This window comes from Ranitomeya imitator, chromosome 2 (genome assembly GCF_032444005.1).
Source record: "Ranitomeya imitator isolate aRanImi1 chromosome 2, aRanImi1.pri, whole genome shotgun sequence".
Taxonomy (NCBI): Eukaryota; Metazoa; Chordata; class Amphibia; order Anura; family Dendrobatidae; genus Ranitomeya; species Ranitomeya imitator.
This window is the reverse complement of record NC_091283.1, coordinates 209,664,390-209,808,568: the sequence shown is the minus strand read 5'-3', so window position 1 is coordinate 209,808,568 and position 144,179 is coordinate 209,664,390.

The following is a 144,179-nucleotide window of genomic DNA, read 5'->3' as shown; positions in this document are numbered from 1 at the left end:
CCTGATGGAAATGCCAACAACGTAGGCTCCGGAGGCACCACAAATCTCCAGAGCGCCGACCTGGGGAATGAGTTGTATACATGCATAACTGGGGGTAACTCCAACTGAAAAGTGCCAAGGCTGAGAATGTCCGACACCCGATATGGCCCAATAAACACTTGAACTCCAGGTCCCAGTTGCATACTTCCACCTGATGTTTTTGGTGGACACCCATACGTACTCATTCACACACAGGTCCGGACCTAAATGTTTATTTCCATGCATACGCTTGCCACAAGACGGTGAATTCTTTGAGGAACTGACAACAGAGGCGTCCCCCTGTGTCACCACACGAACACCCTCATAATGCTCAGAGGGAACCACCACCCTCCTCTGACCCCTCCTCCTAAGAGGACTCCGACACTCAAGGTTAGCTTGTGGTGAGGGTTGAGTCCTGCCCCTATTTCCTGGCAGCACCTTAGCTGCCCTCCACTCGAGAAGAAGGTGTAGGTTGTAGAAGGACGGCAGAGACAGTAGCCCCTGGGAATCAGCACTCACACGACTGATCCCAGCTGACTACTTCTCTGGACCACCAATCTATGACCAGGTTGTGTTTTTTCAACCAAAGGAGTCCTAAAATGATGGGTGTTGGCACTACAGGGACTCCTCATGACGAGTCCCTATACGCAGGTGTATATCATCCATTACTTGGGTCACCCTCCCCTAGCTGAATGGGACAGAGTCAATGGCATGGACGCTTACGGGGTTTGCTAGCGCCCTACACCTCAGGCCATGGGTCTGGACAAAGTGAGCATCCACCAAATTGACTCCCGCTCCACTATCTACCAACACCAGAATATTCTCAGCTACTCCACCAACAACCACCTCAGCAGATAGGGTACACTGAGGGGAAGAAATGGAGGAAATATACACTCCCTGGTCACCTTCCTCCACACGACCAAGGGGACGCGGCTTCTTAGCTGGTACAGGCATCTTGGCACAAACTGGGCAAACACCGATTAAATGACTAGTTTGCCCACAGTAAAAACATGCCCCCACATCACGGCGAAAAACAGGCAACCCCGTTTGAGAACCAACTCCTCCCACCAGCATGGGTTTGTCCATCAGCTCAGGTGTGTCCTCCTTCCTAGCAAGGACTACGGGGGCACATTTGGTGAATGTCTCTCCCTCAAGCATCTATCCACCCGGATGGCAAGGGACAGGGCGGCCTCCAATGACCTGGGGGCGGCATACTGCACAAGAATATCCTGCAACCTTGGACACAGACCCTGCCTAAAATGGCTCCTAAGGGCAGGGTAATTTCACTGTGTATCAGTGGCCCACCTCCTGAACTCCATGCAGTATTCCTCAGCCGGCAGACCCCCTTGCTTGATTTTATGAAGTCGGGATTCAGCCAGGGAGATACCATCAGGATCCCCATACACAAGTGCCAATGCCGCCAAAAACTCGTCTATTGACCGTAAAGATGGAGAACTGGGGATGGAGAGTACAAAGGAGGGCAACAAAATTAATAAAGGGGATGGGAGAACTACAATACCCAGATAGATTAGCGAAATTAGGATTATTTAGTCTAGAAAAAAGACGACTGAGGGGCGATCTAATAACCATGTATAAGTATATAAGGGGACAATACAAATATCTCGCTGGGGATCTGTTTATACCAAGGAAGGTGACGGGCACAAGGGGGCATTCTTTGCGTCTGGAGGAGAGAAGGTTTTTCCACCAACATAGAAGAGGATTCTTTACTGTTAGGGCAGTGAGAATCTGGAATTGCTTGCCTGAGGAGGTGGTGATGGCGAACTCAGTCGAGGGGTTCAAGAGAGGCCTGGATGTCTTCCTGGAGCAGAACAATATTGTATCATACAATTATTAGGTTCTGTAGAAGGACGTAGATCTGGGTATTTATTATGATGGAATATAGGCTGAACTGGATGGACAAATGTCTTTTTTCGGCCTTACTAACTATGTTACTATGTAACTGGCAGGGAGAAAGCCCAGGATTGGTGATAACCCTTAAGAAGGGAGATTATAATCCACACACGCCATTCCTCACTCCCTGATGAAAGAGGGTGGAGCTTGAAGTACAACTTGCAGGCTTCCTGAAAAAGCAAAAATGTATCTCTCCTTCCAGAGAACCTGTCAGGAAGAGATATCTTGGGTTCTGGTTTAACCTGCACCTGGGCCGAAGCCCAAAACCCAACCAACTGCTGCAGCTGCTGCACCGCCTCACCACGCAGCACCTTAAACTCCTCGCTGAGGGTCTGAAGCAAATGGGCAAAGGCCTGCATTTGAGACATGACTCATCAGAAAAAAATAGGAGGGTTGGTTATAATGTCACAAAGTGTCACCAAACGGCAAAACACACAAGGGTACACCGGGGACACAATAACAATGGTGGTCTCTGACAATAGGGAACAGGGAAATGGACACCTCCTGCACTCACCTGCGACTGTACCCTAATCACCCTGACATCCCTATATGGGTTCTTTCACCCCGACACCGAACAGGATACCTAAACCCTCACTTGCCCTGCTCTTATCCTTAAGTATAGAGGTCACAGAGAATGTTCCACAGAGACCGAAGAGACGTCTCTGGAGTTCGATATAGCCAGCCAGGGATAAGGCAAAATGGCTGCTCTGGAACGTAAACTGCATTTCACAGAGCGGAAGTTACATACCCGGCAGTCTTCACTAAATAATGTGCGCTCCCTTCTGGAACGCACTACAGTCAGGAGACAGAAGAAACAGAATTGGTGAACAGGGAATGAAAAGGAAGTGGAAAAAAAGAGAGAGGAGGGGAAAAAGGGAAAACAGCAGAGGGCAGGATATCGCTCCCGATGCTTCATACTAGGGTATACAGATCATAATGCACCAGATGTATAGATGCAAAAAAAAAACAGATAATACAGAAAATAAATTAAATTAATATAACCACATAAAGAATTGTTTACATAAACATTATTTACAGAAGAGAGTGAACAGCAAGTGTGTCAATCAGACTACACTGCTGAATAATTTCAGTACTAATACAAGTGAGTAAATGCCTTAACGTTTATAGAATCCTGTAAACTGAAGGTCATTATTAATACCCTTAGGGGCGTCACAGTCTAGTTGATAAATCCAACGGGATATGTTGCTTAGCAATGCAGGGACAACATCCCCCCCTGCTGTTGTTAGTGATAGTATCCAGACCCACAACCCTAGTGCCCCCAATTCTACAATTATGTTGCTGCATATAGTCTAAAGCAACTGTAGACAGCATCTTACCCTGTGTCACGGATGTGGTTTGTGAAAGCACTGTGCCATGGACCGCAGAGAGCCTGGAGGGGCATGACTAAGCGAGCACCGGACTGTTCACTAGTGCTACTGATGATGAGGTTAGACTTGGCTCCCGATGCATGCCAGGTGCCACTCCAGGACAGACCAATGATCACGAAGCAGCTGGACCCAGAAGGAAGGACTGGACAGAGCAGCAGGTAGAGCTTGTTACAGAGTGCAGCTGACCAAGTTTATATCCGAGTGCAGCAAGCAGGATTGGCATCTGAGTGTAGCAAGTGGGATTTATACTTAGAGCACAGCAAACAGAACTTGCACTGGTATTCAAACTTTCACAGCATAGACTGAACAGAAAGGTTGCTCAGGCACCTCTCCAGTGGAGGGGAAGCAATATACACATAATACCTCATAACCATTGACTGGGGAGGAATTAGTCTTTTATGTGGGCGGGAGCGTGTATGCGCATGCCCTTAGAACATGGCTTGAGACCTTGCTGGAAGTGCTGCTGGGAGCATGCGGAGCATGAGGAAGAGAGGAACCATCTGCAGTGCGGGTGAGTGAACTGTAAGAGCAGGGAGCCAGCATGGTGCTAAAACCCTGCTTGTGGTGTTTTTCAGCAACAATGAAGTTGGAGAAATGTTTTTGTAATTTCTCACCTTGGAACAGCTGGAAAAAATGTTATTACTGGCAAATCTAATAGATACGCCTTTTCTGGGGCGGCTGTAGTCTGGTATGTTTTGGCTGGGGAGAGCCAATAGCCAATATCCATGCCCCTTACCAGCCTGAAAATACCAGCAATCAGCTGTTTGGACCCCACACCATTTTTTAAATAATTTATTTAAATAATTAAAAAAAAAACAGCATGGGGACCCCTCTATTCTTGATAACCAGCCATGATGAAGCTGACAGCTGAGGGTTGCAGTCCACAGCTGTCAGTTTTGCCATGCTGGAAATCAAAAAATCAGAGGAACTCAAGACATTATTTTTTTTATTTATTTATAGTGCAGGTGCCAGCTGATGAATGCTCCCATCATCCATGCCTGTTCTCACTGTCATTAGTGACAGCAGGCGTAGGCTGATGGGAGTAGTACTCTCTCGTCAGCCAACGCCTCTCTGACAGGAGAGAGAGAGAGGACCCCGCTGACCATAAGAGCTTACAGTCTACAGGAAAGAGAGAGAGGACCCCACTGACCATAAGAGCTTACACTCTACAGGAGAGAGAAAGGACCCCACTGACCATAAGAGCTTATACTCTACAGGAGAGAGAGGACCCCAGTGACCATAAGAGCTTACACTCTACAAGAGAGAGAGAGAGCACCCCGCTGACCATAATAGCCTACACTCTACCGGAGAGAGAGGACCCCACTGACCATAAGAGCTTACACTACACAGGAGAGAGAGAACCCCACTGACCATAAGAGCTTACACTCTACAGGAGAGAGAGGACCTCACTGACCATAAGATCTTACACTCTGCAGGAGAGAGAGGACCCCACTGACCATAAGAGCTTACACTCTACAGGAGAGAAAGGACACCACTGACCAAAAGAGCTTATACTCTATAGGAAAAAGAGGTCCCCATGACCCTAAGAGCTTACACTCTACAGGAGAGAGAGAACCTCACTGACCATAAGAGCTTATACTCTACAGAAGAGAGAGGACCCCACTGACCATAAGAGCTTACACTCTACAGGAGAGAGAGGACCTCACTGACCATAAGATCTTTCACTCTGCAAGAGAGAGATGACCCTGCTGACCATAAGAGCTTACAATCTACAGGAGAGACAGAGGTCCCCACTGACCCTAAGAGCTTACACTCTACGGGAGAGAGAGGACTCTGTGACTATAAGAGCTTACACTCTACAGGAGAAAGAGGTCCCCAATTACCCTAAGAGCTTACACTCTACAGGAGAGAGAGGACCCTGATGACCATAAGAGCTTACACTCTACAGGAAAGAGAGGACCCCACTGACCATAAGAGATTACACTCTATAGGAGAGAGAGGTCCCCATTGACCCTAAGAGCTTACACTCTACAGGAGAGAGAGGTCTCTGCTGACCATAAGAGCTTATACTCTACTGGATAGAGAGAGAAAGGACCCTACTGATTGTAAAAGTTTATGCAAAACAAATTTTGAGATATTCAAATTCATGTAAAACTGCAAATATCAGGAAATTCTCCACAAACGCATTCCTTCGCGGTTCGAACCACTCATCTGTACTTCTAATTGATAGACTAATGTTGTTCTACAATTCTCATTTTGCTCAATTGCGTCACTGGAAATTTTTAAATTTGTTTGTTAATTCTAGTTGTGGTTATTTGTATGCATTTTCCTATAGCAGAGAACTTCTGTTTCATATATGTCAGGAGCAGAACTTTGACATTGCGCTAGTCCGGCTCCCAAGACACATTTGTAAGACACTGAAATAATAATGTATTTCAACAAAATTACCAAGAGTTTCATCTCAGCTAGACTTTCTGAGCCAAAGTTAACATTAAAATAGCTGGCAATGCATAACTATGTCAACATAATAAAGTGATGCTAAAACACACAAAACCGTCTTTATTCTTTCAGCTAACATGATCTCAGAAAATAGCTTAGGACAATCATTGAGCTTCTTACAGAAGCCACATGCAGTAAATTAGCCATGAACTAGGAAAACAGTAGGCGTCACATAAACAGTTATCATCCAGCGGCTGTTTTTCTAACATCTAGGATGACCGGACTGTAGCCAGTTTGATAGACATATAGAACCCTGGGATATAATAAATATTTCCAGATGCAATTAGCGAGGTTGAAATGTTTAAGTAGTCATCTATATGGATGAGGATTAATTGGTGATTTTGTTGTTATGGGAAGAGTTTAACTCCATAAAAATCTTATTAATAAATAATTATCTATTTAGCATAATATTTCTTAAGCACAGTTCAACAATTCTGCCCCCAAATGTACAGTGGAGGTTCTATCCGTGATTAGATTCCTTGTCCTTTATTGATAATGAAATGACTCTGCTAATTCTGACTCATTCTATATAGCAAGGCAAATAGGTAGGTGTAGAGTACTGAACTCACAGCTATCTATCTCTGGCTCTCAAAGTCTTGCACATGAACTGCCATGGATAGCTTGTGCATGAAGTTGATTCATATCAAAATTAAAAGTTAACCCCTTCACCCCGAAGCCTGACCAGGCCAATTTTTACAATTCAGACCACTGTCAATTTATGAGGTCATAACTCTGGAACGCTTCAAGCAGATTCCGGTGATTCTGAGAATGTTTTCTCATGACATATTTTACTTTATGACAGTGGTAAAATTTCTTTGATATGACTTGTGTTTACTTGTGTAAAAAAATGAAATTTGGCGAACTTTTTGAAAATTTTGCAATTTTCAATTTTTTTATTTGTATGCCCTTAAATCAGAGGGTCAGGTCACGCAAAATAGTTAATAAATAACATTTCCCACATGTCTACTTTACATCAGCACAATTTTGTAAAAACATTTTTTTTATTAGGAAGTTATAAGGGTTAAAAGTTGACCAGCAATTTCTCATTTTTACTACAAAATTTGCGAAACCATTTTTTTAGGGACTACCTCAGATTTGAAGTTACTTTGAGGGGCCAATATGACAGAAAATACTCCAAAATGACACCATTCTAAAAACTGCACCCCTCAAGGTACTCAAAGATTATTAACCCTGATGGTGCTTCACAGGAATTTTTGGAATGTGGAAGAAAAGAATAAACATTTGCTTTTCTTTCACAAAAATGTTCCTTAAGGCTGGGTTCCCATTGCGTTATGGGACCGCGTTAAACGGACAGCGTTGCACGGCGAAATTAACGCCGTGCAACGCGTCCGTTAGCGCGCCCATTCACGCTAATGGGAACGCGCTTCACTAGCGCGTGCCATATTCGGCACGCGCTAGCGACGCGCCGGTGATTCCTGGCGCGCCGCGGACGCTGCTTGCAGCGTCCGAGGAGCGCCCGCGGTCCGTTCCCCGCTCTCGCAGATCGGGGATCTGCGAGAGCGGGGACGTTACCGCGACCCCGACCGCAGCCTCCTAGAAAACATTGCGTTAGCGCAAACCGCTAGCGCTAGCGCTAAACGGATTGCACTAACGCAATGTGAACCTAGCCTTAGACCTATTTCTTTTTTTTACTTTCGCAAGGGTAACAGGAGAAAATGAATCACACATTTTGTTGTGCAATTTCTCCTGAGCATCCCAGTACTCCATATGTGGTGGAAATCTGTTTGGGCGTATGGCAGAGCTCGGAAGGGAAGGAACGCCATTTCACTTAGGCTATGTTCAGACTAGCGTTTCCCGACGCTGCGTCATGCGCCCCTATGTTTAACATGGGGGACGCATGCGTTTTTGTGTGTTGCGTTTTGCGACGCGTGCATCTTTTTTGCCGCAAGCGTCGGACCAAGAAAACGCAACAAGTTGCATTTTTCTTGCGTCCAATTTTCGGCAAAAAAACGACGCACGCGTCGCAAAACGCAGCGTTTTTGCATGCGTTTTGCCACGCGTTGTGCGTTGCGTCGCCGACGCAGCGGCGCACAACGCTAGTCTGAACGTAGTCTTAATAAATGTAAAATTTGCTGGCATAATTAGTGGACACCATGTCATGTTTGGAGAGCCCCTGATGTGCTTAAACAGTGAAAACCTGCAACAAGTGACACCATTTTGGAAACTAGATCCCTTATGGAACTTATCGAGATGTGTATTGATCACTTTGATCCCATAGGTGCTTCACAGAAGTTTATAACATTAAGCCTTAAACATAAAAAAAATCACATTTTTCCCACAAAAATCTTTTTATTAGCTACAAATTTTGTATTTTCGCAAGGGCAACTGGAGAAAATGGACCACAAAGTTTGTTGTGCAATTTCTCATGAGTTCACCGATACCCCATTTGTGGTCGAAAACTACTTTTGAGGCAGAGTGCAAAGCTCAGAAGGGAAGGAGCGCCATATTGCAGTGCAGATTTTGCTGCACTTGTTTGAGGGTGCATGTTACATTGGCAGAGCCCCTGAGGTGCCAGAACAGCCGAACACCTATAAGTGACCACATTTTACCAATTAAACCACTCAATGAATTCACCTAGGGGTGCAGTGATTATACAGGTCCTTCTCAAAAAATTAGCATATAGTGTTAAATTTCATTATTTACCATAATGTAATGATTACAATTAAACTTTCATATATTATAGATTCATTATCCACCAACTGAAATTTGTCAGGTCTTTTATTGTTTTAATACTGATGATTTTGGCATACAACTCCTGATAACCCAAAAAACCTGTCTCAATAAATTAGCATATTTCACCCATCCAATCAAATAAAAGTGTTTTTTAATAACAAACAAAAAAACCATCAAATAATAATGTTCAGTTATGCACTCAATACTTGGTCGGGAATCCTTTGGCAGAAATGACTGCTTCAATGCGGCGTGGCATGGAGGCAATCAGCCTGTGACACTGCTGAGATGTTATGGAGGCCCAGGATGCTTCAATAGCGGCCTTAAGCTCATCCAGAGTGTTGGGTCTTGCGTCTCTCAACTTTCTCTTCACAATATCCCACAGATTCTCTATGGGGTTCAGGTCAGGAGAGTTGGCAGGCCAATTGAGCACAGTAATACCATGGTCAGTAAACCATTTACCAGTGGTTTTGGCACTGTGAGCAGGTGCCAGGTCGTGCTGAAAAATGAAATCTTCATCTCCATAAAGCATTTCAGCCGATGGAAGCATGAAGTGCTCCAAAATCTCCTGATAGCTAGCTGCATTGACCCTGCCCTTGATGAAACACAGTGGACCAACACCAGCAGCTGACATGGCACCCCACACCATCACTGACTGTGGGTACTTGACACTGGACTTCAGGCATTTTGGCATTTCCTTCTCCCCAGTCTTCCTCCAGACTCTGGCACCTTGATTTCCGAATGACATGCAAAATTTGCTTTCATCAGAAAAAAGTACTTGGGACCACTTAGCAACAGTCCAGTGCTGCTTCTCTGTAGCCCAGGTCAGGCGCCTCTGCCGCTGTTTATGGTTCAAAAGTGGCTTTACCTGGGGAATGCGGCACCTGTAGCCCATTTCCTGCACACGCATGTGCACGGTGGCTCTGGATGTTTCCACACCAGACTCAGTCCACTGCTTCCTCAGGTTCCCCAAGGTCTGGAATCGGTCCTTCTCCACAATCTTCCTCAGGGTCCGTTCTCCTCTTCTCGTTGTACAGCGTTTTCTGCCACATTGTTTCCTTCCAACAGACTTACCATTGAGGTGCCTTGATACAGCACTCTGGGAACAGCCTATTTGTTGAGAAATTTCTTTCTGGGTCTTACCCTCTTGCTTGAGGGTGTCAATGATGGCCTTCTTGACATCTGTCAGGTCGCTAGTCTTACCCATGATGGGGGTTTTGAGTAATGAACCAGGCAGGGAGTTTATAAAAGCCTCAGGTATCTTTTGCATGTGTTTAGAGTTAATTAGTTGTTCAGAAGATTAGGGTAATAGGTCGTTTAGAGAACCTTTTCTTGATATGCTAATTTATTGAGACAGGTTTTTTGGGTTATCAGGAGTTGTATGCCAAAATCATCAGTATTAAAACAATAAAAGACCTGACAAATTTCAGTTGGTGGATAATGAATCTATAATATATGAAAGTTTAATTGTAATCATTACATTATGGTAAATAATGAAATTTAACACTATATGCTAATTTTTTGAGAAGGATCTGTATAGACACCACAGGTGTGTCACAGATTTTTAAACCATTGTGCCGTGAAGAAATAATAATTTACATTTTTACCACCATGTTTTGTGTGTTAGCCTCAGTATGCCCAGCTCATGGTTCTGGAGACATGCAACCATAAATTAGTTGGGCTCATATCACTACAGAAATGCAAAACATCTGGTTGCAAAATGTTGTTTAGGCACACTGGGGCTCCAAAGGGAAAGGGCATTTGAATTTGGGAGCGGAAAATTTGCTGGATTTCTTTTGGCGGGTGAGGAGACATTTTGCTTTTCCAGAGCCTTTGTGCTACCAGTAACATTGAAGCCTCCTATATTTCCGTTAGCGATGACAGATCTGAGTGGGGACATCAACGTTTGGGATCACATTTATCTGGAGCTCTACTCTGAGCATTTACTTTGGAGTTTCCATCTACAACTCCGAGTCAAGTGACAGATGAAACTCCCGAGGGACTTATTCACTATACTGAGGCAGCAAAATTACTCTGGACTCTGTCTGGCCTCTGTCCAGCAGTATCACTTTCTGAAATGCACAAAACAGTGGCCAACTGCACTTTTATGCAATCCTAAAAAGACAGACACCACCGGATCACAGGTCCTATGGAATCCATACTGCCTCCATCTGCCTCATTATAGGGAATTTTCCACCGGGGGTTCTGTCTGAATCACATATTTCAGAGATTCACACGGAATCCCTGATGTAAGTGCTCAGCACAGAGAGCAGGATAAATGCGCGCCAAGCCTTACTGCGATCTTTGGGAGGCAGAATGAAAAAATCAACAGCAGGTGAAGAATTGGTTTTATTTATTTTTTTACACTGTTCCTCATACAGTATAAGTGATTAGACGACTTTATTCTTCGGGTTCATGTGATACGAGATTTATATTGGGTTTTTATGTTTGGCTGCTGTCACACACTAAAAGATGCTTTTTATTGCAAAAACTAGGTTTTTGCATCACCATATTTTAGGAGCTATAATTTTTTCATATTTCGGCTGACAGAGTCTTGTGAGGGCTTGTTTTTTGCAGGACGAGCTGATATTTTTAGTGGTATCATTTTCGGGCACATGACTTTTTTTGATCGCTTTCTATTCTGATTTTTGTGAGACAGAATGAATAAAAAACAGCAATTCACTATACTTATGTTCCCATCTCCTTGTTAAAGAGATGACATTGTCAATGTCTATGGGTCTCAAAAAAATTAGCCAAGCACTATCTCGATCAGCACTAATGGCATGAATGGAACAGCATAAATGCTACACAACATTTCACTCCATTCATCCACGGCTTGCCCAATTCCCTTGAAAAGCTATCGGACTGCAATAATTCACTTATTTTCTCATCTCCTGGAGGTTGGACCTCTGAGGTCTTGTGAATCGGTTATGTCTTTTGTGGGCAAACCCCTTTCAGATTAGGCTGGAACATATGCGTTGTTGTTATATCTGTTTCCATTCTATTGTTCTTTTATGAAACTGAAATGACTAGGGCTAAATTATTAGTTAGAAATCTTTTTAATAATTTCCACATAAAAAAGCAAACTTTCCATGAAAAACAGCCTAAATTATAGTGTTAAATGTGCTTTTCACAGAAACACAAGAGCTAATAAACGAATGTTTATTAAATGTGTTGTCTTCCGTGCGTTTTAGCTTTTTGATGAAGACTGTCTTGTTCTTCTTTACAGCACATGGGTTTAATACACAGAACAATTAAAGACATCAGCACAGTATAGGAACTCTTGTAAAGGGTTTATGACATGAAAGTGATAAATTCCTCAAATTTCAAAGGATATGTGTCCCAAATTGTGTGATAGAAAAAATGTTCTGGGAAATTACATGGACAATTTATGCAAAACAGATTTCTACAGTGTGCAGAAAGATAAAGTAAATCCATGGAATAAAGTAAACACTCTTTTAATACATAATAAAATAAGCATGTAAAAAACTTTAAAAATGGATGTAACACTATATGTAATACCTAAAAGAGCAAAGTTTGCAGGCGTATGGCAACTACAGCACATACTCACGATTTGTCTCTGTGTAGCTGAGCTATGTATTTTATGCTCAAAAAAATAACGTGAACACTTAAACAACAGAATATAACTCCAAGAAAATCAAACTTCTGTGAAATCAAACTGTCCACTTAGGAAGCAACACTGATTGACAATCAATTTCACATGCTGTTGTGCAAATGGAATAGACAACAGATGGAAATTACTGGCAATTATCAAGACACCATCAATAAAGGAGAGGTTCTGCAGTGGGGACCTGTTATGATAGGCAATGCAGTATCACAATGGACATAGCGATCAGAGCACATACAGTGATCTGACAATAACCCAAAATAATAGAACGAGCTCTGAGACGTGGGAACTCTGCAGACCGCAATCCCTAATCCTCTCCAAACAACACTAGAGGCAGCCGTGGATTGCGCCTAACTCTGCCTATGCAACTCGACACAGCCTGAGAAACTAACTAGCCTGAAGATAGAAAAATAAGCCTACCTTGCCTCAGAGAAATACCCCAAAGGAAAAGGCAGCCCCCCACATATAATGACTGTGAGTTAAGATGAAAAGACAAACGTAGAGATGAAATAGATTCAGCAAAGTGAGGCCCGACTTTCTTAACAGAGCGAGGATAGGAAATATAACTTTGTGGTCCACACAAAACCCTAAAGAAAACCACGCAAAGGGGGCAAAAAGACCCTCCGTACCGAACTAACGGCACGGAGGTACACCCTTTGCGTCCCAGAGCTTCCAGCAAACAAATAGGCAAGCTGGGCAGAAAATATAGCAAACAAATAGCAAAGAGGAACTTAGCTATGCAGAGCAGCAGGCCACAGGAATGATCCAGGGAGAAACAAGTCCAACACTGGAACATTGATAGGAAGCATGGATCAAAGCATTAGGTGGAGCTAAGTAGAGAAGCACCTAACGACCTCAACAGATCACCTGAGGGAGGAAACTCAGAAGCTGCAGTACCACTTTTGACCACAGGAGTGAACTCTGCCACAGAATTCACAACAGTACCCCCCCCTTGAGGAGGGGTCACCGAACCCTCACCAGAGCCCCCAGGCCGACCAGGATGAGCCGCATGAAAGGCACGAACAAGATCGGGAGCATGGACATCAGAGGCAAAAACCCAGGAATTATCTTCCTGAGCATAACCCTTCCATTTAACCAGATACTGGAGTTTCCGTCTTGAAACACGAGAATCCAAAATCTTCTCCACAATATTCTCCAATTCCCCCTCCACCAAAACCGGGGCAGGAGGTTCAACAGATGGAACCATAGGTGCCACGTATCTCCGCAACAATGACCTATGGAATACGTTATGTATGTAAAAAGAATCTGGGAGGGTCAGACGAAAAGACACAGGAATAAGAACCTCAGAAATCCTATACGGACCAATAAAACGAGGTTTAAACTTAGGAGAGGAAACCTTCATAGGAATATGACGAGAAGATAACCAAACCAGATCCCCAACACGAAGTCGGGGACCCACACGGCGTCTGCGATTAGCGAAACGTTGAGCCTTCTCCTGGGACAAGGTCAAATTGTCCACTACCTGAGTCCAAATCTGCTGCAACCTGTCCACCACAGTATCCACACCAGGACAGTCCGAAGACTCAACCTGTCCTGAAGAGAAACGAGGATGGAACCCAGAATTGCAGAAAAATGGCGAAACCAAGGTAGCCGAGCTGGCCTGCTTATTAAGGGCGAACTCAGCCAAATGCAAAAAGGACACCCAATCATCCTGATCGGCAGAAACAAAGCATCTCAGATAAGTTTCCAAGGTCTGATTGGTTCATTCGGTCTGGCCATTAGTCTGAGGATGGAAAGCCGAGGAAAAAGACAAGTCAATGCCCATCCTACCACAAAAGGCTCGCCAAAACCTCGAAACAAACTGGGAACCTATGTCAGAAACGATATTCTCTGGAATGCCATGCAAACGAACCACATGCTGGAAGAACAATGGCACCAAATCAGAGGAGGAAGGCAATTTAGACAAGGGTACCAGATGGACCATCTTAGAAAAGCGATCACAGACCACCCAAATGACTGACATCTTTTGAGAAACAGGAAGATCTGAAATAAAATCCATAGAGGTATGTGTCCAAGGCCTCTTCGGGACCGGCAAGGGCAAAAGCAACCCACTGGCACGAGAACAGCAGGGCTTAGCCCGAGCACAAATCCCACAGGACTGCACAAAAGTACGCACATCCCGCGACAGAGATGGCCACCAAAAGGATCTAGCCACTAACTTTCTGGTACCAAAGATTCCAGGATGACCAGCCAACACCGAACAATGAACCTCAGAGATAACTTTATTTGTCCACCTATCAGGGACAAACAGTTTCTCCGCTGGGCAACGATCAGGTTTATTAGCCTGAAATTTTTGCAGCACCCGCCGCAAAACAGGGGAGATGGCAGACACAATTACTCCTTCCTTGAGGATACCCGCTGGCTCAGATACACCCGGAGAGTCGGGCACAAAACTCCTAGACAGAGCATCCGCCTTCACACTTTTAGAGCCCGGAAGGTACGAAATCACAAAGTCAAAACGGGAAAAAAACAATGACCAACGAGCTTGTCTAGGATTCAAGCGCTTGGCAGACTCGAGATAAGTCAAGTTCTTATGATCAGTCAATACCACAACGCGATGCTTAGCTCCTTCAAGCCAATGACGCCACTCCTCGAATGCCCACTTCATCGCCAGCAACTTTCGATTGCCCACATCATAATTTCGCTCAGCAGGCGAAAACTTCCTGGAAAAGAAAGCGCATGGTTTCATCACTGAGCAACCAGAACCTCTCTGCGACAAAACAGCCCCTGCTCCAATCTCAGAAGCATCAACCTCGACCTGGAACGGAAGAGAAACATCTGTTTGACACAACACAGGGGCAGAAGAAAAACAACGCTTCAACTCTTGAAAAGCTTCCACAGCAGCAGAAGACCAATTGACCAAATCAGCACCCTTCTTGGTCAAATCGGTCAATGGTTTGGCAACACTAGAAAAATTGCAGATGAAGCGACGATAAAAATTAGCAAAGCCCAGGAACTTTTGCAGACTTTTCAGAGATGTCGGCTGAGTCCAATCATGGATGGCTTGGACCTTAACCGGATCCATCTCGATAGTAGAAGGGGAAAAGATGAACCCCAAAAATGAAACCTTCTGCACACCAAAGAGACACTTTGATCCCTTCACAAACAAAGAATTAGTACGCAGGACCTGAAAAACCGTTCTGACCTGCTTCACATGAGACTCACAATCATCCGAGAAGATCAAAATGTCATCCAAGTACACAATCAGGAATTTATCCAGGTACTCTCGGAAGATGTCATGCATAAAGGACTGAAACACTGATGGAGCATTGGCAAGTCCGAACGGCATCACTAGATACTCAAAATGACCCTCGGGCGTATTAAATGCAGTTTTCCATTCATCGCCTTGCCTGATTCTCACCAGATTATACGCACCACGAAGATCTATCTTAGTGAACCAACTAGCCCCCTTAATCTGAGCAAACAAATCAGATAACAATGGCAAGGGGTACTGAAATTTAACAGTGATCTTATTAAGAAGGCGGTAATCTATACACGGTCTCAGCGAACCATCCTTCTTGGCTACAAAAAAGAACCTTGCTCCTAATGGCGACGATGACGGGCGAATATGCCCCTTCTCCAGGGATTCCTTCACTTAACTGCGCATAGCGGTGTGCTCAGGCACAGATAAATTAAACAGTCGACCTTTTGGGAATTTACTACCAGGAATCAAATTGATAGCACAATCACAATCCCTATGCGGAGGTAGGGCATCAGACTTGGGCTCATCAAATACATCCCGGTAATCAGACAAGAACTCTGGAATCTCAGAAGGGGTGGATGACGAAATTGACAGAAATGGAACATCACCATGTACCCCCTGACAACCCCAGCTGGACACAGACATTGATTTCCAATCTAAAACAGGATTATGGACTTGTAGCCATGGCAACCCCAACACGACCACATCATGCAGATTATGCAACACCAGAAAGCGAATAACCTCCTGATGTGCAGGAGCCATGCACATGGTCAGCTGGGTCCAGTATTGAGGCTTATTCTTGGCCAAAGGCGTAGCATCAATTCCTCTCAATGGAATAGGACACTGCAAGGGCTCCAAGAAAAACCCACACTGCTTAGCATAATCCAAGTCCATCAAATTCAGGGCAGCGCCTGAATCCACAAACGCCATGACAGAATACGATGACAAAGAGCATATCAAGGTAATGGACAGAAGAAATTTTGACTGTACAGTACCAATGGTGGCAGACCTAGCGAACCGCTTAGTGCGCTTAGGACAATCAGAGATAGCATGAGTGGAATCACCACAGTAGAAAAACAGCCCATTCAGACGTCTGTGTTCTTGCCGTTCAACTCTGGTCATAGTCCTATCGCACTGCATAGGCTCAGGTTTAATCTCAGGTAATACCGCCAAATGGTGCACAGATTTACGCTCACGCAAGCGTCGACCGATCTGAATGGCCAAAGACATAGACTCATTCAAACCAGCGGGCATAGGAAATCCCACCATGACATCCTTAAGGGCTTCAGAGAGACCCTTTCTGAATATAGCTGCAAGCGCAGATTCATTCCATTGAGTGAGCACGGACCATTTTCTAAATTTCTGGCAATATACAGTTAGGGCCAGAAATATTTGGACAGTGACACAATTTTCGCGAGTTGGGCTCTGCATGCCACCACATTGGATTTGAAATGAAACCTCTACAACAGAATTCAAGTGCAGATTGTAACGTTTAATTTGAAGGGTTGAACAAAAATATCTGATAGAAAATGTAGGAATTGTACACATTTCTTTACAAACACTCCACATTTTAGGAGGTCAAAAGTAATTGGACAAATAAACATAACCCAAACAAAATATTTTTATTTTCAATATTTTGTTGCAAATCCTTTGGAGGCAATCACCGCCTTAAGTCTGGAACCCATGGACATCACCAAACGCTGGGTTTCCTCCTTCTTAATGCTTTGCCAGGCCTTTACAGCCGCAGCCTTCAGGTCTTGCTTGTTTGTGGGTCTTTCCGTCTTAAGTCTGAATTTGAGCAAGTGAAATGCATGCTCAATTGGGTTTAGATCTGGAGATTGACTTGGCCATTGCAGAATGTTCCACTTTTTGGCACTCATGAACTCCTGGGTAGCTTTGACTGTATGCTTGGGGTCATTGTCCATCTGTACTATGAAGCGCCGTCCATTCAACTTTGCAGCATTTGGCTGAATCTGGGCTGAAAGTATATCCCGGTACACTTCAGAATTCATCCGGCTACTCTTGTCTGCTCTTATGTCATCAATAAACACAAGTGACCCAGTGCCATTGAAAGCCATGCATGCCCATGCCATCACGTTGCCTCCACCATGTTTTACAGAGGATGTGGTGTGCCTTGGATCATGTGCCGTTCCCTTTCTTCTCCAAACTTTTTTCTTCCCATCATTCTGGTACAGGTTGATCTTTGTCTCATCTGTCCATAGAATACTTTTCCAGAACTGAGCTGGCTTCTTGAGGTGTTTTTCTGCAAATTTAACTCTGGCCTGTCTATTTTTGGTATTGATGAATGGTTTGCATCTAGATGTGAACCCTTTGTATTTACTGTCATGGAGTCTTCTCTTTACTGTTGACTTAGAGACAGATACACCTACTTCACTGAGAGTGTTCTGGACTTCAGTTGATGTTGTGAACGGGTTCTTCTTCACCAAATTAAGTATGCGGCGATCATCCACCACTGTTGTCATCCGTGGACGCCCAGGCCTTTTTGAGTTCCCAAGCTCACCAGTCAATTCCTTTTTTCTCAGAATGTACCCAACTGTTGATTTTGCTACTCCAAGCATGTCTGCTATCTCTGATGGATTTTTTCTTTTTTTTCAGCCTCAGGATGTTCTGCTTTACCTCAATTGAGAGTTCCTTTGACCGCATGTTGTCTGCTCACAGCAACAGCTTCCAAATGCAAAACCACACACCTGGAATCCACCCCTGACCTTTTAACTACTTCATTGATTACAGGTTAACGAGGGAGACGCCTTCAGAGTTAATTACAGCCCTTAGAGTCCATTGTCCAATTACTTTTGGTCCCTTGAAAAAGAGGACGCTATGCATTACAGAGCTATGATTCCTAAACCCTTTCTCCGATTTGGATGTGGAAACTATCATATTGCAGCTGGGAGTGTGCACTTTCAGCCCATATTATATATATAATTGTATTTCTGAACATGTTTTTGTAAACAGCTAAAATAACAAAACTTGTGTCACTGTCCAAATATTTCTGGCCCTAAGTGTACCTCTATCTCATCCTGAGCCTGACAAAGAGCCAGCACATTTTTTTCTGCCTGATCTACTGAATTAGGCTCATCGTACAGCAATCCAAGCGCCAGGAAAAACGCATCGATATTACTTAATGCAGGATCTCCTGACGCAAGAGAAAATGCCCAGTCCTGAGGGTCGCCACGCAAAAAAGAAATGACGATTCTAACCTGTTGCGCTGGGTCACCAGAGGAGCGAGGTTTCAAAGCCAGAAACAGTTTACAATTATTCTTGAAACTCAGAAATTTAGTTCTATCTCCAAAAAACAAATCTGGAATAGGAATTCTCGGTAGAGTTGAGCGACCTTGACCTTTTTAGAGTCGAGCCGGGTTTCGCGAAACCCGACTATCTCAAAAGTCGGGTCGAGTGAAATCGGCCGATTATGACGTAAAGTCGGGATCGACCGAAACACGAAACCCAATGCAAGTCAATGGGGCAGCATAGTCGGCAGTGAGTGGGGGCCAGGAAAACACCTAGAGTGCCCATTTTAATGTCAAAACCATCCATTCTTCTTAATGAAGCTTGTCAAGCGTAATTTACCTTATAATAATTGGAAGGCATTTGAAATTGGGGGTCATTTGGCTAAAGTTGTGTGGGGTAGGGCTGGTTCAAGTAATTAGTGGGCCCAGGAAATCTGGACCACGTCACGGCAGTGGAGCAGGGAGAGGTAAGTATTTCACCTTTGCAAGTGCTGTGATCCTGAGCAAGCAGGGGGGGCCCACTTGTTGGCATTGGCACTGGCACAGGGCCCCTCAAAGTACAGCGGTGTGTTTGCACGGCGGGGGCGCCTCCCACCGGCAGCAACACTTTTGCGTACTATGAGAGGCCCTGTGCCAGTGACGTCGCCAACTAGTATTCCTCCCCCCACCTGATGAAGGAACCTGCACTTTCATCTGCACCTTCCTCTTTGTCCCCGTGTAAGGTGGTATGGTATGCGGGAAGAGCAACCTGACTTTCAGCAGGGTCACAATGTTGTTGTGTAGCATGCACAGGGAATGTTGCGTTATGGGTCAATGTACCAGCAGACTCATCTATCACTGGCTGGGCAATGGGCACGATGAAGTGGAAACACAGATATAGGCCCAAAGAATAAAGTGGGCTAAATGCAGTTCAAAATTGGTAACACAGGAATAACCAGGGGGCATTGCAGTGGAGGACAACTGGAATGAGAGGCTGACACAGAGAGTAGGGCCAAATCAGTAAGTAGTCGAAATGCAGTTCAAAATTGGCAACCGTAGTAAACAGGCGGCACAGCTTTGTTCAGTGGAGGAGAACAGCAAGGAGTGGCAGACACCGATAGTAGGCCCCAACCCAACTAGTAGGCCAAATGCAGTCTAACATTAACAACTACTTAACGAGAGCCTGAAAATGGAATTTCAGGACAGGAAACCAGGAGAACAGCAAGGAGTGGCAGACACCGATAGTAGGCCCCAAACCAACTAGTACGCCAAATGCAGTTGTTCCATTTAACCACAATTTAATGAGAGCCTGAAGATAGAAGCTCAGGAAAGGCAACCTGGGGAACACCTTGGAGTGTAACACACCCTCTCTCTACACCCCATACCCATTTTGTAGGCCTAATGCAGTGTACTTTTCTACAACTACTAAACGAGAGTCGGAAGACCGAAGCAATGGCAAGGAAACCTGGGGAACACCTTGGAGTGTAACACACCATCTCTCTCCACCCCATACCCAATTTGTAGGCCTAATGCAGTGTAGTTTCCAAGAACTACTAAACGAGAGCCGGAAGATCGAAGCTCAGGAAAGGCAACCTGGGGAACACCTTGGAGTGTAACACACCCTCTCTCTACACCCCATACCCAATTTGAAGGCCTAATGCAGTGTAGTTTCCAAGAACTACTAAACGAGAGCCGGAAGATCGAAGCTCAGGAAAGGCAACCTGGGGAACACCTTGGAGTGTAACACACCCTCTCGCTACACCCCATACCCAATTTGAAGGCCTAATGCAGCGTAGTTTCCAACAACTACTAAACGAGAGCCGGAAGATCGAAGCTCAGGAAAGGCAACCTGGGGAACACCTTGGAGTGTAACAAACCCTCTCTCTACACCCCATACCCAATTTGTAGGCCTAATGCAGCGTAGTTTCCGACAACTACTAAACGAGAGCATGAAGATCGAAGCTCAGGAAAGGCAACCTGGGGAACACATTGGAGTGTAACACACCCTCTCTCTACACCCCATACCCAATTTGAAGGCCTAATGCAGTGTAGTTTCCAAGAACTACTAAACGAGAGCCGGAAGATCGAAGCTCAGGAAAGGCAACCTGGGGAACACCTTGGAGTGGAACACACCATCTCTCTACACCCCATACCCAATTTGAAGGCCTAATGCAGCGTAGTTTCCAACAACTACTAAACGAGAGCCGGAAGATCGAAGCTCAGGAAAGGCAACCTGGGGAACACCTTGGAGTGTAACACAACGTCTCTCTACACCACGGAAGGGCTGATTCTTAGGAAGGAAGGCTGTTGGAAATAAGCATTGCGCGTCCGAGGGTGATTATATTCTTATTAGGTATATACTCACCCTCGGACGCGCCCTGCTTCTTTATTTGGAATGAATGTTTATTTGCAATGTGGTGTTGACTTTCTCTATTATTTTGGTAATTAATGATTTTATTATTTTCATTGTTTTGCATCTTCTCGGCAATAATATAAAGAAGACGCGACAGGACAACACTCGGTGGATGCCATATCTGTGTTTTCAATTTAAAAAACCTTTCAGTTAACTACTTGCAGGAGAAAGTAATTGTAGCTGGTGGCCATTTTTAGTACTGTACCAGATTTTAGTTGTGTGTTTGTTTTTAATGTTAAAATGTCTGCATTTGATATCTCTCCAGTATTTTCTTTTTTGTAAGCAAAATACTTATTTTTATATTTTCTGATGTTGGTTCCAGGGGTACACGGGCAGCAGTGCCCTGGTCAGTGTCGTAGTAGTTGAAAGAATGGACCGCAGACAGGCATCGAAGGCCTAAAATAAAAAAATTGGGCTGGCTGTAGGCAATTTTAAATTGGTTCCAGGGGTACACGGGCAGCAGTGGTGTGGTCAGTGGAGGCCTAGTGGAAGGAGTGACCGCAGACAGGCATCGAAGGCCTAAAATAATAACACATGGCTGTAGGCAATTTTAAATTGGTTCCAGGGGTACACGGGCAGCAGTGGTGTGGTCAGTGGAGGCCTAGTGGAAGGAGTGACCGCAGACAGGCATCGAAGGCCTAAAATAATAACACATGGCTGTAGGCAATTTTAAATTGGTTCCAGGGGTACACGGACAGCAGTGGTGTGGTCAGTGGAGGCCTAGTGGAAGGAGTGACCGCAGACAGGCATCGAAGGCCTAAAATAATAACACATGGCTGTAGGCAATTTTAAATTGGTTCCAGGGGTACACGGGCAGCAGTGGTGTGGTCAGTGGAGGCCTAGTGGAAGGAGTGACCGCAGACAGGCATCGAAGGCCTAAAATAATAACACATGGCTGTAGGCAATTTTAAATTGGTTCCAGGGGTACACGGGCAGCAGTGCCCTGGTCAGTGTAGTAGTAGTTGAAAGAATGGACCGCAGACAGGCATCGAAGGCCTAAAATAATAACACATGGCTGTAGGCAATTTTAAATTGGTTCCAGGGGTACACGGACAGCAGTGGTGTGGTCAGTGGAGGCCTAGTGGAAGGAGTGACCGCAGACAGGCATCGAAGGCCTAAAATAATAACACATGGCTGTAGGCAATTTTAAATTGGTTCCAGGGGTACACGGGCAGCAGTGGTGTGGTCAGTGGAGGCCTAGTGGAAGGAGTGACCGCAGACAGGCATCGAAGGCCTAAAATAATAACACATGGCTGTAGGCAATTTTAAATTGGTTCCAGGGGTACACGGGCAGCAGTGACCTGGTCAGTGTAGTAGTAGTTGAAAGAATGGACCGCAGACAGGCATCGAAGGCCTAAAATAATAACACATGGCTGTAGGCAATTTTAAATTGGTTCCAGGGGTACACGGACAGCAGTGGTGTGGTCAGTGGAGGCCTAGTGGAAGGAGTGACCGCAGACAGGCATCGAAGGCCTAAAATAATAACACATGGCTGTAGGCAATTTTAAATTGGTTCCAGGGGTACATGGGCAGCAGTGGTGTGGTCAGTGGAGGCCTAGTGGAAGGAGTGACCGCAGACAGGCATCGAAGGCCTAAAATAATAACACATGGCTGTATGCAATTTTAAATTGGTTCCAGGGGTACACGGGCAGCAGTGGTGTGGTCAGTGGAGGCCTAGTGGAAGGAGTGACCGCAGACAGGCATCGAAGGCCTAAAATAATAACACATGGCTGTAGGCAATTTTAAATTGGTTCCAGGGGTACACGGGCAGCAGTGGTGTGGTCAGTGGAGGCCTAGTGGAAGGAGTGACCGCAGACAGGCATCGAAGGCCTAAAATAATAACACATGGCTGTAGGCAATTTTAAATTGGTTCCAGGGGTACACGGGCAGCAGTGACCTGGTCAGTGTAGTAGTAGTTGAAAGAATGGACCGCAGACAGGCATCGAAGGCCTAAAATAAAAAAATTGGGCTGGCTGTAGGCAATTTTAAATTGGTTCCAGGGGTACACGGGCAGCAGTGGTGTGGTCAGTGGAGGCCTAGTGGAAGGAGTGACCGCAGACAGGCATCGAAGGCCTAAAATAATAACACATGGCTGTAGGCAATTTTAAATTGGTTCCAGGGGTACACGGGCAGCAGTGACCTGGTCAGTGTAGTAGTAGTTGAAAGAATGGACCGCAGACAGGCATCGAAGGCCTAAAATAAAAAAATTGGGCTGGCTGTAGGCAATTTTAAATTGGTTCCAGGGGTACACTGGCAGCAGTGGTGTGGTCAGTAGAGGCCTAGTGGAAGGAGTGACCGCAGACAGGCATCGAAGGCCTAAAATAATAACACATGGCTGTAGGCAATTTTAAATTGGTTCCAGGGGTACACGGGCAGCAGTGGTGTGGTCAGTGGAGGCCTAGTGGAAGGAGTGACCACAGACAGGCATCGAAGGCCTAACATAACAAAAATGTCAATACAATGGTATTGTCAGTGGCAGGCATTGAAGGATGTCAGCGCATAGACTAAACATTGGTGGAGCTGTGAGATAATTTTGCAAGTGGTAGAGCACTGTTTGAGCTGGGGTGGGGGGAAACTGTCTTGTGGCCGGCGGTACAGGCCCAGGGCCCCTCATATTACAACGGTGTGTCTGACGTTGGGTGCGCACCACCACCGCCAGAGACACTTTATTGTACTAGGAGGGGCCCAGTGGCAGTGCCGTCGACCAAAAGCGGGCTCACCCACCTCTTCAGACACACTGCACTCTCACGGGTGCTGTCGCCAAGTGTCGATACCACGGCCCCGTGTGGGGAGTTTGGCCATTTAGTGAGGTGTAAACATGTCGTATGCTGGACAATCAGGTGCTGAAAATTACGAGATTGGAAAAGGCATTCAGAATAGTCCACAGGCAAGACCTTTTCATAGGAAAGCTAGGTGTCAGCCGGGCAAGGTGGGGCAAAAGATTTCGAAATCCAGTTGTGGTTCATTTTAATGAAGGTTAGATCATCTACATTTTGGGTAGCCAGACGAGTCCTTTTTTCTGTTAGTATTGAACCTGCAGCACTGAATACTCTTTCTGATAGGACACTAGCTGCCAGGCAAGCAAGCTCCTGCAATGCATATTCTGCCAATTCTGGCCAGGTGTCTAATTTTGATGCCCAGTAATCAAATGGGAATGACGGTTGAGGGAGAACATCGATAAGGGATGAAAAATAGTTTGTAACCATACTGGACAAATGTTGTCTCCTGTCACTTTGAATTGATGCTGCAGTACCTGTCCTGTCTGCGGTCATAGCAAAATCACTCCACAACCTGGTCAGAAAACCCCTCTGGCCAACGCCACTTCTGATTTCTGCCCCTCTAACTCCTCTGGTCTGCTGGCCCCTGCAGCTCGTGTGAGAACGATCACGGGCGCTGTGTGCAGGGAATGCCAGAAGCAAACGGTCAACAAGAGTTGATTGTTTGGTTGCTAATGTTAGTTCCAAGTTCTCATGTGGCATTATATTTTGCAATTTGCCTTTATAGCGAGGATCAAGGAGGCAGGCCAACCAGTAATCGTCATCATTCATCATTTTAGTTATGCGTGTGTCCCTTTTGAGGATACGTAAGGCATAATCCGCCATGTGGGCCAAAGTTCCAGTTCTCAAATCTGCGGTTGTGCTTGGTTGAGGGGCAGTTTCAGGCAAATCCACGTCACTTGTGTCCCTCAAAAAACCAGAACCCGGCCTTGCCGCGCCACCAATTTCCAGTGGCCCCGGAAAAGCTTCCTCATTAAAAATATAATCATCCCCATCATCCTCCTCGTTCTCCTCCTCCTCTTCGCCCGCTACCTCGTCCTGTACACTGCCCTGGCCAGACAATGGCTGACTGTCATCAAGGCTTTCCTCTTCCTCAGCTGCAGACGCCTGATCCTTTATGTGCGTCAAACTTTGCATCAGCAGACGCATTAGGGGGATGCTCATGCTTATTATGGCGTTGTCTGCACTAACCAGCCGTGTGCATTCCTCAAAACACTGAAGGACTTGACACATGTCTTGAATCTTCGACCACTGCACACCTGACAACTCCATGTCTGCCATCCTACTGCCTGCCCGTGTATGTGTATCCTCCCACAAAAACATAACAGCCCGCCTCTGTTTACACAGTCTCTGAAGCATGTGCAGTGTTGAGTTCCACCTTGTTGCAACGTCTATGATTAGGCGATGCTGGGGAAGGTTCAAAGAACGCTGATAGGTCTGCATACGGCTGGAGTGTACGGGCGAACCTCGGATATGTGAGCAAAGTCCACGCACTTTGAGGAGCAGGTCGGATAACCCCGGATAACTTTTCAGGAAGCACTGCACCACCAGGTTTAAGGTGTGAGCCAGGCAAGGAATGTGTTTCAGTTGGGAAAGGGAGATGGCAGCCATGAAATTCCTTCCGTTATCACTCACTACCTTGCCTGCCTCAAGATCTACAGTGCCCAGCCACGACTGCGTTTCTTTCTGCAAGAACTCGGACAGAACTTCCGCGGTGTGTCTGTTGTCGCCCAAACACTTCATAGCCAATACAGCCTGCTGACGTTTGCCAGTAGCTGCCCCATAATGGGAGACCTGGTGTGCAACAGTGGCAGCTGCGGATGGAGTGGTTGTGCGACTGCGGTCTGTGGACGAGCTCTCGCTTCTGCAGGAGGACGAAGAGGAGGAGGAGGGGGTGCGAACGGCTACAGCCAATTGTTTCCTAGACCGTGGGCTAGGCAGAAATGTCCCAAACTTGCTGTCCCCTGTGGACCCTGCATCCACCACATTTACCCAGTGTGCCGTGATGGACACGTAACGTCCCTGGCCATGCCTACTGGTCCATGCATCTGTTGTCAGGTGCACCTTTGTGCTCACAGATTGCCTGAGTGCATGGACGATGCACTCTTTAACATGCTGGTGGAGGGCTGGGATGGCTTTTCTGGAAAAAAAGTGTCGACTGGGTAGCTCGTAGCGTGGTACAGCGTAGTCCATCAGGGCTTTGAAAGCTTCGCTTTGAACTAACCGGTAGGGCATGATCTCTAACGAGATTAGTCTAGCTATGTGTGCGTTCAAACCCTGTGTACGCGGATGCGAGGCTAAGTACTTCCTTTTTCTAACCATAGTCTCATGTAGGGTGAGCTGGACTGGAGAGCTGGAGATCGTGGAACTAGCGGGGGTGCCGGTGGACATGGCAGACTGAGAGACGGTGGGAGATGGTATTGTTGCCACCGGTGCCCTAGATGCAGTGTTTCCTACTACGAAACTGGTGATTCCCTGACCCTGACGGCTTTGGCCTGGCAAAGAAACCTGCACAGATACTGCAGGTGGTGCGGAAAATGGTGGCCCTACACTGCCGGAAGGGATGTTGCGTTGCTGACTAGCTTCATTGGCCGAGGGTGCTACAACCTTAAGGGACGTTTGGTAGTTAGTCCAGGCTTGCAAATGCATGGTGGTTAAATGTCTATGCATGCAACTTGTATTGAGACTTTTCATATTCTGTCCTCTGCTTAAGGTAGTTGAACATTTTTGACAGATGACTTTGCGCTGATCAATTGGATGTTGTTTAAAAAAATGCCAGACTGCACTCTTTCTAGCATCGGATACCTTTTCAGGCATTGCAGACTGAGCTTTAACCGGATGGCCACGCTGTCCTCCAACAGGTTTTAGCTTTGCCACGCGTTTTGGGCAAGATACGGGCCCGGCAGATGGAACCTGTTGCGATGTTGATGCCTGCTGCGGCCCCTCCTCCTCCGCTTCAGAACTGCTGCCGCCTGCACCCTGTTCCCCCAATGGCTGCCAATCGGGGTCAAGAACTGGGTCATCTATTACCTCTTCTTGTAGCTCGTGTGCAACTTCGTCTGTGTCACCGTGTCGGTCGGTGGTATAGCGTTCGTGATGGGGCAACATAGTCTCATCAGGGTCTGATTCTTGATCAGCACCCTGCGATGGCAATGTTGTGGTCTGAGTCAAAGGACCAGGATAGTAGTCTGGCTGTGGCTGTGCATCAGTGCACTCCATGTCAGATTCAACTTGTAATGGGCATGGACTGTTAACTGCTTCACTTTCTAAGCCAGGGACGGTATGTGTAAAGAGCTCCATGGAGTAACCCGTTGTGTCGCCTGCTGCATTCTTCTCTGTTGTTGTTTTTGCTGAAGAGGACAAGGAAGCGACTTGTCCCTGACCGTGAACATCCACTAACGACGCGCTGCTTTGACATTTACCAGTTTCACGAGAGGAGGCAAAAGAGCTAGAGGCTGAGTCAGCAAGATAAGCCAAAACTTGCTCTTGCTGCTCCGGCTTTAAAAGCGGTTTTCCTACTCCCAGAAAAGGGAGCGTTCGAGGCCTTGTGTAGCCAGACGACGAACCTGGCTCCACAGCTCCAGACTTAGGTGCAATATTTTTTTTCCCACGACCAGCTGATGCTCCACCACTCCCACTACCCTCATTACCAGCTGACAATGAACGCCCCCGGCCACGACCTCTTCCACCAGACTTCCTCATTGTTTTAAAAACGTTACCAAACGAACGGTATTTGTTGCTGTCACACAACTTACACGGTGAGCTATAACTTCAGTATGATTTAGCTACCCCTTTACAGGTGGGTGAGACCACAACGAAAATCAGCCACAATGTTACATACTCTGTTGTTGTTGGCAACAAATGAGATGGCACACACGCAGGACTGTCACTGAAGCGCAAATGTAAATATTTATCTCCCACTGATTTGTGTTTGTTTTTTTTAAAAGGGAGACTTCAGAAAAAAAAAAAAATAAAAAAAAATTATTTTTTACAGAAGAATTTATAAAACAAATAAAATGAAATGATTGTTTCAGGGAGAATTTAGGAAAAAAAAAAAAAAAAAGGCTTTGTAGGGCCCACTGAGTGAGAGAGGACGCACACAGGAGTCAGGAGTGGCACACAAGCCCAGAGGCCAATATTAATCTCCCACCGATTGATTTAGTTATTTTTTTTGGTAGATTTTGGAACCCAAATCAAGCAAAAAAATTAATAGGCTTTCTATGGCCCACAATTGGGGAGAGAGAGAGAGATGGCACACCCAGGAGTCAAGACTGGCACACAAGCAGAAGGGGCAATATGAATCTCCCACAGATTTTTTTTTTTTTTTTTTTTCAGGGAGACTTGAGAGAAAAAAAAATACAAAAAAAATGATTTTTTTCAGGAATAATTTAGAAACCAAAGAAAATAAAATGATTGTTTCAGGGAGAATTTAGAAAACAAATAAAACAAAAAATAGGCTTTCTAGGGCCCACTGAGTGACAGATGACGCACACAGGAGTCAGGAGTGGCACACAAGCCCAGAGGCCAATATTAATCTCCCACTGATTGATTTAGTGATTTTTTTTGGTAGATTTTGGAACCCAAATCAAGCAAAAAAATTAATAGGCTTTCTATGGCCCACAATTGGGGAGAGAGAGAGAGATGGCACACCCAGGAGTCAAGACTGGCACACAAGCAGAAGGGGCAATATGAATCTCCCACAGATTTTTTTTTTTTTTTTTTTTCAGGGAGACTTGAGAGAAAAAAAAATACAAAAAAAATGATTTTTTTCAGGAATAATTTAGAAACCAAAGAAAATAAAATGATTGTTTCAGGGAGAATTTAGAAAACAAATAAAACAAAAAATATGCTTTCTAGGGCCCACTGAGTGACAGATGACGCACACAGGAGTCAGGAGTGGCACACAAGCCCAGAGGCCAATATTAATCTCCCACTGATTGATTTAGTGATTTTTTTCAGGTAGATTTTGGAACCCAAATCAAGCAAAAAAATTAATAGGCTTTCTATGGCCTACTATTTGTGAGAGAGATGGCACGCTCAGGACTGGCACACAAGCCCAGAGGCCAATATTAATCTCCCATTTTTTTTTTTCCAGGGAAAATTTATAAACCCAATAAAAAAAATAATAATAAATAGGCTTTCTATGGCCCACTATCTGAGAGAGAGAGATGGCACGCTTAGGACTGGCACACAAGCCCAAAGCCCAATATTAATCTCCCACTGATTGATTTAATGATTTTTTCAGGTAGAATTTAGAACCCAAATCAAGCAAAAAAATTAATAGGCTTTCTATGGCCCACTGAGTGAGAGATGGCACACACAGGAGTAAGGAGTGGCACACAAGCCCTGAGGCCAATATTTTTCTCCCACTGATTGATTGATTGATTTTTTCAGGTAGAATTAGGAACCCAAATCAACCCCAAAAATAAATAGGCTTTCTATGGCCCACTATTTGTGAGAGAGATGGCACGCTCAGGACTGGCACACAAGCCCAGAGGCCAATATTAATCTCCCACTTTTTTTTTTTTTCCAGGGAAAATTTATAAACCCAATAAAAAAAAAAATAATAAATAGGCTTTCTATGGCCCACTATCTGAGAGAGAGAGATGGCACGCTTAGGACTGGCACACAAGCCCAAAGGCCAATACTAATCTCTCACTGATTGATTGATTGATTTTTTCAGGTAGAATTATGAACCCAAATCAACCAAAAAAATAAATAGGCTTTCTATGGCCCACTATTTGTGAGAGAGATGGCACGCTCAGGACTGGCACACAAGACCAGAGGCCAATATTATTCTCCCACTTTTTTTTTTTTCCAGGGAAAATTTATAAACCCAATAAAATAATAAAAAAATAGGCTTTCTATGGCCCACTATCTGAGAGAGAGAGAGATGGCACGCTTAGGACTGGCACACAAGCCCAAAGGCCAATATTAATCTCCCACTGATTGATTTATTGATTTTTTCAGGTAGAATTTAGAACCCAAATCAAGCAAAAAAATGAATAGGCTTTCTATGGCCCACTGAGTGAGAGATGGCACACACAGGAGTAAGGAGTGGCACACAAGCCCTGAGGCCAATATTTTTCTCCCACTGATTGATGTTGTGATTTTTTCTGGTAGATTTTGGAACCCAAATCAAGCAAAAAAATAAATAGGCTTTCTATGGCCCACTGAGTGAGAGATGACACAGACAGAGATGGCACTCTAGCAGAAATGTCAATCTTAATCTCCCACAAAAAAAAAAGAAAAAAAAAAAGGAACTGTCCTTCAATTACTATCTCCCTGCAGTAATCTCAGCCAGGTATGGCAGGCAGCAATAAGGAGTGGACTGATGCACAAATTAAATAAAAAGTGTGGACAAACAAACAAGATAGCTGTGCAGAAAGGAAGGAACAAGAGGATTTGTGCTTTGAAAAAAGCAGTTGGTTTGCACAGCGGCGTACACACAGCAATGCAGCTATCAGGGAGCCTTCTAGGGCAGCCCAATGAGCTACAGCGCTGAGGAAAAAAAAAAAAAAAGGAGCTTCCACTGTCCCTGCACACCGAAGGTGGTGTTGGGCAGTGGAAATCGCTACAGCACAAGCGGTTTTGTGGTTAATGGACCCTGCCTAACGCTATCCCTGCTTCTGACGAAGCGGCAGCAACCTCTCCCTAAGCTCAGATCAGCAGCAGTAACATGGCGGTCGGCGGGAACTCCCCTTTATAGCCCCTGTGACGCCGCAGACAGCAAGCCAATCACTGCAATGCCCTTCTCTAAGATGGTGGGGACCAGGACCTATGTCATCACGCTGCCCACACTCTGCGTTTACCTTCATTGGCTGAGAAATGGCGCTTTTCGCGTCATTGTAACGCGACTTTGGCGCAAAAGTCGCGTACCGCATGGCCGACCACGCACAGGGGTCGGATCGGGTTTCATGAAACTCGACTTCGCCAAAAGTCGGCGACTTTTGAAAATGTTCGACCCGTTTCGCTCAACCCTAATTCTCGGTTCTAACAAAGAATTCTGAACCACAAAATCTTGAATATCTTGAACTCTTGCCGTGAGCTGATCTACACATGAAGACAGACCTTTAATGTCCATTGTAACACCTGTGTCCTGAACCACCCAAATGTCTAGGGGAAAAAAAAGACAAATCACAGTGCAAAGGAAAAAAATGGTCTCAGAACTTCTTTTTTCCCTCTATTGAGAATCATTAGCACTTTTGGCTTCCTGTACTGTTATGATAGGCAATTCAGTATCACAATGGACATAGCGATCAGAGCACATACAGTGATCTGACAATAACCCAAAATAATAGAACGAGCTCTGAGACGTGGGAACTCTGCAGACCGCCATCCCTAATCCTCTCCAAACAACACTAGAGGCAGCCGTGGATTGCACCTAACTCTGCCTATGCAACTCGACACAGCCTGAGAAACTAACTAGCCTGAAGATAGAAAAATAAGCCTACCTTGCCCCAGAGAAATACCCCAAAGGAAAAGGCAGCCCCCCACATATAATGACTGTGAGTTAAGATGAAAAGACAAACGTAGAGATGAAATAGATTCAGCAAAGTGAGGCCCGACTTTCTTAACAGAGCGAGGATAGGAAAGATAACTTTGCGGTCCACACAAAACCCTAAAGAAAACCACGCAAAGGGGGCAAAAAGACCCTTCGTACCGAACTAACGGCACGGAGGTACACCCTTTGCGTCCCAGAGCTTCCAGCAAACAAATAGACAAGCTGGACAGAAAAAATAGCAAACAAATAGCAAAGAGGAACTTAGCTATGCAGAGCAGCAGGCTACAGGAATGATCCAGGGAGAAACAAGTCCAACACTGGAACATTGATAGGAAGCATGGATCAAAGCATTAGATGGAGCTAAGTAGAGAAGCACCTAACGACCTCAACAGATCACCTGAGGGAGGAAACTCAGAAGCTGCAGTACCACTTTTGACCACAGGAGTGAACTCTGCCACAGAAATCACAACAGGGACCACAGACCACATCTCAGTACCAATGTTTTCTGGCTGATGTTTTGGTCACTTTTGAATGTTGGTTGTGCTTTCACACTCGTGGTTGCATAAGACAGACTCTACAACCCACACAAGTGGCTCAGGTAGTGCAGCTCATCCACGATGGCACATCAATGCGAGCTGTGCCAAAAAGGTTTGCTGTGTCTGTCAGCATAGTGTCCACAGGCTGGAGGCGCTACCAGGAGACAGGCCAGTACACCAGGAGATGTGTAGGGTGCCGTTGTAGGGCAACAACCCAGCAGCAGGACTGCTACCTCAGCCTTTGTGCAAGGAGGAACAGGAGGAGCACTGCAGGAGCCCTGCAAAATGACCTCCAGCAGGCCACAAATGTACATGTGTCTGCACAAACGGTTAGAAACAGACTCCATGAGGATGGTCTGAGTGCCCAACGTCCACAGATGGGTGTTGTGCTCACAGCCCAACACTGTGCAGGAAGCTTGGCATTTGCCACAGAACACCCGGATTTGCAAATTCACCACTGTCGCCCTGTGCTCTTCACAGATGAAAGCAAGTTCACACTGAGCACATGTGACAGACGTGACAGAGTCTGTAGATGTCATGGAGAGCGATCTGCTGCCTGCAACATCCTTCAGCATGACCGGTTTGGCAGTGGGTCAGTAATGGTATGGGGTGGCATTTCTTTGGAGGGCCGCACAGCCCTCCATGTGCTCGCCAGAGGTAGCCTGACTGCCATAAAGCACTGAAATGAGATCCTCAGACCCCTTGTGAGACCATATGCTGGTGCAGTTTGCCCTGGGTTCCTCCTAATGCAGGACAATGCCAGACCTCATGTGGCTGGAGTGTGTCAGCAGTTCCTGCAAGATGAAGGTATTGAAGCTATGGACTGGCCCGCCCATTCCCCAGACCTGAATCCGATTGAACACATCTGGAACATCATGTCTCGTTCCATCCACCAATGTTACATTGCACCACAGACTGTCCAGGAGTTGGCGGATGCTTTAGTCCAGGTTAGGAAGGAGATCCCTCAGGAGACCATCTGCTGCCTCATCGAGAGCATGCACAGGAGTTGTACAGTAGGGAGGTCATACAGGCACATGGAGGCCACACATAATACTGAGCATCTTTTCCTTTCCTTGAGGCATTTCCACTGAAGTTTGATCAGCCTGCAATTTGATATTCCACTTTGATTTTGAGTATCATTCCAAATCCAGACCTCCATGGGATATTCATTTTGATTTACATTGATAATTGTTATGTTTTATTGTTCTGAACACATTCCATTATGTAATGAATAAAAATTTGCAACTGGAATATTTCATTCAGAGATATCTAGGATGTGGGATTTTAGTGTTCCCTTCATTTTTTGAGCAGTGTTTATTATTTATTTTATTTTTTTTGTTTTTAAGTCTATTTTATCTGTGTTTCTCTACTCTTTTTATGTTTACCATTGTTACGGGAGTTTAGGGACTCCAAATGTTTTTGTCTGATTCATCAATTGCTACTTTCCAAAATGTTGAAAAACGTATTACAAATATAGTCTATTCCTATATTTCACCCCAGAGGAGTGATTTTCTATAAATAAAAATCTTTTTAGGAATTTTTACGACAATCTGAAATAATAAGTGACCTCTTGGTACAAAAAGTCACAAAAATGGTTAAAGATGAAAGATTATTTTTGACATTGAAAAAATTTCATGCACCGCTTTTGGAAACTGTTTGAATTTTGTAAAAAATAAATAAGGTAGACAGTAAACAGCATGACTGTTTTTGCACATCTGTCTTACTAGTCCAATTTGACATGTGTGCGCTCCACACGTATACAGCAGACTGCTGTCGTGTTTTTATTTCTGTATATATATTTTTACCTGCCTAACATTTCTGATGATGACCTTTCTCGCAAAGGTTAAACAATTTGGATTGAAAAGATTGTCAAAAGTTAATCTTTGTGTTGTACAAAACATATAGTGGGAAAAGTGGTAAAGACTAGATATGAGCAGTTCGGTTCGGATTCGCCAAACAGGCCGCAATTCGCCAAACAATTTGACAAACATACCCAAACTCCATTAGATTCAATGGGAGGCAAAACCAAACATATAGACAACACCTTGAGAGTAGTGTTGAGCGATACCTTCCGATATCGGAAAGTATCGGTATCGGATTGGATCGCCGATACCAGCAAAATATCGGATCTCGCCGATACCGATACCCGATACCAATGCAAGTCAATGGGACGAAAATATCGGAATTAAAATAAACCCTTTCTTTCCTTGTAGGTACATTGTACATGAAGGAAAACAACCAAGAATAATGTAGGATGTATTGGGGGAGATGGCGGAGAAATTAAAGGTATAGAGGTTTAGCCCAATCAAATAGAATAGCATGAATTTAAATTTTTTTTAAGACGTTCGGAGTTAGAAAGATATTGACTATGTTAAGATTTTTTTATTTTATCAGATACTGATGTTTCACTACTTCCACGCCCTTCACCTTCTTTTTTACTTCTCCCACACTTTCTTCTTCATCATCCTCAGCAGCAGCATCTTTGACATCAACTTCTTCTTCACCTTATTCATCTTCTTCTTCATCTTCCACCTATTATTTTTTTTTGTTACATTCTTCATATTCTTTTTATTCAACTATTTTTCTTCTTCATATTCTACTTCTTCATCATATTCTTATTTGTGACAGGCATGTAGTTGTTATCTATAAAAGTTTGAAGATTACACCTTTCCGTTCTGCCTGTCACAAAACAGTTACATTTGTCCGCGTTCAGTTTGGGCTGCAGCAGCAGGCTTTATCCAGGGGCACCACGAGAAGAAACGGACTCACCCACATACACTGCTTAGTCTTCTTCTGCTTATAATTTAGATAATATATTTTGCTCTGATATTAAGTGTTATGCTTAATGTCCTTCTGCTCTTTGTTCTGCAGCCTCTTGTTCTTCTGCTTCTCGGTCTTCCATGTCGTAGCCTCCAGGGTCGTCGTCTCCGGGGTCATCGTCGTCGTCATCATCGGGGTGGTCTTCAGGGTCATCGTCTCCAGGGTCGTCGTCATCTCAGTGGTTGTCGTCTCTGGTGTCGTCGTCATCTTAGGGGTGGTCTTCTGGGTCGTCGTCTTTAGGGTCTTCAGCTTGGAAATGTAGCAGAATGTACAAGAAGGCTGAGAAAATGCCGAGAACCAGCTGATGGAACTGGAACTCAGATGGCTACCCGAAGGTTCAAGAGCCTATGGAACTACCGAGGACCAGCTGACGTTACTGGAACCCGGTTACTAAGCAGGAGGTACCCATGCCTGAAAGCACTACCAAGGACCACCTGACGTTGGTGGAACTCAGATACCCAGAAGGAGGCACCTAAGCCAAAGGCTCTACCCAGAACCAGCTGACGGTACTGGAACCAGGATGGGGACCTATTCAAGCTTGTCTTCCTAGAGCCCCAACTAGCGGTGTTGGAGCAAAGGGTCAGCAGGGGGAGCAGAGTGTAGGCCGAAGCCTGCACTGGAGGCAGTTTTAGGTCTGTTTTGTCTGCGTGGCGTTTGCAGGACACGATGCCGGCTACACAGCAGGGGAACAGCTGGCATTGCTGAACCCCACTGACACATTGGCGGGTGTTTTTCTCTGTGCAGCCAGCACTTCCGGGCACCAACTGGCAGTGTTAGAGCCCAGGGACAGCAGGAGGAGGAGAGGAGCAGAGTGTAGGCCGAAGCCTGCACTGGCGGCAGCTTTAGGTCTGTTGTGTCTGCGTGGCGTTTGCAGGACATGTTGCCGACTACACAGCAGGGGAACAGCTGGCGTTGCTGAACCCCACTGACACATTGGCGGGTGTTTTTCTCTGTGCAGCCAGCACTTCCGGGCACCAACTGGTGGTGTTAGAGCCCAGGGTCTGCAGGAGGAGGAGAGTGTAGGCCAAAGCCTGCACTGGAGCAAGTTGAAAGCGAACCTTTAACCCCCCCTAGGCATTTGTTGTTGAAAGAGAGGGTTCAGTCACGCCTGCTGCTCCCCTGCTGTGTATCCGGCAATGTGTCATGCGACCGCCACGCAGGCACAACTAAAATTTAAGGGAACCTGTCCCCCCCAGGCGTTTGTTACTGAAAGAGCCACCTTGTGCAGCAGTAATGCTGCACAAGGAAAGGGTGACTGTTTTCGTTGTGCTCCTTGCACACGTTGAACCTAACACTTATGAAATGTGTCTCCTCACACCATTAAACCATCCTGGAGGTGGGACTTTCCTTTGTTATGTGACGCAGCACGGTATTCATTCCTACCCCCTTGGCGCCGTGCGCCGCCTCCTCAGCGTTGTTTGATTCTGTCACGGACCCTGCGCTGTTATGTTATCCCTTGGCCATGCACACTTAGCGCTTCCCGTCTTCTGACATCATTTGGTGTCAGGCTGGCTGCGCCTGTGTGGCCACACTGCCCGCGATCCCACCTTGCAGTGTCGTCTAATGTAATCCCACTGCGGGCCTGGGATCCATGCGCAGTGCATATCCTCGCCTCTCACTCCCCTCCTTCCGGCCTCTTCAGACGCCGTCAGCTGATCCCTAATAAAATGCCACGGCCGTGACGCCGCATAGTCTGAAGAAGCCGGAAGGAGGGGAGTGAGAGGGGAGGATATGCACTGCGCATGCCCATGGATCCCAGGCCCGCAGTGGGATTACATTAGACGACAATGCGAGGCGGGATCTCAGGCAGCGTGGCCGCACAGGCGCAGCCAGCCTGACACCAAATGATGTCAGAAAACGGGCAGCGCTAAGTGTGCATGGCCAAGGGATAACAGAACAGTGCAGGCTCCAGGACAGCTTAAAGGGACTCTGTCACCTGAATTTGGCGGGACTGGTTTTGGGTCATATGGGCGGAGTTTTCAGGTGTTTGATTCACCCTTTCCTTACCTGCTGGCTGCATGCTGGCTGCAATATTGGATTGAAGTTCATTCTCGGTCCTCCATAGAACACGCCTGCGCAAAGCAATCTTGCCTTGCGCAGGCGTGTATTATGGAGGACAGAGAATGAACTTCAATCCAATATTGCAGCCAGCATGCGGCCAGTGGGTAAGGAAAGGGTGAATCAAACACCCAAAAACTCCGCCCATATGACCCAAAACCAGTCCCGCCAAATTCAGGTGACAGGTTCCCTTTAAAACAATGCTGAGGAGGCGGCGCACGGCACCAAGGGGGTAGGAATGACGGCTGTGCTGCGTCACATTACAAAGGAAAGTCCCACCTCCGGGACGGTTTTACGGTATCAGTGGACACATTTTATAAGTGTTAAGCTCTGCGTGTGTAAGGAGCTAAACTAAAAGAGCTACCTTTTCCTTGTGCAACATTACTGCTGCACAAAGTGGCTCTTTCAGTAACAAACGCCTGGGGGGGACAGGTTCCCTTAAATTTCAGTTGTTGTGTCAGCGTGGCGGTCGCAGGACACATTGCCGGCTACACAGCTGGGGATCAGCTGACGTTACTGAAACCCAATAACACTGGGTCGTATGTTTTGACTGTGCAGCCTGCACTTCTGAGCCTCAACTGGCGGTGTTGGAGCCCAGGAATTACAGTTCAGGTGGTAGAAAGATGAACACATCAGGAGACCTGGATGACACCCAATTATTTAATCAGGAAGAGGAGTGGCAAACTCCTGCGAGATCCAGGCCTGGTTCATTTTCAGAAAAGTAAGCCGGTCAACATTATCGGAGGATAGTCGCATGCGACGGTCTGTTAGTACACCACCTGCAGCACTAAAGACGTTGTTCTGATAATACACTAGCCGCAGGGCAAGCCAGCATCTCCAATGCATACTGGCTTAGCTCTGGCCATGTATCCAGCTTAGAGACCTAAAACTTGAAAGGGGAAGAGCCGTCTGGGAGTACAGTAAGAGGGCAAGATATGTAGTCTGTCACCATCTGACTGAACCGTTGCCTCCTGCTGACTGGAGCCGCCTGTGATGGTGTAGACATTTGTGGCGGGCACACAAAACTGTGCCACAGTTGGGCCATACTGGTCTTGCCTTGGGCAGAGGCACTGCTTCTGCTCCCTCTTTGTGCAGAGACTCCTCCACTTCCTAGACGCACTGAGCTGCTTTGTAAAGCACTAGCAGCACTTCTCTCAGTTGGACTGGAGAAGATGATGGAATTCACCAGTGTGTCTTGGTACTCCAGCATTTTACGCTCCCGGGTCAAAGGTGTGATGAGGCTTTGTATGTTGTCCCAGTAGCGAGGATCGAGGAGGGTGTACACCCAATAATCAGCCATGTTGAGAATGTGGGCGATGCGGCGGTCGTTTCTCAGGCACTGCAGCATGTAATCAACCATGTGCTGCAGACTGCCAACTGGCCAAGAAACCTGTCCCCTGCTTGAGGCGTGATCTCTGCCCGCTCTTCATCACCCCACCCTTGCTGTACACACAGACTACTGGACAATTGTGTAACTCCCTCCTCTGGACGGATGTCTTCCTCCTCCATTGACTCCTCCTCATCCTCCTCACAAAGTGTCCCCTGCCTATGCCTTTGTGAGGAACCACGTGGCACTGACTGTCCAGAAGCGGATGGAAATGGTGACTCCTCATCCTCCACTCCTCATCCTCCACAACATCATCCCTTAGCGCTTGCAGTGTTTGTTGAAGCAGGCAGATAAGGGGGACAGTCATGCTGACTAGTGCATCATCTGCACTCGCCATCCACGTGGAATAATCAAAGGGATGCAAAACCTGGCAGACGTCCTTCATAGTAGCCCACTCTGTGGTTTTGAAGTCTGAACGGCACGGAGTGCGACTTCTTTGTGCCTGATGCAGCTGGTACTCCATTACTGCTTGCTGCTGCTCACACAACCGCTCCAACATATGTAACGTGGAATTCCACCTGGTGGGTAGGTCACATATGATGCGATGTTCCGGAAGGCGGAATCGGCGCTGCAGAGCTGCAATGCGCGATCTTGTCGTGCTGGAACGCCGCAAGTGAGCACACTCTAGACAGACCTTGTGCAGCAGTGCATCAAGATCCAGATAGTCCCTCAAAAAACTCTGCAGTACCAAGTTGAGCACATGTGCCAGACATGGGATGTGAGTGAGGTTGCCGAGACCCAGAGCTGCCACCAGATTTCGGCCATTGTCACACACTACCATGCCTGGCTGGAGATTCGCTGGCACAAACCACACATCGCTCTCCTGCTTGATGGCATTACAGAGCTCCTGCGCTGTGTGGCTTCGATTCCCCAAAGAAATTAATTTCAAGATGGCCTGTTGATGTTTGGCCATGGCTGTGCTCATGTCGGTCGTAACAGGTAAAAGTTCACGGGTCCATGTGGAGGTGGACTGTGACGGCTCCTGCAGCAATGATTCTGAGGAACTTGTGTATGAGGAGGAGTCAATGCATACAGACTGGATTCCTGCAATCCTTGGAGTGGGCAAGACACGTCCTGCGCCACTCACACGATCTGTACCCGGCTCAACTACATTAACCCAATGGGCAGTGAGGGAAAGGTATCGCCCCTTTCCATGTTGACTGGTCCACGCATCGGTGGTGAGATGGACCTTGCTACTGACGGCGTTCAGTAGCGCATGTTCTATGTGTCCCTCCACATGCTTGTGCAGGGCAGGGACTGCTTGCCTGCTGAAATAAAAGCGGCTGGGCACATTGTACTGTGGGACTGCCAATGCCGTCAAGTCACGGAAGCTGTCAGTCTCCACCAGCCTGAATGAGAGCATTTCCAGTGACAGAAGTTTGGCAATGCCTGCATTCAGAGCCTGTGCTCGTGGGTGGTTTGCCGAGAATGGCCGCCTTTTCTCCCATGCCTGTACTACCGATGGCTGTAGACTGGGCTGGGAGTGTGAGGATGACTGGGAATGTGGTGCTGTGGGTGGAATTACAGTGGGTCTCTGGACAACAGTGCCAGAGGTTCTTCCATGGCACTCCTGGGAGGAAGCCAAACCAGCTGTGTGTGAGCTGGAGGAATAGGCAACACGAGCTGAAGAGGTGGTAGCTGCCGCTGTTGGTTGGCCTACGTCTTCAGTGTGTTTTTGTAACCCCACCGCGTGCCTGGTCCGCACATGTTTCCACATATTTGAGGCATTGAGGTTGCTGACATTTCTCACTCTTTTGATTTTCTGATGACACACCTTGCATTTGACAAAGCAAATGTCATCTGCAACTGTGTCAAAAAAGGACCAGGCACTGCAAGTCTTGGGAGCTCCCTTTTTGGCTTTTGGAAGAGACATGCTCCTAACGGGTGCCGAAGTGGAGGATACAGGCTCCGCAGTCTTCCCCCTCCCTCTCCCTCTTTGGCCTGTTCGGGGAATCTCTTCCTCAGAGCTGCTCCCACCACCTTCCTGTTCCTCACGCCACGATGGGTCAAGGACCTCATCATCTACACTACCCTTTGCCACCAACTGCTCCTCCTGGGTAGTCTCGGCAGCACAGTACGCACCAGAAAGCGGCACCTGAGTCTCATCATCAGATGCGTACTGCGGTGTGGTGACCGGAGGCACTGGCCCACCCGCCTCTTCAGAGTCAGAGAGACAAAACTGTTGGGCATCACTGCACACTGCCTCTTCTTCCATTTCTCCAATGCTGCTTGGCTGGCCCCCTGTTTCCAAGCCAAGAGATATAGAGAGAAGAAGTAATGATGGCTCTTGTCCTGGGCTCTCTGACTGCCTGGGCAATTTGGCAGGTGGTGAAGAGACAGATGGGTGCTCTCCAGTGCTCTGTGCCTGAGAGGATGGGGCGCTAATTGAAGTCGATGCGTTAGCTGCCATCCATCCTACAACGGCTTCAATTTGATCTTCACGCAGCACCGGTGTACGGCGCTCTCCTACAAAGCTGCGCATGAAGGACTGTTCCCTGCTGAAACTGGGTGATGATGAGTCACCGGTGCCCGCAGCAGGCATAGAATCCCCACGTCCTCTCCCTGCTCCACGCCCACGCCCACGTGCCTTACTCCCTGCCTTCTTCATCTTGGTTGACTGATAAAGATAAGTAGAAAAGTACTAAGGGCTTAGTATGCTTATTCCTGAACAGCTCCTAACAGGTATAAGAAACACTAATTTTCTAAAGTGTGGACTAGACTTCAATATGAGCTAATGTGGCCTACACAACTGTAAAGTGGTGTGTTTGGTGAACTTTATAATTTATTTTTTTGAGGGGGGCAGAACTGACTACAGGGCGAGCTGCACTCACACGGAGACCGTGCAGACAGCCGTAAACGGCGCTGCAAGGCCAAAAGACCTCCTCTAGGTTATCCTATGTGGTGTTTTTCCACAATTTGGCTGGATACGGGTGAAAAGCCACTAATAGGAATTATTTGAAAATATGTGCAGCAGGCTGCACTATTTGTAAAACAGGACAATGTATTTTATGGTATGAGGCAGTGACGCACCCCGAGCTGGATACAACTGGCTGTGGCTGCACACAGACTACAGGGCGACCTGCACTCACACGGAGACCGTGCAGACAGCCGTAAACGGCGCTGCAAGGCCCAAAAAACCTCCTCTAGGTTATCCTATGTGGTGTTTTTCCACAATTTGGCTGGATACGGGTGGAAAGCCACTAATAGGAATTATTTGAAAAAATGTGCAGCAGGCTGCACTATTTGCAAAAAAGGACAATGTATTTTACGGTATGAGGCAGTGACGCACCACGAGCTGGATACAACCGGCTGTGGCTGCACACAGACTACAGGGCGACCTGCACTCACACGGAGACCGTGCAGACAGCCGTAAACGGCGCTGCAAGGCCCAAAAAACCTCCTCTACGTTATCCTATGTAGTGTTTTTCCACAATTTGGCTGGATACGGGTGGAAAGCCACTAATAGGAATTATTTGAAAAAATGTGCAGCAGGCTGCACTATTTGCAAAAAAGGACAATGTATTTTACGGTATGAGGGAGTGACGCACCCCGAGATGGATACAACCGGCTGTGGATGCACACAGACTACAGGGCGAGCTGCACTCACACGGAGACCGTACAGACAGCCGTAAACAGCGCTGCAAGGCCCAAAAAACCTCCTCTACGTTATCCTATGTAGTGTTTTTCCACAATTCGGCTGCATTTGGGTGGAAAGCCACTAATAGGAGTTATTTGAAAAAATGTGCAGCATGCTGCACTATTTGCAAAAAAGGACAATGCATTTTATGGTATGAGGCAGTGACGCACCCCGAGCTGGATACAACCGGCTGTGGCTGCACACAGACTACAGGGTGACCTGCACTCACACGGAGACCGTGCAGACAGCCGTAAACGGCGCTGCAAGGCCCAAAAAACCTCCTCTACGTTATCCTATGTAGTGTTTTTCCACAATTTGGCTGGATACGGGTGGAAAGCCACTAATAGGAATTATTTGAAAAAATGTGCAGCAGGCTGCACTATTTGCAAAAAAGGTCAATGGAAATAACAGTATGAGGCAGTGAACCACCCTGAGCTGAATACAACTGGCTATGGCTGCACACAGACTACAGAGTGGGCTGCACTCACACGCACACACACAGAGACCTTGCAGATCGCTGTGAAAACAGCGCTGCAAGAAAAAAGTAAGGTGAACACACAGCGGTTGCTAAATTAGCCTGGGAAAAGCACAATGAAGCAAATCACTATCTCAACTGGCCCTCAATCACAACACAGCATCCTATGCCTAACTGAATTCACAGCAGAGTGAGCGCAAAACGGTGGCAGTGTTTTTTATAGTGCATCATGACATCATTTCAGCAGCCAATCACAGCCTTGCCAGTAGTTGCATGCCCACCATGCTGAACAGGATGTGCCCACACTTGTAATCATTCCTAATTGGCTGAATTCGTGCAGTTTGAATTCTGGGGCCTGGGTACTTCTGATTCTGGTATCCGATATGCGGTAAATATCGGAACTCGGTATCAGAATTCCGATACTGCAAATATCGGCCGATACCCGATACTTGCGGTATCAGAATGCTCAACACTACTTAAGAGGTGAAAAAAACTTCCCATACAGATAAAATTAAGTGCAGACACCAGGGAAAGTGACATCAGTTGACCCACAGTAGACATTTGCAAACAGCACAGCAGCAGTCAGCCATGGGCCGTGCATGAGGTATTAGGGTCTGGACCAGCATTTAAAGCTTGGAAGTGAAGTTTTAATGAAGACCTGGTGGATAAGGGAGCGGTTTAAACCTTCTTAGGTTGGATACTTCACACCTCATGCAACACCTCCAATTTTTTTTTTTTTATTCCTTCTACACTCAGATGGCACAAACATTTGTTTTATAGATGATTATTAGTACAAAAATGAAAGGAAAGTAACACAGGAAGTTGACTGAAAGTAGGCACAGGCCTGCCTGTCTGCGAGACCTACATTCAGGGGCAACACATCAGATGGAGACCCAACTTTGAGTTTCCATATTTCAAAAATTAATTGTCACACACCACTAAAATGGCATCAATTTCCTCAGAGTAAAAATATTATAATAAGCCTCTGACACACCTTATACCACAGGCAACCCATCAGATGGAGACACAACTTGGAGTCTCCACATTTAAAAAAAATATTTGTCACACATCACTAAAGTGGCATCAAATTCCACAGAGTAGAAACAGTATAATTGGCCTCTGACACACCTTCCACTACAGGCAATCCACCAGATGGAGACCGAACTTTGAGTCTCCAAATTTTCAAAAATTGTTTGTAACATCAGCAGCAGTAGCAACAGCGGGCACAGAAGACAACAAAAAGACGGCACAGACAGCAATAACACGAGATCAATACATGACACTAAAAACGACACCATCGTCTAGTCTGTCCAATCGGCGACAGGTGTGTAAAAGTCATCATAGATCCATGACTTGTTCATTTTAGTGGAATCTTAGGTGGTCTACACTTTGAGGGGACAGCTAGATGTGCTTTTCTGTCAGGTCACAGCCAGCAGCGCTAATGACTAGGGTTGAGCGACTTTTACTTTTTTAGGGTCGAGTCAGGTTTCGCGAAACCCGACTATCTCTAAAGTCGAGTCGAGTGAAATCTGCCGATTATGGCGAAAAGTCGTGGATCGACCGAAACTCTCTCTCTCTCTCTCTCTCTCTCTCTCTCCGTCCCTGAACAGAAAAACTGGTGTTACACATTTCAAATCGCTACAGCGCACAAGCGACAAGATGACGATAAGCGTCCACGCCCCTAAGACCTATACAGGGATCGGGTCGGGTTTCATGAAACCCGACTTTGCCAAAAGTCGGCGACTTTTGAAAATGAACGATCCGTTTCGCTCAACCCTACTAATGACACGTTCTGACAGAGCGCTGGCTGCCGAGCATGACAAAACCTCCAAGGCATGACAGGCGAGCTAAGACTAATCTTCCATTTTTGAAGACCAAAATGTAAAAGAGTCCAAACCCCACCAGATGGCATTGATATTGAGCTCCAGATTCTCTTGCACAATCCTCTACAGTCATTCACAATGTGTCAGACTTGTACTCTATTCTGCTGGTGCACGTGCTGGTCTTAAAAAATGTGTTAAACAAATAACAGAACTTGCTTATGCAACTTACTCTGCTGCTGCTGCTAATGTTGATGTTCCCAAAGTTGGACGTTTACAATTGGGTTGCACAATGTGCGCCTCACTGCTGTCGTGGGTAAAACCAGTCTTAAGATTGCGTACAAGCGTATTTCGATACTCCACCATGTGCACATCCCATTCCAGGGTCTGAAGCATTTGGTTTAATTTACTCTTGTACAGTGGACCTAACCGAGTGGCAATCCAGTAGTCAGCACTATTTCTTACCCTAAGAATATGGGCATCGTGTTGAAGATTTGTCTGGTACCATTAGCCCCCTGTGCAACGACAGTCCGGAAATTTGAGCTATTGTTATCCCTTCCATATACTTCTCTGCTTCCAACTCTTCCTCTGGGACCATCACCTCCTCACGCAGACTATTCAAAGTGTGCTCCAATATGTAGATGACTAGAATAGTGATGATGATGATGGCATTGTCAGCGCTAACCATCTTAGTAGTCAATTCAAAACTGTGCAGAAAGGTTCAGAGGTCCTTTACCTGTGCCCACTCTGCAAGCGTGATTTGCACCATGGCATGGTTGGCCCTGGCTATGAAAAAGAACGTAATGCACTAAGACTCAATGCTGCTGCCACAGCCACTGCAACATGTGCAAAGTGGAATTCCACCATTTCAGAACATCACTAATCAAATGGTTAACCTGTAGGCCGAAATACCTCTGTAGCAATGCAAGTTGATGATCTGCAGGGTCTGGTCGGTGAAATTGAGCACACAGTGACCATGTTTTCTGCAGCAGCACATCCAGGCTGGGATAGTGACGTAGAAATTACTCTACCACCAGGTTGAGAACAGGAGCCATGCAAGGCATGTGTGTGAGGTTGCCATGGTGTAGGGCCGTCACCGGGTTTGCAGTTATCAAAGACAGCCGTCCCTGGCTCCAGGTTTAGTGGAGACAGCCAATGCTCTAACTCGACCTGGAGAGCTGTTCTTAACTCTTGAGATTTGTGACTGCGATCTCCAAGGTATATTAATTTAAACACTGCCTGATTGCAGTGAGCTATGGCTGCACAATACAGAAGTGGGGGTGATTCTATCTGCACTGTTGTTGCATGTGTCTGATTAAGGGAGAGGTTTAGGGCACAGGTGGAGGCCTTAGAGGAGGTGGAGTAGGCAGGAGCAGTGGAAGAACTGTTATATACAGAGGTTTGTCCAGCAAGCCTTGGAGATTAAAAGTCTTGTAAAGCAGCTCCTTGATCGTCTGCCCCCGCAGCCACCAGAGTCACCCAGTGCCCTGTTAGCGAGATGTCCATGTTTGCGCGTCCAGATGTCAGTATTGAAATGCACCCTAGCACTCATAGATTTTAGAAGGGAATGTGTGATATTGTCAGTGACATGCTGGTGTAGAGCAGGCACGGCTTTCTTTGAGAAGTAATGGTCATCAGCTTTCAGAAACTGTCTGTATCCACCAGGCCGAAAGGCAGCATTTCCATGTCCAACAGATTGGAGATGATGGAGTTCAAGCTGTTAGCTTTTCCATGTGTAGGAGGAAACATTCTATTATGTAACTACAACTGTGGGATCGAGATCTGGTTGATGTGCTGAGAGAGTTCAGAGTACAGAGAACAGGACAAACTGCTGGACTGTGAGTGAAGTGCAGTCAGAGATGATATGGTGGATTTGGAAAGATGTGTTGTGCTAGGTGACACAAAAGAAGCAGTCATGTCTACTTCCGTAACAGCTGGCCTGCTCTCACTCACCCCAACTGTGGTGGGTAAACAATTGTAGTTTTTGCCTCACGAGACCTGTGTGTGAACACTTGGAATGGTAACTGAGGAGGAAGAAGCAGCAGATGGGGTCAATGGGTCGGCCGGTGGTTTGCGAGGCCCGCTAGTCCCCATTTTAGCATAGTGAGTTCCCACATTAAGGCATGTTGATCACGCATGTGCAGTTTCATTCATGTGTTTGTCAAATTATTGCATTTTTTGCCTTTACTGAGTTTTTTTTTGCTAATTTGACAGCTAACGTGTGTTGAGTCATCCTTTGTGGTCTCAAAAAATGCCTAGGCTAGGCAACCCTTGCCGCCACTGTAAACTGCACACTCGCAACTCATGCTAGCCACAGGCAGAGTTGGGGCTGAGGATGCAGTGCTTGTCGTGGTTGCTAGGGTTGAGCGACCTTGACCTTTTTAGAGTCGAGTCGTGTTTCGCAAAACCTGACTATCTTAGAAGTTGAGTCGAGTGGAATCGGCTGATTATGGCGAAAAGTCGGGTATCGCCCGAAACACAAAACCCAATGCAAGTCAATGGGGGAGCATAGTCGGCAGTGAGTGGAGGCCAGGAAAACACCTACACTGCCCATTTTAATGGCAAAAACATCCATTCTTGTTACAGAAGCTTGTCAATCGTAATTTAGCTTATAATAATTGGAAGGCATTTGAAATTGGGGGTCATTTGGCTAAAGTTGTGGGGGGTAGGGCTGGTTCAAGTAATTAGTGGGCCCAGTAAATCTGGACCACGTCACGGCAGTGGAGCAGGGAGAGGTAAGTATTTCAACTTTGCAAGTGCTGTGATCCTGAGCAAGCATGGGGGGCCCGCTAGTTGGCATTGGCACTGGCACAAGGCCTCTCAAAGTACAGCGGTGTGTTTGCACGGCGGGGGCGCCTCCCACCGGCAGCAACACTTTTGCGTACTATGAGAGGCCCTGTGCCAGTGACGTCGCCAACTAGTATTCCTCCCCCCACCTGATGAAGGAACCTGCACTTTCATCTGCACCTTCCTCTTTGTCCCCGTGTAAGGTGGTATGGTATGCGGGAAGAGGAACCTGACTTTCAGCAGGGTCACAATCTTGCTGTGTAGCGTGCACGGGGAATTTTGTGTTATGGGTCAATGTACCAGCAGACTCATCTATCACTGGCTGGGCAATGGGCAGGATGACAAGGAAACACAGATATAGGCCCAAAGAATAAAGTTGGCTAAATGCAGTTCAAAATTGGTAACACAGGACTAACCAGGGGGCATTGCAGTGGAGGACAACTGGAATGAGAGGCTGACACAGAGAGTAGGCCCAAATCAGTAAGTATTCTAAATGCAGTTCAAAATTGGCAACCGTAGTAAACAGGCGGCACAGCTTTGTTCAGTGGAGGAGAACAGCAAGGAGTGGCAGACACCGATAGTAGGCCCCAACCCAACTAGTAGGCCAAATGCAGTCTAACATTAACAACTACTTAACGAGAGCCTGAAAATGGAATTTCAGGACAGGAAACCAGGAGAACAGCAAGGAGTGGCAGACACCGATAGTAGGCCCCAAACCAACTAGTACGCCAAATGCAGTTGTTCCATTTAACCACAATTTAATGAGAGCCTGAAGATAGAAGCTCAGGAAAGGCAAACTGGAGAACACCTTGGAGTGTAACACACCATCTCTCTACACCCCATACCCAATTTGTAGGCCTAATGCAGTGTAGTTTCCAACAACTACTAAACGAGAGCCGGAAGATCGAAGCAATGGAGAGGAAACCTGGGGAACACCTTGGAGTGGAACACACCATCTCTCTACACCCCATACCCAATTTGTAGGCCTAATGCAGTGTAGTTTCCAAGAACTACTAAACGAGAGCTGGAAGATCGAAGCTCAGGAAAGGCAACCTGGAGAACACCTTGGAGTGGAACACACCATCTCTCTACACCCCATACCCAATTTGTAGGCCTAATGCAGTGTAGTTTCCAACAACTACTAAACGAGAGCCGGAAGATCGAAGCTCAGGAAAGGCAACCTGGAGAACACCTTGGAGTGGAACACACCATCTCTCTACACCCCATACCCAATTTGTAGGCCTAATGCAGTGTAGTTTCCAACAACTACTAAACGAGAGCCGGAAGATCGAAGCAATGGAGAGGAAACCTGGGGAACACCTTGGAGTGGAACACACCATCTCTCTACACCCCATACCCAATTTGTAGGCCTAATGCAGTGTAGTTTCCAACAACTACTAAACGAGAGCCGGAAGATCGAAGCAATGGAGAGGAAACCTGGGGAACACCTTGGAGTGGAACACACCATCTCTCTACACCCCATACCCAATTTGTAGGCCTAATGCAGTGTAGTTTCCAAGAACTACTAAACGAGAGCCGGAAGATCGAAGCTCAGGAAAGGCAACCTGGAGAACACCTTGGAGTGGAACACACCATCTCTCTACACCCCATACCCAATTTGTAGGCCTAACACAGTGTAGTTTCCAACAACTACTAAACGAGAGTCGGAAGACCGAAGCAATGTGGACGAAACCTGGGGCACACCTTGGGGCGGCAGACACAGTTAGTAGGCCCTACCAAAGTTGTACCCCCAATGCAGTTTTAAAATTCCTAGAGGCTGAAAACAAGACTATTGACGCTCAGCTTTTTTCAAAGGAACACAGCTGAATTGAGTGGCGCAGACAGACACAGGTAGTAAGACTTAAACCAAAAATGTGGCTCACTGCAGCTTAAAAAAGTTACATGGGTACACAAGCAGCAGTGCTCTGGGCAGTGGAGGACAATTTCAATAGTGGACCGCAGACAGACTTTGTACGCCTACTATTAAAAAAGGATGCTCTATGCAATTAAAAATAGGTTCCAGGGGTCCACGGGCAGCAGTGGTGTGGTCAGTGGATGAGTATTGGAAGGAGGGACCGCAGACAGGCGTAGTAGGCCTAACATAACAAAATTAGGCTGTAGACACTGTAAAATTGGTTCCAAGGGTACACGGGCAGCAGTGGTGTGGTCAGCGGAGGAAAATTGGAATTAGGGACTGCATACAGACTTTGTAGGCTGTCCCCTGTGGACCATGCATCCAACACATTAACCCAGTGCGCCGTAATGGACACGTAACTTTTTGTGGACATGCCTACTGGTCCATGCGTCTCTTGTCAGGTGCACCTTTCTACTGTTTGATTGCCTGAGTGCTATGACAATGCAGACTTTTTCATGCCGCTGGAGGGCTGGGATGGCTTTTCTCACAAAAGAAATGTCGACTGGGTAGCTTGAACCGTTGCACAGCGTAGTTCATCTGGGCTTTCTAAATATAAAACAAAGAAAAAAAGGAGGCTACATGCCATTTCAGCTGGGTTCCAGGGGTACACGGCCAGCATTGGTCTGGTCAGTGGAGAACTATTGGAAGGAAGGACCGCAGACAGGCTTCGAAGGCCTAACATAATACCAGATGGCTGTAGGCAATTTTAAATTGGTTCCATGGGTACACAGGCAGCAGTGGTGTGGTCAGTGGAGGCCTAGTGGAAGGAGTGACCGCAGACAGGCATCGAAGGCCTAACATAAAAAAATAGGGCTGTTGGCAATTTAAAATTGGTTCCAGTGGTACAAGGGCAGCAGAACAATGGTCAGTGGAGGCCTAGTGGAAGGAGGGACCGCAGACAGGCTTCGAAGGCCTAACATAAAAAAATAGGGTTGTTGGCAATTTAAAATTGGTTCCAGTGGTACAAGGGCAGCAGTACAATGGTCAGTGGAGGCCTAGTGGAAGGAGGGACCGCAGACAGGCTTCGAAGGCCTAACATAAAAAAATAGGGCTGTTGGCAATTTAAAATTGGTTCCAGTGGTACAAGGGCAGCAGTACAATGGTCAGTGGAGGCCTAGTGGAAGAAGGGACCGCAGACAGGCTTCGAAGGCCTAACAAAAAAAAATAGGGCTGTTGCAATTTAAAATTGGTTCCAGTGGTACAAGGGCAGCAGTACAATGGTCAGTGGAGGCCTAGTGGAAGGAGGGACCGCAGACAGGCTTCGAAGGCCTAACAAAAAAAAATAGGGCTGTTGGCAATTTAAAATTGGTTCCAGTGGTACAAGGGCAGCAGTACAATGGTCAGTGGAGGCCTAGTGGAAGGAGGGACCGCAGACAGGCTTCGAAGGCCTAACAAAAAAAAATAGGGCTGTTGGCAATTTAAAATTGGTTCCAGTGGTACAAGGGCAGCAGTACAATGGTCAGTGGAGGCCTAGTGGAAGGAGGGACCGCAGACAGGCTTCGAAGGCCTAACAAAAAAAAATAGGGCTGTTGGCAATTTAAAATTGGTTCCAGTGGTACAAGGGCAGCAGTACAATGGTCAGTGGAGGCCTAGTGGAAGGAGGGACCGCAGACAGGCTTCGAAGGCCTAACATATAAAAATAGGGCTGTTGGCAATTTAAAATTGGTTCCAGTGGTACAAGGGCAGCAGTACAATGATCAGTGGAGGCCTAGTGGAAGGAGGGACCGCAGACAGGCTTCGAAGGCCTATCAAAAAAAAATAGGGCTGTTGGCAATTTAAAATTGGTTCCAGTGGTACAAGGGCAGCAGTACAATGGTCAGTGGAGGCCTAGTGGAAGGAGGGACCGCAGACAGGCTTCGAAGGCCTAACAAAAAAAATAGGGCTGTTGGCAATTTAAAATTGGTTCCAGTGGTACAAGGGCAGCAGTACAATGGTCAGTGGAGGCCTAGTGGAAGGAGGGACCGCAGACAGGCTTCGAAGGCCTAACATAAAAAAATAGGGCTGTTGGCAATTTAAAATTGGTTCCAGTGGTACAAGGGCAGCAGTACAATGGTCAGTGGAGGCCTAGTGGAAGGAGGGACCACAGACAGGCTTCGAAGGCCTAACAAAAAAAATAGGGCTGTTGGCAATTTAAAATTGGTTCCAGTGGTACAAGGGCAGCAGTACAATGGTCAGTGGAGGCCTAGTGGAAGGAGGGACCGCAGACAGGCTTCGAAGGCCCAACATAACAAAAATGTCAATACAATGGTATTGTCAGTGCCAGGCATTGAAGGATGTCAGCGCATAGACTAAACATTGGTGGAGCTGTGAGAGATAATTTTGCAAGTGGTAGAGCACTGTTTGAGCTGGGGGGGACTGTCTTGTGGCCGGCGGTACAGGCCCAGGGCCCCTCATATTACAACGGTGTGTCTGACGTTGGGTGCGCACCACCACCGCCAGAGACACTTTATTGTACTATGAGGGACCCAGTGGCAGTGCCGTCGACCAAAAGCGGGCACACCCACCTCTTCAGACAAACAGCACTCTCACGGGTGCTGGCGCCAAGTGGCGATACCACGGCCCCGTGTGGGGAGTTTGGCCATTTAGTGAGGTGTAAACATGTCGTATGCTGGACAATCAGGTGCAGAAAATTACGAGATTGGAAAAGTCATTCAGAATAGTCCACAGGCAAGACCTTTTCATAGGAAAGCTAGGTGTCAGCCGGGCAAGGTGGGGCAAAAGATTTCGAAATCCAGTTGTGGTTCATTTTAATGAAGGTTAGATCATCTACATTTTGGGTAGCCAGACGAGTCCTTTTTTCTGTTAGTATTGAACCTGCAGCACTGAATACTCTTTCTGATAGGACACTAGCTGCCGGGCAAGCAAGCTCCTGCAATGCATATTCTGCCAATTCTGGCCAGGTGTCTAATTTGGATGCCCAGTAATCAAATGGGAATGACGGTTGAGGGAGAACGTCGATAAGGGATGAAAAATAGTTTGTAACCATACTGGACAAATGTAGTCTCCTGTCACTTTGAATTGATGCTGCAGTACCTGTCCTGTCTGCGGTCATAGCAAAATCACTCCACAACGTGGTCAGAAAACCCCTCTGGCCAACGCCACTTCTGATTTCTGCCCCTCTAACACCTCTGGTCTGCTGGCCCCTGCAGCTCGTGTGAGAACGATCACGGGCGCTGTGTGCAGGGAATTCCAGAAGCAAACGGTCAACAAGAGTTGATTGTTTGGTTGCTAATATTATTTCCAAGTTGTCATGTGGCATTATATTTTGCAATTTGCCTTTATAGCGAGGATCAAGGAGGCAGGCCAACCAGTAATCGTCATCGTTCATCATTTTAGTTATGCGTGTGTCCCTTTTGAGGATACGTAAGGCATAATCCGCCATGTGGGCCAAAGTTCCAGTTCTCAAATCTGCGGATGTGCTTGGTTGAGGGGCAGTTTCAGGCAAATCCACGTCACTTGTGTCCCTCCAAAAACCAGAACCCGGCCTTGCCGCGCCAACAATTTCCAGTGGCCCCGGAAAAGCTTCCTCATTAAAAATATAATCATCCCCATCATCCTCCTCGTCCTCCTCCTCCTCTTCGCCCGCTACCTCGTCCTGTACACTGCCCTGGCCAGACAATGGCTGACTGTCATCAAGGCTTTCCTCTTCCTCAGCTGCAGACGCCTGATCCTTTATGTGCGTCAAACTTTGCATCAGCAGACGCATTAGGGGGATGCTCATGCTTATTATGGCGTTGTCTGCACTAACCAGCCGTGTGCATTCCTCAAAACACTGAAGGACTTGACACATGTCTTGAATCTTCGACCACTGCACACCTGACAACTCCATGTCTGCCATCCTACTGCCTGCCCGTGTATGTGTATCCTCCCACAAAAACATAACAGCCCGCCTCTGTTCGCACAGTCTCTGAAGCATGTGCAGTGTTGAGTTCCACCTTGTTGCAACGTCTATGATTAGGCGATGCTGGGGAAGGTTCAAAGAACGCTGATAGGTCTGCATACGGCTGGAGTGTACGGGCGAACGGCAGATATGCGAGCAAAGTCCGCGCACTTTGAGGAGCAGGTCGGATAACCCCGGATAACTTTTCAGGAAGCACTGCACCACCAGGTTTAAGGTGTGAGCCAGGCAAGGAATGTGTTTCAGTTGGGAAAGGGAGATGGCAGCCATGAAATTCCTTCCATTATCACTCACTACCTTGCCTGCCTCAAGATCTACAGTGCCCAGCCACGACTGCGTTTCTTTCTGCAAGAACTCGGACAGAACTTCCGCGGTGTGTCTGTTGTCGCCGAAACACTTCATAGCCAATACAGCCTGCTGACGTTTGCCAGTAGCTGCCCCATAATGGGAGACCTGGTGTGCAACAGTGGCAGCTGCGGATGGAGTAGTTGTGCGACTGCGGTCTGTGGACGAGGTCTCGCTTCTGCAGGAAGACGAGGAGGAGGAGGAGGGGGTGCGAACGGCTACAGCCAACTGTTTCCTAGACCGTGGGCTAGGCAGAACTGTCCCAAAATTGCTGTCCCCTGTGGACCCTGCATCCACAACATTCACCCAGTGTGCCGTGATGGACACGTAACGTCCCTGGCCATGCCTACTGGTCCATGCATCTGTTGTCAGGTGCACCTTTGTGCTCACAGATTGCCTGAGTGCATGGACGATGCGCTCTTTAACATGCTGGTGGAGGGCTGGGATGGCTTTTCTGGAAAAAAAGTGTCGACTGGGTAGCTCGTAGCGTGGTACAGGGTAGTCCATCAGGGCTTTGAAAGCTTCGCTTTCAACTAACCGGTAGGGCATCATCTCTAACGAGATTAGTCTAGCTATGTGGGCGTTCAAACCCTGTGTACGCGGATGCGAGGCTAAGTACTTCCTTTTTCTAACCATAGTCTCATGTAGGGTGAGCTGGACTGGAGAGCTGGAGATCGTGGAACTAGCGGGGGTGCCGGTGGACATGGCAGACTGAGAGACGGTGGGAGATGGTACTGTTGCCGCCGGTGCCCTAGATGCAGTGTTTCCTACTACGAAACTGGAGATTCCCTGACCCTGACTGCTTTGGCCTGGCAAAGAAACCTGCACAGATACTGCAGGTGGTGCGCAAAATGGTGGCCCTACACTGCCGGAAGGGATGTTGCGTTGATGACTAGCTTCATTGGCCGAGGGTGCTACAACCTTAAGGGACGTTTGGTAGTTAGTCCAAGCTTGCAAATGCATGGTGGTTAAATGTCTATGCATGCAACTTGTATTGAGACTTTTCAGATTCTGCCCTCTGCTTAAGGTAGTTGAACATTTTTGACAGATGACTTTGCGCTGATCAATTGGATGTTGTTTAAAAAAATGCCAGACTGCACTCTTTCTAGCATCGGATACCTTTTCAGGCATTGCAGACTGAGCTTTAACCGGATGGCCACGCTGTCCTCCAACAGGTTTTGGCTTTGCCACGCGTTTTGGGCAAGATACGGGCCCGGCAGATGGAACCTGTTGCGATGTTGATGCCTGCTGCGGCCCCTCCTCCTCCGCTTCAGAACTGCTGCCGCCTGCACCCTGTTCCCCCAATGGCTGCCAATCGGGGTCAAGAACTGGGTCATCTATTACCTCTTCTTGTAGCTCGTGTGCAACTTCGTCTGTGTCACCGTGTCGGTCGGTGGTATAGCGTTCGTGATGGGGCAACATAGTCTCATCAGGGTCTGATTCTTGATCATTACCCTGCGAGGGCAATGTTGTGGTCTGAGTCAAAGGACCAGCATAGTAGTCTGGCTGTGGCTGTGCATCAGTGCACTCCATGTCAGATTCAACTTGTAATGGGCATGGCCTGTTAACTGCTTCACTTTCTATGCCAGGGACGGTATGTGTAAAGAGCTCCATGGAGTAACCCGTTGTGTCGCCTGCTGCATTCTTCTCTGTTGTTGTTTTTGCTGAAGAGGACAAGGAAGCGACTTGTCCCTGACCGTGAACATCCACTAACGACGCACTGCTTTTACATTTACCAGTTTCACGAGAGGAGGCAAAAGAGCTAGAGGCTGAGTCAGCAAGATAAGCCAAAACTTGCTCTTGCTGCTCCGGCTTTAAAAGCGGTTTTCCTACTCCCAGAAAAGGGAGCGTTCGAGGCCTTGTGTAGCCAGACGACAAACCTGGCTCCACAGCTCCAGACTTAGGTGCAATATTTTTTTTCCCACGACCACCTGATGCTCCACCACTACCACTACCCTCATTACCAGCTGACAATGAACGCCCCCGGCCACGACCTCTTCCACCATACTTCCTCATTGTTTTAAAAACGTAAACAAACTAACGGTATTTGTTGCTGTCACACAAATTACACGGTGAGCTATAACTTCAGTATGATTTAGCTACCCCTTTACAGGTGGGTGAGACCGCAAGGAAAAGCAGGCACAATGTTACACACTCTGTTTTTGGTGGCACCAAATGAGAGAGATGCCACACACGCAGGACTGTCACTGAAGCACAAATGTTAATATTAATCTCCCACTGTTTTTTTTTTTTTTTTTTTTTTCAGGGAGACTTTAGAAACAAAATGAAATAAAATGATTTTTTCAGGAAGAATTTAGAAACCAAATAACATAAAATGATTTTTCCAATGACAATTTAGAAACCAAATAAAAAAAAAAAAAAAAAAAAAAGGCTTTCTATGCCCCACTGAATGAGAGATGCCACACACAGGAGTCAGGAGTGGCACACAAGCCCAGAGGCCAATATTGTTCTCCCACTGATTGATGTAGTGATTTTTTCAGGTAGATTTTGGAACCCAAATCAAGCAAAAAAAAATAATAGGCTTTCTATGGCCCACAATTGGAGAGAGAGAGAGATGGCACACCCAGGAGTCAAGACTGGCACACAAGCAGAAAGGGCAATATTAATCTCCCACTGTGTTTTTTTTTTTTTCAGGGAGACTTTAGAAAAAATAAAAATAAAAAAAAATGATTTTTTCAGGAAGAATTTAGAAACCAAATAAAATAAAATGATTTTTTCAGGGAGAATTTAGAAAACAAATAAAACAAAAAATAGGCTTTCAATGGCCCACTGAGTGAGAGATGACGCACACAGGAGTCAGGAGTGGCACACAAGCCCAGAGGCCAATATTGTTCTCCCACTTTTTTTTTTTTTTTTTCAGGGAAAATTTATAAACCCAATAAAAAAAATAATAAATAGGCTTTCTATGGCCCACTATCTGAGAGAGAGAGATGGCACGCTTAGGACTGGCACACAAACCCAAAGGCCAATATTAATCTCTCTTTTTTTTTCAGGGAGAATTTATAAAACCAAAAAAAAATAAATAAATAGGCTTTCTATGGCCCACTATTTGTGAGAGAGATGGCACGCTCAGGACTGGCACACAAGCCCAAAGGCCAATATTAATCTCCCCTTTTTTTTCAGGGAGAATTTATAAAACCCCAAAAAAATAAATAAATAGGCTTTCTATGGCCCACTATCTGAGAGACAGATGGCACGCTTAGAACTGGCACACAAGCCCAAAGGCCAATATTAATCTCCCACTGATTGATTTATTGATTTTTTCAGGTAGAATTTAGAACCCAAATAAAGCAAAAAAAAAAATAGGCTTTCTATGGCCCACTGAGTGAGTGATGATGCACACAGGAGTCAGGAGTGGCACACAAGCCCTGAGGCCAATATTTTTCTCCCACTGATTGATGTAGTGATTTTTTCAGGTAGATTTTGGAACCCAAATCAAGCAAAAAAAAAAAATAGGCTTTCTATGGCCCACTGAGTGAGTGATGATGCACACAGGAGTCAGGAGTGGCACACAAGCCCTGAGGCCAATATTTTTCTCCCACTGATTGATGTAGTGATTTTTTCAGGTAGATTTTGGAACCCAAATCAAGCAAAAAAATAATAGGCTTTCTATGGCCCACAATTGGAGAGAGAGAGAGAGATGGCACACCAAGGAGTCAAGACTGGCACACAAGCAGAAAGGGCAATATTAATCTCCCACTGATTTTTTTTTTTTTTTTTTTCAGGGAGACTTTAGAAAAAAAAAATAATAAAAAAAAATGATTTTTTCAGGAAGAATTTAGAAACCAAATAAAATAAAATGATTTTTTCAGGGAGAATTTAGAAAACAAATAAAACAAAAAATAGGCTTTCTATGGCCCACTGAGTGAGAGATGACGCACACAGGAGTCAGGAGTGGCACACAAGCCCAGAGGCCAATATTGTTCTCCCACTTTTTTTTTTTTTTTTCAGGGAAAATTTATAAACCCAATAAAAAAAATAATAAATAGGCTTTCTATGGCCCACTATCTGAGAGAGAGAGATGGCACGCTTAGGACTGGCACACAAGCCCAAAGGCCAATATTAATCTCCCTCTTTTTTTTCAGGGAGAATTTATAAAACCAAAAAAAAAAAAATAAATAGGCTTTCTATGGCCCACTATTTGTGAGAGAGATGGCACGCTCAGGACTGGCACACAAGCCCAAAGGCCAATATTAATCTCCCCTTTTTTTTTCAGGGAGAATTTATAAAACCCGCAAAAAATAAATAAATAGGCTTTCTATGGCCCACTATCTGAGAGACAGATGGCACGCTTAGGACTGGCACACAAGCCCAAAGGCCAATATTAATCTCCCACTGATTGATTTATTGATTTTTTCAGGTAGAATTTAGAACCCAAATAAAGCAAAAAAAAAAAATAGGCTTTCTATGGCCCACTGAGTGAGTGATGATGCACACAGGAGTCAGGAGTGGCACACAAGCCCTGAGGCCAATATTTTTCTCCCACTGATTGATGTAGTGATTTTTTCAGGTAGATTTTGGAACCCAAATCAAGCAAAAAAAAAAAAAAAATAGGCTTTCTATGGCCCACTGAGTGAGTGATGATGCACACAGGAGTCAGGAGTGGCACACAAGCCCTGAGGCCAATATTTTTCTCCCACTGATTGATGTAGTGATTTTTTCAGGTAGATTTTAGAGCCCAAATCAAGCAAAAAAATAAATAGGCTTTCTATGGCCCACTGAGTGAGAGATGGCACAGACAGGGATGGCACTCTAGCAGAAATGCCAATTTTAATCTCCCACAAAAAAAAAAAAAAGGAACTGTCCTTCAATTACTATCTCCCTGCAGTAATCTCAGCCAGGTATGGCAGGCAGCAATAAGGAGTGGACTGATGCACAAATTAAATAAAAAGTGTGGACAAACAAACAAGATAGCTGTGCAGAAAGGAAGGAACAAGAGGATTTGTGCTTTGAAAAAAGCAGTTGGTTTGCACAGCGGCGTACACACAGCAATGCAGCTATCAGGGAGCCTTCTAGGGCAGCCCAATGAGCTACAGCGCTGAGAAAAAAAAAATGTAGCTTCCACTGTCCCTGCACACCGAAGGTGGTGTTGGACAGTGCAAATCGCTACAGCACAAGTGGTTTGGTGGTTAATGGACCCTGCCTAACACTATCCCTGCTTCTGACGAAGCGGCAGCAACCTCTCCCTAAGCTCAGATCAGCAGCAGTAAGATGGCGGTCGGCGGGAACGCCCCTTTATAGCCCCTGTGACGCCGCAGACAGCAAGTCAATCACTGCAATGCCCTTCTCTAAGATGGTGGGGACCAGGACCTATGTCATCACGCTGCCCACACTCTGCGTTTACCTTCATTGGCTGAGAAATGGCGCTTTTCGCGTCATTGAAACACGACTTTGGCGCGAAAGTCGCGTACCGCATGGCCGACCCCGCACAGGGGTCGGATCGGGTTTCATGAAACCCGACTTTGCCAAAAGTCGGCGACTTTTGAAAATGAACGACCCGTTTCGCTCAACCCTAGTGGTTGCATCACTTCTTGTCTGTGTGAGAAGCCACAATGTAAGACTGGTTTAACACTTGTGTTTCGTTGCGCTGCAGATGGCAGCATGTTTCCTCTTGCTTCCTCTGTGAAGCTCTGCCCAGGCTCTGCCTACTGCCACCTGCGTCCTTCATTTCCCTGCGTACCTATATTTAATGAACGAACAAAGAAAAAAGTAGAGCCGCAAAGCTGTAAGACCTAGAGCCGGTCATAGCTAATATGCAATGCAATGGATAACTTGATAGCATAACAGGGGTGCTCGCATGAAAAACAAAATGAGACCAGCACTAAAATGAAGAAAAAAATGTGGCAGCACTCACCAGTCCTGGAGTGGTCTGAGTCCTTTATTGAAACATATAAAACATCTTCACGGCTCGGGGGTGTGTAGATGAAAAGGAGGTGTGCAGGGGTAGACGACGGCTGTTTCGCGCTAACGGCAGCGCTTCCACGGGTCAATCTATATTTAATATTGGGCACTGAGGGACATGCATTGTATGTGGATGTGTCTGCATGCGGCAATTTGAGATGTGCGGCGATCGAACAGGAACGCAAAATTTTGCTTCATTTTACACTTCCTCCACCTCCTTTGCTGAGCTACTCAGCTACATACGTCTGGGTTCATATTAAGTGGGATCTATCACCTCATCATCATCCTCTCTTTTCTCACACTCCTCACCTTGAGAATCACCCTCCTCCTTTTTCCTACCCTGACATTACAGTACAGTCCATGTGCACCTCTGGTATCTGAGTCTCATTAGGATCCCCTCCACTCTTGGTTGTTAATGTCTGGTGATGAGGGTCTACATTCTGCTCAGACCCTACATAATCTGGCCCCAGATCCAACCTGAAAACATTTTATGCAGATGCTTTCCTCTTCTATATTCTGTGATTCTTCAGAGCAGACTGCTGATGTCCATGTAATACAATGTGTGAACAGCTCTTCAGAATGGCCCATCTAAGCCTTCCTACAGTCATTTGTACATTTGTAAATTTTTGACATCCGGGAAACAAGGGTGATTAGGGTGCCACCTCTGAAGATTGTGCTGTGTGTGATGTTAAGGTGGAGGAACAGGGGGAGAAGCCACTTGATGCAATGCTTGCTGTCCACTCGAGCACGTCTTCTTTCTGAGCCTCATCTACAAGGCATATTGAGCGACTGCCCGGGACGTGGGGTACCCGGGCATGGTCCGACGGTTCTTTGGGGGTTGGCAAGGCAGCAGTGACCCGTTCCATGGCCCTGGGTGTCCAATAAAAGTAAAATGAAAGGGGAAATAAAGTTTATAGATATTTTGTTTATAACGCCACTTGTGGTGTTCGGCAATAGGGGAAATGGCCGACGCTGCGATTCAGGTCCACTGGGGCAGTTGGTGATGCAGCAGAGATGTTACAGCTCTCCACGGGTAGAGCTAGGCCCCAGTGCAGTTAAAGTGTTTAAAGTCAAAGATGGTGGATGTTGTAGTGCAGGGCAAGTGACGAAGGAAATAATTCTGAGGACACAGCAGGGTCCAGTTTCCACTCTTAACTCACAGCTCTTAGATGTAGTTCCCAGCCAGGTGCTGTGTCCTCCAGGTCTGTGGTCCAGCCAGCTGTCAGGTAATTTGGGGGTTCACTTTCCTGAGATTCCCTCTCTTATGTTCCTTCCCTGGCCATCTCTCTGTACTGGCTTTGCCCTCATGCCCTGCGCCCCACACACAGTGTCCCAAGCCAGCAGCCTTGGATCCTTGTAACAGGAAAGCACACTACCAGGTACCGGATATGACTGCGTTAGCGGTATATTTAAAGCGCCCATAGCGCCCATACCAGCTACTGCACCACCAATGATACGGACATCTTACTCCTGGATTCTACTTAGAACTGGTAATAAAATGCGCTTCCATGGGGTTTCAATACTCATTGCCCCTCCTTGTTTACTGTATACTTAACTATGTCCTCTCTGCTTTCCTTTAGTCCTTGGGGACTCTCTGCTCATACCTTCTCTTCCTTACCACTCCTCCCATTTAAGGTTAGTGTATGACTATGGCGTCTTGAACAGCTTTATCTGCATTTGTGCGTCCCTTTCTAGCCCAGAATTATGCTTCAGTACAGCAACGTTCCTTTCGATAGTCCACGCACGTCAACTGATCTCAGGGAATTTCTCCAATAAGCACCCTGTATACTACAATTCATTGCCCTTGAATATGGGTGGGTCCGTATTTTATGTATCGCTAGCCGTGCGGGTATGTGTATATATATATATATATATATACATATATATATATATATATATAGACTAAAGGAATTTCTGTAGGGTTATATCCTCTGTAGTTTTTTATAGGAAGTCGGTTCTTTTTTCTTTGTATATTGTGCGTTGTTTCATTTACACATGTATATTTGTACAGCACACTCACATGTTATAGTTATCTTTGCAGTGAGGTTTTGAAAAAGACCGTGCCAGGTCGAAACGTTACCGTGTTACCGTGTTGTCCGCAATCACTTGTTTTTTTTCTCTCTAAAAATTATTTGGTGGTGCCTGTGCACTTGAATAAAAACAAAAAAAACTTTCTACGTTGAAACCAAGACTTGAGTGCGGCTGTTTTTTGTATATGTGACATTGGATCCTGTTAGGCGACATCCTCCGCTTGATCCTACGTGGCTGTCTTTTGGGCAAATTAGTGTGGATGTGGCTGTGGCACATACAGATGCCACAGCCCCCGGTTTTCTAGCTGAGCCTTGTAGTTCCTCCACTTGTCTGGGGGCCGGTCCCTCCTACTTTGACCTAGTCCCTCCACCTGACTATGGTCAGCGTGGATTCGGGAGCCCAGGGTGGATTCATCACTTCCCTGGCCCCTAGGACCTCTTCCTTCTTTCTCTCAGGAGCTTCTCTCTCCACGTCTGCTCTCATCCACTCCTTCCCTCTCCTTTTTCTTACTCCGACTAAGTCCTCCCTCTAAATGTCACTCTTTCCACCCACACATTCAACCTAGTTCCCCCTCAAGCCTGAGATGGGGCCCTCCCTCAATAGGGTCCACCCATATCTCCTGGCCTGGAGTGATGTGATGTTGGATGCTAATGTGGGTCTAGGGTAGTGCCCCCTCAGCAGAGAGCGGAATATCATACCTCTGGCTGAGGTACAGTACCTCTGTGGCTACTAGACCATCAGAGGCGTCACACATACCACTGTGCGGCTGCAAAAGAAAGGGAGATAAGCAGGCTGGCCAGTAACACATGTTATCAGTGGTCTTCGGATAGGGCGAGACAGTGTTTGCTCAGTTGAGTTTTCATTCACATTAAAACCTAACTCACGTATACGTTGAACACCAAGCCTATTCCCCTTCCACCACAAACTTGCTATTTCCCACTCATGTTGTACGTGGACTTCCCTTCTTGTACACTGCTGTTTCGCAACCTTAGGCCCACAGCTGTTAGTCACCTGTCACTAAATGAACAATCATTATTTATTTTCTTAGATAGTGTGACTGAACAACACTGTTATGCCTAATAATTTTTAAGTGGAAATAGAGCTTTCTGATTTGCCAATGAAACACAGTTTTAGCACAAATGATTAGAAGTAGATAATTGCACATAGTGGTTGCAACACTGTATTAGGCGTGGAAATCAGGCCTTCTGATTTGCCAGTGAATCACAGTTTTAGCACAAACTATCTCGAGTAGCAAATGGGGCTTCCGGAGACTGCCACACAGTTTTTGCATCATTTTACTTTGATGCTGGAAGATCGATTTCACACAAGCACCAGCACTACTGCAAAAGCAACCTCTCTGCACTGTGACACTGCGCAAATGGCGCCAGCAAAACAAGATGTCCGCTGTTTATATCGTCAGGTACATGTGACATGCAACCAATCACAGAAGACCTTGTGTCATGACGATATGGATGGTTTCTGTGCCCTGATTGGTTGCCGGAATCAATACACATAAAGTTAAGGGGAAAAAAAGCATGCGCCGCTGCTGTGACTGCTCCACATGTTCCTCTGAGCTAGACACATCCTCTCCCATCACTAAACTTGCCCCCCGTCTCCCCCACTCATCATACAGCACCAATATCACAGCTAAAGTAATAACAAAAGCATTAATGGAAACCCGATGATTTACCGAACTGTGACCGACGAACATGAATCCGAATGTGCTACGTTCGTGCCGAACTTGAGATGGGTGAATGTGTTCTGATCATGTTCGCTCATCTCTAGTATTGATTATAGATGGGCTATTGTAAAATAAATTTAAAAAATATCACGGCTACTAGGAAGTAGCAGATATATTTGAGGAGGATCGAGTTTGGTCGAATTTCCTGAAATTCGTGGTTTCATGTGAATTCTATCATTTTCAGGTTTGATTCACCGTGTGCAAAAAAACCCCCAAAATTACCCGGCTTGACCAAGCTTGCAGGTTTATTTCAATCACTGAGCAGCAGTTAATCTCATGTAATAGCAAATGTACAAAATTCCCTTTTATTTTTTAACTCCATAATGTGAGAGGAAGAAGGGGTCTGGAATCTTCCATTCTCTTTAAATTATACTGGGACTTGACTAACGAGTTTGGGAACCTATAAACTTGCTCACACCCTTTGTAGTTCTAAAATATTTTGTTCATGTACCTTAAAGGGGTTGCTCATTACTAGAACAACCCTTTCTTAATTGTTGTGTACCTCCATCTTAAATAAAAATAACTAATACACACCGACACCATTCCAGTGATGATGGTGCTAGATCTCCAGGGGTTTTCATGTTATTGCCATATTAAAGTGAACCTGTCAGCAGTATTTTGCTAAGTAAACTACAGACACTGGGAGGATGGCATTGTTAAACTGATTAAAATATTCCTCATCATAGAGACAGAGTGTTTGTGCTTCAGCGCGGCCTGTGGGCAGTTCTTTCCTTGGTCTTTCCTTGGTCTCTTCTTTGTTTCTCTGGCTTAGAACAGGAAGAAAAGACTCTGCCTACAGACCCCCCTCCCCCAGAGCACGGGCATATCATTAGCTGACAACTTGTAAGACTGATTACACAAGAACCACAAGCCAGATTTCTTCATCGCAGGTATAATTTTAATCAGCTTAACATCACTAACCTGACAATGCCTATAATTTACTTAGCAAAATCCTGCAGAGAGGTTTACTTTAAGTGAGTGGAACAGGCAATGAACAGCTTACACTTCCCCCAGATGTTCGAGGTTCATCCGAAGGAAGTGAGAGCATGGGTCTTTAGCTGTGAGCGCTGCCCCCGATAAGGACTATAGAAATTAGTATTAAATTAAAACATTTTCTATAACCAAATGGCAGATTTAAACACAAAACATAATAATCAGAAGAGCATCAGGAATCAAATAACTGCAAAAAATGGTTTATTTTGACCTGGTGATAGATCCCCTTGAATCAGAATTGCAAAGTTAGATTTCATTCAGAAGTCAGTTTTTCTCGTACCTAAGATAGTCCAAGGGCTAGTTCACACGTCCAATTGTTTCCTAGGACAGAATGGTCCACACAAAAGCATGGAGACTTGTTGGATATTGATCTGAATGTCGGATCAAGGTTGCCAGTGCAACTCTATGGATTCTATGGATGTCTATGGAATAATTTTTTCTTACTTGTCTAACATGTATAGTACATATGCAATCTGTATTTTTACAACAGCAGGTTTTAATATTTTACAAAACCATTTAGAGATTTCCATGTTAAAGAATTGCAATGCTTCCATAACAAAAACAGATGCTATATGTTTGGCATCCTATTTTTTTGGATAACCACAGACTTGAATTGACGATTCTCATCTGGCACAGGGAGGAAACTAGTGCATGCTGCAAATTTTTATTATTACACGCACATTTGGTCTATGAAAAATATCTCTGATCTGCACTTCTCCATTGATTAAATTGGTCCTTGTGCTGTCTGGTTTTTCCCTGAAAATATGTCCATCTGATCCTACCAAAAGACTGATGAAATTTGGACCATTTTTGTGCACAAGAAAAATCACTGACATCTGAATCGGCCCTAAGGGCTGTTTCTGACATAATTTAAATTTTTCTCATTATTCACTTTCACGGATTGCACTAGTACATATAATAGTGAGTGGAGCTTATCACACGTCTGTGAATGGTCTACACAAAATCACAGACAAGCTCAATATTGATGCAAGCATTGAATCAAAATTGGCAATGCAAGTCTATGGGTTCGTTGTAAATTCAGACACGTTGAGAAGCCATCCGAGTGAGGTCCAATTTTCTCAGACTGCTAGATATGAAAAGAGTAGAGCAGCAAACCAAAAAAATGCAAACCAAACTCTAATAACACTCAGATGAAACTTTAACTGATAAAATGAGTCACTTTACAAAACAAGCGTCTGATTGAGGCCTAAGAGTGATGGCATTCATCAGGAGAATCACTGCAGCTTGTGGATTTTATTGTTCTTAACCATGACCATTTTAGCAGTTCACTCTTCCATATCCTTTTCTTTATGTGCAATTAGATACTGAGAATCCATCACAAAACATAAAACCTTGATGAGAAACACAAGAGTTTTTGAAGGCTCTGTTTTCCACAAGAGACTTACCATTTTTCACAGGATTACCGGAGGTCTCCCCATCTTCTGGAAATCTTTCTGACAATCTCAGAGAGTTGTCAAGTATGAAATAAAATAAATATTTGGCAATATTCTTCTCTATTTCAAGTTCTTTACCAATTTCAGCAAGTAGGTTAATATGGTTAAAACTTTATATCTCTGAATTACTCCATATTTTCTAATTTATTTAGTCATCTCAATGATCTTGTCTGCACCTATCCCTTTAATTTGATAGGTACGTATTCTTTCCATCAATACAATTCATCATGGAGTGCCAAACAACCCTCAGCTGCCATATAGAACAGGTTGTATAAACACATAGGTCTTCTCAATGTCTCCAAGTAAATTGCTCTCTGGTTCATTTAAAAGCTTTTTATCCGTTGAGACTAACTCAAGGTCTGACTTTTATAAATAATCAGTAGTTACAGCAGCTAGGCCGATCACTTATTTCTATAAACACAATCAACGTGATTAATAACCAAATCCATGCATCGGTGGAGTTGATTGTCACATAGACAGTATAGATTATTTTTACCTTGATGGAGAACGGGACAAGGATAACATTGCTCGAATTGCTATGTCTCATGAATTTTACACTTCTTCTTGAGAATGTGGCACTCATAGTAAAGATGCTATATACAAAAAAAACAAAGTGAGAGCCTCCAGGGGACTTAAGACCCCAACTGTTGTAATTCTAGCCTTGGTTATTCGGGCTTTCCGTGTTAGCACAGAGCATGTTCGATGCTTTAGGAACCTGTCATCTGATTTATGGTGCCCAAACCATAGACAGTGTGAATCAGAGATGAGCTGCACAATTGCAACAAGGTATAACCTCTTCGAAATGTTCAGTGAAAATGTAGTCAGAAGACAAAGTCCAGCATCTCTCCCAGCTGTGCTTGTGCTATTCACTTTCACATATGCCACAAGACAAGGCTAATCTTTTCACTATATTTCCTCTAAAACGCTGGATCGTTTCAGAGAAAAATATACCTGGCTGCAATCATGTCTAACAAGAGAATCGAGACGTGAGACTTTGGCCAAAAGATGTTGCTGAACTGTCCGGTTTTGGTGCTTTTTTTTCTCTAGAGGCTTCTTCGTGGAGCTTAACCCTGCTGTTTTGTTCGCATTTACTATACACTTGTAGTGTTCCGGGTCACTATGACCCGGCTTATTAAACCTTGATTCTAGACACTCTAACTCCATTTTTTTATACTTTTTGCTTACTAGACTGTTTGTGAACATGTTTGTTAGTAAAAAAAAAAGAAAAATGAACTAGAAATTTTTTTTTGTTTTTATTCTGAAAAAACAGATCCATCCAATGAACAAAACGAAAACAGAAAACTACACATATTTTGTAAAAAATAAAAAAACAAAACAATCAAATCAAACATTTTGTGATAAAAAATTAAAGATAATAAACATTACAATGTGAATATATTTACATGATCATATAAATTTACGGATTCTTGCATGAAAAACAATACACATGATTTTTGCATAGAAATGTTTTACAGCCAGAACATGTTATACTCGTCTTGTTGTCACAAGTAGAAGGGCAATAGCTGCATCTTTTTCTTTTGATGCCGGAAGAGGCCATGGGGGTAGAAACACACAGCTGCTCTCCAAAGAAACTGAAAGGTAACATGTCTGGGCTAGCATATGTGTACTGATAAGAGCAGAGAAGATAAGAACCCTTCTGAAAACAAGCAGATAAGCCAGGAAGACAGACTTACTTAACAAAAAAAAATTATTTGCAAGACTTTACAGCTCAGCTTTACAAAAAAAAAGTCTTAGACAGCGCTTTCTGAGCAGTCCGTTCTGCGCATAATATACACGTGTAGTGCACACCTAGTGATCTCTCCGGATGCACTCTACATTTCAGAATAGACTACGCACCAAAAATAATCAATATAAAGCCATTTTTATGGTGCGCAGATCTCAATGCATACCCCCGATAGAGCGCGTGTACGACCCCATTGAAATAATTTAGGGAATAAATCAATTGATATACAATAGTAGATGCAATAAATAGACCCAACTGAGGTTATAACTCCTTTATTTCACTGAAAATATGGCCTCACAGCTGTAAAAAACGATGTCGGGTCACTATGACCCGAACACAACAAGTGTAACTTTTTGCGTGTAGCAAAAAGTAAACGAAAAAAAAAAAAATACTCATAGGTAGGTCCCCCCAAATGAGGAACAGTCAAGGAGTCTCAAGTTTTAGAGACTTACAGAAAAAAATCTACAGGGCCGCAAAAAGTCTGTTCGGGTCACTAAGACCCGAACAGAACAGCAGGGTTAAAAAAACACATGTGAAAAGCTGCAGTTACATTCAGAAGTGCAGAATCAAAGGATTTTTGCACCATGGTTTTAAAACACACAAATAAGCCCAGTGTTAAATAGAGAAGCTACAGAAAGATGAGCTGCTATGACTGTGAATGAACGAGCAGAAAATAAATCGATAAGTCCCAGTTAAAGACGAGCAGGATGCACAGATGAAACTGCACCAGCCCTTGGTAATCAAAAGCAGGAACAGGGTTGCTAGAAGGTAAGAGATTCGGGGGTCTCCAGTCCAGTAGCCGGGTACCATAGGCCTGGACACTGTGCTGGAGTCTCGTGAAGTGATCCGTTTATCTCTAGTTTCAAGTGACCCAGATAAATCAGGTCATTCCCTGGTTTGGGTCTACGCCCTGCAGTCCTGGGCATCTGCTGAATGTCCCTCACTGCCATCGCCCCTCTGACATTTCCTCCTACCAAGGGAGAAAGAAATAGAAAATTGCTGTGGCTTAGGGTGTAGCTACAGATGTTGTTAAAGTTTGCTGTGACACATTATGTGCAATGCATGTTTTGTCCCTCTTTTTGTTCTTCAAAAGTTGGGAAGTATGATGTTTATAGTAGACTGAGGAGCTGAGCCCAGGCCATGCTGGGAAGATGCTGGCTGTGTTATAGCCAATCTTTGATAGCAGCTATTAAGCCATCAAAGATTCACAGAGGTCTTGGGTGTTTTGTTCCACATGCTCATTGCCCCCACCTGTGACACAATCACAGGGTGCCGATGGGTTGCCATGATGGCCAGGATCCTGCTGAAGGCCCCTAAAGCTGGCATGATAGTGCTTCTATGAAGTTGAGCCTTAAGCTGGAGTCACATTTGCGTATTACATCCAATTCAAGAGCATATGCTAATGACACTCGACTAGTGATGGGAAAAAAAGTTTGGTTTGGGTACCAGAACAGTACCCAAATCCATACCACATTTAGATGAATGGAGGGCCCAAATATCCAATTTTTTCCACATTCTCATCTGCAGTGCACCAAAAAAAACATGGGCTCTGATCAGCAGTAGGATCTTTACTGCCGGTCAGAGAGCAGTGTTAAAAAGTCTACCTTCGGCCATAGGCATTGGCTGATGGGAGTACTACTCCAATCAGCCTACGCCTGCTGTCAGTGATAACAGCAAGAACACGTGCAGACTGATGGGAGTTTTCATCAGCTTATACCCGAGCTATAAATAAACAAATAAAAAATTGGCGTGGGTTACCCTCTAGTTTTGATAACCAGCATGACAAAACTGACTACTGCGGGCTGCAACCCTCACCTCTCAGCTTTATCATGGCTGGTTATCAAGCATAGAGGGTTTCTATGCCGTATTTTTTAATGATTTAAATAAATTGTTTAAAAAATGGCGTGGGGTCCCCCCCTTTTTTGACAATCAACCAAGCTAAAGCAGACAGTGGGGGGCTGGTATTCTCACGCTGGTAAGGGGCCATGGATATTACCTGCCCCAGCCTAAAAATAGCAGCTTTCAGCCACCCCAGAAAAAGTGCATCTATCAGATGCACCAATTCTGGTTCTTCCCGCTTGCCCTGTGGTGGTGGCAAGTGGGGTTCATATTTGATGTCACCTTTGCATATCTATCTATCTTTCTATCTAACCTTTCTTTTGTGTCATTTGAACCCTGTGCCTTTAAAAATGCTGCAGACATACTTTGCTCATTTTAAGTCAAACCATATTTGGTGCTATACAGTCTTGTAGGTACAACTTCAAAATTGCAATCAAGTACTAAGAGGCAAAGAAGAACAATGCTTATTTTATGCTACCCCAACAGATTGCTTCTAAAGAACATTTTGCAATTGTGCTCTCGCCACAGAGAAAAGTTGTTCTAAAGTATAGTATAACAGCCTAATTGGGAACAGGAATCAGGTTCTCCATATTATACTTTCCTGCATAAAGGTTGACAGGACAAGAATCTGCCAGAATATAGCTTTACTAAATTTTGGAGGTTTACAAGAATGCAGCATTACAGCCAAAGAATTTCCTAGCCGAAGTACTGAAAAGCAAGCAAAAGAATCATATTCAGACTACCAGAAATTTGACTTTACTTATCCTATGAGCAAAATTAGATCCCATGCACTATAGCATATCATGGCTTTTGTAGGTCTCTATAGTACCACTGTATGGCACAGCACCCAAAAAATTGGATCACATCCTAAATAATTGTTGTGAATGCCTTAATTTTCATATATGTGACATGCCGCCACATGCTTTATAATAGAGCTATTATCCAATAGAAGCATTGAGTAACTCCATAATATGCAACTATATAGAAAAGTAAACAGAAGCACATAATGCGGCAATTAGTAATGAGCGGATCTGGCAGGATTCAAATTCAGTACCAAAACAAGTGAAAAGAAACCAAATGAGTATATTAGCCATAAAATACTTCTTTATTACAATTTTTAATTAGACATAATATAAGCAAAAGTATACAAAGCACAGCGGCTATCTGGCAATGGCGCAGGGATCAATTCAAAACAAAGTGATACTGCACACAGTACTTGATTGCTATAAGTAGATGTGCCTCCATAAATAACAGGGTACTAAAACTAAGTTACTCCTAAAGTACGTCAGTACAGGCACATGAAAAAGATGAAGTAAGGCTACGTTCACATTTGCGTTGTGCGGTGCAGCGTTGTCGACGCAACGCACAACGCAAATGTAAACGCATGCACAACGCAGCATTTTGTGACGCATGCGTCCACTTTTGCATGGTTTTTGGCGCAGAAAAAACTGCATCATTCAGCGTCCTCTGCGCCCTGATGCATGTGCCACAGTGACGCATGCGTCACAAAACACAAGTGCAACGCATGTCCATGCGCCCCCCATGTTAAATATAGGGGCGCATGACGCATGCGTCGCCGCAGCTGCGCCCGATGCAACGCTAATGTGAACATAGCCTAAGAAGGTGAACTTACTGTAAGTCAGTGTAGTTGATACCTGCCACCCCAACACATGTTTCGTGGCAACTTATTCAGGAGGCATGTGTTGGGGTAGGAGTGATCATATATATAGGATTGGTCAGCCTATCAGAATCTGTGAAAAGGTCATGTGAATCCTGCTAATGTGGGAAAGCTGTGTGTTTAAGCGAGACGTACCCTTCATGTGGCGCATGCGTCGTTGGCCCCTCTCATCCAAATAAGTGCTCCGGTTCGCGCCCCATGGCACACAAGCACACAGCGTCATCATGGAGATGACGCATGCGCACACTCTCCCTTGGCCGCTCGTCCGAGCACTGATGAGATGCGAACTGCGCATGCTCTCTGGGCTGAGTATCAGAGCGGAGGAGACGTGGCGGGCTTGACCCGCTGAAAGCATTGGATTAGGTAGGTATAGATACAGGGAGGAATTGGGTTAAAGAAAGCTAAATTAAAGTGCAAGAAGAGATTAAATCTTCTTGAGATCACTGAGTGAATGCATAAGTGCAAAGTGATTATTAAAGTGACTATAGTGGTATTAGTGCAAGTGCTGTCCGAAACGTATGCATAACTGGATATGAAAAAAATATTTATTAACAATAGTGTGAAAAGAAAAAAGAAAAAGACAAAGCATACATAAATGATAATTTGAAGTGAATTAAGACCTGCCAAGAGCGCAGAATTAAGATTGAATCAAATCTCTAAATTTATAGGACTTGGTGATGGAAAGTGTGAATTGTTGCGTGCAACTCTAAGTCAGATAATAATAAATAGATATGTAACAACAAATGACATAAAATATACTGTATATAGAATATGCTATTTATCAAAAATGCATAAAATTGTACTGAAACATAAAAAATAAATAGGATTAGAAAGTGCATAGTGCATAGAACTGAATACTTAGAATCATAAATATTACAGATGAAGTCATAACTATCGTGTAGCATAATAACAATTAATGGCTGAGTTGTCACGCTATCAATGCTTCTATTTACAGGGTTATGTACAAATAATAATAAGTAAAAACTAGAAGTATACAAAAGATTTAAAAATGAATCAGAAATGGATAAAAGGAGTCCAGTATTTAGATTAGCAGGAAAGGCAGGAACCTCCATGTTGATCCAGGGCATATTTCTCATAGATGGTGCTTCAAGCATATATCACCATTCGAAGGTCACTCGCCATGCCACTCCACTCAAAGAAATCCATAACAACATCGCCTCGCTTATGAAAAGAAGGACTACTGAAATCAGAAATACTAAGCATAAGATTCTGATAATAAGTCAACCAACCTCATTTGCCAAAATATTATGACTGAGTTATTCAAACATGAATAAAATAGATAGAATAATTAAATTGCATTAAAAATCAGTTCTCTTGTTGTCATTCCTATGTACAATTTGTTGCAAGTTCACTGATCAGAATAAATGACACCCTTGGAGGTACAGGTAAGATGATGTATGATTTTGTATGGTTTTGTGCACCATTAGAATCACAGATTTCTTTACTTTTAGTAAGGTTGAGACAGGCCTTGCAGAAAGAGGAAGGTAAGAAACCCTTGGAGAGATTGGTTTGAGATCTCTTTCCATCAGAGGAGTAGTGACTTCTTACTAACAGGTCCCGTAAATTTTTTGATCTTTTGGATGTAATGGCCAGTCTGACCAGAAGGATCTGTTATAGGATCTGATCGGTCTTGAGGACATTACAGTGTTTATTGATTATACCAGTTAATTGATCCCAATGTTTGTTAAATGGGGTGATGATGAGTCTAACTTGTGGTTCAACATTACTTACTGTTGCAGTAGAATTCTTGAAATGTAATTGGTTACGAGGTAAGTGTCTCTTGCCCTTTCATAGCCATTTCGTATTTATTGGTGACTATAACCTCGTTCTCTGAATCATTGATACAAATCTTTGACTTGTATGGAGAAGGCTTCCTCTGTGGAACAAATTCTTTTGATTCTTAGATGTTGACTAACTGGAATGCCGCAAATAGTTGCCTTTAGGTGCAACAATTTTACATGCAATAGGTAATTGGTGGCAGTTGGTTTGCTGTATACACTCCCATGCGCTCAGGAAAATATTTGCTTAAGAGGGGGCGCACGTCACCCCCATTGCAGTGACCTTAGTTTGTAGGTGGATTTGGTTTTTGAAAATAAAGCATTTGTGGGTCAAAATAAATTCTTATCATTTCAATATGGATTTGATTAAAGTCTTATCTAAACTGCTTGCTTCCAGAAACCAAGTAACTGCCTGTATTCCATCCGGGTGCCTTATTGTCGTATATAGGCTTTCTACATTGACAGCGACCAGTACCATGTCATCTTGTAAAGATAAACCTTCCAAATTTCCTAATGTTGCCATGGCATCCTTAATATAAGAAGGCAGAGTGGCCACCATTGGTTTAAGATAAAAATCAATTATTTGGCAAGCCAATTCGCAGAAACCATCATTCCCTGAACACAATTGGTCTGCCACGGGGATCATTGGGATTTTTATGGACCTTTGGGATTAGATAGAAAGGTGCTAATCTAAGTTTGTGGGCCAAAATAGTGTCCATGAGTTTTTGGGGGATGACATTAGCCTCATATGCACCTGTGACAATGCAAGCTAATTCCTGTTGATATTGGACCAGAGGGTTAAAGCACAATTTTTTATAGCAGGACACATCTGACAAAAGTTTGTGTGCTTGCTTTTCAAAGAGATGGTTAGGCCAGATCACCAAGTTTCCCCCTTTGTCGGCGGGTTTGAAAGTAACATCAGTTCAGTTTTGTAATTCCTTTATAGCTGCAAACTCTGCTTTGTTGTTATTAGAGAAGAATGAAGTATCTTCACTTAGCTTCTCAATATCTGCTGTTACCAATTTAGCAAAAATCTGAACTGCAGGGCATAGATTAAGGCTAGGGATTTTTTTGCTATATAGATGTACAGGGAAAGTACTTACTGAGGGTACTTGTCCTTCATCCACCAGTGATTCCAATATTTTCAAGTCCTGTTGCTCCTCTTCAGAATCAAATGTAACCCTCCATCACATACAACTGATCTGACAGGCGCTTCTCTTTTACTTTCATTTCTCCTTCCTCACCAGATTGTGAGGAAACCCCCTCCCTCCAGGTAGTCTCCTGTCTCTTGAAGGTCTGTGAAACCTGATATCACAGTTGGATTTCAGAGCTTCAGGGGAGAGGATATAGCTGCACAGATCTCTCAGGCTCATTGTATGTGAATACGTCACATTCAGTAAGGTTGGTATTTTATGTTTTTATTCATCACAATAGTTTATTTAGCTTGTTTTATAAATGTATAGCACAAAATGTGAGGATATTTCATAGAAATAAGGGAGATTTTATAAAAGAAAGTGTGCTGCTCAGGCATATACAGTAGTTCCCTAACATATTCCTTCTCTTGCTTCAGATTATCTGCTGAAATGGAGAGGAAAATGTACAATTTATCCAAACAACTTGATGTTGAGGAAGTAACAAACATGCTGTTAGATGATAGAGACCTCACACTGAATGAGGATTTAGGAGAGGAAAGTGAGATTGATTCTCATGATGAGGTGGAAGAATGTGTCCTGGATTCTGAAACAGAGCAAGATGGTGACAGTGGTGAGGATGAAGAAGTTGGATCATATTATATTGGAAAAGATAAAAATACTAAATGGAACAAGAAGCCATTCCAGAAAAAACGTAGGGAACCTTTAAACATTATTACTCACCTTCCTGCAGTAATAGGAACTGCACGTAATGCAAAAACTGCAGTTGAATGCTGGAACAGTATATTTACAGATGACATTCTGGACTCTATTGTCACATATACCAACCAATATATAGACATTATAAAGGATAAGTACATCTGCAACAGAACCATCAAGCCCACAGATGAAATAGAACTGCGTGCTTTTTTTGGATTACTGTACCTTGCAGGAGCTTATAGGGCAAATAGACAAAGTTTGGAGGAACTTTGGGGTAAAGATGGGGATGGAGTTGAAAAATTTAGCCTTGTTATGTCCATAAACAGATTCAAGATTCTAATTCGTTGCCTTCGGTTTGACGACAGAACTACCCGAACCGAACGCAAAACACATGACCGACTTGCTCCAATTCGTGATATATTTCAAAGATTTGTTGTAAACTGTAAACAAAGTTATTACCCTGGAGAGAATCTCACTATTGACGAAATGCTCCCTGGTTTTTGTGGTAGATGTGCCTTTCGTCAATATATTCCATCAAAGCCAAACAAATATGGAATAAAAATTTATGCCCTTGTTGATGCCAGTAAGACCTACACTTACAACCTGGAAGTTTATGCAGGAAAACAACCAGAAGGTCCTTACTGTGTGAGCAACAAACCCATTGATGTTGTAAAAAGACTGGCTGAACCCTTATTTGGATCGGGTCGCAATATTACAGCTGACAATTGGTTTACAAGTTGTGAACTGATTGATTATCTGAAAATTCAGAAGCTGTCATATGTGGGAACTGTAAGAAAAAACAAAAGGGAATTGCCGCCACAGTTTGTAAGTGTGAAAGAGAGACAACAGTACAGCAGTATGTTTGCATTCCATAATGGAAAGGCTTTAGTTTCCTATGTACCACATGCCAAAAAAATCGTACTTCTTCTATCAACACTTCATGATGATGCTGCCATCGATCCTGGGACTGGGGCAGAAAAAAACCTGGAGATAATTACATTTTACAATGCCACCAAAGGGGGTGTGGATACAGCAGATCAGATGTGCTCCACTTTCAACGTCAGCAGAAACATCAAACGCTGGCCAATGGTCATATTTTTTGCTATGTTGAATTTGGGTGGTATAAATTCACAAGTAATTTATCTTGAAAACAAGCTTTAACCACTCCGTAGACGATTGTATCTGAAAAAATTGGCCCATGAACTAGTACTTGGAGAGCTACGCAGGAGAAGCGTGAAAACAATCAGTATCCCCTCTCGCCTTCAAGTTCAGCTCAAAAGGTTCCGCCCAGAAGATGATGGTGAAAAGTCACCATCTGCACCACCTCACAAAAGAAGGAGATGCACCACCTGCCAAACGGAAAGCGGAACCAGAAGGCTTTCAAATTATGAATGTCTCAAATGTCATAAAGCAATTTGCCTGACACATGCAAAAATGGTGTGTAATTCTTGCTATTTGCTCTGCAAGTGTGACTTTTCTGGGGAAACCTCAGCATCTACTTCTGATTGAATATGTTTTTAATAGTACTTAAGGTACCTTAAAATTAAGTTTGTGTTCAAAAATTTTCTTTGTACATTTTTTTGAGAGAGTCGAACTGGGGACTATTTGGCGGGAGTTTTGAAAAGTTTGTATTTCATAGTTATTAGTTTTATGTTAAGTAAATGTTTTTTTTTTGCAACTGATTATGTGTAGTCTCTTTTATTACATCCCTATGAAGGTCACTGATCACTTTTAGAGCACTGAAATTGCAAACATTAGATATTATAGGTATTTTTCCAGCAGGCGCCTGACAGGCACATTGTATGTGAACTCGTTAGTCCGAATATTGTATGTGACGGAGGGGTAAAGGTGGTGGATGATTCTTCATGGTAACGTTTAAGAATTAGTTTCCTTGTGAACAAGTGGACATCGTTCACTGCTTCCAAGATGTCTATGGATTTAGTGGGAGAAAACATTAGGCCTTTTTCCAAAACATTTATTTGTGCCAATGTTAAACAATGATCAGATAAATTAATTACTTTTTGCTGGTCTTTTCTATCATTCTTCCCATTATTATTGTGGTCTTGATGTCTCTTTTGGTTTCCAAAACGTGTTCTCATATTAGGAGCCCTTGAAAAATTGCTTGACTCATAGGAAGTATTGCTGAACTGTGATGCAAGTGAGGCTTTGGAGGAGCTTCTTAAAAAGAATTTGCCACCACTTTTATGGAATAGCAGCTAAAAATATTGCCTTATTAAGCATCAGCTATGCATTCCCTACATCATTATGGAACCTCCTGACGCAACTTGTATACTCACAAAAACGTTTTTTAATGTGTTCCGCGCTGTGTGTTAGTTTCTCAGTCTGGTTTGATGGGCATGGTTTAGAGTCTCTACATCACGCCCATCAGCTGTTGGTCGCCGTCCTACTTCATAGGTAACGCCTCTTGTCCCATGCGACAACTCGCACCTGCTCAAAAATATAGCCTTGTGCGCCTGCGGGATACGATTTGCCCAACTGTGGGCAAAGCCGAAAAACAGAAGTGCGCATGCGCTGGAAAATGTAGTTCCGGTACATGAGCTCATGTAACTCATGTTGACACATTCCCTTTAACAGGGTTCTATCCGATTGATTAGCACGACCCTGCCACCGATAGACCTTACTGGAGTCATAGCCCTGGATATCCCTCTGATATTTCTTCAATTTGAGAGAGCTAATATCACGTTCCCATTTTTCTAAGTCTTTATCAAGATCTTTATAGAATTTGTCCAAATCATCAGCTGCAAAGTGATGTTTCATTTGTGTCTGACTATAATGCATTGATTTACACATCAATTTCTTGTAGCAACTGGACATTTTTTTCATTATTGATTTCTTTAAAAGTTAGTGAACAGTTAGCAAAGGCTTCCTAACATTTCTTATTAAAATATCATTATCCAGGCCAAATGAAGGGTATAGTTGAATTCTGAGCCCTCTGGGGATGATATTTTGCATACGGTAATTATCAAGTTAAGTTTTTGTCCACCAGAGTCGTGTCTTTTTATGGGTCAAGTTACGATATTTTTTGCGGTCTCTTTAAAATCGTTTGGGGTATCACTAGAATTCCTGACAGCTCCCTGTTTAACAATGTCTGAAGCTTTATTAAGCCAGGTTTGTTCCCTGGTCTTAAACTCCACTGTGGATAGAACGGGATTTAATCTTCTGACAAACAAAAATAATTTAACAATAGGTACACTAAATACCCATAAAAAAACTTACCAAATTGTCTAGATTTTAGCAGAAAATTCAATTTGCAGAGAGTGATCGACCCCAATTAGGAATAAAGTTATTTTTCTTCCTGGTGTCACACTTTCAGTAATGCAACCTTCTATTAACCTGCAGATTTACCTTATATCTGCAGGTTAATAGTGTTATTCAATCTGATAGGTTCCCTTTAGGACCCATGCAGAAGACAATATTTTCCATTCGAGTGTGATCCAAGGTACAAAACATTAGATTTCAATCGAACCAATGTTGTTCCATGGAGAGCAGTGTACATGTCCAAATTTTTTCCTCTGACGAGTCTGTCCAAGGAAGAAATCAAAGCACTCACATCCGTAAATCAGATTGTACTCTGATCAGAAAGTGATTACCATAATCGGTCCGATTTTATCTGATTTTCTCGGATAAGAGAAATACGGTCGTGTCACTATCCTTAAATAACTAAAACACGTATATTAATATGTATTCACATAACCATTATAACCTGAAGGTATCTTTTTTAAGATTCTCCTCTCTTCCCTTCGTTCAGGGCACATTGTCGCAAAGGTCTGATATGCCTTGGTCTGAGGGCAGAGAGGGATGCTGTGGAGACTAAGGATATAGCCCAAGGGCAGAAAGGATCACTGAGGAGACTGCCTAATGTGCAGAGTGAGGAGGCAGCCTAAGAAAGGAGATATGCACCAAAAAAAACAGCCTGAAGACAGAGAAGGGCACCTAGAAGATAGCTTGAGAACTGACAGGAGAGCCTAGGAGACAGCCTGATGGAAGACAGGAGTGCTAGGGAAATCGTCTGAAGTCAGAGAGAAGCATCAATGATACTGCCTGGTAGCAGAGAGGAGTGCCAGGGAAATGGCCTGAAGGCAGAGAGGAGCAATGTGGAGGTATCCTAAAGGCAGAAGGAGTGCCGAGGAGAATACATGAGGGCAGATAGGAGTACCAAGATGGCCCACGAGAGGAGAGTCAAGAAGACAGCCTGAGGACAGAGAGGAGCACTGAGAAGATGGCCTGAGGACACAGAGGAGCACTGAGGAGATGGCTCGAGCTCAGAAAGGAGAGCTAAGGACGTGACCTGAGAGGAGAGAAGAGCACAGAGGAGACAGCCTGTTATCATGTTGGCAGAGAGGAGTCCCAGTGAAATGGCCTGATAATTGAGAAGAGTGCCGAGGAGATGGCAGAGAGAAGTGCTGGCGAGATAGTATGAAGGTAGAGATGAGCACTGTGTGTTATGCACATGTAGTAATGAACACAGGTGTAAAGGATTTAATTATGAAAAAAATTGTACAAACTCTACCCGGTTCCTGAATAGACTATAGCATCCAGTAACACAAGCCCTAGTGGCTCCAGCATGACCTGAGTAAACAGTGAAGGTAAAACTAGAGATGACAACTCGGACATTGCTACCTAAAAGGCTGTTAAGTGTATCGTGTACCTCCTAAGGAAGTAAGGTAGAGTGCAGCTGTAAGATGCTAACAGTTACGCAGGATGCAGTTACGCGGGATGCAGTGACGAGGAGGCAGAGCAAGAGTTAACGAGTTTTTTATATAAAGTTATCCCAGCAGGAAATACTCCACGCAGGGAGTACGGGGGTGAGAACATATAGAAACCCAAAGTCTTAACGGTAGTAGAGTAATAACAGAGGGTTAAATAATGAGTTAACTTATCAGTTTCTGGTTCTTGAACGGTGGAGGCTGTAAAATCCCACGATGGCACCGTAGGTGACGCAAGAAGTCTTTGAGCCGGTCCTCGAGGAAAGTGAAGCACTGTCTCTGCACAGTGGCGAAGTATCCTTGTCTTCTCCCACGTGGTCCTGGAATGAGGTGCTGATTGAATGGAGGTCTGAAGAAGCGCAGATGGTGTACAAAGTCACAGAGCGGAGGCTGCAGTCTGGCTATTACAAACAGCGTGCACCGTAGGATGAGTACTGCATAGCGTGTCGGCAGTTGTCAGTGGTACAGACCGGTTAGTACTGCAGAGGTGAGAGGATAGAGGGGAAAGGGTCTCTGTAGGTACACAGTCTGTATGTGTGGGGGATGGAAGGGTGTAATGTGGCCCTGTAGGTTGGCATCAGTCAGCGGAGAGGGAGTCAACCTTCTCTTGTCACACACGTTGGATTCCCACCAAAAGCCCCATTCTCCCATGCTCAGTATCTTTTATATCAGACCCACCCCCAACAGTCAGGTGCAAAGGCCTGCTTCAGCCAGAAAATCATTCCCCTAACAACAATGGTGACAGCCCCAACAGTTCTGGCCCAGACATGCAAGAGGGACCACAAGCCTGATCCATTACACTTATCTGACTGGCCTAGGTACTCAGAAGTAGGACTAGAACTTCAAGTAGAATCCACTAAAGACTATTACCAACAGAGAAGACCAGCAGGATGACAGGCAGACAGCCTTAGGGGAGCACTAAGCAGACAGAGAGGAGTGCCAAAAAGATTGCCACAAATCAGAGGAGTGCTATGGAGATAGCAGAGTGGAGCGACAAAGAGGTGGCCTGAAGGCAGAGAAGAGTATTGAGAAGAGGACATCTGGGTAGAGAGAACCACTGAAGACAGAATAAGAGTGGACTGGAAGTAACTTTGGTTTGAAGTTTGGTGGACCCCTGGACAGAAAGTTGAAGGAGCTCATTAAAGTCAGAGGGGACATTGGATTCTTCTGTGCGGTCGATGAAAAATCTGCCCCAATCTGCTTTCCATTTTTTTACTTATATAATTGACAGGACAACAAAAAGTAGCATGAATACAGAATTCAGAGAGTTGTCCATCATGTTCTAAACTTTTCTTAATGTGGCCAGGTGAGAATGAAATGTTAAATAGGTGAGATTGTGGATGTGGTTATGGATTTGACCTAAATGTGGCCACGAGCGCTATGTGCTATGTGCGCTGCATATTCTTTTGTCCCTTCTCTTTTTGAAAGTTAGGAGGTAAGAACATAGGTAAAATCAGGGACATTTTTAAATAGCAATGAAACATACAATGGAGCACTATTTCTTCTCAGTGAAGTGTGCATCAGATTCAATGACAGGGTCCAGAGAAACTGTGAAGACCTGCACAAGGACTTCACAGGTATGCCACTCTGCTTTCCCACTGTATATATGCAAGAAAACTGGTATAACTTACTTTATAAGTCTTCTTCTTTACCCCTACACATTATAAAATACAGGTAACAATAAATAAGAACGTATGCTTGCAGTAATGTTAGCTGTCCAAGTTATTGGGAGAAGACGTTCGTTAGATGTAAGTCTATCCAGGAGACATGATGTCATCCTCAGCCACAGGGCACACAGGTGAGACTCTGGCTTTGCTCATTTTTCTGTTCTCCAATTGTCTCTTTATTTCAGATGTTAATAAGGAATGTGATAAATATCCTCTTCGAAAAGTATTCTCTTACTATTTACATTTTCCTCACCAAGAATTATGCTGTGCTCATACGATCAGCCACACCATTCTACAGCTGTCTGGCTGCAACATTAAGTGATTGTTTAAAGATGAGAATTAAAACACTGCAGTGACTCAGTGGCCATTGATTAAATCAAGTTTTTATGGTAAATCATTGTTTAAATTAAGTTTTTATGGCAAATACATATCTTTTTTTTTTTTTACAACCTTTAGGTATTTTTTTTCCATATCTTTTCTCTTTTTTAAAATAATACCTGAAATCTGTATTGCTATAGTCCACAGTAAATACTGTTAACAATATATTTTTTATTCAATGTACAGAACCATGTTTATTAAATAAAAAATAATATAGGTCACCATTACTTACATCCAAAAAAAGAGACATTTTATAATCTGACATGTAAAGAACTGAGACTTACTATAACAACAATCAAACTGGCTTCCTCTCTTGGTGTATACTTATTTCCTATTCTCAAATGTGGCATGGATTTCATAGAGACTCTAATATTGGGCATTTCTTTATGTTCAGTGGTGTTCCTGGATGAATTTGTGGCAAGGCTTAAGAGGTCCCTCAAATATTAAATCAAATTGTTACTCACTGTCTCGGCTTCAGGATCTGGCTCTGCTCCCTTCTCCCATGGCCACTTCCCTTTGCTGTGGTCCATGCTGGGTTTTTCCAATAGCTCAGAAAACTCCAGTGACAAGACCCAGCAGTTTTGAGACCACCTTGTCGTTGGTTGCTGGGCATGCATGAATTGGCCAAATTATGTGCTAGTTGTTTCATTTTTTCCTAGTATCCAGAAGCAGTATTGCTATTTATATTTCATATATTTCATGTTGACATACTTTAGCACTACAGAGTGCAACTTTTTTTGTTTATTTATTAATTCAGACAAGGTCAGGCACAGGTAAAAGTTCATGATACAGGATTCAAGCCTAGGTATACAGCCCCCAGGGTGACAGAAACAACAGCAGAAACAGGACAGACCTGGCAACTCAGAAGTTGACCACAGACTGACATTGAATATTACATTGGTGGAGATTCCTTAAGTATCAGGTGCCATTTGGCAATGGGCTGGGGACACATTAGGAATGGGCACATTGTCTCTTTAAGAGTCAGGAAGAGCAGGGGCCCACCCTAAGCATGCAGCCAGGAAGTATGCACACAGCAAGCATGCAGCAGGCAGATGACAGAACACACTGCATGGCCCAGAGTGGTGAGTAAGTTGGTGTATTTTCCTGGTGGGGGATGGGAAGCCATACAGTGATGCCGGCAGGGATGTTACACATCTTATAAGCATCTGGGCTGTGCACACAGTATGTATGCTATTAACTTTCTAAGTGAGTGTGATGTACAAAGTATATACACACAGCATAAAGCTTATTATAGCTAACATAAAAGTAACATAGAAGTAAATGACACAAAGCTGACCTGGATAATGGATCCTCTTGGCTGCACAGATGAAGGAGTTTGCTCCAGACAGGTTTCTGAAAGATTGGTATGTGCTGTTTTAGTTAACAAGGGACACTATTGCATTTAACAAGGGATTGTCCAAGTAGCGGACTATCCCATTAACGGGAAACAATGAAAAGACGATAATTTTCACACCAACTGGAGCAGATCAATGGTCCACAAAAAAACTCTTGAGTTGATAAGATTTGCAGCAGATGCATAGCATCTATGTGAGGTCCTTTTTTCACTAATTAATTCTAGAAGAAGTTTGGGAAATCTTTATCATTTTTTTTTCAAAAATGAGAGAAACAGATGAAACACAAAAAGTACAAACTGAAACACTGCCCAAAAGCAAATGAAAACCCGATCCAGACTGATGACAATCAGTCAGTTTATTATCTTTTTTAAGCATACAAGAAAAACTGATATGTGAATTCAGCCTAACACCGAATAACTTCCCGAAAGAAATATCATCTTGTCAGTGGTGGCAAACATGAGCGGTTAGTGCATGAGTAGCAAAAAGTTAATATAGGTAACACGGAAACCAAAAAAAATAATAATTGCGTCATTAAATAACCTACCAATATATGATAGTTTACAAAAATTCATTTTTTTCTGAATTTTAATAATATTCCTAGAACTAGGCCATGAAATCATCAGGGAATGAAGATACTTTATTTTCAATTGCCATGTGCCTTAGTGATAAGTTTCGATACACGCTGATTCAGAAACAGATATAGAATGAAAATGTTCATGTTCCATACAGATAGAAACTGTAAAATATTAAATGTTTGGTAAGTTTTAAAATGTAGATGTCAAATGTCAAGTCTTAAAGTTTTTCGATTTTTATGCCTTTTAAGGTCTTTTTACCTACTATCACGGATAGATGTTGTAAGGTGTGGACTGTACCATCACGATCCGATCCCTTAGGACACCAATCTCATTAATGTTGTGTACTGGGAACAGTGTCCTGCGTCTTGTTCAAATAATGTGATGTAATGTGCCATGTGAAATGTAAAATGTTCCTGTGTAATTTAAAGAATAGCATTGAAAGTGTAATGTGCATAGTGTATAGTAAAGTAGGATGTGATGGAGTAAGGCATAGTATAAGTATTGTAAGTAGTGTAAGGAAGTTCTGCCCAGGAACAGACAGCAAAGTCAGAAGTAGTTAAGTATTGGGACTAGCCCAGAGGAGAAGGCTTTACTGATAGGGACATGACTATGCTTCCTGGATAGCATTAGAAAGAGGAATAGCAAGAACCTAAAGAGAGTTACTGAGTTACTGATGAGACTGAGAGAACTTCCAGAAGGCGTTATCGGATAAGGCACCAAGTCATGAGAAACCCGAGAGCTTGCTAGTGCTGAAGGTAATGACCTAAAAAGGACTGAGTGTGTGGTTGTCTCAAGCGGTAGATAAAGGGTGTCCATAGTGATAAGAAGCGGAATCGCTGAGCGAGTAGAGAGAAACTTGCTGATCAGGACTATGGCCTAACAGCTGGTTTGTGGCAATGTAGAGTCGAGACACATATGCTGCAGGGCCCTGGAGTAGCCTGAAGAGGAAGGATGCAGTGGGAGTGAAAAGGCTTCTTAATGTGAAGGAAAAGTGCTAAAGACTGTGTACTGGCTACCCCTCATACAAAAACCCTTATCAAGTTTAGTAAAGCCCACATGTTTGAACAGAAGTCTCCTTTACTAATCTGTGGAATTTTCCGGTCCTGGCGACCCAATTCCATTGGCTAAAGGTGGCCTGCACGGTCATAAGGCTCACTCAACACCAACACCTATCCAGGACCCATGCTTTCACGTAGCATGCCGGGACATGACAGAAGAAGGCCATTGCCTCTCCCGTGGCCACCACCCCGCGCCAGGTTACAAACATAACCCTACGTCCAGCCTAGAAGCTCATTGCCATACATGGATGAACAGCTATATTCCAGCAAAAAAATTGACTTGCCAACAGACACAGTGTGGTGAAATTGACTTGATATCAGTTAACATTGTTAAAGAGGACCTTTCACCAAATTTTTCATGTTGAACTGGACACATAATGTAATAGTGGCTGCAGAGTGAATAAATTGTTTGTTCTTTTTTACATTTCGCCTCACTGTTGAAGAGTTATTATCAAGCAAAGTATTTGGCACCTAATAAGTTGAATTTTGTTAAGTCCTAGTGGGTATTATTATATAGTTTTCACTGAGTGTGTGTACGTCTCTCTGCATGAGATACCCAAGCATAGGCAAGCAGCAACACAGCAGAAAAAGAACATGCCAATACAATAGCTTAGGTTTTTCGGTATGTGAGATGTAATACTACAGCTCTGACCTCCTGGTCTAACCTCCTGAATGATTAGAAAGTGCTGGAAGAATAGAGCACAGATGAAACACTTTCTACTTAAAGGTAATCTGTCAGCAAGTTTTTGCTATACAATCTGGCATCAGCATGATATAGAGACTGAGACACTGGTTACAGCAATATGTCACTCAGGCTAGGTTCACGTTAGCGTTTCTGTGCACAGCGTATCATCTGCATATGCAAACGCATGCCAAAACGCATGCTTACGCCTCCGCATCATCTTACACGACACCCAAAAAAGCTCTGCATGTGCATGCATTTAAATGTGCTTTGGCATGTGTTTGCATTTTTTATGCGCATGGTGGAGTTGGTGACATCATTTCCTGGACATGCGCAGTCTAAAGTACGCATGCGTATGGAACACATGCGTACGCATGTCCTTGCGTACCAGTGCGTTTCCATAGACAGTAATGCAGTTTTTTTATGCAATCATCCGCATGCGCATGATTGTGCAGTATTTGATGCCTCAAAAAGGCACCATATTGCGTTTGACGGAAACCGCTGCACACCACGAAATGATGCATGCGTATGCATCCCCATGCGAATGCAAGCAAACGCATGTCCCTGCGTAACCATGTTAAAGATATGTACGCATGACGCATATGGATCTATGGGGATCAAACGCTGCGCACAGAAACACTAATGTGAACTCGGCCTTAGCTCACTGGGTGCAGCAGTGGTTATAGAATCAAAGTCTTCTCTGCTGCAGATCTAGCAGTGCTTGGAATTCTGAGCTCGGTATAACCCCAGCCACACCACTGATTGGCAGATTTCTGTGTGTATTGTATTGTAACAGAAAGCTACTAGTCATTGTTGCAAGCATGGTTGGACCAGGAGACTTAGGACACCTAGTCTTCTAGTGATAATCCCCCACTAATAAAACACAGATTATGTTGTTACTACACAACACAGCTTAGTAAATTACCCATCAGTAGTATAAGAGTATCTGCCCCTATATCATGCTATTCTCATATTACATAGTAATATTCTGGTGACAGATTCCCTGTAATGTTAATGTGAGGAGAAGGAGCAGTACAGCTGAGTTTTGCTGTGTCACATTACAAATCCTTCAATCAGCTGTTCTCTTCCCATAGCTCTGTCAGCTCTGCTGTGCTGCCCCTCATCCACACTGACTATTTTTATATGTGTCACACTTATGTCTATTGTGCTAAAGGCAACTTCTAATCTGAAGTGAGAGCGCAACAAACTACTCCTGTGTGAGATGTAATGACAGCCTGAACTACTATCATTGCAGACAGGTTACAAGATGCTTTGACCAAAAACAAATCATAAGTGTGACTTATCTACAGACATGTAGTGTGTAGGGAAGAGCAGTACAGCAGAGCTGAGAGTGCTATAGAGCTAATAGAAGGGTTTCTAATTCGACACAGTGGAACTCAGCTACACTTTCTAATCATGCAGATCAGAGCTGTATCCCTACATCTAACACAGTGAAAAACCTAAGCCATTGTGGCAGTGCGTTCTTTTTCTACTGTGTTGCTGCCTACTTGTGATTCAGCAACTCATACAGGGAGAAGAAATATGCTCCTCAGGTTAAAATGATCTAATAACACCCCCTTGGACTTAAAAAAAAAGGAAAATGATACATCCCAAATACTTTGATTGCTAATATTTCCACAGGGAAAAAACAAACAAACAAACAAACATAATATTTCACTCTTCAGCCACTATTACATGGTGAATCCACTTCAACGTGGAAAATTTAGTGAAATGTCCTCTTTAATCGTCATGGTTAGCCAGCATGGTATCAATCACAGTGGTCCTGCACTGGCGATCATGGATGATGCCAGCCTGTGATCAGTTTATAAAACAGAAGAGAGGCATAAATATGTATCATGCTCAATGAAAAGCTCTGTTTAATATCTACCATCAATTTAACAAAATAAATGGAAATATTCTGTAAGTTCTGTACATGGATATGAGTTAGTTGCCATGGCAATAAAAGTCTTGCAACATCACAACAAGCATAATCTAATGCAGACTTCATCTGGTTGTAATATTAACATATAATAGGTGACATAACGTATAATATACACTTATGAACATTAACATTGCCACACCAAAAAGGAAAAGTCATGGAATTATAGAAATAACAGGATGGATAAACATGTTAATTATATCCTAATCATTAAAAAATGAAAACTAAATTTTCAAAATATGTTGAACAGATCACCGTGCTTACAGTCTTAGCATGATATCAATAAGGTTAATATTGGTTGTCTGAGGAGTGTTCTGCCATGCTAAATACACTTGGGAAAATAATCAAGATCCGCTGCTGGCAGCTTCCTTTTGCAACTGCCAATTAATAACGTGCCAGATGTGCTCGATTGGAGCCAAGTTCAGAGTCTCTGCAGGCCACAGAAACAAATGTAAGCGACACAGTCTGCAAACAGTAGCAAGAACAACATGCGGCCTGGTGTTGTTAAGTTGAAAAATGGCTTCTGGGACCCTTTGGAGAAATGGTTCCACAGTTGACCTATTCTCTAATGCAAATGAAATTGGATGTCACATATCAAGTCTAAGGCATCAAACAGTGTCTACACAAATCATCAGAAGATGTTTGCAGGACATTGAGCTATTAGCCAGACATCCAGCCAAAAGTGTTACATTGACCTCACAAAGGTTATCATGGTGCAGAGCAAATTGGAAATAGAGGCTAAAATGAGTGTCTTTCCTCTTTTGTCTTCAATGCAATGATGTTGGGCTTCAGACCATGTGGCCATGAAGAGGCCTTCACAACAGAAATGTCACAACTATCCTACTTTCGGGATTATGGTGTAAGGTGGCACAATATATGGCAGCTGGGCACTTGTATTCTTTTTTCCAGGTAAACCAACAGCTCTGTGCTACATTGATTTGGTCATGAAACTAGCAGTACTGCCATTTCCCCAAAGTATTCCAGGAGCCATTTTTCAATATAGGCTGCAAGTTGCTCATGTGGACAAAACATGTTACTATGACCTGCAGCATTTCTTGATGGGTATACTTTTCAAAATGGGATTCCTTCAGGAACGTTTAATGTTTTGGTACCTTAGTAGCTCGGCAAATATAAAGTTTAGTGATGAGCAAGTGTACTCATTCCTCGAATTTTCCCCAGCACGTTCAGGTGATCTCCGAGTATTTGTTATTGCTCATAGATATAGTTTTCATCGCCTTAGTTGCATGATTTACAGCTTCCAGATACGCTGAATACATGTGGGAATTCCCTAACAAACAGGCATTCCTCACTAGTGTTGAGCATTCTGATACCGCAAGTATCGGGTATCGTCCGATATTTGCAGTATCGGAATTCCGATCCCGAGTTCCGATATTTTTGCGATATCGGGAATTGGGATCGGGATGAATATTAATGTGTAAAATAAAGAATAAAAATAAAAAATATGGGTATACTCACCCCTCCGGCGGACCCTGGATCTTAGCGGTGCAACCGGCAGCCCCCGTTCCTAAGAATGAGAGGGTGAAGGACCTGCAATGACGCTGCGGCTTGTGATTGGTCACGTGATCGGTCACATGAGCGGTCACGCGACCAATCACAAGCCGTGACGTCATCGAAGGTCCTTCACCCGCTCATTCTTAGGAACAGAGGCTGCTCGTTACACCGCTAAGGTCCAGGGTCCGCTGGAGGGGTGAGTATACCCATATTTTTTATTTTTATTCTTTATTTTTTACATTAATGTGGATCCCAGGGCCTGAAGGAGAGTTTCCTTTCCTTCAGACCCTGGGAACCATTCCAGGATACCTTCCGATATTTGTGTCCCATTGACTTGTATTGGTATCGGGTATCGGTATCGGCGATATCCGATATTTTTCGGATATCGGCCGATACAATCCGATACCGATACTTTCAAATATCGGACGGTATCGCTCAACACTATTCCTCACATGTATTCAGCATTTCTGGCAGCCGTAAATCATGCAACTGAGGCGATGAAATCTATATCTCCGAGCAAGAACAAATACTCGGAGATCACCAGAGCGTGCTCGGGAAAACCCGAGCAACGAGTACACTCACTCATCACTAATAATGTTGTGTCCACAATCTGTTCCCCACAAATATGCATTGCTTCCCTCCTAAGACAGCCCATGTGCCCAAACAGTAGCTTCCAACTGCACATGGGGTAATGCCACATTCAGAAGAAATTATTGTATTCATTAGGTCAACAAATTTCCTGAATATTTTTTTGAATACTTTGCAATTTTTAAAATATTATCAATTTTAAAGATTTTCCAATCTACTGGCTCCTTAAATCCACTTCAAAAGTGAATAGGCACCTAAAATAATAGATGTAAATTTCTTAGAAGAAAGGAAACAATGCGGTTAAATCATAAAGTCTTCTAAAATCTTAACAAAATACAACAATGATTAAATATGATGCCCACATTAAGCAGAGATAAAGTGCTAAGTGCCCTTAGAAAAATAAGATTTTAATTTCTTATCCACCACCGATATGCCTTTAAAGGTGGTCATTAAAGGGCCACTGACTGGGGGTGCATGGTAGTGACATCATGTGGCATAAAGGAGACTCCGAAGCCAGTTGCCATCTCCCGTGCTGGCTGTAGAAGACGGCCCCGGATTGGGGCACATTATAACAGGATGGGGGGCATATATCTCTGGATGGAGCCCATTACACCAGGATGGCAACATATGTATGAGGATTGAGCAAATTATAACTGGATGGGGCACATGTATTCAAGGATGGGACACATTATACCAGGATGATGCACATATATTCGTGGATGGAAAAAGCAAATTCTCCAGTGTTGACGATGTAGGTAAAACTTCACATTTATTGGCTGAACATTAAAATATCATGCTGGCCTACCACCGAAATTCAAAAACTGAGCGATGCGTTTCGACTTTAACTAGTCTTACTCATGGTCTGGTATATTCAAGTGCCAGTGTTACTTAAATATATATAGCTCACCACACAGCTGAAAATTCACTGGTTAATCATTGTAATGTGTATACGATTAACCCAATACTGTGCAGCAGGAAAAAGAAAAAGAAACTCTGGTAATTAACAACAAACCATTGATTAAGTATATTGCAAGATCAGATCCTGTCTTATGTTAATGCCGTGTGGGGCTCTTGTATGCAATTTAAAAATCCAATAAGATTCTCTGTTGAGGATTTTTCTTTTTAATTTGAGGAGGGGGCACATTATACCAGGATAGGGGACAAATATACGTGGATGGGGGACATGTATACCAGGATGGGGCATATATATATACCTGGAAGGGGCACATTATACTAGGATTGATCACATATATGTCTGGATGGGGCATATTATACCAGGATGGGGGACATATATATGAAGATGGGGAACATTTACAACAGGATGGGGGACATGTATAGCACTATGGGGAAAGTGTATACCAGGATAGGTGATATGTATACCAGGATGAAAGACATATATAACTGGATAGAGCAAATTATACCAGGATGGGGCACACATGTGGAGACACGAGGGTCAGTTGTCATGCTCTGACTGTACGAGATTAGGGAAAGGAGTCCTACACCTTCCCTGTAGCTGGGGCCCTAACTATCCCTGCTCACAAAGGTACCTGTAAAGGTGAGGAGATTTGGGCCACCAGCCTTACTGTTCCCCTGATATACCCTAAGCTGTCCCCTTCCTCTCCCCAGGAGGTTTTGAACAGAAATGCTAGTGTATAGACACACAAGATAAAACAGGGATAAACAAAAGGCAACTAACATACAAAACACTCACCAAAGGTAGAAAAGAATATGGGCTGGGATAGGTATGTACAAACCAAATGGGAATATGACAATGAGGAAAGCATACACACAAAAACAGCGCACAACAATCTCCAGCAGCAACAACGATCTCCAACTTCCGCACAGCAACTCCAGCAAACCAGGAAGTAAACATTCACTGGCAAGGAAGAGAAAGTGTTGCCATATTTTATATAGAGAAGAAATGAGCAGGTCAGGATCAGCTGTGAGATGGAGCTGCATGATCTCAACCAGCATAGAAAGGGTCATTAACCTCTTCAGCACCAAAGGAAACAAAATCCATGTAATATGGGGAACAAAACACACAGGCTAAATAGAAGACTTGTGATTCACAATACGTAATGCTTTCCTAAGACCAGATATCCCAGGAGGACATGACACACACGTGACAGTACCCTCCCTTCTATGAGGGGCCGCAGGACATGCGGGGCTGGGTTTATCCAGATGTGCCAAATGAAAGAACTGTATCAACCTACTGGCATTAACCTCAGAAGCCGGCACCCGCATCATCTCCTCAGGACCATACCTCTTCCAATGTACCAGGTACTGTACAGAGTGGCGAACAATATAGGAATTAACGATTTTCGCTAAATGAAATTCTAAATTGCTATCAATAATAACTAATAGTGGTGATAAAGGTGACGGTACAATAGGCACAACTATTTTTTTTGCATAAAGACCTGTGGAAAACAGTATGGATCTTGAAAGTCAAAGGAAGCTTGAGTCAAAAAGCTACAGGGTTGATTACGGTGACCAGCTTATAAAGACCAATAAACCTAGGACCTAATTTCCAGAAGGAACTTTCAGTTTCAAATTTTTAATGGACAGCCATACTAAATCATTCACCCCAGGTCCAGATCTGACAATTGTTTCTTATCATCCAAATACACTTGTATTTCTCCCCTATGATCTTTAAATTATTCTGAACCACTTCCCATACAGATGAGAGTGAAGATAAAATTGTTCCCCCTTAAGAAACACTGAAGACTCATATTTATTGAAGGTACAGAACAGTGGAGGGAGCCATATGCGCCAAAAAATGGTAACTTGCTAGAGATTGTTTAAAGCAAACTCAGCCACTGGTAGAAAAAAAGACCAATCTTCCTGGCTATCTGACACAAAACATCTGAGGTACATCTCCAAACTTTGGTTTAGGTGTCCAGTCTAACCATTAATTTGAGAATGGAAAGCAGAGGAAAAGGATAGATGCATCCCTGGATGGGAACAAAACACCCTCCAAAATTTTGATATAAACTTGGTGCCCCAATCTGACACCACATAGGAGGGAACCCTGTGAAGTTTCATAATCTCAATGACAAACACCTGAGCCAGTGTTTTGCCATTAGTTAGAGCAGGTAAAGCAATAAAGTGCACCATTTTACTGAAATTATCCACCACAACTAAGACAACAACTTCACCAGAGGACAAAGGAATATCTGTAATGAAATCCATGGATGAATGAGTCCATGGTCGGTCAGGAATGGTTAATGGTAAAAGAGCCCCAGATGGACGAGAACGCACACAGACACTACAAGAGGATTCAAAGTCAACTTCATCCTTACGCAACCTTGGCCACTAAAATCTATGAGAAAAGAGGTTCAAAGTCACTTTACTACCTGGGTGACCAGCCAGAGCAAAGTTATGATGTGCCTATAAAATTTTGAAAGGCAGATGTACAAGTACAAACAATTTCCCCGAAGTAACAGCAGGGGCGTCCCTCTAAGCATTCAAAATCTCATCCTCAAGTTCAGAACACATTGTGGAAACGACCCCCCCTTTTTGTAAAATAGGGACAGCATCATCAGTATTCCCATCCCCAGGGAAACTCCAAGACAAAACATCCGCTTTGTTGTGCTTAATCCCAGGATGGTAAGTGACCACAAAATTAAAACAGGTGAAAAACAAAGACTATCTAGGTAACTTGGGATTCAGACTTTTAGCAGATTCTAGGTACATCAAATTTTTATGATCAGTGACAACTGTGACCGGGTGAACTGCCCCTCCAAAAAATGACGCGACTCTCAAAATGCCAACTTAATGGCCAAAAGTTCCCTATTGTCTACTGTTAGGGCTAGCGGAACGCACCAAGTAAATATAGATGTTTATTATTGGTGCGTTCGCAGCCTGGGGTCCACCATGCAGGAGGAACCTGCTGCTAGTGAATGGTGGCACTGTTTGTCGGTATAGACTAGCTCTGTTACCTCACAGAGCAGCCGTGAGAGGAAAGCACTGCGCCTTGTTAGCCTCACAGGAGCACAAGCTAACTGCCGAGCTGATAGCAGTTAGTGGTCATGCAAGCACACAATCTCCTCAGCGGAGGAGCCGGTATTCTAGGGGCTTATTTCAGCCGGGTCCCTGAATACATATACAACACACAATCTCCTCACCTGAGGTGCTGGTATTCTAGGGGCTTATTTCAGCCTGGTCCCTGAACACATTCACACATAACCACACTGGCACAAAGCACATAACTTAGATTGATACTAGCGCATGGCTGCGCGATCATGTGAACCTATTATAGCTGCAGCAACTACAGGACCTTCCCAGAAGGACAAATGGGAGGGTGCCACAGAACTTGAGCAACTTCAAGACCTTCCTAGAGGACCAATGGGAATAGCTGCAGTACCTGAGCATGTGACCCTTGATCTCCAGTTAGAGATCTTACCCTGGGCATGCTCAGAAGGGGAAAAGTAGGACTTAGTCCCAAAGACATCTGCTTGCTGCTGACCAGTACTGGCTACAATGGCAGAAGCTGGAAAGGCAGCAGTAACCCTTTGCACAGTGTCAGACTGAGCAAGACGCTGGGACCGACGCCTCCGCTGAGCAGGCTCCACTGCAGCAGAAGAATGGGAGACCGCAGCAGAGATGACTCGAGATTCCCCCTGTGCAGAGGCGGGAACTTGACCCCTAACACCTATGTCATAGTTTCTTTCGAATGATCACAACTTTTTGGAGAAGAGGACACATGGATGCCACTTACCAGGAGACAACTTTCGAGACAATACAGCCCCTGCCCCCACCTCAGAAGCATCAACCTCAACATTAAATAGTTGAGACGCATCAGGTTGGATAAGTAACAGTGCAACGGAAAAACATTTAGTCAAAGAAGAAAATACCTGCCGAGTGCAGTCGGACAATCTCAATAAGTCCATATCTTTCCTAGAAATATCAGTGAGGGGTTTGATAATAGACGAGAAGTTTTGGATACATTTCCGATAATGGTTTGCGAACCCTAAAAAGCATTGTGATGTTTTCAGATTTTCTGGGAGGTCCCATTCCAGAACCACTCGGACCTTATTAGGATTGATATGAAAATCATAAAAGAAAAAAAGAGCCTAAACTCCCAAATGTAACCATATTGTACTCAAATAAAAGCTATTTGCCATAAAGGTAGTTTTAGAAAAATGTATATACAACTTTATTAATAATTAAGAACAAAAACAGGCAAACAATAAATGCGAATAATAAAATCGGAATCACTGGACAGGTAGAACAAACGATGATGCAAACAGGCAATGACCGGCTATCCGTACAGAACAGGATATTCCACAAGTTTAAAAATAAGAGTATCTACACATTAATAGTAATGTATAAACAACATATACAGTGGGGCAAAAAAGTATTTAGTCAGTCAGCAATAGTGCAAGTTCCACCACTTAAAAAGATGAGAGGCGTCTGTAATTTACATCATAGGTAGACCTCAACTATGGGAGACAAACTGAGAAAAAAAAATCCAGAAAATCACAGAATCTGTTTTTTTATCATTTTTTTTTGCATTTTATGGTGGAAAATAAGTATTTGGTCAGAAACAAACAATCAAGATTTCTGGCTCTCACAGACCTGTAACTTCTTCTTTAAGAGTCTCCTCTTTCCTCCACTCATTACCTGTAGTAATGACACCTGTTTAAACTTGTTATCAGTATAAAAAGACACCTGTGCACACCCTCAAACAGTCTGACTCCAAACTCCACTATGGTGAAGACCAAAGAGCTGTCAAAGGACACCAGAAACAAAATTGTAGCCCTGCACCAGGCTGGGAAGACTGAATCTGCAATAGCCAACCAGCTTGGAGTGAAGAAATCAACAGTGGGAGCAATAATTAGAAAATGGAAGACATACAAGACCACTGATAATCTCCCTCGATCTGGGGCTCCACACAAAATCCCACCCCGTGGGGTCAGAATGATCACAAGAACAGTGAGCAAAAATCCCAGAACCACACGGGGGGACCTAGTGAATGAACTGCAGAGAGCTGGGACCAATGTAACAAGGCCTACCATAAGTAACACAATACGCCACCATGGACTCAGATCCTGCAGTGCCAGACGTGTCCCACTGCTTAAGCCAGTACATGTCCGGGCCCGTCTGAAGTTTGCTAGAGAGCATTTGGATGATCCAGAGGAGTTTTGGGAGAATGTCCAATGGTCTGATGAAGCCAAACTGGAACTGTTTGGTAGAAACACAACTTGTCGTGTTTGGAGGAAAAAGAATACTGAGTTGCATCCATCAAACACCATACCTACTGTAAAGCATGGTGGTGGAAACATCATGCTTTGGGGCTGTTTCTCTGCAAAGGGGCCAGGACGACTGATCCGGGTACATGAAAGAATGAATGGGGCCATGTATCGTGAGATTTTGAGTGCAAACCTCCTTCCATCAGCAAGGGCATTGAAGATGAAACGTGGCTGGGTCTTTCAACATGACAATGATCCAAAGCACACCGCCAGGGCAACGAAGGAGTGGCTTCGTAAGAAGCATTTCAAGGTCCTGGAGTGGCCTAGCCAGTCTCCAGATCTCAACCCTATAGAAAACCTTTGGAGGGAGTTGAAAGTCCGTGTTGCCAATCGAAAAGCCAAAAACATCAATGCTCTAGAGGAGATCTGCATGGAGGAATGGGCCAACATACCAACAACAGTGTGTGGCAACCTTGTGAAGACTTACAGAAAACGTTTGACCTCTGTCATTGCCAACAAAGGATATATTACAAAGTATTGAGATGAAATTTTGTTTCTGACCAAATACTTATTTTCCACCATAATATGCAAATAAAATGTTAAAAAAACAGACAATGTGATTTTCTGGATTTTTTTTTCTCAGTTTGTCTCCCATAGTTGAGGTCTACCTATGATGTAAATTACAGACGCCTCTCATCTTTTTAAGTGGTGGAACTTGCACTATTGCTGACTGACTAAATACTTTTTGCCCCACTGTATATGGGTAGCCTGAGTATAAATATTAGAAAAGGATAAGATAAGCATAATATAAAACAACTACCTCCCTAGTGGGTGTACAGTACAGTAAAGTCATCAGACCAATGCTACAAAATAAGTATATACATGTACCCATAAAGGGAGGGGCCAAATTAAAAAGCATGTGCGATAGAAATAAGTTTTACCCATAGGATAACGCCGGTCACCACACAGATACCCCATAGCCTGAATTTCTTTCTGTATGTTCTCTCTGAATGCCTGAAAGGTTCGTGGCTTGTTACTGTACACCCGAACTTTCAAATGGCCCCAAAGGGAAAAATCCTATGGTGTTAAATCAGGTGATCTAGGTGACCACAGTCCCTTGGAGATTACTCTGTCATCCAATAAGGCTTCAATACATGGATTGAAAGTTGGATTTTGACCTCTAAACTTCTTCGCTTTGGCATCTCTTTTAGGACTTAGTTTTCCAATAAGTTTTCACAATGAAAAAATGCTCCTCCAAACTGTATCTGTACATTGTTAGTAAAATGAAGAAGGAATTTGACAGGAGTGAAATGAAAGCATCACATATGAACTTCCAACATGCAGAAAAGTGTGCAGCAAGTTAATTTTGTGGTGGAGATCACTAGTGGGGCAACAAGTCAGCAAGACCACTTGGTTTGCGGATGTCTTTCATCACTGTCAAGGAGGTTCATTGAACTCTTACTTTTCATAAATCAAGGTATGTACAGTCCAAATTTCATTACAATAGATTACCTCTTTTAGAATTAACAGCAATTTTTCCAGGTAAAATAGCGATTGAATCACCCTGTACTTGTCGGCAGCTTTCACCTCTAACTCATAGAAGGAAATACTGAGGAGAAATGCTTCATAATGTCCATAAGAGCTAACCCGACCCATGCTTGCATTGTGCATCATTTTTTCAGTGAATTACTTGAAAATAAAGAAAATAAAAGACTTGAACAAACTGCTTAAGTCCTAGATACTTTTCACGTGCTTGCACATGCAAATGCATCAAGAGCCAAAAAAATATAATGTATTACTTGACTGTGATAGTCCATTTTGACCAAGTTCGAGGAGGCATAGCTCATGCCTGAGTAACTCTAGACCAATGTCTCAGGAAAATAAATATTGGATTTCCATCTGTCGTCTGCCAAAGGCTATAGTCATCTCCATGTGGAATCAACTTAGTCACACTAGCAAAATATTAACAAAGATGGATAAACACAATGAGGCTCATTCAGATCCAGATACAGTTAACGTTCTAACCACAGAAATAGGAGGAGGAAAAAAAATCTCAATAAAATTTGAAAGAAAAAAGCTGTTATTAGAATGTAGAATGATGTATGACTAATTCATGTGAAGGAATACGTTCATGAAGAGCCGTGACCTCATACCATTCTCCAATGCTATGGTAAAGATATATAGGAGTGAATGCTATTTTAATAACTGTTTTACAGCATATCTGTACTATAAATATTCTCTTGTGAATATTGAGCAGGGAATGTATGGAACATTTTTGTGGATATGAACCAAAATTGAAAAAAGGAGTTGTGCAGTTATGTAGCTGTTCTTATTTAAAAAATGTGATACGTCTTGCTTTACTTTGATACCAGAGATGAGCGGATCTTTTGAAATTTAAATTCAAAGACATCACCAAGTTTTCTGCAAAAACTTGATTTGCAGTGAATATATTTCCAAGAATCTCAATACTAGAAGGTTTGTAATTGCTCAGAAAATAAAAGGAGGAGAAAGATAAAGAGCTCAGCTGGCAATGAGGGTACCGTCACACAGTGGCACTTTGATCGCTAGGACGGCACGATCCGTGACGTTCCAGCGATATCGTTACGATCTCGCTGTGTCTGACACGCTACTGCGATCAGGGACCCCGCTGAGAATCGTACGTCGTAGCAGATCGTCTGAAACTTTCTTTCGTCGCTGGATCTCCCGCTAACATCGCTGAATCGGCGTTTGTGACGCCGATTCAGCGATGTCTTCACTGGTAACCAGGGTAAACATCGAGTTACTAAGCGCAGGGCCGCGCTTAGTAACCCGATGTTTACCCTGGTTACCAGCGTAAAAGTAAAAAAAACAAACAGTACATACTTACCTACCGCTGTCTGTCCCCGGCGCTCTGCTTCTCTGCACTCCTCCTGCATTCTGTGTCAGCGCTGGCCAGCCAGAAAGCACAGCGGTGACGTCACCCTCTGCTTTACGGCTGACCGGCGCTGACAGTGCAGAGGAAAGCACAGCGCCGGAAGACAGACACGGAATGTAAGTATGTAGTGTTTGGTTTTTTTACGTTTACGCTGGTAACCAGGGTAAACATCGGGTTACTAAGCGCGGCCCTGCGCTTAGTAACCCGATGTTTACCCTGGTTACCAGGGGACTTCGGGATCGTTGGTCGCTGGAGAGCTGTCTGTGTGACAGCTCTCCAGCGACCAAACAGCGACGCTGCAGCGATCGACATCGTTGTCGTATCGCTGCAGCGTCGTTTCAGTGTGACGGTACCCTAAGAGCTTACACTTTACGGGAGAGAGAGGGAACCCCACTGACCATAATTTACACTTTATTGGTGAGATAGAGGACCCCACTGATCATATGATCTTAAACTCTGCAGGAGAGAAAGAAGGAGAGAGAGGACCCCGCAGACCGAAAGAGCTTACACTCTACAGGAGAGAGAGGACCCCGCAGACCGAAAGAGCTTACACTCTACAGGAGAGAGAGGACCCCGCTGACCATAAGAGCTTACACTGTACAGGAGAAAGAGGACCACACTGACCATAAGAGCTTACACTCTACAGGAGAAAGAGGACCCCACTGACCATAAGAGCTTACACTCTACAGGAGAGAGAGAGAACCCCACTGACCATAAGAGCTTACACTCTACAGGAGAGAGAGAGAACCCCACTGACCATAAAAGCTTACACTAAACAGGAGAGAGAGAGAGGACCCTGCTTACCATTAGAGCTTACACTCTACAGGAGAGAGGATCCCATTGACCATAAGAGCTTACACTCTGCCGGAGAGAGAGAGAGGACCCCACTGACCATAAGAGCTTACACTCTACAGGAGAGAGAGAGGACCCCACTGACCATAAGAGCTTACACTCTACAGGAGAGAGAGGACCCCACTGGCCATAAGAGCTTACACTCTACAGGAGAGAGAGAGGACCCCACTGACCATAAGAGCTTACACTCTACAGGAGAGAGAGGACCCCACTGGTCATAAGAGATTACACTCTACAGGAGAGAGAGGACCCCACTGACCATAAGAGCTTACACTCTACAGGAGATAGAGGACCCAACTGACCATAGGAGCTTACACTCTACAGGAGAGAGAGGACCCCACTGACCATAAGAGCTTACACTCTACAGGAGAGAGAGAGGACCCCACTGACCATAAGAGCTTACACTCTACAGGAGAGAGAGGACCCCACTGGCCATAAGAGCTTACACTCTACAGGAGAGAGAGAGGACCCCACTGACCATAAGAGCTTACACTCTACAGGAGAGAGAGGACCCCACTGGTCATAAGAGATTACACTCTACAGGAGAGAGGACCCCACTGACCATAAGAGCTTACACTCTACAGGAGATAGGGGACCCAACTGACCATAGGAGCTTACACTCTACAGGAGAGAGAGGACCCCACTGACCATAAGAGCTTACACTCTACAGGAGGGAGAGGACCCCACTGACCATAAGAGCTTACACTCTACAGGAGAGAGAGAGTACCCCACTGACCATAAGAGCTTACACTCTACAGGAGAGAGAGGACCCCACTGATCATAAGAGCTTACACTCTACAAGAGAGAGAGGACCTCACTGACCATAAGAGCTTACACTCTACAGGAGAGAGAGGACCCCACTGACCGTAAGAGCTTACACTCTACAGGAGAGAGAGAGGACCCCACTGACCATAAGAGCTTACACTCTACAGGAGAGAGAAGACCCCACTGACCATAAGAGATTTCACTCTACAGGAGAGACAGAGGACACCACTGACCATAAGAACTTACACTCTACAGGAGAGAGAGGACCCCACTGACCATAAGAGATTACACTCTGCAGGAGAGAGAGGACCCCACTGACCATAAGAGATTACACTCTACAGAAGAGACAGAGGACACCACTGATCATTAGAGCTTACACTCTACAGGAGAGAGAGAGGACCCCGCTGACCATAAGAACTTACACTCTACAGGAGAGAGAGGACCCCACTGACCATAAGAGATTACACTCTACAGGAGAGAGAGGACCCCACTGACCATAAGAGCTTACACTCTACAGGAGAGAGATACTTACCCAGTGACTCTGGAGATGGTAAATGACTCTGCTGTACACACTGTGCTCTACTGGGAACTACTGATTTGTGATATCTCCTGTACTGTCCACCACTGTACAGGGTCCACAAGATGTCACAACTGCAGGGCATTGTGGGGAACCCGCAAGGCAACGTAAAATGACTTTAACCTGTACTGTGATGTTTCAGCAGTGTGAGAAATGGTGCCGAATAGTGATGAGCGAATATACTCGTTACTCGAGATTGTCCTTATCTGCGCAGGGTGTAGAAATGAAACAGAAAGCAAAAGCAGTGGACTGGAATGTAATTTGGTGTGCATGCAGAATGTAAGTGCGTGTTCACACTGACCACTAAACATACAAAACCCGAGATGAGCAAATACCCTGCAGTAAATTAATAATTAGCAACAGTGCATAATAATGATAATAATAATAATAATATAGGGCATTTAGTTAGCATATTTTTAATAAAAAAAATGTCAGTCACCCCACCACGACATGGTGACCCTATTCGGAACGGACCTAACCTCTGCTATTCATAAGTCATTAGATACATGGTAAAGTTTTAATACCAGAGGTTAGGACCATCCTGTGTAAGGTCACCATGGCATGGTTGGTTGGCTTTTATGTTTTATTGATCAAGGTATGCTCACCAAATACCCTGTATTAGTTTCATGCACTGTTTCCATTTACTGCAGGGTATTTGCTCATTTTGCTTTTCCCTTGAGTTTTGTCTGTTTAGTGGCCGGTGTGAAGATGCACTGACATGCTGCATCAACACCAGCTTACATTTCAATTCATTGTTTTTGCATAAGTTCTTCAAGACATATGACATATCTGAGGCAGCAGCAATCACAGCAGTCACAGTGGGTGGGGTGATGATCGCACATCTCTCCTGAGTAACCCATCTGACACTCATTGGCTAAACAATAGTTACTGACCAATGAGTTCCAAAGGAGTTATTCTAAAATAGTGACCACCACTCTGCATGCCATCTTTACCTCAGAGTTGGCATGAACAGTCATTGTGGACCCCCTGTGTTACTCTGAGAGAAATTCATTGGTGGCCAGTAGGGCTGATCGAAACGGGTCGGCCACTTTCAGAAGTCGCCGACTTTTGGCAAAGTCGGGTTTCATGAAACCCGACCCGACCCCTGTGTGGGGTCGGCCATGAAGTCGGCGATCTTCTGAATCTGGTATCGGAGTTCCGATCCCGAGTTCTGATATGTTTGCAATATCGGAAATCGGTATCGGAATCCATATTTAAGTGTAAAATAAAGAACTAAAATAAAAAATATCGCTATACTCACCCTCTGACGCGCCCTGGTACTAACCGGGAACCTTCCTTCCTTCGAATCAGCGCTTGCAGGACCTTGCGGTGATGTCACGGTGACGTCGCGGCTTGTGATTGGTCACGCGGCCGCCCATGTGACCGCAAGGTCCTGCAAGCGCTGATTCGAAGGAAGGAAGGTTCCCGGTTAGTACCAGGGCGCGTCAGAGGGTGAGTATAGCGATATTTTTTATTTTAATTCTTTATTTTACACTTAAATATGGATCGCAGGGCCTGAAGGAGAGTTTCCTCTCCTTCAGACCCTGGGAACCATTGGAAACCCAATGCACTGCATTGGGTTTCGAGTTTCGGCCGACCCCGACTTTTTTATAGGATCGGCCAATTTCACTCGACCCGACTTTTGAAAAAGTCAGGTTTCGTGAAACCCAACCCGATCCTATAAAAGTAAAAGTCGCTCAACCCTAGTGGCCAGTACAATCCTCCTGTGATCTGTCTCCAACCTCTTGTCTCCTGCGATCTCCTGTGCTGTGCGCTGGCTGCTGTGTGACTGATCTGTGCTCACTGCAACAACAGCAGTTCACAAACGTCTGATCCAGTCCCCCCCATCATCCCACCCGCAATACCGCACTACCAATTGTATTTTGGGCACAGTTTTTTTGCTCCTTTTCATGTATGTGGCGTCCTGTGCTGAGAGTTCATGCTCTTCCCGTGGACGAAGCTCTCTGATCAGTATCGCTGCTGATCAGAGTCTGCGCCAAGGAGCTTTCATTTTTTTTAGCTAGTTAGAGTAGTGAGTAGTGTTGAGCGATACCTTCCGATATCGGAAAGTATCGGTATCGGTTGGGATCGGCCGATATTCAAAAAATATCGGATATCGCCGATACCGATACCCGATCCCAATGCAAGTCAATGGGACCAAAATATCGGAATTAAAATAAACCCTTTCTTTCCTTGTAGGTTCATTCTACATCAAGGAAAACAACTAAGAATAATGTAGGATGTATTGTGGGAGGTGGCGGAGACATTAAAGGCAATGAGGTTTAGCCCAATCAAATAGAATAGCATGTTTTTGTTTTTTTTTAAGACGTTCGGAGTGAAAAAGATATTGAGTATGTAAATTTATTTTTATTTTGTCAGATATTGATGTTTCACTATTCCACGCCCTTCCCCTTCTTTTTTTTTCTTTTTTTTTTTTACTTTTCCCACACTTTCATCTTCATCATCATCAACATCTTTGACATCAACTTCTTCTTCACCTTATTCATCTTCTTCTTCATCTTCTACCTATTTTTTTTTTTATTACATTCTTCATATTCATTTTATTCAACTATTATTATTCTTCCTATTCTACATATTCTTTTTATTCCACTGTTATTATTCTTCCTATTCTACTTCTTCATCATATTCTCATTTGTGACAGGCATTCCCGTAGTTGTTATCTATAAAAGTTGGAAGATTACACCTTCCGTTCTGCCAGTCACAAAAGTTACATTTGTCCGCGTTCAGTTTGGCCTGCAGCATCAGGCTTTATCCAGGGGCACCACGAGGAGGAACGGACTCACCGCCATACACTGCTTAGTCTTCTTCTGCATATAATTTAGATAATATCTTTTGCTCTGATATTAAGTCTTATGCTTAATGTTCTTCTGCTCTTTGTTCTGCAGCCTCTTGTTCTTCTGCTTCTCGGTCTTCCATGTCGTCGTCTCCAGGGTCGTCGTCTCCAGTGTCGTCATCTCCGCCGTCGTCGTCTCAGCCGTCGTCGTCTCCGCCGTCGTCGTCGTCGTCATCGGGGTGGTCTTCCGGGTCGTCGTCGTCGTCATCGGGGTGGTCTTCCGGGTCGTCGACTTTAGGGTCTTCAACTTGGAAATGTAGCAGAAGGTACAAGAAGGCTGAGAAAATGCCAAGAACCAGCTGATGGAACTGGAACTCGAATGGCTACCCGAAGGTTCAAGAGCCTATGGAACTACCGAGGACCAGCTGACGTTACTGGAACCCGGTTACTAAGCAGGAGGTACCCGTGCTAAAAAGCACTACCAAGGACCGCCTGACGTTGGCGGAACTCGGATACCCAGAAGGAGGCACCTAAGCCAAAGGCTCTGCCCGGAACCAGCTGACGGTACTGGAACCAGGATGGGGAGCAGAAGGTACAAGAGCAAAAGACACTGCCGAGAACCAGCTGACGGTACTGGAACCCGGATGGGTAGCCGAAGGTCCAAGAGCCAATGGAACTACCGAGGACCAGCTGACGTTACTGGAACCCGGTTACTAAGCAGGAGGTACCCGTGCCCGAAAGCACTACCAAGGACCACCTGACGTTGGTGGAACTTGGATACCCAGAAGGAGGCACCTAAGCCAAAGGCTCTGCCCGGAACCAGCTGACGGTACTGGAACCAGGATGGGGAGCAGAAGGTACAAGAGCAAAAGACACTGCTGAGAACCAGCTGACGGTGCTGGAACCAGGTGGTGGACCTGAAGGTCCACAGGAGAGGAGAGAACAGCTAGGCCGCGAGGCAGCCGCAGTTACCGAACCCCAACAGTCCTACAGGGGGAGCTGGGCCTACTGGCACTACAGAACCAGCCTTGACTACCAGTTCACGCAGCCCACATAGGAAGCTCCTAAACTGGAGGCACCCTGGAGTTGGCTAACCCGACCGCACCACGACGGGGCAAGCATAGGCGTCTCAGTGAGCTTGACACAACCCGGAAACAGCTGGCGGTGCTGAAACCAGGCTTGGCACGAGGGAGTACCTGTGTCAAGAACACTGCCGAGAACCAGCTGGCGGTGCTGGAACCCAGATGCGTTGCCCCAGTGTGCAAGAGCCAATGGCACGACCGAGGACCAGCTGGCGGTGCTGGAACCCGGTTACTAAGCTGTAGGTGCCCGCGCTTAAAAGCACTACCAAGGACCGCCTGACGTTGGCGGAACTCGGATACCCAGGAGGAGGCACCTAAGCCAAAGGCTCGGCCTGGAACCAGCTGACGGTGCTGGAACCAGGTGGTGGACCCGAAGGCCCACAGGAGAGGAGAGAACAGCTAGGCCGCGAGGCAGCCGCAGTTACCGAACCCCAACAGTCCTACAGGGGGAGCTGGGCCTACTGGCACTACAGAACCAGCCTTGACTGCCAGTTCACGCAGCCCACATAGGAAGCTCCTAAACTGGAGGCACCCTGGAGTTGGCTAACCCGACCGCACCACGATGGGGCAAGCATAGGCGTCTCAGTGAGCTTGACACAACCCGGAAACAGCTGGCGGTGCTGAAACCAGGCTTGGCACGAGGGAGTACCTGTGTCAAGAACACTGCCGAGAACCAGCTGGCGGTGCTGGAACCCAGATGCATTGCCCCAGTGTGCAAGAGCCAATGGCACGACCGAGGACCAGCTGGCGGTGCTGGAACCCGGTTACTAAGCTGTAGGTGCCCGCGCTTAAAAGCACTACCAAGGACCGCCTGACGTTGGCGGAACTCGGATACCCAGGAGGAGGCACCTAAGCCAAAGGCTCGGCCTGGAACCAGCTGACGGTGCTGGAACCAGGTGGTGGACCCGAAGGCCCACAGGAGAGGAGAGAACAGCTAGGCCGCGAGGCAGCCGCAGTTACCGAACCCCAACAGTCCTACAGGGGGAGCTGGGCCTACTGGCACTACAGAACCAGCCTTGACTGCCAGTTCACGCAGCCCACATAGGAAGCTCCTAAACTGGAGGCACCCTGGAGTTGGCTAACCCGACCGCACCACGATGGGGCAAGCATAGGCGTCTCAGTGAGCTTGACACAACCCGGAAACAGCTGGCGGTGCTGAAACCAGGCTTGGCACGAGGGAGTACCTGTGTCAAGAACACTGCCGAGAACCAGCTGGCGGTGCTGGAACCCAGATGCGTTGCCCCATTGTGCAAGAGCCAATGGCACGACCGAGGACCAGCTGACGGTGCTGGAACACGGTTACTAAGCTGTAGGTGCCCGCGCTTAAAAGCACTACCAAGGACCGCCTGACGTTGGCGGAACTCGGATACCCAGGAGGAGGCACCTAAGCCAAAGGCTCGGCCTGGAACCAGCTGACGGTGCTGGAACCAGGTGGTGGACCCGAAGGCCCACAGGAGAGGAGAGAACAGCTAGGCCGCGAGGCAGCCGCAGTTACCGAACCCCAACAGTCCTACAGGGGGAGCTGGGCCTACTGGCACTACAGAACCAGCCTTGACTACCAGTTCACGCAGCCCACATAGGAAGCTCCTAAACTGGAGGCACCCTGGAGTTGGCTAACCCGACCGCACCATGACGGGGCAAGCATAGGCGTCTCAGTGAGCTTGACACAACCCGGAAACAGCTGACGGTGCTGAAACCAGGCTTGGCACGAGGGAGTACCTGTGACAAGAACACTGCCGAGAACCAGCTGGCGGTGCTGGAACCCAGATGCGTTGCCTATTAAAGATTGTCTTCCTAGAGCCCCAACTAGCGGTGTTGGAGCTAAGGGTAAGCAGGGGGAGCAGAGTGTAGGCCGAAGCCTGCACTGGAGGCAACTTTGTGTCTGCGTTGCGTTTGCAGGACACTTTGCCGGCTACACAGTGGGGGAACAGCTGGCGTTGCTGAACCCCACTAACACAATGGCGTGTGTTTTTCTCTGTGCAGCTAGCACTTGCGGTCAAAAACTAGCGATGTTAGAGCCCGTGTTGAAGCAGGAGGAGGAGGAGAGGAGCAGAGTGTAGGCCGAAGCCTATTTGAACCAATTTCAAAGGAAACCTTTAACCCCCCCTCAGGTGTTACAAAGTACAAGAGACACACCTTGTGCAGTATTAATGCTGCACAAGTGAAAGGTTGCTCTATTAATTTGTCTACTTGCACACGCTGAATGAAAGACGTACACAATTTAGCCCATTCTACAGTCAAACTGTAGTGGATGCGTGACTTGGCTTTTTAAGGAGACGCAGCACAGGTGTCCCAAATAACGCCTTGGTGCTTGGCGCAGCTTCCTGAGCATTGTTATTTGCTGTACAGGTGTCTGCGCTCTTGTGTTATCCCTTGGCAATGCCCTGTTAGAGCTGCCCGTCTTATGACCTCATTTCATGTTGGCCGGTGCGGTTAACGATGGCCATAAATCCCAGACCCACAGTGCCTTTTCATAAAGTCACACTGCGGTGCTGTGATTCGTGGCCTTGAGCAGTAAATATTTTGGCCGCTCACACACGTCCTTACACCTGCTTCAGACTGGGCGGCCTCTGCTGATCCCTTCTCGCATGCCGCGGCCATGAGGCTGCACAGTCTGAAGAAGGCGGAAGGAGATGAGTTAAGACAGGTGAAGATATGCACTGCTCGTGCCCATCAATCACACCCTCGCAGTCAAAATAAGACAACGAGGAGCATTGTTTCAGGCAGGGCGGACGCACTGGCGCAACAAGCCAACCAATGATGTCAGAAGACGGGAAGCGCTACCAAGGGGGGTGCTGCGTATCATTAGAAAGGAAAGTCACACCTCAGGGACAGTGGAATGGTCTCAATGAGACACATTTTGTACGTTTTGAGTTCCACGTGGGCAAGGACAAAAAGTCAGCCACCTTGTACAAATGCAGCAGTACTGCTGTACAAGGTGGCTGTTATACATAGAAACACCTGGGGGTGGGGGGCAGGCTCCCTTCAATTTCAGTTCATGTGCCTGCGTGGCGTTTGCAGGACACGTTGCCAGCTACACAGCAGTGGAACAGCTGGCGGTGCTGAACCCCACTAACACATTGGCTGGTGTTTTTCTCTGTGCAGCTAGCATGTCCGGGCAGAAACTGGCGTTGTTTGAGCCCAGGGTCAGCAGGAGGAGGAGAGGAGCAAAGTGTAGGCCAAAGCCTGCACTGGTTGCAGCTTTTGTTCAGTTGTGCCAGCGTGGCTTTTGCTGGACACGATGCCGACTACACAGCAGGGGAACAGCTGGCGGTGCTGAACCCCACTAACACATTGGCTGGTGTTTTTCTCTGTGTAGCTAGCATGTCCGGGCAGAAACTGGCATTGTTTGAGCCCAGGGTCAGCAGGAGGAGGAGAGGAGCAAAGTGTAGGCCGAAGCCTGCACTGGTGGCAGCTTTTGTTCTGTTGTGCCAGCGTGGCTTGTGCTGGACACGTTGCCGACTACACAGCAGGGGAACAGCTGGCGTTGCTGAACCCCACTAACACATTGACTGGTGTTTTTCTCTGTGCAGCTAGCAGTTCCGGGCAAAAACTAGCGGTGTTTGAGCCCAGGGTCAGCAGGAGGAGTAGAGGAGCAGAGTGTAGGCCGAAGCCTAGTTGAACCAATTTCAAAGGTTACCTTTAACCCCCCCCTCAGGTGTTGCAAGGTACAAGAGCCACACCTTGAACAGCATTAATGATGCACAAGTCAAAGGTTGCTCTATTTAATTTTGCTCCTTGCACACGCTGAATTAAACACGTACACTATTTAGCCCATTATACTGTCAAACAGTAGTGGAGGCGTGACTAGTCTACTAGTCTTTTTAAGGAGACGCAGCACAGGTGTACAAATTTACACCTAGGTGCTGTGCGCAGATTCCTTACCGTTGTTATTTGCAGTACAGGAAACTGCGCTCTTGTGTTATCCCTTGGCAATACCCTGTTAGTGCAGGCCGTCTCATGACCTCATTTCATGTTGGCCGGTGCGGTTAACGATGGCCATAAATCCCAGACCCACAGTGGCTTTTCCTAAAGTCACACTGCGGTGCTGGGATTCGTGGCCTTGTGCAGTAAATATGTTCGCCGCTCACACATGTCCTTACACCTGCTTCAGACTGGGCGGCCTCAGCTGATCCCTTATCGCATGCCGCGGTCATGAGGCCGCACAGTCAGAAGAAGGCGGAAGGAGGGGAGTGAAGACAGGGGAACATATGCACTGCTCGTGCCCATCAATCACACCCTCGCAGTCAAAATATATGAGACAACGGGGGGCGTTGTGTCGGGCAGGGGGGACGCACAGGCACAGCCAGCCAACCAATGATGTCAGGAGACGGGCAGCGCTAACAATGGGGGTGCTGCGTGTCATTAAAAAGGAAAGTCACACCTCAGGGACATTGTAATGGTCTGTAATGAGACACATTTTGTACTTGTTGAGTTCCACGTGGGCAAGGAGAAAAAGTCAGCCACCTTGTACAAATGCAGCAGTACTGCTGTACAAGGTGGCTGTTATACATAGAAACACCTGGGGGGGTGGGGGGCAGGCTCCCTTCAATTTCAGTTCATGTGCCTGCGTGGCGTTTGCAGGACACATTGCCAGCTACACAGCAGGGGAACAGCTGGCGGTGCTGAACCCCACTAACACATTGGCTGGTGTTTTTCTCTGTGCAGCTAGCATGTCCGGGCAGAAACTGGCGTTGTTTGAGCCCAGGGTCAGCAGGAGGAGGAGAGGAGCAAAGTGTAGGCCGAAGCCTGCACTGGTGGCAGCTTTTGGTCAGTTGTGCCAGCGTGGCTTGTGCTGGACACGATGCCGACTACACAGCAGGGGAACAGCTGGCGGTGCTGAACCCCACTAACACATTGACTGGTGTTTTTCTCTGTGCAGCTAGCATGTCCGGGCAGAAACTGGCGGTGTTTGAGCCCGGGGTCAGCAGGAGGAGGAGAGGAGCAGAGTGTAGGCCGAAGCCTGCACTGGTGGCAGCTTTTGGTCGGTTGTGCCAGCGTGGCTTGTGCTGGACACGATGCCAACTACACAGCAGGGGAACAGCTGGCGGTGCTGAACCCCACGAACACATTGACTGGTGTTTTTCTCTGTGCAGCTAGCAGTTCCGGGCAGAAACTAGCGGTGTTTGAGCCCAGGGTCAGCAGGAGGAGTAGAGGAGCAGAGTGTAGGCCGAAGCCTAGTTGAACCAATTTCAAAGGTTACCTTTAACCCCCCCTCAGGTGTTGCAAGGTACAAGAGCCACACCTTGAACAGCATTAATGATGCACAAGTCAAAGGTTGCTCTATTTAATTTTGCTCCTTGCACACGCTGAATTAAACACGTACACTATTTAGCCCATTATACTGTCAAACATTAGTGGAGGCGTGACTACTAGTCTTTTTAAGGAGACGCAGCACAGGTGTACAAATTTACACCTAGGTGCTGTGCGCAGATTCCTTACCGTTGTTATTTGCAGTACAGGAAACTGCGCTCTTGTGTTATCCCTTGGCAATACCCTGTTAGTGCAGGCCGTCTCATGACCTCATTTCATGTTGGCTGGTGCGGTTAACGATGGCCATAAATCCCAGACCCACAGTGGCTTTTCCTAAAGTCACACTGCGGTGCTGGGATTCGTGGCCTTGTGCAGTAAATATGTTCGCCGCTCACACATGTCCTTACACCTGCTTCAGACTGGGCGGCCTCAGCTGATCCCTTATCGCATGCCGCGGCCATGAGGCCGCACAGTCAGAAGAAGGCGGAAGGAGGGGAGTGAAGACAGGGGAACATATGCACTGCTCGTGCCCATCAATCACACCCTCGCAGTCAAAATATATGAGACAACGGGGGGCGTTGTGTCGGGCAGGGGGGACGCACAGGCACAGCCAGCCAACCAATGATGTCAGGAGACGGGCAGCGCTAACAATGGGGGTGCTGCGTGTCATTAAAAAGGAAAGTCACACCTCAGGGACATTGTAATGGTCTGTAATGAGACACATTTTGTACTTGTTGAGTTCCACGTGTGCAAGGAGAAAAAGTCAGCCACCTTGTACAAATGCAGCAGTACTGCTGTACAAGGTGGCTGTTATACATAGAAACACCTGGGGGGGTGGGGGGCAGGCTCCCTTCAATTTCAGTTCATGTGCCTGCGTGGCGTTTGCAGGACACGTTGCCAGCTACACAGCAGGGGAACAGCTGGCGGTGCTGAACCCCACTAACACATTGGCTGGTGTTTTTCTCTGTGCAGCTAGCATGTCAGGGCAGAAACTGGCGTTGTTTGAGCCCAGGGTCAGCAGGAGGAGGAGAGGAGCAAAGTGTAGGCCGAAGCCTGCACTGGTGGCAGCTTTTGGTCAGTTGTGCCAGCGTGGCTTGTGCTGGACACGATGCCGACTACACAGCAGGGGAACAGCTGGCGGTGCTGAACCCCACTAACACATTGGCTGGTGTTTTTCTCTGTGCAGCTAGCATGTCCGGGCAGAAACTGGCGTTGTTTGAGCCCAGGGTCAGCAGGAGGAGTAGAGGAGCAGAGTGTAGGCCGAAGCCTAGTTGAACCAATTTCAAAGGTTACCTTTAACCCCCCCCTCAGGTGTTGCAAGGTACAAGAGCCACACCTTGAACAGCATTAATGCTGAACAAGTAAAAGGTTGCTCTATTTGTTTTGCTCCTTGCACACGCTGACTAAAACACGTACACTATTTAGCCCATTATACTGTCAAACAGTTGTGGAGGCGTGACTTGTCTTTTTAAGGAGACGCAGCACAGGTGTCAAAATTTACACCTAGCTGCTGTGCGCAGATTCCTGAGCGTTGTTATTTGCTGTACAGGAGTCTGCGCTATTGTGATCCCTTGGCCATGCGCTGTGAGCGCTTCCTGTCTTCTGACCTCATTTCATTTCGGCCGTTGCGGTTAGCGATGGACATGAATCCCAGACCCACAGTGTGTTTTCAAAAAATCACACTGCGTGGCTGGGATTCGTGGCCTTGTGCAGTAAATAGGTTTGCCGCTTACACATGTCCTTACACCTGCTCCAGACTGGGCGGCCTCAGCTGATCCCTTATCGCCTACCACGGCCAGGAGGCCGCACAGTCTGAAGAAGGCGGAAGGAGATGAGTTAAGACAGGTGAACATATGCACTGCTCGTGCCCATAAACCACACCCTCGCTGACAAAATAAATATGACAACGAGGGGCGTTGTTTCTAGCAGGGCGGATGCACAGGCGCAGCCAGCTAACCATGATGACAAAAGACGGGAAACGCTACCAAGGGGGGTGCTGCGTATCATTAGAAAGGAAAGTCACACCTCAGGGACAGTGGAATGGTCTCAATGAGACACATTTTGTACGTGTTGAGTTCCACGTGGGCAAGGAGAAAAAGTCAGCCACCTTGTACAAATGCAGCAGTACTGCTGTACAAGGTGGCTGTTATACATAGAAACACCTGGGGGGGTGGGGGGCAGGCTCCCTTCAATTTCAGTTCACGTGCCTGCGTGGCGTTTGCAGGACACGTTGCCAGCTACACAGCAGGGGAACAGCTGGCGGTGCTGAACCCCACTAACACATTGGCTGGTGTTTTTCTCTGTGCAGCTAGCATGTCAGGGCAGAAACTGGCGTTGTTTGAGCCCAGGGTCAGCAGGAGGAGGAGAGGAGCAAAGTGTAGGCCGAAGCCTGCACTGGTGGCAGCTTTTGGTCAGTTGTGCCAGCGTGGCTTGTGCTGGACACGATGCCGACTACACAGCAGGGGAACAGCTGGCGGTGCTGAACCCCACTAACACATTGGCTGGTGTTTTTCTCTGTGCAGCTAGCATGTCCGGGCAGAAACTGGCGTTGTTTGAGCCCAGGGTCAGCAGGAGGAGGAGAGGAGCAAAGTGTAGGCCGAAGCCTGCACTGGTGGCAGCTTTTGGTCAGTTGTGCCAGCGTGGCTTGTGCTGGACACGATGCCGACTACACAGCAGGGGAACAGCTGGCGGTGCTGAACCCCACTAACACATTGGCTGGTGTTTTTCTCTGTGCAGCTAGCATGTCCGGGCAGAAACTGGCGTTGTTTGAGCCCAGGGTCAGCAGGAGGAGTAGAGGAGCAGAGTGTAGGCCGAAGCCTAGTTGAACCAATTTCAAAGGTTACCTTTAACCCCCCCCTCAGGTGTTGCAAGGTACAAGAGCCACACCTTGAACAGCATTAATGCTGAACAAGTAAAAGGTTGCTCTATTTGTTTTGCTCCTTGCACACGCTGACTAAAACACGTACACTATTTAGCCCATTATACTGTCAAACAGTTGTGGAGGCGTGACTTGTCTTTTTAAGGAGACGCAGCACAGGTGTCAAAATTTACACCTAGCTGCTGTGCGCAGATTCCTGAGCGTTGTTATTTGCTGTACAGGAGTCTGCGCTATTGTGATCCCTTGGCCATGCGCTGTGAGCGCTTCCTGTCTTCTGACCTCATTTCATTTCGGCCGTTGCGGTTAGCGATGGACATGAATCCCAGACCCACAGTGTGTTTTCAAAAAATCACACTGCGTGGCTGGGATTCGTGGCCTTGTGCAGTAAATAGGTTTGCCGCTTACACATGTCCTTACACCTGCTCCAGACTGGGCGGCCTCAGCTGATCCCTTATCGCCTACCACGGCCAGGAGGCCGCACAGTCTGAAGAAGGCGGAAGGAGATGAGTTAAGACAGGCGAACATATGCACTGCTCGTGCCCATAAACCACACCCTCGCTGACAAAATAAATATGACAACGAGGGGCGTTGTTTCTAGCAGGGCGGATGCACAGGCGCAGCCAGCTAACCATGATGACAAAAGACGGGAAACGCTACCAAGGGGGGTGCTGCGTATCATTAGAAAGGAAAGTCACACCTCAGGGACAGTGGAATGGTCTCAATGAGACACATTTTGTACGTGTTGAGTTCCACGTGGGCAAGGAGAAAAAGTCAGCCACCTTGTACAAATGCAGCAGTACTGCTGTACTAGGTGGCTGTTATACATAGAAACACCTGGGGGGGTGGGGCCAGGTTCCCTTTAATTTCAGTTCATGTGCCTGCGTGGCGTTTGCAGGTCACGTTGCCGGCTACACAGCAGGGGAACAGCTGGCGTTGCTGAACCCCACTAACACATTGGCTGGTGTTTTTCTCTGTGCAGCTAGCACTTCCGGGCAAAAACTAGCGGTGTTTGAGCCCAGGGTCAGCAGGAGGAGGAGAGGAGCAGAGTGTAGGCCGAAGCCTGCACTGGTGGCAGCTTTTGTTCTGTTGTGGCAGCGTGGCTTGTGCTGGACACGTTGCCGACTACACAGCAGGGGAACAGCTGGCGGTGCTGAACCCCACTGACACATCACCTAGTGTTTTTTCTGTGTAGACAACACTTCCAGGTGGCAACTGACAGTGTTGAAACCCAGGGAATCAAAGAGGAGCATAGTGTAGGCCGAAGCCTGCAGTGGAGCAAGTTGAAAGGGAACCTTTAACCCCCCCCCCCCAGGCACTTGTTGCTGAAAGAGCCATCTTGTACAGCAGTAATACTGCACATGGAAAATGGTGGCTCCGAAAATTATGCTCCTTGCAAACGCTGAAGTACACACTCATATAATGTGTCCCCTCACACCGTCAAACCATCCCGGAAGTGGGACTTTCCTTTGTAATTTGACACAGCACAGCCGTCATTCCAACCCCCTTGGTGCCGGGCGCCACCTCCTCAACGTTGCTTGGTTCTGTCACGGAGCCCGCGCTGTAATGTTATCCCTTGGCCATGCACAGTTAGCGGTGCCCGTCTTCTGACATCATGTAGGTGTCAGGCTGGCAGTGCCTGTGCGTCCAAGCTGCCCGAGATCCAACCTTGCAGTGTCATCTAATGTAGTCCCACTGCGGGCCAGGGATCCATGGGCATGCGCAGTGCATATCATCGCCTCTCACTCACCTCCTTCCTGCTTCTTCAGACTGTGCGGCGTCACGGCTGTGGCATGCTATTAGGGATCAGCTGACGCCGCCTAGTCTGAAGAAGCGTGAAGAAGGGGAGTGAGAGGCTAGTATATGCACTGCGCATGGCCATGGATACCAGGCCCACTGTGGGATCACATTAGACGACACTGCGAGGTGTGATTTCGGGCAGCGTGGACGCACAGGCGCAGCCAGGACGACAACAAATGATGTCAGAGGACGGGCAGCGCAAACTGTGCATGGCCAAGGGATAACATAACAGCGCAGGGTCCATGACGGAATCAAACAACGCTAAGGAGGCAGCGCACGGTGCCAAGGGGGTAGCAATGACGGCTGTGCTGCGTCACATTACAAAGGAAAGTCCCACCTCCGGGACGGTTGGACGGTGTGAGGGGACACATTACATGAGTGTGTAGTTCAGCGTTTGCAAGGAGCATAATTTCAAGAGCGACCTTTCCCTTGTGCAGTATTAGTGCTGCACATGGTGGCTCTTTCAGTAACAAACGCCTAGGGGGGGGGGGACAGGTCCCCTTACATTTTAGTTGTGCCAGCGTGGCGGTCGCATGACACGTTGCCGGATACACAGCTGGGGATCAGCTGACGTTACTGAACCCCAATAACAGAGGAGCGACTGTTGACTGTGCACACAGCACTTCCAGGCACCAACTGGCGGTGTTAGAGCCCAGGGACAGCAGGAGGAGAAGATTGGAGGTATTGCCGCACACACAGCTGGGGATCAGCTGACGTTACTGAACCCCAATAACAGAGGAGCGACTGTTGACTGTGCACACAGCACTTCCAGGCACCAACTGGCGGTGTTAGAGCCCAGGGACAGCAGGAGGAGCAGATTGGAGGTATTGCCGCACACACAGCTGGGGATCAGCTGACGTTACTGAACCCCAATAACAGAGGAGCGACTGTTGACTGTGCACACAGCACTTCCAGGCACCAACTGGCGGTGTTAGAGCCCAGGGACAGCAGGAGGAGCAGATTGGAGGTATTGCCGCACACACAGCTGGGGATCAGCTGACGTTACTGAACCCCAATAACAGAGGAGCGACTGTTGACTGTGCACACAGCACTTCCAGGCACCAACTGGCGGTGTTAGAGCCCAGGGACAGCAGGAGGAGCAGATTGGAGGTATTGCCGCACACACAGCTGGGGATCAGCTGACGTTACTGAACCCCAATAACAGAGGAGCGACTGTTGACTGTGCACACAGCACTTCCAGGCACTAACTGGCGGTGTTAGAGCCCAGGGACAGCAGGAGGAGCAGAGGAACAGAGTGTAGGCCGAAGCCTGATTGGAGCAAGTTGAAAGGAAACCTTTAACCCCCCCTCCCAAGACGTTTCTAGCTGAAAGAGCCATCTTGTGCAGCACTAAGGATGCAAAAGGAAAAGGTTGCTCTTTTAATTATGCTCCTTGCAAACACTGAAGTAAACACTAAAAATGTGTCCCTTTATACCGTTAAACCGTTCCGGAGGTGCGAATTTCCTTCGTAATGGGACACAGCACAGCTGTCATTCCTATCCCCTTGATGCCGTGCGCTGCCTCCTCAGCGTTGTTTTAAGCTGTCACGGAGCCTGCGCTGTTCTGTTAGCCCTTGGCCATGCCCAATTAGCGCTGCCTGTCTTCTGACATAATTTGGTGTCAGGCTGTCAGTGCCTGTGCGTCCACGCTGCTCCAGATCCCACCTCGCAGTCTCGTCTAACGTAATCCCACTGCGGGCCTTGGAACCATGGGCATGCACAGTGCATAACCTCGACTCTCACTCCCCTCCTTCCCTCTTCTTCAGACTGTGCGGTGTCACGGCCGTGGCATGCTAGGGATCAGCTGACGGCGCACAGTCTAAAGAAGGCGGAGGGAAATGAGCGAGAGCCCGAGGGGAAGATATGCACTGCGCATGCCCATGGATCCCAGGCCCGCAGTGTGACTCAATCAGAAGACACTGCGAGGCGGGATCTCGGGCAGCGCGGCCGCACAGGCGCAGCCAGCCTGACACCAAATTATGTCAGAAGACAGGCAGCGCAAATAGGGCATGCCCAAGGGATAACAGAACAGCGCAGGCTCCGTGACAGCTTAAAACAACGCTGAGGAGGCAGCGCATGGCACCAAGGGGGTAGGAATGACGGCTGTGCTGCGTCACATTACGAAGGAAAGTCCCAACTCCGGGACGGTATAACGGTATCAGTGAACACATTTTATAAGTGTTAAGTTCTGCGTGTGCAAAGAGCTAAAAAAAAAGAGCTACCTTTTCCTTGTGCAGCATTACTGCTGCACAAGATGGCTCTTTCAGTAACAAACGACGGGGGGGGGGGACAGGTTCCCTTACATTTAGGTTGTTGTGCCACGCAGGATGGTCGCAGGACACATTGCCGGCTACACAGCTGGGGATCAGCTGACGTTACTGAAACCCAATAACACTGGGTCGTATGTTTTTACTGTGCAGCCTGCACTTCTGAGCCGCAACTGGCGGTGTTGGAGCCCAGGAATAGCAGTTCAGGTGGTAGAAAGATGAACACAGCAGGAGACCTGGATGACACCCAATTACTTAATCAGGCAGAGGAGTGGCAAATTCCTGCGAGATCCAGGCCTGGTTCATTTTCAGGAAAGTAAGCCGGTCAACGTTATCGGAGGATAGTCGCATGCGACGGTCTGTTAGTACACCACCTGCGGCACTAAAGACACGTTCCGATAAGACACTAGCCGCAGGGCAAGCCAGCACCTCCAATGCATACTGGCTTAGCTCTGGCCATGTATCCAGCTTAGAGACCCAAAACTTGAACGGGGAAGAGCCGTCTGGGAGTACAGTAAGAGGGCAAGCCATGTAGTCTGTCACCATCTGACGGAACCGTTGCCTCCTGCTGACTGGAGCCGCCGGTGATGGTGTAGACATTTGGGGCGGGTACACAAAAGTGTGCCAGAGTTGTGCCATACTGGGCTTGCCTTGGGCAGAGGCACTGCTTCTGCTCCCTCTTTGGGCAGAGCCTCCCCCACTGCCTCGACGCACTGAGCTGCTTTGTAATGCACTAGCAGCACTCCTCTCAGTTGGACAGGAGAAGATGATGGAATTCACCAGTGAGTCGTGGTACTCCCGCAATTTACGCTCCCGGGTCAACGCAGGGATGAGGTTTTGGACGTTGTCCCGGTAGCGAGGATCGAGGAGGGTGAACACCCAATAATCAGGCATGTTGAGAATGTGGTCGATGCGGCGGTCGTTTCTCAGGCACTGCAGCATGAAATCCACCATGTGCTGCAGAGTGCCAACTGGCCCAGAAACGCTGTCCCCTGCTTGAGACATGATCTCTGCCCGCTCGTCATCACCCCACCCTCGCTGTACACACTGACCACTGGACAATTGTGTCGCTCCCTCCTCTGGACGGAGCTCTTCCTCCTCCATTGACTCCTCCTCATCCTCCTCACAAATTGGCCCCTGCGTACCCCTTTGTGAGGAACCACGTGGCGCTGACTCTCCAGAAGCTGATGGAAAAGGTGACACCTCATCCTCCACCTCTTCCACCACATCATCCCTTAACCCTTGCAAAGTTTGCTGAAGCAGGCAGATAAGGGGGACAGTCATGCTGACTAGTGCATCATCTGCACTTGCCATCCGCGTGGAATAATCAAAAGGACGCAAAACCTGGCAGACGTCCTTCATAGTGGCCCACTCTGTGGTTGTGAAGTCTGATCGGCGCTGACTGCGACTTCTTTGCGCCTGATGCAGCTGGTACTCCATAACTGCTTGCTGCTGCTCACACAACCGCTCCAACATATGTAACGTGGAATTCCACCGGGTAGGTAGGTCACATATGATGCGGTGTTCCGGAAGGCGGAATCGGCGCTGCAGAGCAGCAATGCGGGATCTGGCCAAGCTGGAACGCCGCAAGTGAGCACACTCTAGGCGGACCTTGTGCAGCAGGGCATCAAGATCCGGATAGTCCCTCAGAAAACTCTGCACAACCAAATTGAGCACATGTGCCAGACATGGGATGTGAGTGAGGTTGCCAAGGGCCAAAGCTGCCACCAGATTTCGGCCATTGTCACACACTACCATGCCTGGCTGGAGATTCGCTGGCAGTAACCACACATCGCTCTCCTGCTTGATGGCATTCCAGAGCTCCTGCGCTGTGTGGCTTCGATGCCCCAATGAAACTAGTTTCAAGACGGCCTGCTGATGTTTGGCCACGGCTGTGCTCATGTCGGTCATAGGTAAACGTTCACGGGTCCATGTGGAGGTGGACTGTGACGGATCCTGCAGAGAGGAATCAGAGGAACTGGTGTAAGAGGAGGAGATGATGCGTACAGACTGGATTCCTGCAATCCTTGGAGTGGGCAGGACACGTCCTGCGCCACTCGCACGATCTGTACCTGGCTCAACAACATTAACCCAATGGGCAGTGAGGGAAACATATCGCCCCTGTCCATGCTGACTGGTCCACGCATCGGTGGTGAGGTGGACCTTGCTACTGACGGCGTTCAGTAGCGCATGTTTTATGTTTGCCTCAACATGCCTGTGCAGGGCAGGGACAGCCTGCCTGCTGAAGTAAAAGCGGCTGGGCACCTTGTACTGTAGGACTGCCAATGCCATCAAGTCACGGAAGCTGTCAGTCTCCACCAGCCTGAACGAGAGCATTTCCAGGGACAACAGTTTGGCAATGCCTGCATTCAGAGCCTGTGCTCGGGGGTGGTTGGCCGAGAATGCCCACCTTTTCTCCCATGCCTGGACTACCGATGGCTGTAGAGTAGACTGGGAGTGTGAGGATGACTGGGAAGGTGGTGCTGTGTTATGTTTGCTAATGACAGGTGTTATGAAGGCAATCCAGAAACACAGTGTGCTTAGCGATCAGAGCGCACACAGTGATCTGACAAATACCCAAAAATACAAGAACGAGCTCTGAGACGTGGAAACTCTGTAGACTGCACACCTGATCCTATCCTAAACACAACTAAAAGCGGCTGTGGATTGCGCCTAACAACTACCTAGGCAACTCGGCACAGCCTAAGAAACTAGCTAGCCTGAAGATAGAAAAATAGGCCTGACTTGCCCCAGAGAAATTCCCCAAAGGAAAAGGCAGCCCCCCACATATAATGACTGTGAGTAAGATGAAAAGACAAAACGTAGGGATGAAATAGATTCAGCAAAGTGGGGCCCGATATTCTAGGACAGAGCGAGGACAGTAAAGCGAACTTTGCAGTCTACAAAAAACCCTAAAGCAAAACCACGCAAAGGGGGCAAAAAAACCCACCGTGCCGAACTAACGGCACGGCGGTACACCCTTTGCGTCTCAGAGCTTCCAGCAAAACAAAAGACAAGCTGGACAGAAAAAAAGCAACAAAAAAGCAAAAAGCACTTAGCTATACAGAGCAGCAGGTCACAGGAACAATCAGGAGAAGCTCAGATCCAACACTGAAACATTGACAAGGAGCAAGGCTAGCAGCATCAGGCGGAGTTAAGTAATGAAGCAGTTAACGAGCTCACCAGAACACCTGAGGGAGGAAGCTCAGAAGCTGCAGTACCACTTGTGACCACAGGAGTGAATTCAGCCACAGAATTCACAACAGTGCTGTGGGTGGAATTACACTAGGTCTCTGGACAACAGTGGAGGAAGAGGCAACACGAGATGAAGAGGTGGTAGCTGCCGCTGTTGGTTGGCCTACGTCTTCACTGTGTTTCTGTAACTCCACCGCGTGCCTGTTCCGCACATGTTTCCACATATTTGTGGTATTGAGGTTGCTGACACTTTTACCTCTTTTTACTTTCTGATGACACAGCTTGCATTTGACAAAACAAATGTCATCTGCAACTGTGTCAAAAATGGACCAGGCACTGCAAGTCTTGGGAGCGCCCTTTTTGGCTTTGGAAAGAGACAGGCTCCTAACGGGTGCCAAAGTGGAGGCTACAGGCTCCGCAGTCTTCCCCCTCCCTCTCCCTCTTTGGCCCGTAAGGGGAAGCTCTTCCTCAGAGCTGCTCCCACCACCTTCCTGTTCCTCACGCCACGATGGGTCAAGGACCTCATCATCTCCACTACCCTCTGCCACCAACTGCTCCTCCTGGGTAGTCTCGGCAGCACAGTACGCATCAGAAAGCGGCACCTGAGTTTCATCATCAGATGCGTACTGCGCTGTGGTCACCGGAGGCACTGGCCAACCTGCCTCTTCAGAGTCAGAGAGATAAAGCTTTTGGGCATCACTGCACACTGCCTCTTCTTCCATTTCTCCAATGCTGCTTGGCTGGCCCCCTGTTTCCAAGCCAAGAGATTCAGAGAACAGAAGTAGAGACGGCTCCTGTCCTGGGCTCTCTGACTGCCTGGCCAATTTGGCAGGTGGTGAAGAGACAGATGGCTGCTCTCCAGTGCTCTGTGCCTGAGAGGATGTGGCACTAACTGAAGTCGATGCCGAGGCGTTAGCTGCCATCCACCCGACAACGGCTTCAATTTGGTCTTCACGTAGCAGCGGTGCACGGCGCTCTCCGACAAAGCTGCGCATGAAGGACTGTTCCCTGCTGAAACTGAGTGACGACGAGTCACCGGCGCCCGCAGCAGGCACAGAATCACCACGTCCTCTCCCTGCTCCTCTCCCTGCTCCGCGCCCACGCCCACGTGCCTTACTCCCTGCCCTCTTCATCTTGGTTGACAGATAAAGATAAGCAGAAAAGTACTAAGGCCTTAGTGTGCTTATTCCTGAAATGCTCCTCCTAACAGGTGTAAGAAACACTAATGTTGTAAATTGTGGACTAAACTTTATTATTTTTCAAATGTGGCCTACACAAGTGTTAAGTTGTGTTTGGTGAACTTAACTTTTTTTTTGGTGCAGATCGGGCTACAGAGCTAGTTTAGATCACACGGAGACCTTGTAGACAGCCGTAAACGGCGCTGCAAGGCCAAAAAACCCTCCTCTCGGTTATCCTATATAGTGTTTTTCCACTATTTAGCTGGATACGAGTGGAAAGACACTAATAGGAATTTTTTTTTTCAAATTTTAAACTGGCTGCACTATTTGAAAAAAAGGAAATTGTTTTTCAAGGTATGAGGCAGTAACGCACCCTGAGCTGAATCCAACCGGCTATGGCTGCACACAGACTACAGGGCGAGCTGCGCTCACACAGAGACCCTGCAGACAGCCGTAAACGGCGCTGCAAGGCCAACAAACCCTCCTCTAGGTTATCCTATATAGTGTTTTTCCACTATTTAGCTGGATACGAGTGGAAAGACACTAATAGGAATTTTTTTTTTCAAATTTTAAACAGGCTGCACTATTTGAAAAAAAGTAAAATTTTTCTCAAGGTATGAGGCAGTAACGAACCCTGAGCTGAATCCAACCGGCTATGGCTGCACACAGACTACAGGGCGAGCTGGGCTCACACGGAGACCGTGCAGACAGCCGTAAACGGCGCTGCAAGGCCAAAAAAACCTCCTCTATGTTATCCTATATAGTGTTTTTCCACTATTTAGCTGGATACGAGTGGAAAGACACTAATAGGAATTTTTTTTTTCAAATTTTAAACTGGCTGCACTATTTGAAAAAAAGGAAATTGTTTTTCAAGGTATGAGGCAGTAACGCACCCTGAGCTGAATCCAACCGGCTATGGCTGCACACAGACTACAGGGCGAGCTGCGCTCACACAGAGACCGTGCAGACAGCCGTAAACGGCGCTGCAAGGCCAAAAAACCCTCCTCTAGGTTATCCTATATAGTGTTTTTCCACTATTTAGCTGGATACGAGTGGAAAGACACTAATAGGAATTTTTGTTTTTCAAATTTTAAACAGGCTGCACTATTTGAAAAAAAGTAAAATTTTTCTCTAGGTATGAGCCAGTAACGAACCCTGAGCTGAATCCAACCGGCTATGGCTGCACACAGACTACAGGGCGAGCTGGGCTCACACGGAGACCGTGCAGACAGCCGTAAACGGCGCTACAAGGCCAAAAAACCCTCCTCTAGGTTATCCTATATAGTGTTTTTCCACTATTTAGCTGGATACGAGTGGAAAGACACTAATAGGAATTTTTTTTTTTCAAATTTTAAACAGGCTGCACTATTTGAAAAAAAGTAAAATTTTTCTCAAGGTATGAGCCAGTAACGAACCCTGAGCTGAATCCAACCGGCTATGGCTGCACACAGACTACAGGGCGAGCTGGGCTCACACGGAGACCGTGCAGACAGCCGTAAACGGCGCTGCAAGGCCCAAAAACCCCCCTCTAGGTTATCCTATGTAGTGTTTTTCCACAATAGAGCTGGAGACTGGTGGAAAAACACTAATAGGAAATTTGAGAAAAAATGTGCAGCAGGCTGCACTAAGAGCAAAAAAGGACAACTGTGTGAGGCAGTGTGAACCCCCCCTGAGCTGAATACAACCGGGTATATGGCTGCACACAGACTACAGAGTGAGCTGCACACACACACACACACACACAGAGACCTTGCAGAACGCTGTTAAAACAGCGCTGCAAGGCAAGAGCAAGGTGAACAGTGAAGAACACACAGCGTTTTGCTAAATTAGCCTTTGGAAAGGAAAATAAAGCAATTAGCTAGCTCGACTGGCCCTCAGTTAGAACACAGCGTCCTGTCCCTAACTGAAATCACAGCAGAGTGAGCGCAAAATGGCGGCAGCGTTTTTTATAGTGCAGAGTGACATCATTTCAGCAGCCAATCCAAGCCTTGCCAGTACTTACATGCCCACCATGCTAAACAGGATGTGCCCACACTTCCAATCATTCCTCATTGGCTGCTGCGTTCAGTTTGAATTCTGGGAACTTCCGATTCCGGTATCCGATACGCGGGAAGTATCGGAATTCGGTATCGGAATTCCGATACCGCAAATATCGGCCGATACCCGATACTTGCGGTATCGGAATGCTCAACACTAGTAGTGAGTGATGTCTGTTTTTTTTTTGTAAATAAAAAATGATAGTGCAGAGTAGCTTTAGTGTTAGAGACTGATGAGCGAGTATACTCATTGCTCGGGTGATCTCCGAGTATTTGTTAGTGTTCAGAGATTTAGTTTTCATCGCCTCAGCTGAATGATTTACAGCTATTAGCCAGGCTGAGTACATGTGGGGGTTGCCTGGTTGCTAGGGAATCCCCACATATAATCAAGCAGGCTAGTAGCTGTAAATCATTCAGCTGCTGTGATGAAAACTAAATCTCCCAGCAGTCATAAATACTTGGAGACCACCCAAGCGTGCTTGGAAAAACCCGAGCAACGAGTATACTCGCTCATCACTAGTAGAGAGGTGGAGCATTAGAGTAGCGGGTGTCCAGTGTTAGTGACGTCCGATTTTGTTTTTAGAAAAAAATAATAGCACAGAGTAGCTTTATAGGTAAGGAGGTAGCGCATTAAAGTTGTGGACGTCAGTGTTAGTGATGTCCGATTTTCTTTTAGAAAAAAAAAGTATCTAGTAAAGTGTAGTCGTATAGGTAGGGAGGTAGCACATTAGAATAGCGGACGTTGCAGATTTAGTGACATCCAATTTTCTTTTAGAAAAAAAATAGTACAGAGGAGTAGTAATTTTTAGGTAGTGCATTAGGAGAGCATACATCGCAGTGTTAGTGACCTCCGTTTTTCTTTTGCAAAAAAACAAAATAGTTAGCGTTCGGTAAATTTATAGCTAGTTCATTAGGGGAGCGTATGTCGACGTGTTAGTGATGTCCACTTTTCCATTGCAAAAAAAAAGAATAGTAACATAGTAACATAGTTAGTAAGGCCGAAAAAAGACATTTGTCCATCCAGTTCAGCCTATATTCCATCATAATAAATCCCCAGATCTACGTCCTTCTACAGAACCTAATAATTGTATGATACAATATTGTTCTGCTCCAGGAAGAGATCCAGGCCTCTCTTGAACCCCTCGACTGAGTTCGCCATCACCACCTCCTCAGGCAAGCAATTCCAGATTCTCACTGCCCTAACAGTAAAGAATCCTCTTCTATGTTGGTGGAAAAACCTTCTCTCCTCCAGACGCAAAGAATGCCCCCTTGTGCCCGTCACCTTCCTTGGTATAAACAGATCCTCAGCGAGATATTTGTATTGTCCCCTTATATACTTATACATGGTTATTAGATCGCCCCTCAGTCGTCTTTTTTCTAGACTAAATAATCCTAATTTCGCTAATCTATCTGGGTATTGTAGTTCTCCCATCCCCTTTATTAATTTTGTTGCCCTCCTTTGTACTCTCTCTAGTTCCATTATATCCTTCCTGAGCACCGGTGCCCAAAACTGGACACAGTACTCCATGTGCGGTCTAACTAGGGATTTGTACAGAGGCAGTATAATGCTCTCATCATGTGTATCCAGACCTCTTTTAATGCACCCCATGATCCTGTTTGCCTTGGCAGCTGCTGCCTGGCACTGGCTGCTCCAGGTAAGTTTATCATTAACTAGGATCCCCAAGTCCTTCTCCCTGTCAGATTTACCCAGTGGTTTCCCGTTCAGTGTGTAATGGTGATATTGATTCCCTCTTCCCATGTGTATAACCTTACATTTATCATTGTTAAACCTCATCTGCCACCTTTCAGCCCAAGTTTCCAACTTATCCAGATCCATCTGTAGCAGAATACTATCTTCTCTTGTATTAACTGCTTTACATAGTTTTGTATCATCTGCAAATATCGATATTTTACTGTGTAAACCTTCTACCAGATCATTAATGAATATGTTGAAGAGAACAGGTCCCAATACTGACCCCTGCGGTACCCCACTGGTCACAGCGACCCAGTTAGAGACTATACCATTTATAACCACCCTCTGCTTTCTATCACTAAGCCAGTTACTAACCCATTTACACACATTTTCCCCCAGACCAAGCATTCTCATTTTGTGTACCAACCTCTTGTGCGGCACGGTATCAAACGCTTTGGAAAAATCGAGATATACCACGTCCAATGACTCACCGTGGTCCAGCCTATAGCTTACCTCTTCATAAAAACTGATTAGATTGGTTTGACAGGAGCGATTTCTCATAAACCCATGCTGATATGGAGTTAAACAGTTATTCTCATTGAGATAATCCAGAATAACATCCCTCAGAAACCCTTCAAATATTTTACCAACAATAGAGGTTAGACTTACTGGCCTATAATTTCCAGGTTCACTTTTAGAGCCCTTTTTGAATATTGGCACCACATTTGCTATGCGCCAGTCCTGCGGAACAGACCCTGTCGCTATAGAGTCCCTGGGAACCATTAGAAACCCAATGCACTGCATTGGGTTTCGTGGTTCGGCCGACCCCGACCCCGACTTTTCTATAGGATCGGCCGATTTCACTCGACCCGACTTTTGAAAAAGTCAGGTTTCGTGAAATCCGACCCAATCCTATAAAAACAAAAGTCGCTCAACCCTAATAAATAGTACTCATTAAACAAGCCCCACACAATACATGCGTAAAAGCACCACTTAAACACACATTCCCAGTGTTTGGAAGAATAAAATAAAAATGTCCCATTAGGAGCCATACTCTTTTCTTGCCTCTGACTCGGATTCAGGCAGTGATGAAGATCCCACATTCCTCTATTTCTCTTCCTCCTCATATGGTGAGGAGGGAACCCCAGCAATGCGGCCTCGGACTCAGGCAATCGATCCCATATGGACTCCACCCCCTATCCCGAAAATTATCAGCCTGTTATTACGATTTCATTGGCAGATCAGGAATCCAATGTGACACCTTCGCTGAAATTCACTTCTTCAAATTATTTTTTAGCAAGGAAATAATAACTCTTGGTGGCCCAAAAAAATTTGCATGCCCTTCAATTTCTCACCCAAAATCCCACGTCATTATATGCCAGATGGACCCTTCCCTGTAAATGCAACTGAAATTATTACATTTTGGGGCATTAGGCTGCAAATGGCCATGGTCTAAAGAAAACAGCGCTTCGACAATGCTGGAGTACTGATATACTTTACAGCACACCGTTATTGGTCTTGCAAGGACATGATTTGAAGCACTCCAAAACTGTTTGCATTATAGGGATAATGCGCAGTGCCCTCTCCGAGACGATCCTAACTTTGATCGTCAGTATAAAATTCAGCTAGTAGTTTAATACTTTTGCTGAAACATACAATGCTCAAAAGGACATCTGTATAGATGAATGTTTGGTTCATTTCGAAAGGAAGTTAAAATTCCGACAAAACCTGCCCAGTAAGAGGACCCTGTATGGAATTAAACCGTGCAAGTTGTGCGAGAATACTTCAGGATACACCCACAGATTTAGGGTCTACGAGGGAAGGCCCCCAGATTGATCCCCTGAATGCCCCCTTGAAGTGGGGGTGAGTGGAAAAATTGTGTGGGAATTGCAGCACCCACTGCTGGATAAGAGTTGTCAACTTTTATACCAGCATCTCACTCTTCAACACCCTCTTTGTCAGTGGTACAGTTGCATGTGGCACAGTGCTAAAAAATCAGAGAGGTCTTCCTAGCCACTAATTGGGCAACTATTGACAGGGGGACAAGCAGAGCCCAATGCAGCAACAAAATGCTGGTGGTCAAGTATAAGGACGAGAGGAATGTTTTTATCTAGATCACCATACACTATGACAAAAGCTCCCTTGTCCTTGTCCGAGGTACCACAACTAGTTTTGAGCATTCCGATACTGCAAATATTGGGTATTGGCCGATATTCAATGTATCGGAGTTCCAATACTGAGTTCTGATACTTTTGCAATATCGAAAACTGGAATCGGAAGTTCCCATAATGCAATGAGCCATTAAGGATCCTAAGAAGTGTGAGCACATCCTGTTAGGCATGTTAGCCATGTTAACTAATGGCATGGCTGTGATTGGCTGCTGAAATGATGTCATGAATGATGCGCTATAATGGAGTGTGGGCGGTGAGTGAGTGGAGACTGCGTGTCTCTGTGTGCGGGCGGGGTCTGTGCGTGACCGTGGGGGGTCTGTGCGGGCCTGCCAGTGGTCTGTACAGGCCCGCCCGGGGTCTGTGTGGGCTGCCGGGGGTCTGTACCGGCCTGACGGGGGTCTGTGCGGGCTGCCGGGGGTCTGTGCAGGCTGCCGGGGGTCTGTGCGGGCCTCTCGGGGGTTGTGTGTGTATGTGTGCAGGCATCGTCTGATGGGACTATAAGTCCCATCGGGCTATGCCTGCTACAATGACAGTGATTAACACATTAGCCAATGATGGGCCAATGATGGGACAGTAGTACTACATACTACATACAACATGCTACATACATACAACATACATATTACACACTACATACATACAACATACTACATACATACTACATACATACAACATACATACAACATACTACATACATACAACATACAGCATGCATACAACATAGATACATACAACATACTGCATACATACAACATACATACAACATACATACTACATACATACATACAAAATACATACTACATACATACATACAACATACTACATATATACTACATACATACTACATACATGCATACATACTACATACATACTACATACATGCATACATACTACATACATACTACATACATACATGCATACATACTACATACATACATAAATACAACATACTACATACATACTACATACATACTACATACATTCAACAGACATACTACATACATACATACAACATACTACATACATTCTACATACATGCACACATACAACATACATGCAACATACTACATGCACACTACATACTTCAAACATACTGCATACATACTACATACATACTACATACATACTACATACAATATATTCATACATTACATACAATACATACACATACAGTACAGACCAAAAGTTTGGACACACCTTCTCATTTAAAGACTTTTCTGTATTTTCATGACTATGAAAATTGTAAATTCACACTGAAGGCATCAAAACTATGAATTAACACATGTGGAATTATATACTTAACAAAAAAGTGAGAAACAACTGAAAATATGTCTTATATTTTAGGTTCTTCAAAGTAGCCACCTAGGGGACGCTGTATGTGCTCTCCAGAATGTGCAAGGAAGCGTAGTGAAGCCATGAGGGCGTACTACAGACACAGCTGTGGCTGTAATTAGAATAGTGAAGCAGTGACTGATTAAAAAGCCCTGTAGTACTGGGGGAGGGGTGTCAGTGTGTTCTTGGAAGCAGACAGGGCAGTTGTCTGCAGAGCTCTCTATGTGTGGAGCAGCACAGAGGCTAAAGGAACTAGAGAGACTGACACCCTGCGTCTTGGACTGTCTTATGTGTACTCAGCTGCACTCCAGAGGATAAAGAGTGCAGTTCGCTGAGTGAGTACAGAGACTTGTTACCGGCGTGCGGTCACCCAGGGAAACTGGACAGAGGAAAGTTCGGCCTGTGTATTGACTGCGTCATATAGCCATGCATTATTAATGGACTGTATGAAGAAGCTGAATACTATATTGACTGTGTGAAGTAACACAATAAAAGAACGTTTTATTTGAACTTGCTTGGGTCACTGCCGTTTCACTGTGTATGGTCCTACCGCTGCATCGCACTTACTTTATTATTTCTTTAATTATTATTTAATATTGATGGTTAAATTGATGATATGAGAGATTTTTATTCTTAGGTGTGCGCTTTGATTGCCTCAGATTTTGTCCTATTTTTTTAACCGTTTTACATTTCAGCCATTTTCAGTCTCCTGGAGTTATAATATTGCTAAGAAGATTAAGCGGATCATGTACTTTGAGTTCTGCCTTCATTTCCATTCTACAATCAAGAATATTACCAGCACAATGAGCACTCAAATTCCAAATTAACTTAGATTATTTTAACTCAATGTCTTCCAATGATAACCATTTGTCCAATATTAACAAAATGAGTCACCTTTATTTTATAGAAACTGCAGCCATCTTGCATTGGCATGATCTAGAATTTCAAGCACATGCAAATGTGTTGTGACTTTTGCAAGAAAAGCAAAGCCCTTTTTCTAGTTGTAGACAACCCATTTTAGTGCTTGAAAATGTAACATTGTTGCATCATAATTTTGGGAGAACAACGCAGAGAATGAAGGCAGCTTTTGAGTTTTGAAGCAAAATGTCATGTTCACTTCCAAACAGCAGTGCTCTCCTCATGGCCATGAATGGAGCTTTCTTCTTTGCTTCTCTTCTGGACCATGGGTGCCGCTCCCCTGCGTCATGATGGTGTTTTCTTGCTGGGTCCACTGTGTCATGACTCCCGGGTAATACTGCTGTGAGAAACGCTGCACACAGCACAAAGGGAGCTGAACAAAATACCAGGTTTCTAACCAGGTACAAACAGGACCTGAGACATGTGACAGAGTGGGAGGTGGTCAGAGGCAGAGCCAGACACCGGGGTGCAGAGAAGGGATAAACACAAAAGAGTTGTCAAACAAGCAAAGATCGGAACCAGGAGATCATGAAGTACCAAAGGGGAGAGACAGGGAATTGTCAGAAGCAAAACCAGAGGTCAGTAATCCAGAAGAACAAACAAACAAAGTAACGTACCAAAGGGGAGAGACAGGGAATTGTCAGAAGCAAAACCAGAGGTCAGTAATCCAGAAGAACAAACAAACAAAGTAAAGCACGGAGAGCAAGGGAAACACTATGCAAAGTGGGCACACACTCCAGGGGTCAGGCAAACAGACTAAAACAGAAGGTATAGCTGACAGTGAAACCTAGTTTGTAGTGAATATAAATACCCCTCCCATATTGAAAGAGAGGCCAACAACATTAACCCTGAGAGAACAGGACATTAACCATGTCCTAACATGACATACTGGTTCCTCTTCTACAGCACATGTGCACTATCTTGCACCATCCCATCCTAAGGTTGTTTCTACAAACCAATCCTTTGTCACTCCAGGGTTTCTAGAGGGTGCTTATCCCACAAGTCATCACTTGAGCAATACTTTTCGAAAAAATCCTGCTACATGCAGAGATGTACCTACCAACTTGATTCTATTGGATAGAAGAACCATACAACCCTGGCTATGATTCCTTGTCTGTTGCCAGTTACTTGTTGAAAAAGAACTTTGCTGACCTTCATCTGCTGAGTATTTTGCCTACAAATTCTACCAATGTCAACAATTACTGTTAGTGACCAGACGACTCTTCAGTTCCCTGACTTTGACAAATTCATAGCAACACATTGGATTTACTGCTTTAGGTAGACCTTATGTCACAAACATCAGATTCTTCTTCTAGATTACTACTAAAGAAGTGATTTTGCTAAATTATTTAATAAACAATTGAGTCCCAGCCCTGTTTTTCTGTAGCTTTTAGACTTTCCGTGAGCTCACCAACCATGAGTTATTGCCAGAGGATGAGGGAATAAAATAGAACAAAATTGAATTCATATTGAATTTCATAAAAATTTACTTTCACCAAAAAAATGTATATTTTTTGAAGAGGCAATTTGCATACTTTTTTGTAATTTGCTATCACATGGATTCAGCAAAATGGTGACAATCAGTCGCCAGTTTTCTGAACCTTTGAAGGCCATCAAAATGTAAAAAAAAATCCATATCCTCACCTCACCCCTCACCTCTCCTGCCCCTCTTGTCCATCTGATCTTCATTGCATCATTAGATTGCTTTAAGTTTTCTGGGTCTCTCATGAAGGGTTGGGGCTTTTGTGTTTGATTAGACTCGGGAGATTTCTGAGCATGAGTGTGAGTTCATGCTGCATGCCATGACACCATGGATTTTGGCGCAAGCACAGAAACCTCAGAGTTCAATGTGAGTGGCAATGTGAAGATGTAATGAGTACCGTAATAATGGTGAATAGCGGAGATGCGATGTGAGCAATAAGATGAGGACTTTTTTTTACATTTTTAACGTATTATGTCTATTACGCTCTAGGGTTTGAAGAGGCCCCAGGGCATAATAAGGAACAATAAATTAGCCTTCGAGAATCGAATTTCCCCAGAAAATTGAATTGGTCAACCTGAATTTTGCCTGATCCACTCATCTCTAGTTACTGCCCCATTGGAGCTATGTTTTTTCTCAGGCTTCTTGTAATCCAGCTTTCCTACTTTGTCATCAACTATTAGAGATCATTTTTGGAGATTGGCTACAGGGCGATGAGGAGTATGGGGATATCCTAGGAATACATCATAGATAAATTATATAATTTTCCAGGTACCTATGCATTTTCCAAATTTCCAAATGGTAGTGGACATAACATTCTGTAAATCCATCAATATGCATTTTCTTACAATGTGTTCATTCTCACCCTACTTCCCTTGACTTATACTTGGTTGTTAAAAAAACCTTGTAAAACTGTATCCCACTGCATGGCTGTATTCACTACATGTCATTTAATGGATTTCTATGACATTTACAAGCAGAAAGAACATTCCTGAAATCGTCAGCTGCCCAAGGAAAGGAACAAGTGTCTGATCTGTTTGCTGGTCTCTCAGGGCTTACAGACTTGTGCCCTTATAATAGTGATGATCCTGGAAGAAAATAGGTATAAGAACCCTGATTCATCATTGGCGGTTTTCATTTAAGACACTTTTCTTTTTTTGTCTTGCAGTATTTGATAACGGTTTTGCATCAAATTCTTTAAAATGGCGCACATGGTTTATGAACTTTGCACAAAGTAAAAAATTGGCTTTTTTCTAACTTTTTGCAACTTTTTTTAGCCCAAAAAGTCACACATTTGACAAAATGGACTAAAAATTGAGCCAAAATATCTGGCGTACATTAAATCACTCCAGGAGAAAATTTGCAAAAAAAAAAATTAGTGATGTTTCAAAAAAAATGATGACACAAATGATGGATCAGGCGAAAAGAAAATCTGGAAAGATCATAAAGTTCACCCACAGTGCCAAACTTGGAAACACATAAAAGTGACTTCAAAAAAGCCACATATGGAAAGATGACTATGACAAGTAAAAAAGAGATGGTAAAATAAAAAAGCAATAACTCAACTTAAAAAATTGTGTAAATGTAACCATGAATCACACCCTTTGCATATGGAAATGTATGTGCTAACAAGGATATAGATAACACTATGTAACACATTATTTGTTCCTGGCTTCCAAGTGTAATATTTTGACTGCTTATGTTTAAAGACTATGGAAAAAGAACTAGATTCAGCACAAACTTTGATTTTATGACCACAGGCCAGAAAAATGTTGTATTTATTGTGACAAAAAAAGGAAATTATTATGTCTTCGTTCATGCGGTCTGATAAAAAACAACACTTGCATGGTGAATAGACAAAAACAGTCAAAAATCACTCAACATGGTTCAGAAATTAATAGTTTTTTTAGGTTTGCGAGTGTACTGCAAATTGATTTCTCGAAGAAGCACCCAAATGTAGTCCCCATCATATTTTTGTTATACTGTCCTTGGTAACGACGTTCAAAGTCCAATGTATGTTGATGAAAGCACTCGCCTTTCTCCTCTGAGTAAGTTCCCATGTTTTCCTTGAACTTGTCAAGATGAGCGTCAAGGATATGGAATTTGAGAGACATTATGGCGTAATTCTTTATGAGAGTCTGAAACAACTGCACATAGTTTTCAGCCTTGTGATTACCCAGGAAGCCATGAACCACTGCACCTAAACTGTTCCAAGCTGCTTTCTCTATATTGTTCAGCAGCTTGAAGAACTCGTCACATTCTATGATCTTCTTGATCTGCGGTCCAGTGAAGATACAAGCCTTGACCTTTGCCTCAGACAGCTTTAGAAAGAGATCTTGGATTTACTTGAAAGCTGCTGACTCCTAGTCAAGAGCCGTGACAAAAGATGTCATGTTGATGGGGCCTAACTTGATGTGCAGTGGTGGCATCAGCACCTTCAGAGATTCTATCAGCGGCTCCCACTTGATGTTGCTCTTCCCCACATAGAACTCGGTCCGCTGTGGACAGTCCTTTCAGTTATAGTGCGCCTTAGTGTCACGGCTGTCCCCAAGGCAAAGTAAATAAGGACAATTTGTGAAACCGCCTTGAAGGCCCATCAGGAATGACACCATATTGAAGTCTCCAATTATCTCCCATCTATAGTCGTCATACTTCAAGGCACTCAGCACCATCTTGACACTGGTGTAGTCCTCTTTGAGATGCACAGAGTGAGCCATAGTGAGAGACGGGTAGTTATTTCTGTTGTCAAACAGCACAGCTTTGAGGCTCTGGAATGAACTGTCTATGAATAGGCACCATTCACTTGGGTTACAGGTGATACCTATAGCTTCAAAAAGACTGGCCACATTGTTGCAGAAGCCCAACCCAACTTCCCAACTGCAAAAGTTGAAAAATATTTGGAAAATATTTGGTGATGCTTTCTCTGATCTGTGATTGCACGCTTTCATCCAACAAGTTCCACTGCTTGAGCCTGGATGTCAAAAGCTTAGCATTGGACTTGGTAAGACAAAGGTCTCTGATCAGATCGTTGACGCTTTTATGGTTAGGAAAATATGGCTTTCTCTCCTCAACCACATCTGTGAAAATGTAATCTTGATCTCCAATATCTTCCCCGCTGTCTGACTTGCAGCTTTTTCCCGAAGATGGCTGATCCCTCTTTGAGGGAGTTGGAACAGGCATCTCGGGGCAGTGTGGTATTGGGGAAATGGAAGATGGAATGTCTTGATAAATGCTTTGAGGCACATTCTTGCCTGTGCAACGTTTGGCAGGATCCACCATGCAGAAGTAGCAGTTGCTTGAGTGGACATTCGGTTGCCGCCAAATTTGCGGTATAGCAAACTTCATGGCTCTCTTTTCTCCCCTGTACCAATCTGTAACATAGCAGATTTAATTAATTATATAAATTTAAAAGCAGGAAATTTTACACGTTACTTAATACATATTTTTTGCTGTAGTGCATTGACATATGTGAAAATTTTGTCAATAGCAACTCCTTAAACTGTACTAGATTTAAATCATTGAAATTCTACAAAATAAAGCACTGCCATCTAAATGAGCAGCAATTATTCACCTTACCTTCAAGGCCCAGGACTTGTCTTGATCCCCAACAGACATGCCGATATATGCCTTGTACGACATGCTTTCATGGAATACATTCTCGCTCTTGTCTTTATAAATTGTCCACACATGTAGCAAAATGCATCTTCTGGGCACAAACAACCTCTTGATGCCATCTAAAACAAATAATTGCTCTTTAACTACAATTCGTTATTCTCTTACTCAGCAATAACATAAACCTAAATGTTTGTTCGAGTCACCTGTGACTACTATTGAACAGTCTGAGAACGTTCAAGTTTCTAGAAACGTCTAGATAAATCTTGAAATTTGTAGAAACTTCTGCACAATTCTAGCAGTTCAACAACATTCTAGAAGACTACTCAGTATTGAATACGAATCGAGAATTTTCCCGAAAACAGACAAATTTCAAAATGTCATTGTCTTGATCACAGAAGCAAAGATTTTGTGGAACAACAACTATTTTCTAATTGATTTAAGCACAGCGGGTTAGGAAAACATATTTTGTACCCAGGAACAAAAAATAAATAAAAATTTGTTACATAGTGTAATGCATCCTCCCTATACCATGTAAGTACAATTTTAAAATTACTTTGGTGTATTGGTGGCATGATAATCTCAAATATCTTTCCCTTCTGAATTTTTTTTTAAAAGGAAATAACCTATACACATCCTTTAGATTCCCAGCTAGCTCCATGTGTAGTCCATGAGAACTTGATTACTGCATCCATTCATTGGCTTTAGGAGCGGATAAAAGTGGTGAGTATAGGTTGTAGGTTACTACTTTAAACCGTTTCGTCCTTGTTAGCAATTTTCTTAAATTACCGGAAAACCCTACTCATTCTATTTTAAGAGTTTAAGCCAAAACTGATGTTTTCTAAATCAGTCTTAAAAATTGGTAGCCTCATAGATTAGAAATTATAGCTATAATCGACTAATCATCTTTTACATTCTGGAAAAAATAGTATAATAAAGCAAATACTCTGTCCAAAAGAGCTTATGTAGTTAAAATGATTGTTAAGAAACATTTACTTTGTGAGCCAGAAATTGAAAGCAGAAGATATCCGATGCACTAACATTTTTGCTCTTGCAAACAGACAATTGGGGTTTCCAGGTTCAATATAAATTTCTGCAGTCTATGGGAATGAAGACTACCAAATCCTGACAAGGAACAATATGCATACGGTCAGGATTCCCATATTTTTATCTTGAAGGGATGTTCATGTGACCACATTCCAGCCTTATGGTTTTGTGCCAGCTAGCTTTTCATCTACATCTCTGAATAGAACATAGAGTGAAGCTCAGTGACCATAATAGTGTTTCCCTTTCCACCACTCCACAGGCTTGGTTCTTCCTTGGGGCAAATTCTCACCAAGTGACCAACAAATCCAGAGAAAAATTGTTTCCAAGAAACAAGAAAAAAAATTTAATTTCTTTATTTATCCAAAATGCATCATCAAGGTAACATTTTGGCCAGCAAGCTGCCTGTCACGACATAATAGCTAGATATCCTGGGCTTAAGGGCTCCTTCCTTGCTCTTGCATCCCTGCCCCTTGGATTATACCTTATGATGAAGACGCTGGGGCCACATGGCTTACTGAGCTCCTGAATCAGCTCTTATATGTCCTCTCACACACTCAGAGAAGTTTGGAGTTGTTGTTTATATGAATACACAAACCAGACTAGCAAGGGAAGACATACAGGGATAAATTAAACTACCAATCATACAAATATGTACTCACAAAAAACAGAGTGGAATACCGGGAAGTAAAGGTAGGAAAACAAATAGGGGAGGATGAGGATATGCAAACAGACAAATCACCACACAACAGTCGCCTGATAAACACTCCAAAATGCCTCCTCAAACAACCAACACCTCCAGCTCCTGAGGAAGGTAGTATAGAACTAACTCTGGCAATACCTGATTTCCAGAGGTGAGTATATATAGCAGTGGGGATTGTCAAACACTGAACAGCGGCGTGCATCAAATCAGAAAACTTCCAGGAGCTCTCAACTGAACAGATTAACCCCTGCACTCCTAGCAGAAACCTGCACTGTTTAATATGAAGGTGAAGTGCTTCTAATCAGTGCAGGAGCATGAAAAATCAACCAGCACGGTCTTCTAGCTCCTCTCTGTCACAGCAAACCTGTGACATAGACGTTTTCAAGCATAAGCAAAATGATATTGCTTATGCTTGAAAAAAAGCCACTTGCTGGTGTTAGGGTTCGCGGAACGCACCAAATATATTATTTATTGAATGGAATTGGTGCGTTCGCAACCCGGGATCCACCGTGCAGAAAAATACCTGCTGCTAAATAATGGCGGCTCTATATGGCGGTATATACCAACTCTGTTAGCTTCACAGAGTAACCGCGAGAGGAAAGCTCTGTGCCCTGTTAGACTTTCACAGAGGCACAGGCCAACTACCCAGATGTGAGCAGTGAGTGGTCATGCATGCATACAAAACTCCTCGCCGGAGGTGCCAGCATTCTAGGGGCTTATTTCAGCTGGGTCCCTGAACACATTCAAACGCATGACCACATTGGCGCAAAGCACGCCAATTGGCGCAAGACGATACTAGCGCGTGGCCGTGCGGCCATGCGAGCCTTAAATAGCTGCAGCACATATAGGACCTGTGAAAGAAGGACCAATGGAATTGCTGCAGCACCTGAGCACGTGACCCCAGACCTCCACTGAGAGATCCTGCCCTGGGCATGCTCAGTGTGCAAAGCAGAACTAATCCTAGTACCTGCAGGTAGGGTTGAGCGAAACGGGTCATTCATTTTCAAAAGTCGCCGACTTCATGAAACCCGATCCGACCCCTGTGTGGGGTCGGCCATGCGGTACGCGACTTTCGCGCCAAAGTCGCGTTTCAATGACGCGAAAAGCGCCATTTCTCAGCCAATGAAGGTGAACGCAGAGTGTGGGCAGCGTGATGACATAGGTCCTGGTCCCCACCATCTTAGAGAAGGGCATTGCAGTGATTGGCTTGTTGTCTGCGGCGTCACAGGGGCTATAAAGAGGCGTTCCCGCCGACCGCCATCTTACTGCTGCTGATCTGAGCTTAGGGAGAGGTTGCTGCCGCTTCGTCAGAAGCAGGGATAGCGTTAGGCAGGGTCCATTAACCACCAAACCGCTTGTGCTGTAGCAATTTCCACTGTCCAACACCACCTTCGGTGTGCAGGGACAGTGGAGGCTACATTTTTTTTTCTCAGCGCTGTAGCTCATTGGGCTGCCCTAGAAGGCTCCGTGATAGCTGCATTGCTGTGTGTACGCCGCTGTGCAAACCAACTGCTTTTTTCAAAGCACAAATCCTGTTGTTCCTTCCGTTCTGCACAGTTATCTTGTTTGTTTGTCCACACTTTTTATTTAATTTGTGCATCAGTCCACTCCTTATTGCTGCCTGCCATACCTGGCTGAGATTACTGCAGGGAGATAGTAATTGTAGGACAGTCCCTGTTTTTTTTTTTTTGTGGGAGATTAAGATTGGCATTTCTGCTAGAGTGCCATCCCTGTGTGTGCCATCTCTCACTCAGTGGGCCATAGAAAGGCTATTTATTTTTTTGCTTGATTTGGGTTCTAAAATCTACCTGAAAAAATCACTACATCAATCAGTGGGAGATAAATATTGGCCTCTGGGCTTGTGTGCCACTCCTGACTCCTGTGTGTGCCATCTCTCACTCAGTGGGCCATAGAAAGCCTATTTATTTTTTTGCTTGATTTGGGTTCTAAAATCTACCTGAAAAAATCACTACATCAATCAGTGGGAGAAAAATATTGGCCTCAGGGCTTGTGTGCCACTCCTGACTCCTGTGTGTGCCATCTCTCACTCAGTGGGCCATAGAAAGCCTATTTATTTTTTTGCTTGATTTGGGTTCTAAAATCTACCTGAAAAAATCACTACATCAATCAGTGGGAGAAAAATATTGGCCTCAGGGCTTGTGTGCCACTCCTGACTCCTGTGTGTGCCATCTCTCACTCAGTGGGCCATAGAAAGCCTATTTATTTTTTTGCTTGATTTGGGTTCTAAAATCTACCTGAAAAAATCACTACATCAATCAGTGGGAAAAAAATATTGGCCTCAGGGCTTGTGTGCCACTCCTGACTCCTGTGTGTGCCATCTCTCACTCAGTGGGCCATAGAAAGCCTATTTATTTTTTTGCTTGATTTAGGTTCTAAAATCTACCTGAAAAAATCACTACATCAATCAGTGGGAGAAAAATATTGGCCTCAGGGCTTGTGTGCCACTCCTGACTCCTGTGTGTGCCATCTCTCACTCAGTGGGCCATAGAAAGCCTATTTATTTTTTTGCTTGATTTGGGTTCTAAAATCTATCTGAAAAAATCACTACATCAATCAGTGGGAGAAAAATATTGGCCTCAGGGCTTGTGTGCCACTCCTGACTCCTGTGTGTGCCATCTCTCACTCAGTGGGCCATAGAAAGCCTATTTATTTTTTTGCTTGATTTGGGTTCTAAAATCTACCTGAAAAAATCACAACATCAATCAGTGGGAGAAAAATATTGGCCTCTGGGCTTGTGTGCCACTCCTGACTCCTGTGTGTGCCATCTCTCACTCAGTGGGCCATAGAAAGCCTTTTTTTTTTATTTGGTTTCTAAATTGTCCTTGAAAAAATCATTTTATTTTATTTGGTTTCTAAATTCTTCCTGAAAAAATCATTTTATTTTATTTTGTTTCTAAAGTCTACCTGAAAAAAATAAAAATAAATAAAACAGTGGGAGATTAATATTGCCCTTTCTGCTTGTGTGCCAGTCTTGACTCCTGGGTGTGCCATCTCTCTCTCTCTCAAATTGTGGGCCATAGAAAGCCTATTTATTTTTTTGCTTGATTTGGGTTCCCAAATCTACCTGAAAAAATCAGTACATCAATCAGTGGGAGAAAAATATTGGCCTCTGGGCTTGTGTGCCACTCCTGACTCCTGTGTGTGCCATCTCTCACTCAGTGGGGCATAGAAAGCCTTTTTTTTTTTTTTTTTGGTTTCTAAATTGTCCTTGAAAAAATCATTTTATTTTATTTGGTTTCTAAATTCTTCCTGAAAAAATCATTTTATTCTTTTTTGTTTCTAAAGTCTCCCTGAAAAAAAAATAAAAAAATAAAACAGTGGGAGATTAATATTGCCCTTTCTGCTTGTGTGCCAGTCTTGACTCCTGGGTGTGGCATCTCTCTCTCTCTCAAATTGTGGGCCATAGAAAGCCTATTTATTTTTTTTGCTTGATTTGGGTTCCCAAATCTACCTGAAAAAATCAGTACATCAATCAGTGGGAGAAAAATATTGGCCTCTGGGCTTGTGTGCCACTCCTGACTCCTGTGTGTGCCATCTCTCACTCATTGGGCCATAGAAAGCCTTTTTTTTTATTTGGTTTCTAAATTGTCCTTGAATAAATAATTTTATTTTATTTGGTTTCTAAATTCTTCCTGAAAAAATCATTTTATTTTATTTTGTTTCTAAAGTCTCCCTGAAAAAAAAAAAAAAAATAAAACAGTGGGAGATTAATATTGCCCTTTCTGCTTGTGTGCCAGTCTTGACTCCTGGGTGTGCCATCTCTCTCTCTCTCTCTCTCTCAAATTGTGGGCCATAGAAAGCCTATTTATTTTTTTGCTTGATTTGGGTTCCCAAATCTACCTGAAAAAATCAGTACATCAATCAGTGGGAGAAAAATATTGGCCTCTGGGCTTGTGTGCCACTCCTGACTCCTGTGTGTGCCATCTCTCACTCAGTGGGCCATAGAAAGCCTTTTTTTGTTTTTTTATTTGGTTTCTAAATTGTCCCTGAAAAAATCATTTTATTTTATTTGGTTTCTAAATTCTTCCTTTTAAAATTATTTTATTTTATTTTGTTTATAAAGTCTCCCTGAAAAAAAAAAAAAAAATAAAACAGTGGGAGATTAATATTGACATTTGTGCTTGAGTGACAGTCCTGAGTGTGTGGCATCTCTGTGATTTGGTGCCACAGAAAACAGAGTGTGTAACATTGTGCCTGATTTTCCTTGTGGTCTCACCAACCTGTAAAGGGATATTGAAATCATACTGAAGTTATAGGTCACCGTGTAAGTTGTTTGACAGCAACAAATAAAGTTACTTTGTTTAAGTTTTTAAAACAATGAGGAAGTCTGGTGCAAGAGGTCGTGGCCGTGGGCGTTCATTGTCAGCTGGTAATGATGGTAGTGGTAGTGGAGCATCAGGTGGTCGTGGGAAAAAAAATATTCCACCTAAGTCTGGAGCTGTGGAGCCAGGTTCGTCGTCTGGCTACACAAGGCCTCGAACGCTCTCTTTTCTGGGAGTAGGAAAACCGCTTTTAAAGCCGGAGCAGCAACAGCAAGTTTTGGCTTACCTTGCAGACTCAGCCTCTAGCTCTTTTGCCTCCTCTTCTGAAACTGGTAAATGTAAAAGCAGCGCGTCGCTTGCGGATGTTCACAGTCAGGGACAAGTCGCTTCCATGTCCTCTTCAGCAAAAACAACAACAAGAGAGAAGGATGCAACAGGCGACACGGGTTACTCCATGGAGCTCTTTACACATACCGTCCCTGGCTTAGAAAGTGAAACACTTAACAGGCCATGCCCATTACAAGTAGATTCTGACATGGAGTGCACTGATGCACAGCCACAGCCAGACTACTATGCTGGTCCTTTGACTCAGACCACAACATTGCCCTCTCTGGGTACTGATCCATAATCAGACCCTGATGAGACTATGTTGCCCCGTCATGAACGCTATACCACCGACCGACACGGTGACACAGACGAAGTTGCACACGAGCTAGAAGAGGAGATAATAGATGACCCAGTTGTTGACCCCGATTGGCAGCCATTGGGGGAACAGGGTGCAGGCGGCAGTAGTTCAGAAGCGGAGGTGGAGGAGGGGCCGCAGCAGGCATCAACATCGCAACAGGTTCCATCTGCCGGGCCCGTATCTGGCCCAAAATGCGTGTCAAAGCCAAAACCTGTTGGAGGACAGCGTGGCCATCCGGTTAAAGCTCAGTCTGCAATCCCTGAAAAGGGATCCGATGCTAGGAAGAGTGCAGTCTGGCATTTTTTTAAACAACATCCAATTGATCAGCGCATAGTCATCTGTCAAAAATGTTCAACTAGCTTAAGCAGAGGTCAGAATCTGAAAAGTCTCAATACAAGTTGCATGCATAGACATTTAACCACCATGCATTTTCAAGCCTGGACTAACTACCAAACGTCCCTTAAGGTTGTAGCACCCTCGGCCAATGAAGCTAGTCAGCAACGCAACATCCCTTCCGTCACTGTAAGGCCTCCATTTTCCGCACTACCGGCAGTATCTGTGGAGGTTTCTTTGCCAGCCAAAAGCAGTCAGGGTCAGGGAATCACGAGTTTTGTAGGAGGAAATATTGCATCTAGGGCACCAGCGGAAACAATACCGTCTCCAACCGTCTCTCAGTCTGCCATGTCCACCGGCACACCCGCAAATTCCACGATCTCCAGCTCTCCAGTCCAGCTCACCCTACATGAGACTCTGGTTAGAAAAAGGAAGTACTTATCCTCGCATCCACGTACACAGGGTTTTAACGCCCACATAGCTAGACTAATCTCGTTAGAGATGATGCCCTACCGGTTAGTTGAAAGCAAAGCTTTCAAAGCCCTGATGGAGTACGCTGAACCACGCTACGAGCTACCCAGTCGACACTTTTTTCCAGAAAAGCCATCCCAGCCCTGCACGAGCATGTTAAACAGCGCATCGTCCATGCACTCAGGCAATCTGTGAGTACAAAGGTGCACCTGACTACAGATGCATGGACCAGGAGGCATGGCCAGGGACGTTACGTGTCCATCACGGCACACTGGGTGAATGTGGTGGATGCAGTGTCCACAGGGGACATCAATTTCGGGACAGTTGTGCCTAGCCCACGGTCTAGGAAACAGTTGGCTGTAGGCGTTCGCACCCCCTCCTCCTCCTCCTCGTCCTCCTGCAGAAGCGACAGCTCTTCCACAGACCGCAGTCGGCCAACCACTCCATCGGCAGCTGACACTGTTGCACACCAGTTGTCCCATTATGGGCCAGCTACTGGCAAGCGTCAGCAGGCTGTATTGGCTATGAAGTGTTTGGGCGACAACAGACACACCGCGGAAGTTCTGTCCGAGTTCTTGCAACAAGAAACACAGTCGTGGCTGGGCACAGTAGATCTTGAGGCAGGCAAGGTAGTGAGTGATAACGGAAGGAATTTCATGGCTGCCATCTCCCTTTCCCAACTGAAACACATTCCTTGCCTGGCTCACACCTTAAACCTGGTGGTGCAGTGCTTATTGAAAACTTATCCTGGGTTCTCCGACCTGCTCCTCAAAGTGCGTGGACTTTGCTCCCATATCCGACGTTCGCCTGTACACTCCAGCCGTATGCAGACCTATCAGCGGTCTTTGAACCTTCCCCAGCATCACCTAATCATAGACGTTGCAACAAGGTGGAACTCAACACTGCACATGCTTCAGAGACTGTGCCAACAGAGGCGGGCTGTTATGTTTTTGTGGGAGGATACACATACACGGGCAGGCAGTAGGATGGCAGATATGGAGTTGTCAGGTGTGCAGTGGTCGAAGATACAAGACATGTGTCAAGTCCTTCAGTGTTTTGAGGAATGCACACGGCTGGTTAGTGCAGACAACGCCATAATAAGCATGAGCATCCCCCTAATGTGTCTGCTGATGCAAAGTTTGATGCACATAAAGGATCAGGCGTCTGCACCAGAGGAAGAGGAAAGCCTTGATGACAGTCAGCCATTGTCTGGTCAGGGCAGTGTACAGGACGAGGTAGCGGGCGAATAGGTGGTGGAGGACGAGGAGGATGATGGGGATGAGTATATTTTTAATGAGGAAGCTTTCCCGGGGGCACTGGAAATTGGTGGCGTGGCAAGGCCGGGTTCTGGTTTTTTGAGGGACACAAGTGACGTAGATTTGCCTGAAACTGCCCCTCAACCAATCACAACCGCAGATTTGACAACTGGAACTTTGGCCCACATGGCGGATTATGCCTTACGTATCCTCAAAAGGGACACATGCATAACTAAAATGATGAACGATGACGATTACTGGTTGGCCTGCCTCCTTGATCCACGCTATAAAGGCAAATTGCAAAATATTATGCCACATGAGAACTTGGAACTAATATTAGCAACCAAACAATCAACTCTTGTTGACCGTTTGCTTCAGGCATTCCCAGCACACAGCGCACGTGATCGTTCTCACACGAGCTCCAGGGGGCAGCAGACCAGGAGTGTTAGGGGTGCACACATCAGAAGTGGTGTTGGACAGAGGGGTTTTCTGACCAGGTTGTGGAGTGATTTTGCTATGACCGCAGACAGGACAGGTACTGCTGCATCAATTGAAAGTGACAGGAGACAACATTTGTCCAGTATGGTTACTAACTATTTTTCATCCCTTATCGATGTTCTACCTCAACCGTCATTCCCATGTGATTACTGGGCATCAAAATTAGACACCTGGCCAGAATTAGCAGAATATGCATTGCAGGAGCTTGCTTGCCCGGCAGCTAGTGTCCTATCAGAAAGAGTATTCAGTGCTGCAGGTTCAATATTAACTGAAAAAAGGACTCGTCTGGCTACCCAAAATGTTGATGATCTAACATTCATTAAAATGAACCACAACTGGATTTCGAATTCTTTTGCCCCACCTTGCCCGGCAGACACCTAGCTTTCCTATGAAAAGGTCTTGCCTGTGGACTACTGTGAATTACTTATCTAATGTCTAATTTGCTGCAGCTGATTGTCCAGCATATGACATGTTTACACCTCCCTAAATGGCCAAACTCCCCACACGGGGCCGTGGTATCGCGACTTGGCGCAAGCACCCGTGAGAGTGCTGTTTGTCTGAAGAGGTGGGTGTGCCCGCTTTTGGTCGACGGCACTGCCACTGGGTCCCTCATAGTACAATAAAGTGTCTCTGGCGGTGGTGGTGCGCACCCAACGTCAGACACACTGTTTTAACATGAGGGGCCCTGGGCCTGTACCGCCGGCCACAAGAGAGTTCACCCACCCCCAGGTCAAACATTGCTCTACCACTTCCACAGTTATCTCTCACACTTCCACCAATGTTTAGTCTATGCGCTGATATCCTTCCATTCCTGCCACTGACAATACCATTGTGTTGACATGTATGATGGTACTTAACATAGTCAGGGGCAGTGTCCTCTATTTACCACAGTAAATACTTTGCGCTAAATTAGTAGGTCTGAAACTACGCAGAGGATCCCACCCCTGTACCTAATGATTGCACCCTTTAGTGTTTTCGTTTTGTTTTAATGCGAGACATTCACATTTATTTATTGTTTTGGACTACTAACTGGCAGACACTCATTACAATCGGCCTCCGCTGACCAGACCACTGCTGCCCGTGTACCCCTAGAACCAATTTTAAATTGCCTACAGCCTGTCCAATTTTATTATGTTAGGCCTTCGAAGCCTGTCTGCGGCCCGTTCTTTCAACTACTACTACACTGACCTGTCTAATGCTGCCCGTGTACTCCTGGAACCAATTATAAAGTGCCTACAGACTTCCAATTTTATTATGTTAGGCCTTCGAAGCCTGTCTGCGGTCCCTCCTTCCACTAGGCCTCCACTGACCAGACCACTGCTGCCCGTGTACCCCTGGAACCAATTTTAAATTGCCTACAGCCAGCCCATTTTATTATGTTAGGCCTTCGAAGCCTGTCTGCGGTCCCTCCTTCCACTAGGCCTCCATTGACCTGTCTACTGCTGCCCGTGTACCCCTGGAACCAATTTTAA